Below are 115380 nucleotides of genomic sequence, written 5' to 3'. Positions count from 1 at the left end.
CTCAAGAACCCACACACACATATGTACACACACACACACACACACACACACACACACACACTACCTGCCCTTAAGGTGCTTATATTCCCCTGGGGGTGCAGTACCCAGTCTCCCTGTATAAGTATAAATTAAGAAGCGCTGAAGAGAAGTCCACGGATGGAGGAAAGCTCCCCATTGAGGGGCGATCCAGTGACAGCTAGGAAACAAAATGAACCATCACCCCAAAGGCCAATGGGAACCTATGGTGCATATAAATAGACCTCAGCATATGCCAGTGACCAACAGCACACCAAAGGGCGGCATCATCAAGGAGCATATGAGTGAAAGGGAGGCCACAGGTCATGTAGTGAGAGGATGGGGTATCAGGTTGCTGGCCCATGTGCAGTCCTGGCCTTCATGTGATTCCAAGAGAGTTAGAGGAAGGTCCTCCCGCATGCTGGGAACAGCCCCAGTGGCAGGTTTAAGGGAGGACCTGGATAAGAGGTAAATAGGATTAGGAAGTATGAATGGCTTGTCTTCTGAGATGAAGAGGTAGTGAGTTCACCATCAATGGAGTTCCTTAAGCAGAGGTGGGAGGATGACCACTTATCAGAAATGCCAGAGGAACTTCCTGTTTGGCAGGTCTTCTTATTCTGGGGGGAGGGGCAGGGCAATGAGGGTTAAGTGACTTGCCCAGGGTCACACAGCCAATAAATGTCAAGTGTTTGAGGTTGGATTTGAACTCAGAATCCAGGACCGATGCTTTATTCACTGTGCCACCTAGCTGCCCCCTAGACCAGGGCTTCTTAAACTTTTTCTACTCATGACCCTTTTCTTCTGAGAAATTTTTGCATGACTCGGGGTACAGAGGTATACTGTTGCCAAAATTTTTAGGACCCCCACATTCAGTTATAGGACCCCATATGGGATCTCGACCCACAGTTTAAAAAACTTTGGGCTTGACAACTTCAGGGGTCTCTTCTAACTATGAGATTCCATGATTCCCACTGGAGACCATACCTATGTGGATGCTAGACCACAGCCACTAAAGTAGTGGCTTGTCCCCCTTCTGCCCATTCTCCAGCAGCCATCTCAAGATGGAAGATCCCTCTGACTGGTAAGTTCCTGGAGACCCTCCATTTTAGAAGAAGGCCTAGGGTCCTGGCCAGCCATGTTCATGCCTTCATTCCTCTTCCTCTGCTTTCTGACTTCCTGATTCTCCCTCCTGTGTTCTATGCTATAACCCAACTTGGCCACCTTTCTCTCCACTGACCCTTGTCTTCCCTCATTACAATGGAAGCTCCTTGAATAATTAGAGATTTAAGATTCATTTTGGCTTACTAGCTGTGTGACCCTGGACAAGTCACTTAACCCTCATTGCTCTGAAAAAACAAGCAAAAAAGATTCATTTTGGGTCAAGTTATTTTGTTTGCCAATGCATTGCCAATGTTTAGAAATCTGTTATACTAATGGTATTTATTAATTTTTTTTAAAGTGAGGCAATGGGGGTTAAGTGACTTTCCCAGGGTCACACAGCTAGTAAGTATCAAGTGTCTGAGGCCGGATTTGAACTCAGGTACTCCTGACTCCAGGGCTGGTGCTCTATCCACTGTGCCACCTAACTGCCCCTATTATTTTTAATTCCCATATATAGCCAACAAAAGAGCTTTTCTATACACCCATGTCTGTCAAAAATATTTTAAAATAAAGTTCCTTTTGTTGTTATCAGGAAAAGAGAAAAAGAATGGAAACTCCTTGAGGAGAAGCACTGTTTTTCTTTTTATTTCTATTTTTATTCCCACTGCTTAGCACAGTGCCTGGCACATAGTAGGTGCTATATAAAATTTAGATTTGATTATTATTGTTATTAAATGAGATAATTTTAAAGCATTTAGCATAATGCCTGGCACATAGCAAGCACTTAATAAATTAATGTTTGATGACCATGGTCATGAAGCAGTTTGGTTTGATCTGTGACTCTCCACTGCCTGGCCCAGTACTTGCACATGGTATTCAGTTCATAAACATTTAATTAAAAGAAATAATATAATCGAAATTATATTAGCTTTGGAGGTTTGCAAAATGTTTGGCATGGATGATCTCATAAAGGCATCCCAATAACTGTGAATTAGGTGCGACTTTCCTCTTAACAGATGGGGAGAGGAAAAGAGACTTATGTATGGTCACTGAGCCCATGAGGGGGGAGGTCAAAGGCTGACCCACAGCTTCCTGAACCTTTAGACAGCACGCTGTCAGCTGCTGATTCTGCCCCTCCGGTATGCTGGTGTGATCACAGTAACACCTACAACTTCTTCCATTTGCCCTTCATTCACTAATAAGAATAACAATAGCTGACATTTATATAGTACCTACTATGTGCCAGGCACTGTACTAAGTGCTTTATAATTATTATCTTATTTAATAACAATAATAACAGCTAACATTTATATAGCACCTACTATGTGCCAGGCACTATACTAAGTGCTTTATAATTATTATCTCATTTAATAACAATAATAATAGCTAATATTTATATAGCATTGGGGCAGCTAGGTGGCACAGTGGATAAAGCACTGGCCATTGATTCAGGAGAACCTGAGTTCAAATCTGGCCTCAGACACTTGACACTTAGTAGCTGTGTGACCCTGGGCTTAACCCTCATTGCCCTGCAAATATATATATCATTTACTATGTGCCATACACTGTGCTAAAGGCTTTATAATTACCTCATTGAATAATAATAATAAAAGTTCAAATTTCTATAGCAACAACAATGTGATATATAGGTACTGTGCTAAGAACTTTATAATTATTATTTCATTTAACTATAATAATAGCCAACATTTATACAGCACCTACTATGTGCCAGGCACTATACTAAGTGCTTTATAATTATTATCTCATTTAATAACAGCTAACATTTATATAGCACCTACCATGTGACAGACACTGTGCTAAGAACTTTATGATTATTATCTCATTTAATAACAATAGCAACAATAGCTAACATTTGTATAGCACTTACTATGTGCCCACACTGCTAAGCTACAATTATTATTTCATTCGATCCTCACAACAACCCTGAGAGATAGGTGCTATTATTATTCAGAGAAAACCGAGGCAAACAGAGAAGTGAATTGCCCAGAGTCACTCAGCTAGTAAGTATCTGAGGTCAAATTTGAACCCAGGTCTTTCTAATTCCATGTCCAGTTTCCTATCCACTGTGACACGCAGCTGCCTTTAGGCTCCCACTCTGGGCAGCTAGGTGGCACAGCAGATAGAATGCCTGGCCTAGAGTCAGGAAGACCTCAGTTCAAATTCAACTTTAGACAGTTACTAGCTAAGTGACCCTGGGCAAATCATTTCATTCTGTCTGCCTCGGTTTCCTCAACTGTGGAATGAGCTAGAGGGCATGGCAAACCACTCCAGGACTTCTCCCAAGAAATGCCCCCAGAGGAGTCACAAATGGTGGGACACAACTGAAAAACAACTAAACAACCACATGGCTGTTATTATTGTACCAGCTTTGTCTGCTAGTTCTGGCATTTGGTCTAGGCCCTGCCATGGGGACCAGCCACAGTGCAACCCTTCTGCCTCGCTGACACGCCTTCTGGGCTTCTCTCTCCAACTGCTGCCATGAGTGGGCTCCCAGGCAGAAATTCATCAGCACAAGGACACACATGTGCAGGGAGCAGGTTTCTGTGAGGACAAAGCATCAGCTGTTTGGGGCTGAGTACTTTGCCTATTTCTGGCAGGAGATCAGGGCGATGGGCCCTGCCAAGGAATTTCTCCAGGGAGGAATCTGATGGGCACTGTAGTGACCAGGCAGCCTGGGCCCTCTGGTGTGGAGTCAATGACAGCCACTAGTGCTTTCTCTCTCTCTCTGTGTCTGTCCCACCTCCCCTTCACTCCCTCTGCCCCGTTCTCTCTCTCTCTCTCTCTCTCCCTCCCTCCTTCCTTTCCCTGGGCTTCCTAGAGAAAGGAGAACTGATCTCTGGATTGAGAAGGGGACTAATCTGGGATTAGCTAGAAGGGACGTCAGCATTGTGACATGTTAAAACACAATATCAAAGCTGGGAGGAGCCATAGAGCCTGGAATGTCAGAGTGGAGATGAACCTTAGAACTGACAGTATCAGAGAGGAGTTTGAAGGGTTTTAGAAAAGAAGATGTCAGAGCTGGGAGGGACCTCAGAACAGGGGATGTCAGAACTGGGAGGGACCTCAGAACAGGGGATGTCAGAGCTGGGAGGGACCTCAGAACAGGGGATGTCAGAGCTGGGAGGGACCTCAGAACAGGGGATGTCAGGGCTGGGAGGGACCTTGGAGAGCATGTAGTCTAAACCTTCATTTAAAATTTTAATTAATTAAAGTCTTATGGGTGTCTTCCTGGGGAAGAAGGAGGTGTCTTCTCCTGGTGTGATTTCATTTATCCTCCAAGGGCTCATAGGGAAGCCATCACAGAGTAGGGAAAAGAATATTGGTTCTGATGTCAGATGAGCTGAATTCAAATCTTACCTCTGACAGTTACTACCTGTATATTTAATTTCCCTGAATCTCAGCCTCTTCTTTTGTAAAATTAAGGGTTTGGAATTAATGCTTCTGAGGTTCCTTTCAGCTCCAAATCTAGGATCTGTTACCCATGGGTAATGAAGGTGGCCTGGAGTCAAGAAGACTCATCTTCCTGAGTTCAAATCCTGCCACAGATACTAGCTGTGTGACCTTGGACAAGTCACTTTACCCTGTTTGACTCGGTTTCTCCATCTGTAAAATGAGCAGAAGAAGGAAATGGCAAACTGCTCCAGTATCTTTGCCGAGAAAGCCCCAAATAGGGTCATGAAGAATCAGGACTGAAACAACTGTGTATAATATTACTACTGTGCCGTGGATAGAGTGCTGGGCCTGGTGTCAGGAAGACTCGAGTTCAAATCCTACCTCAGACCTTTACTAGCTGTGTGACCCTGTGTAACCTCTGTTTGTCTCGATTTCCTCACTTCTAAAATGGGAAAAATAATGGCACTTACCTTCCGAGGTTGTTGTGAGGATCCAGTGAGATAATCTTTGTAAAAGATGCTTACTGTGATGCCTGGCAGATAGGGGGCACTACACAAAGGTTTATTCCTCCCCCTTCCCCGCCCCACCTCTCACCCTCCCAGTTCAGGGACCCCTTCTCGGAATAACGTTGTTCAATGAATGAAATAAAATACATGGGAATTACAAAGCAAACCCATTATATTGATGGATAGTTGCAAAAGTCTATTTTTCTAAAAAGTTCAGGGGACCCCAGGTAAAGAGCCAACCCTTGAAGATAGTCTTTGAAGTTGTGTCCAACTCTAGTTTAGGATGCTCTCATCCTCTGGGTTGGATTTCAGCTCAACCCCTGGAGCAAAGATCCTGAGCTTCTCCCGCTAACTTCTGGGGACCCATGAGGCTCAACACTGAAGCACTTGGCATTTTGGGGTGACCCAGCAAGCCCTGGGTGCTCCCTTGGTCCCTTGGCCTGGGATATCCTGTGCAGGGATGGGGAGGGGCAACTCTGTCATAAATGAGCACTGTGCTCAGGTGGCCACTAAGGCAGTTATTTTAGGCTTGAGCTCCTGGCTATCTCTGCTTTGTGCCTCTTTGCCTGAGCCTAGGGAACCAAACAGGTTCCTGAAAGGGAACTTCTAGCCCTGAAAACCATCTTTGTGATTTTGAGAGGTTGGGAGCTCCTGAGTGCTTCAGTTGAGACTGTCTGCACCATGGGAGGCAGCTCCTACATTCATTGTTGTTTGCCCTTCGTTCTTGAAGAGGACCATGACAGATGTCATGACTTGCACTGAATTGGATTTAAGTGAGGGAAGGCTATGCAAAGTCATCAACCTCACTCTCTCCTCCAGAGCCATCTGTGTCCAGTGGCAAGGTATACATCAAGATTACTGGAGATGGCCCTGGGTGTTTGAGGCAACTGGGGTTAAGTGACTTGCTCAAGGTCTCACCACTAGTAAGTGTCAAGTGCCTGAGGCCAGATTTGAACTGGAGTCCTCCTCACTCCAGGGCCAGTGCTCTATCTACCCTGCCACAAAGCTGCCCCACATTTATTATAAGGCTAATGGATGGAAGGAAGATGGGAGGATGAGCTCAGGTCCCAGCAGGCATGGACCTTGAGGGAGATACTGCAGAATCCAAATATAATGTGAAATGCTTATTTGGTAGACTTATGAAATGTTCCTTGTTTTTAATATCAACCTCCCAGGAGAAAATAAGAGTAGTTATAAATTGCTGCTATAAATTGTGTTTATGGTTTATTAATGTACACTTGTGAGTACTTTATGGAGGGAATAAATAGCTGACCTATATCTGATCTATAGTGTATACTCTCACCCTTTTGGGCAGACCCTAGACATGAATCAAAACTAAGTTTAAAGTGATTATCCTGGGGCTCATAGGAGTGGGAAGAGTCTTGGAGTTAAGGAAAAGAAGCTGACCACCATCTTTAATTTCCAGCCTCCCCTAGGACTAAACCTGGGTTTTGAGCATGAATCCAGAAGTAGGGGCCCTATGAGAGGAAGTGGGCAAGTGCCCCATCCCTGTTGGACCCAGCAATGATGTTTGTTTTTACATTATGATCCTAGGAAGCACACTTCCTACCTTTTAGTAGAAAGGTGGAGGACTACAGGTGCATAATATTATATACATTGCCAGATCATCATTGTGTCGGTTGATTTTGCTTAACTATTTTTCTCTGTGACAAGGGAAGATGGCAGAAGTGGTGGTGGATGGATCTATATTCTGAAATGACGGATATCTGAAGAGAAAAAGTATCAATAAACCATATTTTTAAACAAAATAAAATACAATGAAAGGTCTGGAGGGAATGATTTGAGAGCCTTTCCAACTGGCAGATATTGTGACTTCATTTGTTTGTAGGTATGTGGGGGGAAGGGGTGGGGAGAAGTGTATTTTAAAATTAAAATTAAATAGAAATTTAATCTAAATCTAAATTTAAAATAATAAAAATAAAAAAAATAAGATACTCGATGATAATAATCCAGATTTACCTCTAAACTCAGGGCTCCTAGACAGAGTAGCCCATTCCCACCCCCACCCTCCAGTCCTTGAGGCCTCAGGACCCAGGGCTTAGAAACCAGACCTGGGGCAAAGCAAGGTCGGGCCTAAAGCAGGCCAGAGAGCAGACTCAGGGTCAGCTCCATGGCAAGTGTCTCTGGGAGACAGCAGTGGAGGCCCACACATCTTCCTCAGCACAGTCAGGCGCCTTCCTGGGCACACAGGATCCGGGCTCCCCCATTGTCCCACGGTGGCACTGGTCTCCCTGGCGAAAGGTCCCTGTATCCTGTGGCCTGGCTTTCTGGCCTCCTGGGGCCTAGGCCCATGTTGGCCCTGGAAGCTGAGTTCCCCCCTCCCCTCCATGAGGTGGGGCCTGTTCTCTCCCCTCCTCTTTTCTTCCTCTGCCCCCCCCCCCAGCCCCAACCAACCCAGGCAGCCAAGAGGTGGTTCAGTCACAGCCACTTGTCCCCATGAAGCCGGAGGGGTCATGTCACCTCTCAGGGGATAGATGAGAGAGAGGAGGGAGAACCCCCAACGCTGGGCCCAACTCCAGTTTCATTCCCAAGTCAGGCCAAAGGACTCAGCTCCACCTTGTCCAGAACCCCTGCCCTGTTTCTGACTGGTTGCTTGGGCCACTGCTGTCACTGGGAGACTTTGACCTCCGTCTGCAGCCCTGGAAGGGAGTCAGTGAGGCTGCAGAAGGGAGGCTGGGACCTTGCAGCAACTGAAGGCAGGTCCTTGGTGGCCGGATTACTCTGATCCTCTCTGTCCCCAGGAGATCGGGGTGCAGGTGAGTAGTATGGAGCCCTGGGTAGGTGGGGGAAGCACCTTGGATCTCTATGCCTGGAGGCAATAGCTGGCCCAGGAAAGAGTGGTCCAGCCCAAGGCAATAACAATGGCTTGTAGGCAAGACCTTGGATGAAAGGGGCGCGAGGAAGCCACTGGGTCTGACTTTGAAGGATGTGACTTTCAGACTCAGCTCTGCCACTTATGACCTTGGGAAAGGCCATGGGATAGAGTAGAAAAGACGGAGGGAGGGAAGCAGACAGACAGACAATTCGACAGGGCGGCTGTGTCAGGCTTTGTTCCAAGTGGTCTCCTGGGAAGGAGAGGAGGCTCTTGGGACAGTGGTCTCTCTAGAGGGTCCAGGCAGGATCGACCTGGCTCTGGAGGCAGAGAAAGTGGATGATAGGAAGCCAGCTTGGCCACTTTGATGGCCTATGCAGGCTGCCCCAGTTGTCCTGATACCAAAATGAACCCTCTAGACTAAATGACCCCTGAGGCACTTTCCAGGCTCAGGTCTCTCTCCCTCCATCATTTTGGCCAATTAGCAATCACTGAACAAGGAGGCAGGAACCCCAGTTTCAAATCCTCAAATATGACCACTGGGTCATTTCCTCCTTTAATCAGAAGTGCTAATAATGTTGATATTGATGTTGCTCAGTTGTGTCCAGCTCTTCATGACCCCACTTCAGGATTTTCTTGACAGAGATACTGCAGTAGTTTGCCATTTCCTTCTCCAGCTCATTTTACAGAAACTGAGGCAAACAGGCTGAAGTGACTTGCCCAGGGTCACACAGATAGTATATGTCAAGTGTCTGAAGCTGGATTTGAACTCAGGTCCTCCTGAATCCAGTGCTTTATCCACTGTACCCCCTAGCTGCCCCCCTGAGGTGGGATTTGAACTCAGAAAGACTCGTCTTTCTGATTCCCAGCCCAGTGCTCTATCCACTGCGTCACCTAGCTGTGAAAATGCTAATAATAGCTAAGATTTAGCTATGTATTTAAGATTTCAAAGTACTTTACATAAGTTATCTCACTTATGATCCCCATTTTACAGTTGAGGAAGCTGAGGCAGACTGAGATGAAGTGACTTGCCCAGGGGCACTCAGCTCTCAGGGGTCTAGGGTTGAATTTGAACTCAGGTCCTCCTGGCTCCAAATCTGGCCTTCTGTTCACTGTGCCTACTAAAGAAAGCTAAGTACAATAGAAGGAATTATGTGGGGAGTTTATGTTTGTTTTCTTTTTGTTTTGTTAGTATATTGAGGGAAAGAGGGAGATTAAAGGAGGGATAGGACCCCTGAAGGCTGAACTGCTCAGGTCTTTGTTTCTGTCTTTTTCTGTCAAGGACTGAAAAGGACAGAACAACTATGGTTAATAGGGAGTTGATACCTAAGATAAATAAATAAGGGGATTATCAGAAAGCAAATAGCTGTTCTAGATGAATTAACTAAGGTCAGATAAACTACATTTCCCATTGTCAGCCAGTATCAAGGAACTTTGAGAGAGTGTGGAGACCTGGACAGGGACTGTAGAATGGGAGTGGGGCCAGTGCTCTCTCCCAAAGCTCAAAAAAAGAGATTTGAGGAAGAGGATGGAATAAGCAAACTGCAGGACCGCGATGGATGGGTGGGGAAAATAAGGGGGGGCAGCAATCATCAAAAAATAATCAATAAACATTTATTAAGCACCTACAATGTGCTGGTTATCCTGCTAAGCACCGAGGATACAAAAAAGAGGCAAAAGACAGTTCCTGTCGGGGCAGCTAGGTGATGCAGTGGATAGAGCACCCACCCTGGAGTCAGGAGGACCTGAGTTCAAATCCGACCTCAGACACTTACTAGCTGTGTGACTCTAGGCAAGTCACTTAACCCCAGTTGCCTCACACACACACACACACATACACACACACACAAAAGACAGTTCCTGTCCTCAAGGAGCTTACAATCTAATGCCATAGCAACAGGATGCCCTCCTGCCCCCATACACAAATTTTAAAGAGAGTCACTGAAGTATTTTGTTTAAATGCACAGAAGAGAACAGGCCAGAAAGGAAGCAGGACAGTTTTGAGAGTGACGTGCTAAATTTATTATGTACTTAAAAGGAACTGCAAGCTGTTGGAGAAAGGGATTTGGGTTGCACAGATAATCCTCTCTCTCTGTGCCTTACTGTGCACAGGGAAAAATTCATTTTATTTGCCATTTGTTAGGTTCAGAATGAAAAAAAAAAGAAAAAAAAAGAAATAAAAGGAATTGGCCTATCGCTTTCCAGGGTCTCTTCCCGTTCTGATGCCAGCCATTGGCCCTATTCCACTATGGTGCCTTCAGAGAAAAGTGGCTGCTGAACCTTGTTGCCCTCCCCTTCCCCAAGTCCTCCACAGCCCTCTCTTGGGGAGGTGCAGACTCCTATCCCCAGCCTTGACAATATCTGTTGACTTTAGCCAGCAGTTTGAAATGAAGAACATTCCTGCTCTGTCCTAATTCATCTATTTGCTGTGGCTTCTTGGACAACTTTCTTATGTCTTCATTCTCTCATCTACCACTTTCTATTATCTAAAGAAGGAGATCTAGAAGCATATTTTTTCTTTAAGTTTTTTAAAACTTTATTTCATTAAATATTTCCTAATTACATGTAAAATATTTTAAATTTTTATTTATTTTATTAAATATTTTCCAATTATGGTAAAAATCTTTAAAATGTTTATTTCATTAAATATTTCCCAATTACATTGTAAAAATCTTTAAATTTTGTATTTATTTTGTGAAGTGTTTCTCAGTTACATGTAAAACAATTTTAACCTTACTTTTTGTTTGGTTTTTTTGTTTTTGTTTTGGTGAGGCGTTTGGGGTTAAGTGACTTGCCCAGGGTCACACAGCTAGTAAATGTTAAGTGTCTGAGGCTCGATTTGAACTCAGGTCCTCCTGAATCCAAGGCTGGTGCTTTATGCACTGTGCCACCTAGCTGCCCCCTTAACCTTACTTTTTTAAGATTTTTGAGTTCCAAATTCTTCCCCTCCTTTCTGTCCCTCCCCAAACCATTAAGAAGACAAGCAATATACTATTGGTTATATATTTGAAAGAGGCAGCTGGGTGGCTCAGTGGATATAACACTGATCCTGGAGTCAGGAGGACTGAGTTCAAATCTGTCCTCAGACAATTACTAGCTGTATGACTCTGGGCAAGTCACTTAAGCTCTGTTTTCCTCAATCCATTGGAGAGGGAAGTGGCAAACCATTCCAGTACAATTTGCCAAAAAAAACTCATGGACAGTATTGGCATGCTATGGTGCACAGGGTCAAAGAGTCAGACTGAACAATAACAAAATAGTGTGATGTCATGCAAAACACATTTCCATATTAGTCATATTGTGAAAGAAAATACAGAAAAAGACCTTTTAAAAAGTTTTTAAGAAAAAACAACTAAATAAATGAATGAGCAAATAAATAAGAATAAAATAAAAAAGTTTTAAGAATATGCTTCAACCTGTACTCAGAGTTCATCAATTCCTTCTCTGGAGTTGGGGAGCATTTTTCATCCTGGATCCTTTGGAATAGTCTTGGATCATTGTATTGCTGAGAATAGCTAAGTCACAGCTAATCATCATACAATATTGTTGTTACTATGTACTATGTTTTCCTGGTTCTGCTCACTTTACTTTGCATCAGTTCATTTTTTTTTTCAAGGCAATTGGGACTAAGAGACTTGCCCAGGATCACATAGCTAGTAAGTGTCTGAGGTCAAATTTGAACTCAAGTCCTCCTGAATCCAGGGTCATACTCTACCCACTATGCCACTTAGCTGCCTCCTGCATCAGTTCATATAAATCTTCCCAGATTTTTCTGAAACCATCTTGCTCATTGTCTGTTATAGCACAGTAGTATAAAGAGCACACACACACACACACACACACACACACACATATATATATATTTTATTTTTATTTTTATTTTTTTTTTTTTGCGGGGCAATGGGGGTTAAGTGACTTGCCATGGGTCACACAGCTGGTAAGTGTCAAGTGTCTGAGGCCGGATTTGAACTCAGGTCCTCCTGAATCCAGGGCCGGTGCTTTATCCACTGCACCACCTAGCCGCCCCCAAGCACATATGAAAAAAGCCCCAGGAAAAATAAAGTTTAAAAAAAGTCTGGTTCGATCTGTAGTCAGACTCCATAAGTTCTTTCTTTGGAGGTTTATAGCATTTTTCATCATGGGTCCTTTGCAATTGTCTTACAGCATACTGCTCATCATTTTTTTGGGTGGGGGGCAATGAGGGTTAAGTGACTTGCCCAGGGTCACACAGCTAGTAAGTGTCAAGTGTCTGAGGTCATATTTGAACTCAGGTCCTCCTGAATCCAGAGCTGGTGCTTTACCACTATGCCACCTCGCTGCCCTTGCACAATAGCACAATAGTATTCCATCACAATCATATATTACAAATTGTTCAGCCATTCCCCGATTGATGGACATCCCTTCAATGTCCAATTCTTTTCCAGAACGACAACAAAAAAAGATGATATAAATATTTTTGTACATATACATCCTTTTCCCTTAAAAAACTCCCCAAAAAACCTCTTTGGGATACAGACTTAGCATTGGTATTACTGGATCAAAGGGTATGCAGTTTTATAGCCTTTTGGCCATAGTTCCAAATTTCTCTCCAGAATAGTCAGATCAGTTCTCAACTCCACCAGCGAGTGCATGAATATCCTAATTTTCCCACATCCCCTCCAACATTTGTCATTTTCTTTTTCTGTCATATTAGCTAATCTGATGGGTGTGAGGTGGTACCTCAGAGTTGTTTTAATTTGCATTTCTCTAATCAATAGTGATTTAGAGATTTTTTTCATATGACTATTGATAGCTTTGATTTCTTCTTCTGAAAACTGCCTGTTTAAAAAAAAAAAGGGACAGCTAGGTGGCGCAGTGGATAAAGCACCAGCCCTGGAGTAAAGAGGACCTGAGTTCAAATTCGGCCTAAGACACTTGACACTTACTAGCTGTGTGACCCTGGGCAAATCACTTAATCCCAATTGCCTAAAAAAACCCCCAAACAAACAAAACTGCCTGTTCATATCCTTTGATCATTTATCAATTGGGGAATGACTTGTATTCTTCTAAATTTGATTCAGTTCTATATATTTGAGAAATGAGGCCTGTATCAGAGAAGCTTGCTGTAAATTTTTTCTCCCAGTTTTCTGCTTTCCTTCTAATCTTGTAATGTAATCAAAATTATATATTTTATATCCCATAATGTTCTCTATCTCTTGTTTGGTCATAAATGCTTCCCTTATCCATAGATTCTACAGGTAAACTACTCCATAGAAGTACTTTTTAAAATGATACTTGTTTGATTTATTTCTTAAGGTCCTGCACCTCTCTCCTTCATTCTGCCTTCCTCTTCATCACATGTCCCCTACTCAAAAACCTTCAATGGCTCTCTATTACCTCCAGGATAAACTATAAACTACCAAAGGATCAGAAGGCTTGAGCTGGAAGGAATCTCAGAGATCCTTTAGACTCCTCTTTGGAAATGAGGAAGCTCAGGCCTGGGGAGGTTTTAGTGACTTGCCCAAGGCCCTAAGGTGGCAGGTTTGAGATATGAACCAAGTCGTTCCTCCTGTAGAGTCAGAATATTTCTGTTGTACCCTAAAAATCTTTTAGAATCTGCCCCCGGTCTACCTTTGCAACCTTACTGAGCATTTCTCCTCCTCACACACTCCATCAGCTTTTTCTTGTCCTCTGAAGTCACAGTCCCCTGACCTGTCTTCGTGCATTTGCGCAGGTCATCCACCAGGCCTGAAATTCATCTCCTTCCTCCACTTTGACTCCCAGAAGTCCTCTCTTCCTTTAAGATTTAACCCATGTGGGGGCAGCTAGGTGGTGCAGTGGATAGAGCACCAGCCCTGGAGTCAGGAGGACCTGAGTTCAAATCCAGCCTCAGACACTTAACACTTACTAGCTGTGTGACCCTGGGCAAGTTACTTAACCCCAATTGCCTCACTAAAAAAAAAAAAAATATTTAACCCATGTGTCACCTCCTCTGGGATGATATTCCCAGCAAAATAATCTTCTTGTACTGCTTCACTTAATCCTCACAACAACCCTGTGAGGCATGTGCTATTATCCCCATTTTAAAGATGAGAAAATTGAAGATCAGAGAGACTGGGTTGCCCATGAACAGGGAAAACACACACACACACACACACACACACACACACACACACACACACACAGATTCTGGGTAGAGGTGATCTGGGGGGGCAGCTAGGTGGCACAGTGGGTAGGGCACCAGCCCTGGAGTCAGGAGGACCTGAGTTCAAATCCGACCTCAGACACTTAACACTTACTAGCTGTGTGACCTGGGCAAGTCACTTAACCCCAATTGCCTCACTTAAAAAAAAAAAAAAGAAGTGATCCGGGGACAACCAGGGACAATTTGAACTTTGTTCATAATTGTTGACATCTGCCTTCTTAGTGTGACCTGGGGTAAGTCACTTCTCTTCTCTAAGACTCAGTTTCTTCCTCTGTAAAAAGGAGATTAGGCTGGATAATATCTAAGATCCCTTCCTGCTTTGATATTCTATGACTGTAAAATGCATTCATCTATCCACCTATCCATTCGTCCATCTACCCATTCATCTATCCTTCTATCCATCCATTATTTATTGATTCAATACACATTTATTTAGTATCGGCTATGTAGTAGGCACTGAGCTAAGCACTCGGCAATGAAGAAATTGAGGTCCAAAGTAATGACTCAACTTGTTCAAAGTTACCCAGTTAGTTTATGAGTCAGGGAGAACCATGAGTAGATGCCAGGACATCCAGAACTGGAGAGGGAACCTGCTTTTTTATTCCTTCACTTTTCTTGTTGGGGAGGGACTGCCTTTTGTCTTTCTTTACATTCCCAGGGCTTAGCACAGTGCTTGGCACGTAGTATCATTTAACAGATGTTTGTTAATTAACTGACTTTTTTTTTCTTTTTAAAAAGTTTTTATTTCATTAAATATTTCCCAATTACATGTAAAAATTTATAACAATCTTTTTTTTTTTTTTAGAAATTCTGTTTTTATTTTTATTTTTTGGTGGGGCAATGAGGGTTAAGTGACTTGCCCAAGGTCACACAGTTAGTAAGTGTCAAGTGTCTGAGGTCGGATTTGAACTCAGGTCCTCCTGAATCCAGGGCTGGTGCTCTATCCACCACACCACCTAGTGGCCCCAACAATCATTTTTTTAAAAAAATGTGAGTTCCAAATCCTCTCTCTTCTTCCTATTCCTCCTGCCCCTCCTTCCTTCTGGAGAAGGCACTCGATTTGATATCAATTATACATCCGAAGTCGTGCCAAACTTTTATTAGCCACGTTGCAAAAGAAAACACTGACGAAATAAAACAGTAAAAAAAAAAAAGAGTGAAAAATAGTCTGCTTCGATCTGCAGTCAGAGTTCATCATAAACTGACTTCTTTTTTCTTCCTTTTTTCATATCCTCATCCCTCAGTACAGTGCCTGGCATACAGTAAGGGATTAATAAATGTTTGTTAACACTGACTAACTGACTGACTTCCTCTCTGTCTTTGTCGATGTTTCCTGTGGGCTCCTGCCCAGCAGAGGGGTTGGCTGGGGTTGGGGGAGGTGGAAAGGGAGGATTGGTCTGCCCGGAGTTCTGGTGGGCAAGGGAGCGGAACCACCCGTGCCCACAGTTCACCAAAGTCCCATGATGAAGCCTCCTGTGTTTGTTGTTTCTGCTGGAGACTTGGCTGAGGAAGCCTGTCCTAGGTCCAATTTTTGTGGGCTGGAGCTTTTATCAAGCTCCCCCCAGGGGGGAAAAAGACCTTTTTAAAGAATGCACTGTAACAGAAACGCCATTCAGGGCTCTGCTGGCCAAGCTGCCAGGAGTTTGTGGGAGGAGAGTTTGGAGAACAGAGGAGGGAAAGTTGAATTGGGTTGTCCCACGGCATAGTGGGGCTGTTATTTGTAGTCAGTGCCAGCTGTAGGGGGATTTTCCCCCCTAGAGGGGCAAACAGAGCCCCTACGGCAATCTGGGTAGAGCTTGCTCATGATTCTACTCAATAGAGGCCAACAACTGGAGGGATAAGAACAAACCTCAGTAGGAAGTAGGCTTCAGCTGAGTCTTGAAGGAAGCTGGTGATTCTACAGGAGGATGGTGAAGCAGGAGAGCACTGAGGCACAGGAAGACTGGCTGCATGGGCAAAGGATAGAGATGGATTGTTATGCAGTGGGTGGAGTGTGCTGGTAAATGTTTAACAACTGGCTCTTGGTTAGGGGAGGAAGGAAGGAAAGTGCACATGATACACTTTAAAGTTTTGATCTGTACTAGTAACATTGTTGCCATCATTTTCTCAAGTCTACATCATCATCAAAACATAAAATCAAACCTTGAATTGTAGCATTTGCCAATTTCAGAGATATAAATGCTCTCACTGAAAATTTAACAATCAGCTCTCAGGAGTCCGTTAGAGCTCGGTCTAGCACACTGATGTGCCCAGATAACATTAAGGTCATTTTGACTGCAACGGAGAGTACATATGCTTAATTTGGGGGGGGGGAATAGTTTGGAGCCAAATCATAAATGGCTTTAAATGTAGTCTATAATTTATCACAGAGGCAATTAGAACAAGAGGAGTATAGGATGGTGGGGCAGCCAGGTGGTACAGTGGTTAGAGCACTGGGCCTGGAGTTAGGAAGATATGAGTTTGTAGGGGCCAAATTTAATATGTGGAGAATTAATTGGGTGGCTTGCCATAATATTGGGGTTCAGAAAATAATGAGGGACCTCTAGGTCCAAAACTTCCTCCCCTCCAAACTGCCTTTTTAGTTATATCTCCCAGGCCAATAAGAAAGGAGCTTAACAGCCTCTTTTCCACAAATGAATCAGGTTTTATTAATGAGAATAAAATATACAGCAAAGGTGAAATTAATAAAGTCAAGGACAAGGGAATAGAGAAAAAGAAAAATGGGTAATCCCCCTAACTCTAAAAAAAGTCTATATAATCCCCAAACTCACTTCCAGTTTAGCTAATTCAAAGAGCCAGACTCATTTTATTAACTCACCACTTGGGGTCTATAGCTTCTATAGGAAACAGCTGTGCAGCCAAGGCCCACAGGACAAAACTGCCAGGAAAAAACTTCTCTCTCTCTCTCTCTCTCTCTCTCTCTCTCTCTCTCTCTCTCTCTCTCTCTCTCTCTCTCTCTCTCTCTCTCTCTCTCTCTCTCTCTCTCTCTCTCTCTCTCTCTCTCTCTCTCTCTCTCTCTCTCTCTCTCTCCCTCTCCCCCTCTCTCCCTCTCTCCCTCTCCCTCTCTCTCTCTCCCTCCCTCTCTCTCTCTCTCCCTCCCTCTCTCCCTCTCTCCCTCTCTCCCTCTCTCCCTCTCTCTCTCTCTCTCCCTCTCTCCCTCTCTCCCTCTCTCCCTCTCTCCCTCTCTCCCTCTCTCCCCCTCTCCCTCTCTCTCCCTCTCTCTCTCTTTCTCTCTCTCTCTCCCTCTCCCTCTTCCTCTTCCTCTCCCTCCCCCACCCCAGCTCCCAGAAGCTCATCAACCTTAGTTCATCACGTGTAAAATGAGCTGGAGAAGGAAATGGCCAACCATTTCAGTATCTTTGCCCAAAAAACCCCAGCAAATGGGGTAACACAACTGGAAAAATGACTGAATAACAACAAGCATGTTTGGGTACCGATCTGCACCAGTGGGGGAACTGTCCTGACTTATGAGATGCTAGTGTTATATGAACCTATTTGACGGAGTTCTGAGGCTCAAACAAGACCATCTATGTGAAGAATTCTGAAAAGCGATGTAAAAATGCTAGTTATTCGTTTAACCACCAGGTGGTGCTGATAACACCATTCACTGGGGAATTCTATGCTTTCCCTGATGGTTACTGCATGTCCCACTGTCAGCAGCCTTCTGTCCTTCAGCACACTGATTCATCATCAAAAGATCTGTGTATTTGTGTGTAAGGAGGACTTGGCCAACGAGCCCAGTCCTTATGGGCCTGTGCAGTGGGCATCAGCCTTCTTGGCTCATGCATATCTCCAAGGAAGAGGCTGAGGAGCCTGTATTCAGCATGCTTAGCTTATTGGCCAGTTCCCTGCTACATGTGGGTCTGCCCAATCAAAACTGACCCCTCCAAAAAAAAAAAAACTGACCCAACCAGTCACTGGGGAAGCTCAGCCTTCTAGGTAGGCTGTGGGACTGCCTATAGCTAGTCACATGACTGTGGCACAATGGATTTGGCTTCCCATAGAAGCAGACACAAGCTTAAATGATGACTACAGCTTATTTTAATTCTTAGGCTAGAATTGATTTAAAAATAATTATAGTACTAATAGTACTTATAGAAAGAACACGATGAATAGTAAAATGAGCATCTACCAATCCAGTTGGGAGCCTGCCACTCTCCCAAAATCCAAGTCTCCTCAAAATTTAAATGAAGTTCCTGACATACTGAGTTGTTTTCTGAGATATTGGGCTTGTTTGCCATTTCCTTCTCTAGCTCATTTCACAGATGAGGAAACTGAGGCAAATAAGGTGAAGTGACTTGCCCAGGAGGCTAGATTTGGAATTAGGAATTTAAAATTTAAACAGATAGGGGCAGCTAGGTGGTGCAGTGGATAGAGCACTGGCCCTGGAGTCAGGAGTACCTGAGTTCAAATCTGGCCTCAGACACTTGACATTTACTAGCTATGTGACCCTGGGCAAGTCATTTAACCCCAATTGCCTCACTAAAACAAAAAACAAATAAAAAAATTAAACAGAGGAGTTTATATTTTATTTTAGAGCCATTAGGAGACCACTGGAGCATACTGAGTAGAGGAGTGATGCGGTCAGATTTGTAATTAAGGTAATAACTTTGGAAGCTGTTTGGAGAATGAGCTAGAGGCAGTAGGGACATCAGGTAGGGAGCTGAGAGGTGATGAGAGCCTCATTTAAGGTAATGGATCCATGAATAGAGGAAATGGGTCAGATGTTGACCAGCAAGGTACTCTGTGGATCTGCACTCCTAAAAGTATAGCTCTTGTTTTGGTTTGGTTTTTGTGAGGCAATTGGGGTTAAATGACTTGCCCAGGGTCACACAGCCAGTAAGTGTTAAGTGTCTGAGGCTGGGTTTGAACTCAGGTTCTCCTGAATCCAGGGTTGGTGCTCTATCCACTGAGCCACCTAGCTGCCCCTAAAAGTATAGCTCTTGAACCGCATATTTCTTCTGCTTACCAACTGTGTGACCTCAAACAAGTTAAACTCTCTGGGCCTCAGTTTCCTCATCTGTAAAATAATGGGTTTAGCCTCACAAGTCCTTTCCAGCTCTAAACCTATGATTGTATTTCTGGTTGTGACACTTTGCACAAGTCCCTTAAACTCTCTGAGCCTCAGTTTACTCTTCCGTAAAATAATGAGGTCGTTGGGCTCCATGGCCACTGGGACCCCATCCACTTCTAGATTTAGCAACCCATGATCTCAAGGTATGACCACAGTGGCCAGTTTTGTAATTAACCCAGTCACACTTGAATGTTTACCGGTACACCATGAACGACTGATTGGGACCATCTAGGTTAGAGAGTAATACAGTTTCAGTTAATTTTAAACTTAAACAGTTAAAGTTCAGTTCCCTTTTTGTTCCTCTAAAGGTAGCCTTTCCATAGATGAAGATTTTTCAGAAAAGGGCAGATAGCTAGCAGAATAACAGAACAACACAACACCAGAGCTAAGAATAAATGCTTGTGGAGCAGCTAGGTGGCACAGTGGATAGAGCACCGGCCCTGGAGTCAGGAGGACCTGAGTTCAAATCCAGCCTCAGACACTTAACACTTACTAGCTGTGTGACCCTGGGCAAGTCACTTAACCCCCATTGCCTCACCAAAAAAAAAAAAAAGAATAAATGCTTGTTGATTGATTGACTAATTGATGGAAGGCTACCTAGAAACCATCTGGTCCAGCCCATACCTGAACAAGAATTCCTTCTAGAACACACCTACCAAATGGTCATCCAGCCTTTGTCTGAAGACCTGCCCCCTCCCCAATGATGAAGTACCCTCTACCTCCCCAAGCGGCTCTTTCGTCTTTGGGACCCCTCTCATTGTAAGGAAATGTTTCCCTGACATCAAGGCTGCCGCTACCTCTTTGCATCTTCCACTCATTGTCCTTAGCGCTTCTCTTCTTGGGGCCAAGCAAAATAAGGTTAGTTCCTCCTTAGCATCAACACATTTTCCTATGCCATGATCTCAAGACCCTTTACCTTGAAGACTGCCCTCCTCCATACAATTATCCATCAATGACCTTCCTAAATTGTGGCACCCAGAAGGTAACGGCATTTTGGTTGGCCAGACTAGGTCAGTCAGTCAACAAGTGATTATTAAACACCTAGTACGTGCCAGGCATTGTGCCAAGCTCTGGCACGATACAAAGAAAGGAAAAGATCTTAAGGAGCTCACAGTCTAATTGGGGAGACAACACGCAAAGTGCTATATACATAAAAGCTATATGCAGGATAAATCCAGAGAGGTGACCTAGGATGATGGACCTAGAGTTGGGACATAACAGGCCATTTGTCCAATCTCAACACTTTACAAATGAGGAAACTGAGTCTTAGAGAGGGAAGTGATTTGCACAGAGCTAATAAGTGAAAGAGATAAGTCAGGGGGCAGCTAGGTGGCGCAGTGGATAAAGCACCCGCCCTGGAGTCAGGAGGACCTGAGTTCAAATCTGACCTCAGACATTTGACACTTACTAGCCCTCATTGCCCTGCAAAAAAAAAAAGAAAAGAAAAAGAGATAAGTCAGAGCAGTGGTAGGTGTTGGGTGGTGGGTGGGGTTGGGTGGGGGTGCATTTTAAACTCCCTCAGTTTCTGAAGAAGGAAATCAAGTCCCACTCATCTTTTCTGCTGGAAAGTTTCCATTTTGTCAGTCCCATTTGGTCTCACCTCTGAGGATGTTCCTCTTCTCTTTACTCCCGACAGCCTCCACAATGCGTGTGGTCGTGATTGGGGCAGGAGTGATTGGACTGTCTACCGCCCTGTGCATCCATGAACATTACCACCGCACCCTGCGGCCCCTGTCCATCGAGGTGTATGCCGACCGCTTCACACCACTCACAACTAGTGATGGGGCTGCTGGCCTCTGGCAGCCCTACCTCTCAGAGAACCTGCAGGAGAAGTAAGGAAGGAACCCTCGGGTTGCGGGAGGGGGGCAGCAGCTCGAGTGGTTCTAGCTGAGAGAGGCAAGCACATGCTATGTGCTAGCTGCCTGAGAAGTTTTTTTCAAAAAGAATCGGGGGTAGCTAGGTGGCGTAGTGGATAGAGCACTGGCCCTGGAGTCAGGAGGACCTGAGTTCAAAGCCAGTCTCAGACGCTTGATACTTACTAGCTGTGTGACCCTGAGCAAGTCACTTAACCTCTGAGGGCCCTGTCTGTTTTCTAAGTCTAAGGTATGAAATGAAGTCATGAAGGGGAGGGAAGGAGTCAGGGGAAAGAGATTTAGATCCTAGTACAAAGGGGTCTGAGCTGCTGAAGAAGGGTGGATTCACACAGGCCTCTTCTACCAACCCCTCAGTTGGGGTAGGTAACAGTCACCGGGGCCTCAGGTGCTGCAATCATCAGGGATGGGAGTCAGTGAAAGTCGGAGGAGCCAACTTTGGATTGAATACACCCAAATGAGATAGCTGGTGGCCTAGTTAGTGGGCAGTGCTGAGCTACAGGTCAAAACCTGAGTTTGAATCCTGACTCATTCATTTATGAGCTGAGTCACCCTAGGCAAGTCACCTACCTTTCCTAGGGCCTCAGTTTTCTCAGTTGTAAAATGAAGAAGTTGGATTCAGTGGCTTTGAAGGGCTTTCTCGTCTCCAGATCACTGACCCTGTGACTCCCTCAAGTTCTTCCCAGTCAGGATGGGGGATGTCCGGGGTCCTCTGTTTTCCCCTCAGCAGGGCAACTCGGAAAGGGCTAGAGGTCATCATTTTTTTGCAGTTATGACAAGATATATTCTTGCTCAGACCCATTTGAGTGGTTTTTCATTTCTTTTTTTAAAATTAAATTAAATTAATTTATTTTTTCCTGTTACATGTAAAGATAGTTCTCAACTTTTGTTTGGTTTTTCATTTCTTATATCACAGGCCAGGAAATACTAGAGACCCCAAAGGGGGGATGCAAGCACTGGGGGCCATGGAAGGAAAAAAAATACCAGAAAAAGGGCAGAGTATGTCCAAAAGTGAGGCAGCCTGGTACAAGGGAGCCTCAAGGATCTGAGAGATAAGGACAAGCTCAATATAGGCCCGGATCCCGGAATAGAAAATGTGTTTCTCAATTGAAGTGTCTTTGGCAGGAAAGTGATATATCGAGGCATACAGTGAAAAAAGTGCAGCAGAATTACCACAGGAAACATGCATATTTGCGTGATGAGGCTTGTTTTCCATTTATAGGATTGCAGATTTAGGGATGGAAGGGGCCTCCAGCCCAACCCCCTTCCCTTTACAGAGGAGGAAAATGAGGCCTGTACAAGTGAAATGATTTGCCCAAGGTCACACAAAGCTTGTTGTTACCCAGTTGTTCAGTTGTGTCCGACTCTATGTGATCCTCTTGGCAAAGATCACGAGTGGTTTGCCATTTCCTTCTCCAGTGTGTCCCCATTTCACAGATGAGGAACTGAGGCAAATAGGGGTTAAGTGACTTGCTCAGGGTCACACAGCCAGTAAGTTTCTGAAGCTAGATTTGAACTCAGGTCTTTCTGACTCCAAAAACTCCTGTTTTTCCTCCTAGCCCCTTTTTCTTCTTTTTCTTTTCTTTTTTTTTTTTTTTTGTGGGGCAATGAGGGTTAAGTGACTTGCCCAGGTCACACAGCTAATAAGTGTCAAGTGTCTGAGGCTAGATTTGAACTCACGTCCTCTTGAATCCAGGGCTGATGCTTTATCTACTGCGCCATCTAGCTGCCCCACCTAGCCTTTCTTTCAAGTCAAATGAACACAATCTGCTCAGTTTATTCACTAATATTCGTGTCTTCATCTTCAATATTTCCATTGTTGTTATCTCACTAATAATTTGATTATAGTTCTCTCCTCTCTCCCTGATCCCTGCACTCAGATTTTGCATAAGCCAGTAGGTCTGTGGACTTTAGGGGATTCCCAAGACCCATTCAGGGAGTCTCAAGGTCAAAGGGGCCGCTAGGTGACGCCATAGTACACAGAGTGCTAGGCCTGGAGTCAGGAAGACTTCTGAGTTCAAATCCAGCCTCAGACACTTAGTAGCTGTGTGACCCTAGGCAAGTCACTTAACCCTGTTGCCCTCAGTTTCCTCATCTATAAAATGAGTTGGAGAAGAAAATGGCAAAACCACTCCAATATCTTTGTTAAAAAACCCCTTATGGCATCAGGAAGAGTCAGACATGACTGAAACAACTGAGCAATAGCAACAATAAATGAACAAAGTCGAAATTATTTTCATAAGGATATTAAAACATTATTTGCCCATTAAAATATTCCTCCCTTTTTCATCTATGTCAGGAATTTCTTTAGGTACTTTGCCCAAATCGCATATTACAATAGATTAATTGCATAAGCAGACGTGAGAAATCCTACTATTTTCTCTTTCTCTCTCTCTCTTTTCTTTTGTGAGGCAATTGGGGTTAAGTGACTTGTCCAGGGTCACACAGCTAGTAAGTATCAAGTATCTGAGGACGGATTTGAACTCAGGTCCTCCTGACTCCAGGGCCAGTGCTCTATCCACTGTGCCACCTAGTTGCCCCCTACTATTTTCTCTTAAAGCCAGACATTAAAGAGATTTTCAAAACTACATCTAGCAATGCCACTCTTCTCATTAATTTTTTTCTCATTAAACATTGCTATTTTTCATGAAAATGTTATGTTAACATGTAATGAGTTTAACATTATTATTATTATTATTTTTTTTTTTTTTAGTGAGGCAATTGGGGTTACGTGACTTGCCCAGGGTCACACAGCTAGTTAAATGTTAAGTGTCTGAGGCCTGATTTGAACTCAGGTCCTCCTGACTCCAGGGCCGGTGCTCTATCCACTGTGCCACCTAGCTGCCCCTTAACATTATTTTTAATGAATTAATACATTCATATCTTAAAATGTTATTAGCTTTATTTTCTATTGCAATAAGTATTGATTGCTTCATCCAATCTATAGAAAAATTCTTTGGGGTCCTCAATAATTTTTAAGAGGGTAAAGGGGTCCTGCAACCAAAATCACTGCTCTAGGGGCAGCTACGTGGCGCAGTGGATAGAGCACCGGCCCTGGATTCAGGGGAACCTGAGTTTAAATCCGACTTCAGACACTTAACACTTACTAGCTGTGTGACCCTAGGTGCGACCCTGGGCAAGTCACTTAACCCCAACTGCCTCACCAAAAAAAAAAAAAAAAGAATCACTGCTCTAGGCCATATTTTGAGGGAAAGTAGAAGGAAAGCATATATTCAGAACAAAAATAGAACCATCCCCATTTTATTAATGAGGAAAGGGAGTCTCACAGAGGTAGAATGCATTGTTTAAGGTGCAGTTAGTTAAGGGATTGGTCCTTAGTCATACAGGCAAAGAAAAGTGAAAATGAGATTCTAAGTTTCAAATCAGTCATTTACACTTTAGTAAGAATGAGTTCTGATCCTTTGGTGACACATAAGCTGAGAGGAGAGATTGGGGGTGGGTGGGAGGTGGGGAATGGAAGTTTTGATAAAGAAAGAGAGAGACCTAGGGATAGGATCTGGAGTTAGAACCCCTGGCTCTTAGATTCAGAGTTGGAGCAAACCTTAGACGTCGCTGAGTCCAACCTCCTCCTTTGACAGATGAGGAAACTGAGGCCCAGAGGTATGCTGTGACTTGTCTTCAGCACGAAGGGCCATTAGTGAACTTGCTTCCCAGACTTCCTCGTACTTACCTTGTACATATTCATGTATATACATGTACCTGTATGTACACACACGTACACACACATGTATACATACACACACGTACGCACACACATGCATACATACACACATGTATACATACATACATCAGTAGATATACCCAATAGAATATAAACTCCTTGAAGGCATGGACTCTTTCACCTCCAGATCTCATGTCCTCTGATCTTAGTTAAATACCTTTATTTCCACGGGCCTCAGTTTTCTCATCTGTAAAATTAATGGGTTGGACTCAATACCCTCTGAGGTCCCTTCCAGCTCCTGATCTGGGATCCAGACGTGTCTAGCAGATTTCTAAGGTCTCCTCCAGCCTCATCCCTTCTCAGATCAAGCCCCCAGCCAGCTCACAGCCTTATTGGGCTTTTGCCTAGGGCTAGCACAATGGTGATAAGATGGTTGTTGCTCCCTGGGCTTTGGCCATCCCTTTGTCTGATGTATGTGTCTGTCCTCACAGGGCTTGGAACCAAAAGACCTTTGACTACCTACTGGGCTACCTCAGCTCTCCAGAAGCCAAGAAAATGGGCCTATTCCTTATCTCAGGCTATAACCTCTTCTCCAAAGCAGTCCCGGTAAGTCAGTAAGTCCCAGTACATCCTGGGAAAGAGAGAGTCTTTATTGGAAATAGCAGAGAACTGGAAACTAAGAGGGCTGCCTGTCAATTGGGGAATGGTGGAACAAGTCAGAGCATACAAATGTGATGGAATACTGTTGGACCATAAGAAGACAAGAAGGGGATGGTTTTGGAGAAACCTGGGAAGACTTATATTAACTGATGCAAAGGGAAGTAAGTAGAACCAGAAGGATGTACACAATAATAACAATATTGGCGGGGGGGGGCGTAGCTAGGTGGCACAGTGGATAAAGCACTGGTCCTAGATTCAGGAGGACCTGAGTTCAAATCTGGCCTCAGACACTTGACACTAGCTGTGTGACCCTGGGCAAGTCACTTACCCCTCATTGCCCTGCAAAAAACAAAACAAAACAAAACAAAAACCAAAACAATGTTGTGGAAATAAACAACTCTGAAAGACTTAGTGACATGGGGGTTGGGCCAACTAGCTATCAGGACACAGTTAAGTAGGGAAGATTACATTCTATAGCAAGAAAGCCCATTAGGCATGGCTGCTGCCTGATTGGTACCAGGGGACAGAGACAACTCCAGAAATTAGGACCACCACCTCATTCAAGCTTTCCCCACCCAAAGGGGAACTTTCCATTGTCAGGTGGTGGTCACCCCATCTACAGCCTATAAAATGTTTTGCCTTTCAGGGCAGCTAGGTGGTGCAGTGGATAGAACACCGGCCCTGGATTCAGGAGGACCTGAGTTCAAATTTGGCCTCAGACACTTAACACTTACTAGCTGTGTGACCCTGGGAAAGTCATTTAACCCCAATTGCCTCACACACACACAAAATCTTTTGCCTTTCTTCTGTTCAAGGAGAAATGTGGCTCAGAGAATCATGGGATCTCTAACATTTACAGTACTTGCTATGTGTCAGCCACTGGGCTAAGTGCTTTACAATGATTTTCTCTTTTTATCCTCACAATACCCTTGGGAGGGAGGTGTGATTATTATCCCCATTTTACAGATGAGGAAACTAAGGCAGGCAGGGGTTAAGTGATCTGCCTGGGGTCACACAGCTAGCGAGTGTCTGACTCAGGATTTGAACTCAGGTCTTCCTGCCTGTAACTATTGCTTATCTTCTGTATAGCTCTGGATGGTAGAATTAGCACCAGTGGAGAGTAGGTATACTAAGACACATATTCAGGGATAATACAAACATGTGAGTTGGGCTTGAAGTCAGGAAGATATGGGCTCAAAATCTGCTTCTGAAACTTACTGTGGTAGAGAGGAAAAAGAATGTTAAACTGAATCCTAGTTCTTTCACTTTCTACCTGTGTGACCTTAGCCAAGTCACTTAACTTTGGTGGGCTTGAGTTTGCCTATCTGTAAAATGAACTAAATGGGTTCTTGGATCCCTTCCAGTTCTAGAACCAGGATCTTATAATCCTAGCTGTGTGACCTTGCTCCACTTGCTTAACCTCCCTGAGCTGGTCTCAACTTTCTCATCTGTAAAATGGTAACAACAATAGCCCTGGCAGCTTTGCTGTAAAATTGCAATGAAACTCAAGTGAGATAAAGTTATGAAAAAGCACTCTGCAAACCTTAAATCATTATAGAATGTCAGCTCCTGTTATAAGGAAGAAGGTCTTCATGGAGCTGTCTGTATCTCAACAGGTAGTGAGCTTCTCATTGCTCATGGTATTCAAGTAGAATCCTGGTGACTGCTTTTGTCTGTCTAAATAGATCTCCTCATAACATGGCTCTTTTTTACCTCTCCAGTCTTCTTACTCTTTACTCTCCATTCAGAAACTTTGTGATTAAACCATACTGACCTACTCTCTACTCTGTACATGCCATATTCCCTCTTCTGTCTCATTGCCATTCCTGCAATTGTTTTCCCCTTTTTGCCTGTGTGTCTTGAAATCCCTAGTTCCCTCAGGACTCTGTTCAAGTATCACCTTCTTCAAGACACCTTCCCTGACGCCCCTAGCTACTGGAGCCCTCCCTTCCAAAGCAACTTTGTATCTATTTTGGATACATTGTATATATATTTAGATGTGATCACATAGTCTTCCCCATTAGAACATAAGTTTTTTGAGGGCAAGCTCTGTTTTTGCCTTTTCTTCACATCCCACGATTTAGCATAGTACTTGGTGAATACTAAGATCCCATATACAATATGCTTTTTGGCTAATTGATGCAAATTATTGCAGGGGCAGCTAGGTGGTGCAGTGGGTAGATAGACCACTGGCCCTGGAGTCAAGAGGACCTGAATTCAAATCTCACCTCAGACACTTGCTAGCTGTGTGACCCTGGGCAAGTCACTTAACTCCGATTGCTTAAACATTTGGGGCCATCTCCAGTAGTCCTGATATATATCTTTTCATTGGACCCAGATGGCTCTGGAGGAGAGAGTGAGGTTGGTGACCTTGCACAGCCCTGCCTCACTTAATGGTGCAAGTCATGACATCACCCTGATGGCACGGTCCTCTTTGGGAATGAATGATAAACAATGATGACAACAGGGGATTTCTAAATGGGAGGGAGTTTGGATTCAAAGCTTCCTTTGGAGTTCACGGGTCCATGATTTTTTCCTCTGTAGGATCCCTCCTGGAAGCACACAGTTCTGGGGTTTCGGAAACTGACACCCCGAGAGCTTGAGCTGTTTCCTGGTTATAGGTAAGACTGATGGAACAATTGGGCAAGGGAGGGGTTCCTTTCAGGCAGAGCAGAATTCCCCTGAAAGGCTGATGTGTGGCAAGCACTGTTGGCTGACACCTTCCCAAGTAGAGCCATGAGCAGCACTGCCTTGGGCTTCCAAGTCTAACCCTGCCCACCCCCACAGATGGGTAGGTCTCTCTCCAGTCTGCTAGGAGGAGAGCTCAGAGCTTGGGAGGATGGCTCTTCCAGAATCAAAAGGACAGGAATTTAAGAACACCTCCAAGGACCAAGCTTTGTCAATGGACACTGCAGTTCTTCCTAATCCTTAAGGGGGAAAACATAGATAGGAGGATGAAAATGTTTAAAGTAAAATTCTAATATCTGCTTGTGATTATTTGTATTTCAGGTTTATTCATTATTATAGTAAATTCTAGTAAAATGATTTTAAAATCTTACATCAATTGCTCTGCTTGGTCCTTAACCACTCCATTCTTTTACTCCTCACCTGTTCCATTAGCTATGGTTGGTTCAACACTGCATTGATCTTGGAGGGCAAGAGCTACCTGCCCTGGCTTACCCGGAGGTGAGTGCTGCCCCATTCTCACTGGGAACATGGCCAGGGTAGGATTCAGCCTCTCACTCTTAGGATCATCATCCATCATCCCAATAATAATGCAGTGTTGTATTTAGAGCCCCCTGGATGATTTCATCTTCTCAACTTGGCTGCAGAGGGCAGAAACAGAAACAGGGGGTAGATGCTACAAGGAGACAGGTTTAAGATTGACACAATTAGACCCTTTTCTTTATTTTTTTTCTTCTTCTTCTTCTTCTTCTTATTTTAGTGAGGCAATTGGGGTCAAGTGACTTGCCCAGGGTCACACAGCTACCAAGTGTCAAGTGTCTGAAGGTGGATCTGAACTCAGGTCCTCCTGAATCCAGGGCCAGTGCTTTATCCACTGCGCCACCTAGCTGCCCCAACAATTAGACCCTTTTCAAAGAGCGCTGCCTCAGGACGGATCGGCTTCCCCTTCACTAGACTTAGACCGCTTCAGACAAATCTAGGATGGCCACTTGTTGGGCGTGATGCCTCTGAGGTCCTGTCAAGCTCAGAGGTTCTGGGACTCTGCCCATGTGTGTGGGGGGGTTGGGGGGGTGTCTCCTTTCTACCAAGACATCCCATGGAACTGAAGGTCCCGGAGCACAGAGATTGTTTCATGTGTCTTTGTGTCCTTGGATACAAAGGAAAGATGGTGGGCTATGGAGAGGTTAGAGAGCCTGTCTGGAGGCAGAGGGATCTGGGTTGGAGTCTGAGTAAGCCTGATTGGCTTAAGTCCTGGGGTCACAGCTTGGCCTCCAGGGGTTCTTAACCTGGGGGGTGTGGATTTTTTTTCAATATCTGGAGAACTTTATTTCAGTATTCTGCTTTGGGAGTCCTATGCATTTCATTTTATTTTGTTTTGTTTTGTTTTGTTTTTGCGGGGCAATTGGGGTTAAGTGACTTGCCCAGGGTCACACAGCTAGTAAGTGTCTGAGGCCAGATTTGAACTCAGGTACTCCTGAATCCAGGGCCGGTGCTCTATCCACTGTGCCAACTAGCTGCCCCCTATTTCATTTTATGAATTTTAAAATATGCTTCTGAGAAGAAGTCCATAGGTTTTTCAGACTGTCAGGAGTCCATGACCCCCCTCCCCCAAAATGAAAAACCCTTTCTCTGGCCCTGTAAATGACCTAGTACCAGAACAGGAAGCCAGTGACCCCTTATACTGCCAGGGAACTGGGGAGAATCAGTGTGTTATAGTGATCTACGTTCAAACCTGTATTCTCTAAAATTATTGTGGCTACGGTACTTTATAAATGAATGGGGGAAGGGGCAGCTAGATGGCGCAGTGGATAGAGAACTGGCCCTGGATTCAGGAGGACCTGAGTTCAAATCTGGCCTCAGACACTTAACAATTACTAGCTGTGTGACCCTGGGCAAGTCACTTAACCCCAATTGCCTCACCAAAACCCAAACCAAAAAACCAAATAAATGAATGGGGGGCAGCTAGGTGGCACAGTGAATAAAACACCGGCCCTGGATTCAGGAAGACTTGAGTTCAAATCCAGTCTCAGACACTTGACACTAGCTGTGTGACCTTGGGCAAATTACTTAACCCTCATTGCCCAGCAAAAAAATAAAAAATGAATAAATGAATAAATAAATAAATAAATGAATAAATAAATAAATGGTTATTTATATATTGGTGGCTATTGCACCCATTTTGTCAAGAAGCATTTATTAATCATTAATATCCTATATACCAATAAAGAATTAACTGTGTGGCAGTTAGCACAAGCAGGAGAAAAGCCCCAGATCCGTGTTGTCTCTCTGAGAGACACCACATGGTCTCCATTAGAGTTCAGAAGACTTACAAAATCTACACTGTCCTAAGAGGAAGAGTGCACACCAAGCCACAGCATTCCATGTCACCAGGGAGTGGAGAGCCCAAGCCTGGAATAGTCATGGGTTTTATCCTCTTTTGATAGAGGCAGGTCATTATACATCGATGAAAGCTTATTGGTTAGTATCATTCAATTCCATTGGTGGACATGACTTGAGGGTGGTCCAGATTAAAATGAACTCTACCAATGAACCTCCCTGAGGGGCAAAGGCAAGTCCTGTGGTTTAATTTCATCACTTCACTGAGCCAGACAAAAAAAATCAATCTCCATTTCTTTTGTACCAATGAACTGGACCCAGACAAGATTTGAACTTCCTCAAGAATTGGACTTTCTGGAGTGGGTGGGGAGAAAGGATTGAAACTCATCTCTGAGTCCCCCCAAGGAATTCATTATTTTTTTGGGGGGGGGCAATGAAGGTTAAGTGACTTGCCCAGGGTCACACAGCCAGTAAATGTCAAGTGTCTGAGGCTGGATTTGAACTCATGTCCTCCTAACTCTAGGGCTGGTGCTTTATCTACTGGGCCACCTAGCTGCCCCTCAAGAAATTCATCATTAATAATTATTTTCTCACAAACCTCAGCTCTACTACTTCTACTTTCCTTTTCTAAGTCTCAGTTTACCCATCTATAAAATGAGCTTCTTGGACTTGACAGTGTTTAAAAGGTTCACTTCAGTCTCTCCATTTTATAAAATGAGGGCATCAGACTGGATGATCTTGAATCTCTGAATCTTGTGAAGAGGCCTGGGCGGGATTCGGCCTCCTGACCGACCGCCTTCTCCCGCTGATACCTCATTGTCTTACAGGTTAACCCAACGGGGAGTTAAATTCTCCCTGAGAAAAGTCCGGTCCTTTGAGGAGGTAAGTCAAGGGGAAGAATGGCTAAGGTGGGAGCGGGGCTGAGCCATTCTTCTCCATCCTAGCTACCTCCCCTCCCCAGGCATGCAGAACCCTCCATTTTCCTCGCCAACTCATCTGACAGATAAGGAAACTGAGGCAAACAGGGTGAAGTGACTTGCCCAGGGTCACATGGCTAGAAAGTGTCTGAGGTCAGATTTAAACTCAGGAAGAGGAGTCTTCCTGACTCCAGGCCTGGCATATAGTAGGTGCTTAATAAATATTAGCTGACTGACTAATTTCTGCTCTCTATATATCTTGTATTTACCTAGTTATTTGCATGTTGTCTCCCCTATCACACCATGAGGTCCTTGAGGACTGAGACTATTGGTCTGTTTTTGCCTTTCTTTGTATCTCTAGGGTGTAACACAGTGCCTGACATGCAGTAGGTGCTTAATATATGCTTGTAGTAGAAAGTATACTGATTCTAAAATCAGAGGACTTGAGTTTAAATCTGAATTCTGTTCCTTTTTTGTGTAACTGTGGACAATAATAACCATCATTGACACCGTGTTTACATTTTTTTATTCTGAATTTAACACACACACACACACACACACACACACACACGTAAGTCAACCTCACCCTAAGCATTTCCATAACAAATCAGAACACAAAAACACCATTGCATATTATGTTGTATATCTAAAGTGACTTTGGGGCAGCTAAGGTGGCACAGTGGATAGAGCGCCAGGTCTGGAGTCAGGAAGACTTGAGTTAAAGTCTAGCCTTAGACACTTAGTAACTGTATGACCCTAAGCAAGTCACTTTACCCTGATTGCCTCAGTTTCCCTATCTGTAAAATGAGCTGGAGAAGGAAATGGCAGACCCCTTCAGTATTACTGCCTTTAAGAAAACCCCGAATGGGGTCATGGAGAATTGGACTGCACTGAACAACAATCAGGGAGGACCTGAGTTAAAATCTGACCTCAGACACTTGACACTTACCAGCTGTGTGACCCTGGGCCTGCCTTTCCCCACTCCCAACTCAGTGAAAGTAGGGAAACCAGGTCACCCAGAAAATGGGGAAAAGAAGCCATCGTGAGAGCAGGGGGCCCCTCAGGTCTGTCTTAGCCCCAGCTCCAGTGCGGGTGACCCAATACCAGCTCAATTCAACATTTACTAAGTCATCTGCTATGTGAGGCACCAGCGATTCTGGGGTATCCCCCCCCAAGTCTGGGATGTGAGGCAGGCCCCTCACTATCATGTGGCATGCTGCTTCCCATCAGTTAGATACCACAGATAGGGAGTTACAGTGGTACAGTTCCATCTGGGAGTCAGAAACACTAGAGTTCAAATCCTCCCTCAGAGAAGTACTTAGCTGTGTGACTTTGGGCTAGTCATTTAACCTCTCAGCCTCAGTTTCTTCATTTGTTTTTGGTGGGACAATTGGGGTTAAGTGACTTGCCCAGGGTCACACAGCTAGTAAGTGTCAAGTGTCAGAGGTGAGATTTGAACTCAGGTCTTCTTGACTCCAAGGCCACTGCTCTATCCACTGTGCCACCTAGCTGTCCCCTAATAAGCATCTGTTAAGTGCCTACTGTGTGCCAGGCACAGAAGATACAAAGAAAACAGTCCCTGCTTTTGAAGAGCTTACAGTCAACTGGTACTACTAAATCTAGTGATTAACAACAACATTAAGTTGTTCAGAATAATTTTTTTTTTCTTTTTGCAGGGCAATGGGGGTTAAGTGACTTGCCCAGGGTCACACAGCCAGTAAGTGTCAAGTGTCTGATTTGAACTCAGGTCTTCCTGAATCCAGGGTCGGTGCTTTATCCACTGCACCACCTAGCTGCCCCCAAAATAATTTTTTAAAAGGATAATGGAGGGGCAGCTAGATGGCGCAGTGGATAGAGCACTGGCCCTGGAGTCAGGAGTATCTGAGTTCAAATCTGGCCTCAGACATTTGACTCTTATTGGCTGTGTGACCCTGGGCAAGTCACTTAACCCCAATTGCCTCAGCAAAACAACAACAACAACAAAAGGATAATGGAGCATCAGATCTAATCCCTAGGAATTCCCCTCTCCCTGTTCTGGGGCAAACCTTGACGGAGGTGGGGCTGGGGGAGGAAACCACAGGAAAAGGGCATGGGCCGGGTCCCCCTTCTCTGCTCCTGGTCTCCCTGGGGTTTCTCAGCAGATCCCCAGAGAGGGGTGTTTAGGGGCAGGTAGAGGTGCTCAGCCCTCCCTCCCCTCCCCTTCCCCATGTGCCATTTGTCACCAGGTGGCAAGAGAAGGGGCAGACGTCATCATCAACTGCACTGGGGTGTGGGCTGGGGAGCTGCAAGCCGACCCTTTGCTGCAACCTGGACGGGGACAGGTCCTCAAGGTGGGTCTGCTGGTAGTGCTGTTGGGGAGGTCGTGGCCCAGATTTCTTTGACTATGGTCCTAGGATCAGGGGCTTGGGGAGGCTAGATCAGCCTCCGAGGGCTTAAATGGAGTCTTTTAAATATGGCTCTGAAGGTGTTCAGAGAAAGGGTGGGCTTGGGGAACTGGGGGAAGGAGAGGCAGAAGTGGGAGGGGTGGCTCAAGCTGGCATCTAAGGGTTCCATCCCCAAGAAACTGAGCCACAGCTGGGTGCATGTGGGGTTGGGGGAAGGGGGGACAGCTCCCTAGAGTTCGCTCTACTCCATGGGATTACAATAAAAGGCCCTTCCAAAGGTGATTTAAAAAAAATGAATACCCAAAGTTTTAGGGTCAGAAAACCCTGCTTCTTAGAATACGGATACATTTATTTTGTGACAACTTATAACATGAGGAAGGCAGATTGGTGGAGTGGAGAGGACACAGAACCAATCCCAGCTCTGACAATTACAAGCTGTCTGGTCACTTCTCTGAACCTGTCTCCTTTTCTGAAAAATTTACCTATCTGAGTTATCCTAAGGAAAGCCCTTTGTAAATATCACAGCACTAAAGAAATAGGATGCAGGACTACAGTGAAGGCTCTGGTGGGAAGCTACACCCCACTAGGTGAAGTGGGGAAGAGTTTGGGAGTTTTTCACACCTTCAAGGACACTCCAATGCCTCTTTCTGGCTCTGCCAGGGCTCTCCAAACAAAGAGGTCTAGTGTGAGCCTCCACCTGTTGTCAGTGCTGGGGAGAGGATGCTCCCAGGGGAAGCAGGGTCCCTTCAGAGCATGTAGCCAGTGTGAGCTTCTCCATAAGCTGGGACCCCAGGGGGAGCTTAGGGAACTGGATTCTAGGAAATCCAGTCCCACTAGGAGTCTAAGAATGGACAATGTGGTCATGGCATGTGGCCATCCACAGACCATTTTCTTCTGCACCATCCAGGTTTTTGCCCCTTGGGTGAAGCACTTTATCATCACTCATCATCCAGATGCTGGGATCTACAGGAATCCATACATCATCCCAGGGTAAGGCACCAGCTGAGGGGTGGAAGGGAAGGAAGGGAGGCATGTATGACACACTTTTTTTTTTTTTTTTAGTGAGGCAATTGGGGTTAAGTGACTTGCCCAGGGTCACACAGCTAGTAAATGTTAAGTGTCTGAGGTTGGATTTGAACCCAGGTACTCCTGACTCCCGGGCTGGTGCTCTATCCACTGCGCCACCTAGCTGCCCCTCCCCTATATGACACACTTTTAAGCTTAATCTGCATTATGACCATTTTCCTCCTTCACTTTTTCAAGTCTCTATAATCAATGAAACAGTAAACCAAGCCCTTTATTTATAGCATTTGATAACTTCCTGGGTGTGAATGCTCATGCTGAAAATTTAACAATCAGCACTTGTGAGTTGGTTTGAGCTGGTTCCAGCCAAGCCCTGGTGCCAAGCCCATCTCCTCACTGAGGGCAGATCATGCTGTTGTCTTTTCTTTCTTTCTTTCCTTCTTTTTCAATGCTCTGTTTTTCTTCCCATGGATTTTCCTCTTATAGACAGTCTTCAAGGAAAGGACCTTGTTCATATGGTGAGAAGTAGGGGCTTCTTCCTATTTATGTCTGTGTGCCCTGTTCTATCTTCCTATTGTGACCTTTGCAAGGGCAGGGGCTGTGTCTCATCCAACCACCCTGTCTGTTACAGAGTGCAGCAAAGTGCTCTGCACACAGTAAATCCTTAGGAAATATATACTGATTCCAAAGGTACCGATGAGGCCAATGGAGATGATGGCATCTACGTTGGTGGGAGAGATGATGAGTGCTGGTGACTAGGGGCTCTGCCCCCACCATTTCACTTCCATCTTCTTCCCTCCTGACCCAGGAGCCAGACAGTGACCCTGGGCGGCATCTTTCAGTTGGGGAACTGGAATGAGAAGAATGATCCCCAGGACCACAGGACCATCTGGGAAGGCTGCTGCAGCCTGGAGCCCACACTTCAGGTAAGACAGGTCCAATGGTCCTTCCGCCTCCAATCTTGATGTCCTGGCCCTGGGGCCCCTGAAGATGCAGGAAGGCACCAAAACTGGGATAAATTGGGTAAATTTTCATGGGGATAAGAGAGGAGCTTGATTTTCATCAAGCTGGGGACAAACCAGCTAGGTATGTGCAGTGTTGAGGGCTCTCATAATCTGAGATTTAGCTAGGAGTTTTTTCATGACTAGAATGAGGTGAGGATAGTTAGGGGATGGTGGTGGAAGACGCTTGACATTTACTACCTGTATGACCTTGGGAAAGTCATTTTCCCTTCAGGATACTCAGTTTCATCAACTGTAAAAATGAGTGACTGTGGGGAGCTTTCTTGGGGCATGGAGAAGAAGTTCATCTGGGACTCTATGAGGTTTCTGCTCTGCTGAAGGACTGACCTCTGTTGGGGAGGCAGATGTGGGAGTCAGCTGGGTATGGCCATCAGAGGGATGAAGCATCCCCCGATATTGGTATCCTTTCCTTTTTTTTTTTCTTTTGGGCAGGGCAATGAGGGTTAAGTGACTTGCCCAGGGTCACACAGATGGTAAGTGTCAAGTGTCTGAGGTCAGATTTTAACTCAGGTCCTCCTGAATCCAGGGCCTGTGCTTTATCCACTGCAGCGCCACCTAGCTGCCCCCTTACTGGTATCCTTTCCATTTCAGCACCTAGGGAAAAGCCCCATCACCCTGCCCCAGTTATGAATGTGGTCATGACCAAGAGTTGCCATCTAGTGAGGTCCCCAAATCTGGGTGATATCTCAGTCCTCTTCCCCATGACATCACTAGGGATTCCCATCCCTCCACACTGATTCCCCATTCCCCAGGGGCATTTCTAGTCTCAATGCCAACTACTCATTCCCAGTCTTTCCTCACAGAGCTAAAAAAGATCTTAGAGATCATGGAGTTCAAGCTTCTAATTTTACAGAAAGGGAAACTGAGGCATAGGGCTACTAAGTTACTTGCCCAAAGTTACATAGGAATAGATGACAACACATATTTCCTTTTCCCCAATTAACAACAACAATAATAAAATACGAAAAAAAAACCCAAGCTACTGAAGCTTTTCATTTCAGGATGCAGATATCTTGAGTACATGGAGTGGTTTCCGGCCAGTCCGATCCCAAGTCCGGCTGGAGAGAGAGAAGCTATCTCGTGGGTCCTTCAATGTAGAGGTATGGTCTCCTGAGGCCAGAAAACTAATACTGCCACTTGCCACCTCTGGTACTTTTTCTTCTAAAGGACTTTTCACACCCAACCCTAGGAGGTAGGGGTGGGAGAGAATAGGGTGACTCTTTAGTTGGGGAAAATGAGGCCCCAGGAAGGTGACTTGCCCAAAATTATAAAATAGGGATTTGGGGGGTAGTGAACAAAGGGGTCCTTGGGATATTTTTTTAAAGAAAAAATTTAAATAAGTTTTTATTCATGTCTTTCGGTTTTTTATATCACCATCGTTTTCCCCAGTATACTTCTCTCTCTCTCTCTCTCTCTCTCTCTCTCTCTCTCTCTCTCTCTCTCTCTCTCTCTCTCTCTCTCTTTCTTTTTGTGTATTTAAAAGAACACTTTGTGTTCAGAGGACATGGCATGGCCCTCTGGGAGGGGGAGAGAGAAATATAAAGGGAAGGAAAGGACAGGAAGAGAAAAAAAATCAGCATCTGTTCTGACCCATTGAACTCAATCCGTGGACCCAGGTTCACTAGTGGAATTTTCATTCATTATTTTTCCACCCTCATCCTGCTCTCTTCCTATTTTGGTACTGGATGGGATCATAGATTCACACAGAAAGACATTGTGCTATAGTGACCATTACCAGATCTGATGCCTTGACATCCTCCATCCTCAGCGTACTGACTAACCCTGGTGACTGACTTGAAAGCAGAAAGTTCTGGGTTAAAATCTTGTTTCAGACACTTCCTAGCTCTGTGACCCTTCAAAAGTCATTTAACTTTTACCAGCCTCAGTTTCTTCCTCTTGTAAGATGGGGAACTAGACTCAAATTCTAAGGTCCTTTCTACCTCTAAATCTCTGGTCCTACTATCATGAATGTTTTAGGTGGAAGGGACTTTAAAGATCCTGTAGTCTAGCTTCCTCATTTCTCCTATGAGATTACTGAGGCTAAGAGAGAGGAAGGAAGGAGTTGTCCAAGGTCAAGTAAGTGAAAGTGCTGGGTTGGCTCAGAGAGCCATCGTTCATTCCAGATGAAAACTTGGCCAAGCTCAGCCTCTGGTTTCCAGGGTAGATGTTCAGGACAGAGGGTGAGGGGTTGTGGGGCTGCATGGGAAGACCCACCTTACTTCTCATTCATCCCAAATGAGGCTTAACCAAAGCAGTGTCATTTGATTTTTTTTTTAAATAGGAGAAAAATTAGTTGGAAGAAAAGCCTATAAACTTAATGAAAATGGGGCCCCTTGGAGGGTGATTAGATTGAGTTGAAAACCCTTTCCTATTTTAGCTTGGAGTTGACCCTGAGTCATGAAGCTTGGAAAGGCATCAGAATCCCAAAGAAGGCTGAGTGGAGTCAGGATTCATTTAGTGAGAGATCATCCACTCTGGGCTCCTCCCCACGTCTCCCAATCCATCAAATGTGACTGATTACAGGACACTCAGAGCTAAGTTATGAAGTAAGGGAGCGTGCCCAGAAATGGAGATGTTGACAGATGTTCCTGGGGCATGAGGGAGCTGCATATGGGGCTGAGTTAGAGAATGTCAGAGAGGAGGGCGAGATGGGGAGCTGGGTGGGGAGATGGGGGAGACTATGCCCTCTTCCAACACCATTCTGCCTTTCTCTGCGGCCCAGAGTTAGAGTTTAAACAACTTGTTCAAGGTCACAACGTGTCTGAGGTAAGACCTGATTGCACATTTTCTTTTTTTCTTTTTCTTTTTTTTTTTTTTTTTGTGGGACAATAAGGGTTAAGTGACTTGCCCAGGGTCACACAGCTAGTAGGTGTCAAGTGTCTGAGGCCACTGATTGCACTTTTTCTTGGCTTCAAAGACAGGGCTCTATCCACTGGATCATACAGAATGTCAACATTGAAAGGAAAGCTGGAAGCAAGCTCAGAACAGGGAATGTCAGGGCTAGAAGGGGTCTTAGAACAGGAAATGTCAGGATGGGGAGGGGCCTTAGAACAGGGAATGTCAGAGCTGGGAAGGGCCTTAGATTAGAGGATGTCAGGGCTGGTAGGGGACTTAGAACAGGGAATGTCAGAGGTGGCAGGGGACTTAGAACAGGGGAGGTCAGGGCTAGGAGGAAGTTTAGAACATTGACTATCTGAGCTGGATTAAAGCATTTGCACACAACAACACTGTATGGGAGGTCGCACAAGGACAAGTTATTGCCATTCTCTTTTCACAGATGAGGTAACTTGGACTCAATGACTCCACTCTAAGTGGACTCTGGGAACATGCGGACCTCCATGGGTGGGAGAAGAATTCTCTCTCCTCCTCTCCTCCCTTCCAGCCACAGGCTCAGTGACGACCGCATCTCTCCGTTCTTTTTTTCTTTCTCTCCATTCTTTCAGATCATTCACAACTACGGCCACTCTGGTTTTGGGCTCACCATCCACTGGGGCTGTGCCCTGGAGGCTGCCAGACTCTTTGGGCAAATCCTAGAAGAAAGGAAGCTGCCCAATATTCCTCCGTCCCACCTCTGAAAGCGCCTGGACCTCAGCCAGCAAAGTAGATTCTTCTCCATCATTCCCACCCCCTCCCCTTGACTCAATGTATCACCTGTGGCTTCAGACGATCCCCCCCACCCCCTTTTCCCCATCCCCAGCCCTTTGTGCCAAGAAGTCTGGGCCTGAGGAACCAAGAGAGTCCTGCTGGACAGAATATCCCACCCTAGAATTCCACAGCTCACTGAGCCACCACTGACGACAAGACGCAGCCCGGACATTGGCAAGGGCCATTCCCAGCCCGGCAGGACAGAATGAAACGTGCCTGGTCATCTGCCAAAAGATTTCATGTGTGGGCAGGGTGCGGTGGGGTCATAGATTTACAGCCGGATGGGGCCTTCGAGGCAGTCTAGTCCCGCCCCCTAATTTTACAGATGAGGAAACTGAGGCACAGAGAGGGGAAGGTAATTGTTCAAGGTCACGCCAATAGTGGTAGAGATGGGATTGACGCTCAGGGCTGTAAGGTACCTTAGAGACTACCCAGTCGAATGCTCCCATTTCACAGATGAGAAGACTGAGGCCCTCTGAGCCCATAGAGAGAAGATGACTTACCAAAGGTCACAGGGCTAGTTCTAGAACGATAATCTCTTGACTCCTAGATGAGGGCAGTTCTTGCTAGACCACGCTGCATGAGGCAGGCGGGAGGGCCGAGGCGGGAGTGCCAACCCCGTGCCAACCTCTACAGAAGTGGGAGAGCAGAGAAGTGGAGATACTGGAACCAACAAGGGAGAAGGACCATCCCATGCTCTAGATTTCTGTTGTCCTGAGCCGGCTGACTCAGCCTCATGGCCCCATCAGTCCCATCTAATTCTCCCCTGCCCCCACCCCAACCCCTTGGAAGCACATTGAGATCCTTTAGCAAGGAAAAAACCCACCTAACTCACCAAACACCCTCCTTACTTGAGAATCAGGAATTAATGTCTTCTGGCCCAACACCAGTGGGGATGACTAATGGGATCCTGGATGTTTAACCAAAAAATAAACAGAAGCAACGATCCCTTTCCTGGAGCTGAAGGCAGTGCCCCTTAGGAGGCCTCTGCACTGCCTAGCAGAGAGAAGGGAGCATCTGAGGATAAGGGGGGGTCTGGGCCAGCAATTCCCAGACTATCCCCAAGCTCCTGGTGCTAACAACTAGGAGGTAATTGGATCCCTCCAGACAATCATAGAATGCCAGGGCTGGAGGGGCCTTAGAACAGGGAACGTCAGAGCTGGGAGAGGCCTTAGATCAGGGAATGTGAGGGCTGAGAGGGGCCTTAGAACAGGGAATATCAGAGCTGGGAGGGAGCTCAGAATGGAGAATGTCTAAGTAATCCTTTGGGCCTCAGTTTCCTTATATGTAAAATGTAGATGTTGGACTAGATGTTTTCTAAGGTCCTTGAAGCTCTAAGTCCAATGATCTTGACAATCACGCTTAGATGTACTTTAGAACATAGAACACTGAATCTGTCAGGGACCATAGAGATTATCTAGTTCAATCCCCTCATTTTACAAACAGGGCCATGGGGTACCAGGCAGGAGAAGTGAAGTCATAGCGCTAATAATGGTGGTGGAAGTAGGACTCAAATTCCATTCTTCTGACCCCAGATTCTAGGTGCCCATCCCCTGTGCCCTTGGGCTTTCAATTCTTCCTTCCTCCCCTTACATCCCTCCATTCCACTTCATCCACAGGTCACTGGGCAAATGTCCAGTGGTCCTATAGGAGAGATCTGTCCTGTCCTGCCCTTGGGCTGTAGTCTATTCTTTTTTTTTAATTGTAGTTTTCAACATTTGTTTAGATAAAATTTCCAATTTCCAATTTTTCTCCCTCCCTCCCCTCTCCCCTAGACAGCAGGTAATCTGATGTAGGTTATATATATATATATATATATATATATATAACAGTAAACATATTTCTGCATTAGTCATGTTATACAAGAAGAATCAGAGCAAAAAGGAAAAACCTCAAAAAGAAAAACAACAGCACCCAAAACAAAAGAAATAGTATGATCCAATCAGCGTCCATATTCCACAGTTCCTTTTTTTTTCCCCCTGGATTTGGAGAGCCTTTTCCATCTTGAGTCCTTTGGAACTTTCTTGTACCATTGGATTGGTGAGAAGAATCTAGTCTAGCACAGTTGATCAACATACAATGTTGATGATACTGTGCACAATGTTCTCCTGGTTCTGCTCATCCCACTCATCATCAGTCCAGGTTTCTCTGAACTCTTCCTGCTCATCATTTCTTGGCTATAGTCCATTCTATTTTTTTTTTTTTTGCAGGGCAATGAGGGTTAAGTGAGTTGCCTAGGGTGACACAGCTAGTAAGTGTCAAGTGTCTGAAACCAGATTTGAACTCAGGTCCTCCTGGATACAGGGCCGGTGCTTTATCCACTGAGCCACCTAGCTGCCCCAATGTAGTTCATTCTTAATGGCCTCTCACAAGAACAGTTCTTGGATGAGCTGATAATCCATCCATGAAGAACCAAGTCTGCTCACTGTGGGGTAACCACAGGACACAGACCACAGAGGTCATTACAAGAGGCCTGGGGGAACCACACCCTGGTACCCAGAAAAGGGGAGGCTGCTACATCTGATTGTTTTAAAAAACTAATAATTTTTATTTTGTCAGGATCAAGTATGTGGGGGAAAGTGAATCTGAACTAGCTAACTAGCTAGACTTTAATGGGAAACCTTCAAGAATGGGGCACCCAAGGTCAAAAGACAGGAAGGATTCAATCTGGACACATGCCCATTGGAACAAAGGACACTTTCTGGGGGCCTCTGTAAACCCCAAATTCTGGGCTTGGAATTCAGGTTATGGAATCATTTCCCAAAGCCTAGTTTGAAATCTACCTTCCCTTTGACTCTTCATAGAAACAAAATGTGTAAAGGGTTATGTCAACCCGAAAATTAATAAAACAATCAATATAATTGAATTAAGGTCTTTAATCCAGGCAGAGAAGTTATAACTCAGAGTATTGCATAGCAGACGCTAGGAATACCCAAAGAAGGGAACTGGGGACAGGGTATATATGGGGTAACAGAACAGAGAGACCAACGGATTGCCTTTGGAAAGAGTAAGGTTCGTTTGCACCACAAGCTGAAGACCAGGAAGAAACCTTGGGAATCTCTGGAAGAAGAGGGTTTTAGGGGAGATTTACAAAATAATCAGAAGCTGGAACAGACAAAGTCTGGTCAGTCCCAGGCAATTCACTGACCCAGGAGAGAAACTAGATGAAGTCAGTCAGTTCTCAGTCAATTGTGTTTATCTCTTATGAGACTAAGAGCTGGAAGAGACTTTGTTGAATCATCTAGTCTAATTTCCACCCCCCTCCTTATTTTACAGGTGGGGAAACTAAGGCCCAGAGAAGTTAGGTGACTTTCCTAAAGTAAGATAGGAAATAAATGTCAAAGCCAGGATTCAAACCCACGTCCATTGTCTCTCACTTCAATATTCAATTCCATAGATCATTCTGCTTTTTGACTTATTCCCCAAGAGTTAAGTTTCACAATCAACCAGCTTCTCTTTGAAGTCTTTCTGATGCTGCAGTCTTTTATGAATAACATGAACCAAGAGGGAGTCTTCCTTTCCTCAAACAAAGCTCTTGTTCCATTGCAAAACATTGTTTAAAATTTTTTAATCTATATTTACTTCAAAGTCAAAGTCTGAGATGACAGGCAGGCTCCCAAAAGATCTTGTGCTGCTAAAGCACTGGGATGAATCTAAGAAGATGAAGTTCAACAAGGATCAATTTAAAGTCTTAAACTTGGGTTAAAAAAAATCAACCCATCGAAGGAACCTTGGTTAAGGAGCAGTTTGAAAAAGATCTGGGGTTATCAGAGGACCACAAGTTCACCACACGTTAGCACAGTAATATGGCAGCCCCCCAAATTTATAGTGATTCTGGCTGGCATTGAGAGAGGCATTACTAACAGGAACAAGAGGATGGCATGCCAGCTATCCTGGGCTTTCCTTAGACTATAGCTGGGAAATTGCATTTAGTGTTGGGAGCCATGGTTTAAGAAGGGTCTTTATAAACCAGAGAGGGTTCCAAAGGAGGACAATCAGGAAGAAGGGAAGAAAGCAAGGGGAGAGGGAAGGAATGAGAGAGGAGAGGAAGAAAGGAGAGAAGAAAGGGGGACAGAAGGAAGGAAGGAGAAAAAGAAGGAAGAAATGAAGGAGAGAAGGAAGATTGAGAAAAGAAAGGGAAGAAGGAAGGAGGAAAAGAAGAAAGGAGAGAGGGGAAGGGAAGGAAAGGAGGGGAAAAATAAGGAAAGAAGGAAGGGAAGGATGGAGAGAGGGAAGGATTTACTAAGAACCTACCATGTGCCAGCCATTGTGCTAAGTGCTTTGCAAATTTTATCTTATTTGATGGTGAAAGGTCTTGAATCCATAGCATGAACTCAGTTGAGGATATGAGGATGTTTAACCCGAAAAAAAAAAAGAATGGGGTGGGAGGAGAGACAAGATAGTTATTTTCAGCTATCTGAAAAGCTGTTAAATGGAAGGGAGATCAGAACTCGTTCTGCTTGGCCCAGAGGGCGGAACTAGGAACAGTGGCTACTTGATGTCAGGAAAACCTTCCTAGTACTTAGAGCTGTCCAAAGGAGGAGGGGGCTGCCACTAGGGCTGGTGGGTTCCTTCCAGGATTGTGCTAGGAATTATTTAACGACTGGCTGCTGTGGGGTGGGGGCAGTGGTGAGAGATGAATGCCCCACATGTACCATACACATGTTCAAGTTTAATTTGTATTCTTTTTTCTTTCTTTCTTTCTTCCTTTCTTTCTTTCTTTCTTTCTTTCTTTCTTTCTTTCTTTCTTTCTTTCTTTCTTTCTTTCTTTCTTTCTTTCTTTCTTTCTTTCTTTAGTGAGGCAATTGGGGTTAAGTGACTTGCCCAGGGTCACACAGCTAGTAAGTGTTAAGTGTCTGAGGCCAGATTTGAACTCAGGTCCTCCTGACTCCAGGGCCGGTGCTCTATCCACTGCGCCACCTAGCTGCCCTAATTTGTATTCTTAACGCTTTCTCCCACACCTCCTTGAGACAATCGATGAAATAATAAATCAAACCCGATTTATAGCGTTTGACAAAATGATTTCCAAGATGTAAATCCTCGCACTGAAAACTCTCTCAAGTCTGTTCCAGCTGGTTCCCACATGCTCCTGTCTGGTTCTCTCTTAATGGAGATCTTGCACTGGAGGATGGATGGTGCCTTGTCAGGAATATTATAATGGGGATTCCTTTTGGATAGGAGTTTCAGTTGAATAGCCGCTGAGGACTCTTCCAACTCTTAAATTCTGTTATTTTGTGATTTTCTGCTAGTTTGTCTTCCATTTACCTTGCCTTGGACGGTGGCCACATTTTAAGAAGGACATTGATTAAACCAAAGTGCTGAGAGGAACACAGCCAGGAGGTTGAGGAGACCACGCTGTATGTTGAAGAAACTGGGAATGTTCGATCTGGAGATGCAGAAAATGATTAGAGACGGGATGGCTGTCCTCAAGCATCTGAAAGGCTGTCACATTGAAGAAGGATTGTTCTTCTTTTACTTGGCCCCAGAGGACAGAACCAGGAACAATGAATGGAAATTGATGAGAGGAAAATGGAGTCTTGAACAAGGAAACAATTCCTAACAATTGGAGCTGTCCAAACCTGGGCTGGACTGGCTTGGCTGGTTCTCTCTTATTGGAGGTCTTCAGGCACAGCCTGGATAGATTCTGCAGAGGGGATTATCAATTTGTTGTTGTTGTTGTTGGGCAATGAGGGTTAAGTGACTTGCCCAGGGTCACACGGCTAGTAAGTGTCAAGTGTCTGAGGCTGGATTTGAACTCAGGTCCTCCTGAATCCAGGGCCAGTGCTTTATCCACTGTGCCACCTCGTTGCCCCTGGGGAATATCATTTAAGTATGGGTTGGATGGATGGTCCCTGAAGTTATTTCAGATGCCAAACTGAGATTTCACAATTCAGATAGTTACAGCTGGCATTTATCTAGGGCTTTTGTGTTTATGAAGTCACTTAATCCTGCTTGCCTCAGTTTCCTCAACTGTAAAATAAGCTGGAGGAGGAAATGACAAAGCACTTCAGTATCTTTGCCAAGAAAACTCTGTGGACAGTATTGGCATGGGGTTATAAAGAGTCAGAGACTCTGGGCAAGTCACTTAACCCTACTTGCCTCAGTTTCCTCATCTGTAAAATGAGCTGGAGGAGGAAATGGCAAAACACTTCAGTATCTTTGCAAAGAGAACCCCCAATAAGGTCATGAAGAATTGAACATGACTGAAATGACGGAGCAACAACAACAACAATTCCAAATATTACATCATTTGATCCTCACAATAACTCTGGGAGAGGGGCACTATCATTACTCCCCAAGACTTCAATGACACTGGAGGACAGAGTGAAACTGACAAATTTGTATAGCTCCATTTCAGTTAAAACCAATTGATGCACAAGTCAAGACATCCTGCTTGTGATATCATTGGTTCTCTTTGAGAATAGGGGCAGCTAGGTGGCGCAGTGGATAAAGCACCGGCCTTGGATTCAGGAGGACCTGAGTTCAAATCCGACCTCAGACACTTGACACTTACTAGCTGTGTGACCCTGGGCAAGTCACTTAACCCCAACTGCCTCACAGAGAGAGAGAGAGAGAGAGAGAGAGAGAGAGAGAGAGAGAGAGAGAGAGAGAGAGAGAATGAAGGACAAATAACAACAACAGATGAAGAAACGGAGGTAGGCAGTGACTTGCCCGGGATTTCACAGCTAGGAAGTATCCAGGGTTGGAGTAGAATTCAGGCCTTCCTAACTCCAGGTCGAGCACTCTATCTACTGTGTCTAGGTGACAAGGGCCACTATTGGTTGACACCATTTATACTTTTTCAGCTTAAAACCATGGGTAGCTGTGGAATAATGAAAAATATGGCTATGGAGTCAGATGAGCCAGGCTGTGCCACTCACCACCTGTATGATTTGGGGCAAATTCCTTCCCCTCTCCCATCCTCAGTTTCCTTCTCTGTAAAATAAGTAGGTGGGAATAGATGAAGTCCTTTTATGTTTGTGTTTCATCTTCCCCATCAGAATGAGTGCACCTGCATGTTGGTTTTTTTGTTTTGTTTTGTTTTGTTTTGGTGAGGCGATTGGGGTTAAGTGACTTGCCCAGGGTCACACAGCTAGTAAGTGTTAAGTGTCTGAGGCCGGATTTGAACTCAGGTACTTCTGACTCCTGGACTGGTGCTCTATCCACTGTGCCACCTAGCTGCCCCACGCCTGCATGTTTTCACATTTCTCTTATCTCCAACTTTTAGCATTGTAAAGAATTAATTGTTATTTGAGGTTTTTATGCCACAGCAGGCACTGGCCTGGGGCTCCACAAACCGCATGGTGCTCCACCCACTGGTTGTAGCCATTGCCATGGCGCTGGCACCTCACACCATCACCACTAGTCAACGCCTACATGGGCCTGGCAAAATTATAATGATTGGAAGCCTAGTGAGGGCAGTCATGTGACTGTCAGAGCAGCCATCCCATTGGCTGGGGCTGTGTGGGATTTTTCTGGGATGGGTGAAGAGAATTGGGCATTCTAGCTGGATGCTGGAAGGCGACAGGAGTTCTGCTGCTAATTCCTGGGCGGTGGTATTTTTTCAGGTTGTATAATTTCTCTTTCCCCATTTTATTTCCTTTCCCTTGATCCTACTGATCCTGTTTGTGTTTTTTTTTTTTTTAAGTTCGTTCTTGTTAAAATAAATCCTGTTCTGTTTTGAGGGAGGCTGCTGGTCTCCTTCCTTGCCCCAATATTGCGGCGAGCTGCTTAGCTAACACTCCCCAATTAAAAATTGGTCCCTACAGCATTGTGCTGGGCACAGAGTCAGTATTTAATAAATGCCTGTTGATTGATTAATCCCTTCCAGGGCTAAATCCCATGATCAAAATGCCAAGCTAGGAATCAGGATCATAGAGCTCGAGGGGATCTGACAGGCTATTGAGTTCAACCTTCTAGTACAAAGAAGAAAACCAGCTCTTGAATATCTCTCAAATCCCTCCTGTCACAGAGTCCAATAGATGCCGTTTATACTGAGGGGAATCGGGAGTGTTTCATTGCTCGAAGGCCACAAAATGGGAATCTCGTCTGTAACAGGGTCTGTGACTTTCTAAGGCTGAATGTTCATGCGTGACGCTGATCTATCATTTGGTAAATGAGAGGTTATTCCAAAGACACAAACTCCTTTCAAGAAAGATGCTCTGAACTTTGTAAGAAGCATTCCCTTGTCCTCCACCACAATCCCTGCCCTTTGCCCCTACCACAAAAACCCTGTCACCCACCCTGGGCAGCATTGCCATGAAACACTGGTTTCCATGTGGTGAAAGCCTTCGAGTTGACCCAGACATCCGAGTGTTGTTATTGCCAGCTGGTATTCCAGAGGGAAAACCCACATGCTTCACATTACCTAGGAGAGCTCAGTCACCCAATCATAATGAGAAATGCTGTCAAGCCTCAGCCCAAGCTCCTGGGCATCCCTGAGGAGGTGGGGGGAGGGGAAGAGAGGGGAGGGGAGGAGAGATGAACAGAGAGAATGAGAGAGAGAAGAGAAAGAAGAGAGAAAAGAAAGAGGGAATAGGAGAGAGAGAAAAGAAGAAAGGGGAGAGAAGAGAGAACAGAGTGAGAGAAGAGAAAGAAGAGACAAAAGAGAAAGAGAATGGGAGAAAGAGAAGAGAGAACAAAGGGGAGAGAGAACAGAGAGTGAGAGAGAGAAGAGAAAGAGAAAATGGGAGAAAGAGAAGAGGGAAAGAAGGGGAGAGAGAACAGAGAACAGAGAGTGAGAGAGAAGAGAAAAAAGAGAGGCAAAAGAGAAGAGAGAGAATGGGAGAGGGAGAAAAGAGAAAGAAAGTGAGAGAGAAGAGAGAACAGAGAGAAGAGAAAGAAGAGAGAGAGACAAAAGAGAATGAAAATGGGTGAGAGAGAAAAGAAGAGGGAAAGAAGGGGAGAAAAGAGAGAACAGAGAGAAAGAGGAGACAGAAGAATGGGAGAGAAAAAAAGAAGAGAGAACAAATGGGAGAGAGAAAAGAGAGAACAGAAAACAGAGTGAGAGAAGAGAGAAAGGAAAGTGAGAGAAAGGAGAGATGGAGAAAGAACCGAGAATGAGAGAGGAGAGAGAAGAAGGAGGAGGAGGAAGAGGAGGAGGAGGAGAGGGAAGGAAGGAGGGATAGAGAGAAGAGAGACTGTTTGACTAGGTCTGGTCTTTGGCTGCCTGTGCTGCGAGTTGTCTTTGTGGATCCACTATAGAGTTTGGGAATTAGAGCTGGAGGACCTAGGTTCTAATCCCAGCTCTGCTACCTACCACCTACATAAGCTTGAGAAAGTCACATGATCTCTCTAGGCCTCAGTTTCCTCATTTGCAAAATGAAAGAGCTGGGCCAGATGGCTTCTTTTTCATTAATTTTTTTTTCAATGAACAAAAGTCTAGGGGCAGCTAGGTGGCACAGTGGATAAAGCACTGGCCCTGGATTCAGGAAGACCTGAGTTCAAATCTGACATCAGACACTTGACACTTACTAGCTGTGTGACCCTGGGCAAGTCACTTAACCCCCATTGCCCTGAAAAAAAAAAAGAAAGAAAGAAGAAAGTCTCCAAATATTTATGGCAGTACTTTTTGTGATAGCTAAGAATTGGAAAGGGCAGCTAGGTGGTGAAGTGGATAGACTGCCAGGACCAAAGTCGGGAAGACTCATCTTTTTGAGTTCAAATCTAGCCTCAGACACATACTAGCTGTGTGTCCCTGGACAAGTCACTTAATCCTGTTTGCCTCAGTTTCCTCATCTGTAAAATGGGCTGGAGAAAAAAATGGCAAACCACTCCAGTATCTCTGCCAAGAAAACCCAAGTGGGGTCACAAAGAGTCAGACACAACTACAAAATGACCAAACAAGAAGAATTAAAGACAAAGATGCCCATCAATTGGGGAATGGGTGAACAAATGACTGCACATGAATGTCATAAAATATTACCTTGCTGTAAGAAATGATGCATATTATCACTAGAGAGTTTTATGTGAACTGATGCAGAAAGAAGCAGACTCAGGAAAATTATTTACAAAATGACTACAGCAATGTCAATGGGGAAAAAACAAACACCACCACAAAAAAATGGAAACTGAATGTTAGCCTGGTCCCAAAGAGAGATATGAGAAGACAACCTTTCCCTACCTAGCCACACTCCTTTGCACAGGAGGGGGTCCACAAGAGTGCAGTCCCCACCAAGGAAAATCAGACTTTTTGGATATGTTAATTTGCTTTGTTAGTGTTATGATGAATGTATGGACCACCTGGATTTGATGATGCTGCCTTATTATTCAAAAGGATTTTATGAAACCCTGGATTAACAGGAGCAAAATGCCCTTTGACTGAACTCCAAAGTGAACCCAGATAGCTTGCAGATAAATCCCTATCTGCTGACTTCTTTCTCCAGGATAGTAAGTCCTTATCTTATAACAGCATCTGGGCATCCTAGTCCTTGCCAAATCCGTTTTTGGAATCATGTTATCTTATCATAGTGTTTCCGTTAAGTTGACTATCAAACTGATTGGTATTTCCTACATCCTTGTTATACTGAAATTGTTAAACTGATTTGCATTACATCCATTCTTGTTATAGTATTTTATTTTAGGTTGATTTGTATCATGCTAATGAAACTGATAACATCCTGTAACCAGTGAGCAAAGAAACCTTAAGAGGGAGTCTTCAAGCTCCTTCTCTGGAAGGAGTCTCACATGATTCATGCCTACTTGTTCTTGGGACAAATAAACTGGTACTGTGTTTTTCCCTAGAAGTTCTCTTGGGTTTTTTTTGTTTGTTTTTTTTCTGTAGGAGGACAGGTATGGAAACAGAATTTGACACTAGACTCATTTCTATTATTCCTCTTTTTCTTACGTTTAAAAACATTCCTTTTTATAAGCGGTGGCTTTCTAGAAGAGGGAGAAGGTTAGGGATACAGGAGGAAATCTAGACAATATGAAAACAAAGCTTTCCATAAAATCTATTTAATAAAACCAAGGAAAAAAAGAAAATCACCACTGGTACAGACACAGACACAGACACAGACAGACATAGACAGACACAGACTGGAATTAAACACTTTGCAATTATAATATTCAAGCTTGGTCTTGAAGAAAAAAAAAGAGAAAATGCACTTTCCTGTCTTCTTTGTAGAGATAGTAGGGGACTATGGGTGTGGAACATTGCATATGCTGTCAGAATAGGATAAAGTGTTGGCTTTATTTTGTTGGACTGATTTTTCCCTTTTAATTTTTTAAAAAAATGTCTTTCCTTTTTTCTTTTTTAAATTTAAATTTTTTCTTTTTTGAAATCATAAAAGTATTTTATTATTTTCCAGTTACATGTAAAGATAGTTTTCAACATTTGTTTTTATAAGATTTCTAGTTCCAAAATTTTCTCCCTCCCTCCCTTTCATTCTTTCTTTGTTACAAGTGTGACCATCTGGGAAGGGGAGGGAGAAGCAATAGAATAATATACTCTAAAATAAAGGTGATTTTTAAACCAATGAGATCAATACTTTTTGTTAGAAGTCACTGATCCCAGTGGCCTTTTAATTCACTTGAAACTCTTCGTGGAGAATAAGTGTTAAAAAATGAAAGTAGGGGCAGCTAGGTAGTGCGGTGGATAGAACACTGACCCTGGATTCAGGAGGACCTGAGTTCAAATCCGGCTCAGACACTTGACACTTACTAGCTGTGTGACCCTGGGCAAGTCATTTAACCCCAATTGCCTCATCAAAAAAAAAAAAGAAAGAAAAAATTAAAGTAATGAGAGTGTTATATTCCCCATCATAGAATATAAATCTTCAAGGGCAAAGATTGTTTTTTGGGGGAGGAGGTTGGTTTGCCTTTATAAGTCTTTGTTACTGTGCACATAGTAGGCACTTAATAAATGCATTTTGGATTGTTAGATTGGAGAATGGCCAGACATTGAGCCCTCATTCTCAGCCTTGCCAGGGGCAATCCAGAATCCTCATTCTACTCCAGCCTTTAGCCCCATTTCCCCCAGTCTTCCCAGCGATGATAGGTTCCCTCCAAGCTCCCTGCCCTGTGACACAGACACTGTGGTACATTCTAAGTACAATCCAGGCTTTCCTATACACCTTGAAGCTGAATTTACCCATATGTGTGTTATCTCTCCCAGTTAAAATGTGTGCTCCTTGAGGGTAGAGATTCTGCTTCACTTTTTGTGTTTGTTTGTTTGTATCCCAGCTAAAACTTGGCACAGCGCCTGGCGCATAATAAATGCTTATTAAATTTTTTCATTAATTTTCCATCCAAGAGACTCCCAGCTGTAGAGTGCTATATAGTAGGATTAACCCAGACCACTGTGAGGATGATATGGGAGTTAACAAATGCAGAGCTCACCCAGGTCCATCACCAACATGTTTTAATAATAAATGAACTTACAGACTTTGTTCCCTTGCAATGTTTACTGAAAACAGACCTCTCCAAGCAGAAATACGCCAGCAGCTTCTTTGGCCTTTGATGGGAGCCGGGAATGCTCTCCCTCCTGACGCGGTCCCCTTGCTTTCACAATGGGAAACATCACATTTTGAACCAAGTACTGCAGGGAGATGTATAGCGCTGACATGAAACCTAGTTATTCACCTTCTCTTGGGCCCAGATAGAAGCCGGGTTTGGCCTTTGCAAAAAGGTAGGCTCTCCCTGCTGACCTCCCCTCCCCATGTTCTGTCCACCAGAGAGGGCCACCACTCCCCCACCAGGAGGCATGAGTGGCACCCCAGACCACCCTTGGGATGGCGATGTCATGAGCATTGGCAAAGGATGGCAGCGAAGAAACGGGAGCTGAGGGATGAGGACCTGAAAACTCAGCCACCCCAACCCTAACTTTGGAATAATACTGAGATGTGTGGTTGACTGGGCACGTTTTCTGGTTTCTCTGTACATCCCTTCAGGCTCAAAATTGGAATCTCCCATCATGGCTGGTGCTTGATCAAGAGAGGTCACTCCAGTGGGCTGTTTCCATCTCCCACCTTCCATCCCCATAGAAGAGCTAGCAATGAAAGATACTGGGCCCCCAAATTGCCTTCTTAGGGGGTAGGAGGTCACCAGCCCTGTTCCTCCTGGATCTCTCCAGGGACCAGGTGCATTCCCCCCCTCTTTTCTGTCCTGAGGTCCCAGCCCAGCTGGAAGCATCTGTCAGAGGTGACTGTCTGACAGCAAGAATCCCTGCTCCCCATGGAATCGAGCTAGAAAAGGTCAATACTGGGAACAAGCCTGGGTATGATGGAAAAGAACACACCTGCCCCCATGCATTGTGGGTATGGGAGTGGGGGGAAGGGGCAGGGTCCTGACTCGAAGGTCAGCAATGGTGATACCACCTGGTGGTGTGATAGGGCAGTGAGCGGTGCCGGGAGAGCTTTGAACGGAGGGAACGATGACCCCCTCCCCACGTGGGCTTCTTCTACTTCCCCCCAATCTCAGAAGCAATACTTGGACCCGAACAAAGGGTCAGGAGGTCGCTTAGTCCCCAAGTGCTTTGACTGCCCTTCCGCCGGAAGCCCGGATCATCTGTAATGCCCAGGAAAATTGCCACTGAGCTGGGGCCCCCCGGACCCAACCCACTGATCGAAGGCAGAGGCCGACGCACTCAGAGTCCCCTTCCTCGGTGAACGTGGCGTGGAGCCGAGTTATCTACACGGACCGTTTGGCTCTCCTGTTGAACACCTGGATCTGAACGGCATCTGGTCGGCTCATGACGTCACTGGACCTTGGGAGCTTGGCAACGGGCTACTAACACACCTCACCGCACTATCACACAGACAGAGCGACCCCCCACCCAGAACAAATGCCTCTCCTGCCATCCCCGAGGTGGTGCTAGATGAATATGAGTGAACGGGAGTAAAGACACAAATTCCTTTCGGTCCAAATCCACAGGTCTGGAGCTTTGACCCGCGACGTTGGCAGTGACGGCCTGATCGGCATCGCTGGGAATCGCCCCCACCTCCTCCCCCCTCTCTGCCTTCCTCGACGTGCAGCCCCTGCAGAAGCCGTCACTCCTGGGATCCAGAGTTTGACCTGGTCACACCCATGTTGTGGGATCCTTTCCCTACCATCTCCTGACCCCACTCCCGATGACTGGACTCCTGCAGACCTCGGCCTTTGGTCTCAATCGGCAGAAAGCAGGAGGCCAGGGCAGCCAAGAGGCAGCAGCCACTGTATACCACCAGCGTCAAGTAAACTGAGGATTCCAGCATCACCTGCGGAGTGAGAGACAACAAGATGCTGCTGGCAACCCCGCTTTTGGAAGTGGGGCCTTTATGGATGGTGATCCCCTGTTGGGAGATCGTGTTTTTTCTGCTCAAAGCTCTTTCCCAGTTGTGATCTGAGAGGCAGCATAGTACAGAAAGGGTGATGGGTTTGGACCAAGAGGACCTGAGTTCAAATCCTAAGTCTACCACTTACAACTCCTATGATCATAGCCTCATCGTTTCCTCTCTTGGACTTCAGGATTTGCCTTTAAAAGTGGGTTTGAGGGGCAGCTAGGTGGCGCAGTGGATAAGGGCCCTGGAGTCAGGAGTATCTGAGTTCAAATCCAGCCTCAGACACTTAACACTTACTAGCTGTGTGACCCTGGGCAAGTCATTTAACCCCAATTGCCTCACTAAAAAAAAAAGAAAAAAGAAAAAAAAGTGGGTTTGAGGGTGCATTTTGTGAAGCCTGACCTGGGTGTGAAAAAAAATATTACTGAGAGCTCCGCCTACCATTCCCAATAGGACAGTTAGGGCCTCCCATCCCCCACCCTCTGACTTCCTCTTTCCTGCCCATGATGTCACCCACCTGAGCAATAAATGGGGTGATGAGGGCACCCACTCTTGCCATGCCACTACAGGTACCCAATCCCAGGGCACGGGTAGCTGTGGGATAAACCTGAGAAAGAGAGTAGCCAGATGTTAAGTTATCATCCAGGGGTCTCATGGACCCCTTGGAAGTCCTGGTGAAGGCCAGGGACTCCTCGTGATAATGCTTTTAAACCGACATAAGAAAAAATGTGGGCTAACAAAGGAAACCGACTGCTTTGAGATGCAGCTGTTGCCTCTCCATGCCCAGGTTCAGCCAGTCCCTTCTGCCTCAGACCCTCCTACCTCTGGAGTGTAAACGTAGGCAGCCTGAAATCCTCCTGAAATAAAAGCCCTTGAGATGAAGAGAAGTACAGTGAGAACGCTTCTAGAGGGGGAAAGGAGAAAGAAGGTTGGTCAAGACTTTGTTCGGCAGGGAAACATTTTTCACCAATAATCTGGAAGCCAACAGTGACCCCCCCCCCCATATTCCAGGTCCATCTCCCATCCACCAATGCTTGCCTTGGTCTTCCTTACTATTCCACAAAAAACAGGGCTGGTGTGAGCAGAGGAAGATGGAGATGACCGGGTAGATAGATGGTCTCCAGGTCAAGGGGATCAAGTGTTGGAGTCAGGAAGCGCTAGCTTTGAGCCTTGCCCCTGACGTGTATTAGTTTTGTGACCCTGGGCAAGTCACCTAACTTCTCTGATACTCACCTGAAAAATGAGAGGGTTGGACTTGGAGTCTCTGGGGTCTCTATCTATGATCTTGTGAATGCTGGACATGGAGTCAGGAAGAGCAGTGTGTGAGCTAGTTTGAGGGTCTGTGAGCTTTCCTTCTGAAATCATCTCCAGTGTACTCTCTATGTATCTTGTACATACCTAGCATGTCGTCTCTCTCATTAGTCTGTGAGCTCCTGGAGAGCTGGCGATGTCTTTTGCCTTTTTTTTTTTTGTATCCACAGCACTTAGCACAGTGCCTGACACATAGTCGGTGCTGAATAAATACTAATCCATTAACTGAGTAAAGCCTTTAACTTTCTCGGTGACAGGCTTAATCTTGCCATTTCTGTGTGCTTTTAGGTTTTCAAAATTCTTTATACGTGTTATCTTATTTAAACCTCACTATAATTCTGTGAGTATTATTGCTCCCATTTCACAGATGGAGAAATCAAGGCTCAGAGAACCACCTACCCACCTAAGTAAGTGTCAGAGGCAGGATGTGAACATGGGGCTCTCCTGACTCAGAGTTCAACAGTTTATCCATTATTCCAGACTTGCTTTTCCCAACCTGGTGGCCAGGAGATGGGATGGTGGCCCCCCCCACCTCATTATCCATTCTCTATCCTACCTTCCAACGCAGATGAGCAACAGGAGACTACAAAAGGAGAAGACAAAAAAAGACAGGGCCATTGTTTTCTTGCGACCTAGGCGATCGATGATCCACAGAGTCACGAGGATGCCTGTAGAGAGAAGGCTGCCACTAGACTGAGGCTGGATAAAGTGGGGGCCAGGGAGGCATTGGAGGACCAAGCAAAATAATTAGTAGTTCTCTCCAGCTCTTCAATTGGCAGTAGCCGGGCATACCTGAAGCACCATTTCCTGGATCTATATCTATGCCTATAATTCATATCTGGCAGATCTATAGAATCCATCCCAGTCCCCTTAAATAGATAATTCCATAGCTTAATTGGGGAGGTAAAGTCAGGAGCAGCTATGGGAGGTCCCCAGTCAGGACCACACTAGTCTCCCAGCTCAGAACAAGGCATGTAAACAGTCATCATAAAAAGACTGTAGCATGGGGCAGCTAGGTGGCGCAGTGGATGAAGCACGGCCCTGGAGTCGGGAGTACCTGAGTTCAGATCCGGCCTCAGACACTTAACACTAGCTGTGTGACCCTGGGCAAGTCACTTAACCCCAATTGCCTCACTAAAAAAAAAAAAAAAAAGACTGTAGCATTTGGGGAGACAGGTTGAGTCATACAAAAAAGTCTTTTTCTCCCACACTTTCTTCATTTTTCCTCCTGATATAGAACAGACTTCATGGCCAGAAACTGCTCCTACACCTTGTTTTCCCACTTATCAAAGTACCTTGGATTTCAATGATCTGCAGATAGCACGATAATAACCCAGTATTGGTTTGTGCTCATCTTCTGATTTGGGGCCCCTCCTCATCTCCTAGAAAGGAACTGCCTTTATCCCCCTGAATTTTTGCTCAATCACTTGCACGCAATGGATCTCTGTCTGATATGACAGAACACTGAATTTCCATAGAACCCTTGTTTCAAACACCTCTTTCCCAGACACTAGCGATACCACTACTATGTCTTTAAGAGTCAAAAGTAATGTTGAGAAAAGCAGTTTTACTAGATCCTTGCTTGGATAAGGAGTGATATCCCTTGTTTACTCTTTTCTTTTCAATATTTCTCACTCATTTTCTTTCCCCAAATTCTTATGGATGGATCTCCTGCTAAAAGACTATAGCTTAAGGGGCAGCTAGGTGGCTCAGTGGATAAAGCACCGGCCCTGGATTCAGGAGGACCTGAATTCAAATTTGACCTCAGACGCTTGACACTTACTAGCTGTGTGGCCCTGGGCAAGTCACTTAACCCTCATTGCCCCGCAAAAAAAAAAAAAAAAAAAAAAAAAAAAAAAAGACTATAGCTTAGACTTGACAAACAAGTTCTAGAGTTCTCCTTCAGTATTTTTTATATCTATGTTCCTCTCCATCACATTCCGATCCTGAACCAAGATTCTGATTTAGAGTCCTCAATATCCAACCATGTCGCCCGGTTCATAGCAGCATCTGAACCCCTTCTTCTGTATCATGCATTCCCCTCCTTTCTACTGTATACTACTCTTATTTTTTTATTATTTTAATTTTATTTTAATTTTTTATTTTAGTGAGGCAATTGGGGTTAAGTGACTTGCCCAGGGTGTCTGAGGCCAGATTTGAACTCAGGTCCTCCTGAATCCAGGTCCGGGGCTCTAACCACTGCGCCACCTAGCTGCCCCCTGTATACTACTTTTGTTGCTGTTGTTGAGTCGATCGAGTGATATCCAAATCCTCAGGACCCCATGAACCATACTATCCATGGGGTTTTCCTAGTGAAGACCCTGGAGTGGTTTGCCATTTCCTTCTCCAGCGTATTGAGGCAAACAGAGGTTAAGTGACTTGCCCAGGGTCACACAGCTAACAAGTGTTGGAGGTCAAATTTGAACTCAGGTCTCCCAGACTCAAGGACCAGAGTTCTATCCACTGCACCGCCTTGTATTAGCACAGATAAGTGAGAGGTGAATGAACTTGTGTCTGTTCCAGATGTGGGAATAGCATCATCACAGGTCAGCAGGATAGTGGCTGAGTGTCTCTGGCTAGGTCCCCTCTCTTTAAGCAGGTAGGTCACTCACCTGGAAACTCTGATAAAGTAGTCAAGAGCAGGTCCATGTAGTCTTCCTCAGTCAGGTACTCACAAGCCAGGCTACACTTGGCCTTCACAGCTTTCCTTCTGCTGGACACTGGAGCAGGAGGAAGGGGGAGAGGAGGAAGTAACATTGAAATGCTTCAGATAGGACTTTCGCGACTTGCTACTCTCTTGTTTTCAATTCAATAATAATAACAATGTTTTATAAATATTTATACTGACTATATATTATATATATAACTATATAAATATTTATACTGAGTATATATTATATATATAACTATATAAATATTTATACTGAGTATATATTATATATAACTATATAAATATTTATACTGAGTATATATTATATATATAACTATATAAATATTTGTACTGAGTATATATTATATATAACTATATAAATATTTATACTGACTATATATTATATATATAACTATATAAATATTTATACTAACTATATATTATATATAACTATATAAATATTTATACTAACTTTTAGATAATGTTTCAAGGTTGATCATTTTGTTTGATCCTCACAACAACCCTGGGATGTAGGTGCCATCATTATCCTCATTTTGCAGATGAAGAAACTGAGGCAGAGGTTAGGTGCCTTCCTTAGGGTCACAGAGCTAGTAAATTTCTGAGGCCAGATTTGAACTCAGATCTTCCTGGCTCCAAATTTAGCACTCTATCCACTGTGACACCTAGCTGCCTGGTAGATGTCACCATGCCAAATACTCATAATCTCCAGACTACATGGAATAAAAAACTTCCAAAATATAGAAACCTAACAAAGGAGATGGAAACTATATGGGAATCAGACAAAGGGCCAGCGAGGTGACTCAATGAATGGAACGCTGGGCCTGGAGTCAGGAAGACCTGAGTTCAAATACAGTCTCAGACACTTACTAGCTGTGTGACCCTAGGCAAGTCACTTAATACTGCTTGCCTCAGTTTCCTCATCTGGAAAATGATCTGGAAAAGGAAATTGCAAATCACTCCAATATCTTTGCCAAGAAAACTTCAAATAGGGTCATGTATAATCAGACTAGACTGAAATGACCAAACCAAAACAAAACAAAAACCCACCAGAAGATATCAAAACCATGTGGGAACCAGACAAAGGACACAACATCTCCATCATCCTGTCCAGTAAGTAGAGGTGGCTCAAGGATGCTCGCAGAAGAGCTTACATCCTCATAGCCTTATTAAATTACAAAGAGCAGTCATTCACACACTTTTGGTCCACCCAGTGTGGGACTTTGTTTTTCTTAACTCTGAATATTTGGCTATTTTTTCCTAATGGGAGGGGTGATGGAAGGGTGAAGGCAAATAAGGAAGCATATAGATAGATAGATAGATAGATAGATAGATAGATAGATAGATAGATAGATAGATAGATAGATAGATAGATAGATAGATAGAGATAGAGATATATATAGATATAGGTGAGGCAATTGGGGTTAAGTGACTTGCCCAGGGTCACACAGCTAGTAAATATCAAGTGTCTGAGACCAGATTTGAACTCAGGTCCTCCTGAATCCAGGGCTGGTGCTCTATCCACTGTGCCACCTAGCTGCCCCTAGTCAATATATATTTATTAAACACCTACTATGTGCCAGGCATTCTGCCAAGCACTGGGAATACAAAGAAAGGCAAAAAATAATACCTGCCCTCAGGGAGCTTGTGATATAATGAGGGGTTTAACAAGCAAACAACTATGTACAATACAGGACAAATAGGAAAGAACAACACAGGGAAGGCACTGGAATCAAGAGGAATTGGGAAAGTCTACATCTTTTTATTTTTTGTTCTGAATTTTTAGAAATTATCAGGCATGTGTTTTTTCTCCCTGCGATTTTATCACTCACCCCAAATGGGAAAAAGAAAAGAAAAAAGGAAGACACATAGGATTTTGTTGTTCAGTCATTTTCAGTCTTTCCGTGACCCCATTAAGGTTTTTCTGGGCAAAGATACTGGAGTGCTTTGCCATTTCCTCCTTCAGTTCATTTTACAGATATGGAAACTGAGGCAAACAGGGTGAAGTGACTTGCCCCAGGTCACACAGCTAGTAAGTGTCTGAAGCCACATTTGAACTCCAGAAGATGAATCTTTCTGATTCCAGGCCTGGCACTGTGGCGCCACCTAGCTGTTCAACGTATAAGCAAAGTCAAGCAAAACAGATTCCTATCATTGTGCGTATTGGTTCTTCACCTCTCAGTCAGGAGGTGAGCAGCCTCTTCGCTACTGGTCCACTGAAATCATGGCTGGTCAATGAGTTTATAGGAGTTAATTGTTTATTTTTCCAGTATTGATGTTACAATAGAAATTGTTCTTTTTTTTTTTTAATACAGAGAGATGAAGAGAAGGGAAACCAGAAAGAATCAGAGAGTAAAGTTTGCACACTACAGCTTTAATGGATTATTTATGTCAAAAGAAAAAGCAAGCCACCGATCATGGCAGAAACCTGAGGTTTTGTGTACTGTCCTCTTTATTCTGCTACCAATAAAGAATTGCCTGTTTTACTGGGTGTTAAGTCCACAATAAAAATAATATGAAAAATGAAAACAGAGGTAGCCATTCTATCCTTTACAAAAGTCCTTAGAACATTAAACATAAAAGAATAATAGTAGGAGGGCCAGTGGTCCCAGGACCATTTCCTTCTGAACTCTATAAAACAAGATGAGAAGATAGGAATAGTGAAGATAATGGGAACAGCTCGATTTTTATAGGGTTTTAAAGTTGCAAAGGCACTTGATGTATGTTATCTCATGTGATTAATCCAACAAGCATTGGTCCTTATGCCAGGCTAGCTAGGTGGCCCAGTGGATAGAGTGCCTGGCCTGGAGTCAGGAAGACTCATCTCTGTCAATTCAAATCCACCCTCAGACACTTTCTAGCTGTGCGACCCTGAGCAAGTCATTTCACCTTGTTTGCCTCGGTTTCCTCATTTGTAAAATGAGCTGGAGAGAGAAATGGCAAACCACTCCAGTATCTTTGCCAAGAAAATCCCAAATGGGGTCATGGAAAATCAGACATGACTTAAAGGAATCAACAATAAAAAGTCCATATGCCAAGTAAAGTGCTAGGTTTACTGGGACAAGAGTAAGACAGGAGGGTAGTCCCTATCCTCAAGGAGGTTACTTTCCCTTTTTTTGTGAGACGGTGTTAAGTGACTTGGCCAGGGTTACACAGTATCAAGTGTGTGAGGTATGATTTGAACTCAGGTTCTCCTGACTTAGGGCCACCACTCTATCAGCTGTGCCACCTAGCTGACCAGAGGAAGTTACTCTCTCTCTCTCTCTCTCTCTTTTTTTTTTTTTTTGTGAGGCAGTTGGGGTTAAGTGACTTGTCCAGAGTCAAGTGTCTGAGGCTGGATTTGAATTCAGGTCCTCCTGAATCTAGAGCCAGTGCTCTATCCGCTGCACCACCTAGCTGCCCCGTGGAGGTGACTCTCTACTGGGGGGAGATGACATGTATATAGAAAAGTAATAATAGTACCTACTATGTGCCAGGCACTGTACTAAGTGTTTTACAATTATCATCTCATTCGATCCTCACAACCAGCCCAAAAGCTGTTATTATTATCCCCATTTAACAGATGAGGAAGTTGAGACAAAAAGAAGTTAAGTGACTGACTCAGGGTTAGACAGCTAGAAAGAGTCTTAGACTGGATTTGAACTCAGGTCTTCCTGCCTGTAGGCCCCACCCTTTATCTACCGTACCACCTAGCTCCTTCACTATAGTAAATATAAATATTTACTTAATTTCTATGTGACTTTGTCCAGATCCCTTTGTATTTAATACATAATATAGATACTATAGAAATATTTACTGTGTAATATATTCATATATAAATATATATTTTATATATAATGATAACCTCTCAGTGTCAGTTTCTGCATTTATAAAGTGACTAGATTCTGGTCCGTCAGGTCGCTTCTAGTTCCAGATCTATAATCTACGATCCAGAGAGGCCTTTTCTAGAAGGCAGCACCTGAGCTGATCCTTGAAGGGAGGTGGGGTCTCCAAGAGGCAGAGGGGCTTCCCAAGCCCCCTCCTCCCCCACATCCAAGGGTTAGTGACGACCTATGTGAATAAATGCATTATATGCAGTTCTAGGAGGGACATCAATCCTTTGGATAGAGCAGAGCCAGAGGAGGCTACCCAAAGACCTCCTTCCCAGCCCTTCAGACATCACCCAGACCCTTCCATGGGACTCCTCCAGGCTCTGCCCTTCTTCCTCTCCCTGTCCCCAGTTAGCCTTTGCTCTTGCTGCACCGACTGTCTCTGGACAACCCGCCCCCTTGCCAGTGCTAACAAGTGTCTAGGAGCCACTAAATGCATTCACTGCCACCCCTCCATGGACAGAGGGTAGGCAGCTTCGCTCTCGTCCACCATCCTTTCTAGAGTGAGCAAGAGCTTGACCACTGAGTCACTTGCTCCAATGGTAGGCACCTCCGAACCCCCTCCCCTAGCTCATGAATCATTGTTCCAAACAGTGATCCCTCAGGCCAGCGGTCACTCCATGCTCTGTGATGAAGTCTCCGTGGCAAAGGCTTGGAGGGGGTACCTTGAGGCTTAATGAGAAAGCTTTTCCCATTCTGCTTGACCCAAGGCTGGAACTAGACCCTGATACCCTGATGATTCTATGTATTTTTCTTTTCTTTTGTTTTTGTTTTTTGACTTACCCAGGGTCACACAGCTAGTAAGTGTCAAGTGTCTGAGGCCTAATTTCAACTCAGATCCTCCTGAATCCAGAGCCAGTGCTTTATCCACTGCACCACCTAGCTGCCCCCCCACCCCATACCCTGATGAGCAGGGGGCTATGATGAAGGACTCAGAGGGCAAGGGCTGTGGGGCTTAACCTAGTGCCTCAACAACTGAGCACTCTATTTTCCCCTTAGGCCTATGAGCACTGGGGGCCTTCCAGAACAGGACTTTTTGTCCCCACCAGGGCAGGGGTCTGAACCACATGGCTCAGTAACTGTCTCCCTCCTGACAGGGTCAAGGCAAGGCTAATGGCCTCCTTAGACAGTCACTAGCAAAGCAGCAAAGCACAGGGAGAAGGCCACTGGATCTTCAGTGAAAGGGCCTGGGTTCAAATCCTAACTCAGTCATTTAAATAGCCATGTGACCTTGGCCATGTCACTGATCCTCATGGGGACCTCTTTCTTCACTTATAAAATGAGACAGATGGTACATGAACAGCCTCTGACTTCACTGTTCCCACCAGGGACACAACTATTCACCAAGTATGTTATATCCATCTATTTATTTCTGTTTGTAAAGATTGTGTGTCCTGTCCCTTCCCCCTTTCCAATACGCCTCTCCCCCAACAAGAAGCTGCAAAGGATAGAGGATAGAGATTTGTCCTTGGAGCCTAAGTACCACCTCTATACATAGTGACTGTGTGACCTTTGGCAAGTCATTTTCTAGGCAATTCTCTAAAAGCTTAAGTTATGAGGACAATGTTGACTTGCATTAGTGGAGGTATTTTTTCACCTGGGAGTTCCCTATACCAATGAAACCATAGACCCATCCATCCCCTATCCTCTCCCACTATCCCCACCCTACCCCCACCCCCACCTGTCACCAATATAATGTAAATTCCTTGAATTGGGGTCTGAATTAAAGTGAGTTTGTGTGAAAAGAAGGGGATGAATGTGAGAGATCATGTCTTTCTCCTCTCCGAGTCAGCTTTTCCATCTGTAAAATGGTTGGACTAAAAAATATCTATGGTCTTTACTAGCTGTGTTCTAAGGCCCCTCCCAGCCCTGACATTCCCTGTTCTAAGGCTCCTCCCAGCCCTTACATTCTACAAATCTCTGGTTCTAATAGATTTCAACAGGAAATAAAAAGAAGAAAGAGTTGATACTCACTGTTGCAGACATCTCCTTCTTGAAAGAACTCTGTAGTTAGCAAAACTAATCCATAGTATGAAAATGCATTGGAAAACCTGGCAGGGAGGAAATAAGAATGTTTGACTCCAGTGATGAGGATGGGGATGAAGGCTTCTCACCCCTCCCTTTGTCCGCATACTGTCACTATGTCCTTATAAAAACAGGGGTGCCCAACCCACCTCCCAGGGGCCAATGACTTCTCAGGGCATGGGACCCTTAAGAAAGCAGCAAGAAAAGAGGGGCCGATTGTGGTGACTTTAAGTCATGTTATGTCCTGGGAAGGACCTAAATCGATCCAGAGACATAGAGAAGGGAGGCTGCTCTCAATGATAGGAAACATTATTTGGACCTTATCCACACAGAATCAAAAGCTTGCTTTCATTCTAATGAAATCATTAGACTATAAGTTCCCTGAGGGCAGAGATGGTTTCATTTTTCTCCCTACATTCCCAGCATCTTGCAGTTCTTGCAGTTCTTGGTCCATAGGTATACAGCAGGAACATAATATAGAGATTATATAACAACATATGCTTGTTGATTGATACATCGATAGCAACATAATGTCAGCACTAGAAAGAACCTTAAAGATCATTTAGTCCAATCTTCTCCTTTTACAGGTGAAGAAATTGAAGCCTGGAGAGAGCAAGGTGCTTGCCCAGGGTCACACAGTCTATGTCCCTATTAAATATTCCCTTCACCACCGACGATGGGGAATTCTATTTGGCACACATTTAACACTACATTTTCATACATTGAAATTCATCTCTTCCCTCCCACCCCACTGCGTATACATTTTATCTGTCAAAATAGACTCTAAACCTCCCTAGGGCAAAGACTACATCTTCTCATTTATCACTCTGACTCCACACTGTGGGGGTCCCTACTACCAGAGCATAACTAGGGCAGGGCAAATGGATCATTCCTCCAGGGTGCTGAATTTAGAGGGTATGCCCAGCATATATAGGTGTATTCAAGCATGTCACAAGCTCTCATGTAGACTTATTCTGAGTAACGGGTGGAGGTTGCCGACAGCCGAATTTCCTCTTAATGTCAGGAAAAACTTAACAATTAAAACTATATAGGGGCAGCTAGGTGGTGCAGTGGATAGAGCATCAGCCCTGGAGTCAGGAGTACCTGAGATCAAATCTGGCTTCAGACACTTAACAATTACTAGCTGTGTGACCCTGGGCAAGTCACTTAACCCCAATTGCCTCACTAAAAAAAAAAACCAAAAAAACTATATAAAAGCAGACTGGGGTTTTTCTTTTTTGGAGGCAATCAGGGTTAAGTGATTTGCCCAGGGTCACACAACTAGTAAGTATCTGAGGCAGGATTTCAACTCGGGCCCTCCGACTCGAGGTCCAGTGCTCTATTTACTGTGCTACCTACCTGTTTTCCAAATGGGTTTTCTAGGGAGGGAGCAAGCTTCCCTCCCCTGGAGGTCTTCAAGTAGAGGCTGGATGACTATGTGTTGAAGAGGATTCTTGGTCAGGTACAAGTCAGGTTAGATGGGCTCTGAGGCCCCTTTCTATTTAGGGAGTCGGATTTTTTGAATCTTAGATCTAGAGCTGTAAGCCACATAGTCTAACATTTTATTGATGAAGAAACTGAGGCCCAACGGGTAAAATGACTTGCCCAATGTCACGCAGGCAGAGTAAGCATTAGAGATGAGATTTCAGTGTTCTTTCCATGAATGCTCCCATTATGTAGAAATAACAGAGCTTAGTGCCTAGTTTGTGAGAATTCTTAGTTAAAATAAGATGCTGTCAGATGGTAGACTGGGCTGACCTCCCACCTACTGCCCTCCAGTGGCTCCCCCAAAAGAGGTCTCATACCTTATGTCCAGGTCTCTATGTCTCCCTGCCTCAGGTAATGTTCAAATTCATTCTCAGACATTTACAAACTGTGTGACCTTATGCAAGTCACTTAACCTCTGTCTGCCTCAGGATAATACGAGGATAATAATAATAGCACTTATCCCCCAGGGTTGTCATATGGATCAAATGAGATATTTGTAAAGCACTTTGCCCAATGCTTGGGGCATAATAGGTCCCCTATAGATGCTGGCAATGATGATGAAGAAGAAGAAGAATGAATGAATGAATGAATGAATGAATGAATGAATGAATGAAAGAAAGAAGCTTTCCATTACTCAGAGGCAGACCATTGAGTGGCTTCTTTAAGGTGTCAACCTCTTCTCCCTCTTGTTGCTCATTTCACAAGTGATTAGCACCTTTCCCAGAAGGTGAACAAGGAAGAGGAAAGGTGGCTAATGAGTGGTGAGGAGAAGTGACAGTATTTTCTGTTAAGTGTGAATAGCCCTGTTTTAAGGTTTGGTGAGAGGGGAAGCTGGAAGGAAACATTGGGATTAAGAAAGGAGGATGGATTTATATATGGAAGGCTCCTTGGAGGTGATCTAACCCAATCCCTTCCTTTTACAGAGGAAGAAACCGAGGCACAGAGTATTTAAAGGGCAGGGTTACAAAGTCACACAAGTACCACAGCATCTCAAAGGTAGAAGGAACCGAGATATCATTCAGTCCAATCCATACTTGATCAAAAATTCCTTTTCCCATACTCAAGACACGTGGTTCTATGCCCCTCAAATGGAATCCAAAACCAGCCTCTAAATTCAGTGCTTTCTACTATAAATGGAGGATTTGTTTTCTCCCCCCAAATTTCCCTATTGATTCAAATATTTGAGACTGAAAGATTAGAGATTAGAGCTGGAAGGGACCTCAGAAGCCTCTGAGTCCAATCTCCATATTTTACAAATGAGGAAACTGAGGCACAGACTTGACCAAAGCCACACAGGTAGCTGGCAGCAGGGCTGGGGTTTTTCTTTATTGTTCTTTCCTCTATACCAACCTATCTCCCCAGTGCATTGGCTATTTACTGGTGTCTAAGGAAATAAGAACACCACAGCAGCCTGGGAATTGCTAATAAGACTGTCTTCAAGAAACACGGAAGTCCTTTGTGTCACGTGGTCAATGAAATACATTCACATAAACATGGAACGTGTTGGGGGGAAAACATTGGTACAAAAAAAAAACCTCTTACCATATAAACCACAGCAATAAAGTTGTCCATCTAAATTGGGGTGTGAAAAGGTCCCTAATTTTGCCCCGGTCTTCCTGTTTCAAAACAAAGACAAATTCTGTTTACATTTCTCAACTGAAAATAAGGTTTCTATCTGAACAAAGAACAGGTTTTTGGTTTAAAATCAGGTTCATGGAAGAAATAGCCCTTGCTTAGCTTTTGTTACTTTCAATTGTTTTTAGTTGTGTTAGACTCTCTGTGATTCCATTTGTTTTTTGTTTTTGTTTTTTTTTTAATTTAAAAATTTTTTTGAGGTAATTGGGGTTAAGTGACTTGCCCAGGGTCACACAGCTGGTAGGTGTTAGGTGTCTGAGGCCGGATTTGAACTCAAGTCCTCCTGACTCCAGGGCCAGTGCTCTATCCACTGCTCCACCTAGCTGCCCCTAATTTGGGGTTTTCTTTCTTTCTTTCTTTTTTTAATAATGAGGCAATTGGGGTTAAGTGACTTGCCCAGGGTCACACAGCTGGTAAGTGTTAAGTGTCTGAGGCCGGATTTGAACTCAGGTACTCCTGACTCCAGGGCCGGTGCTCTATCCACTGCGCCACCTAGCTGCCCCATAATTTCTTGACAAAAATACTGGAGTGGTTTGCCATTTCCTTCTCTAGCTCATTTTACAGATGAGGACACTGAGGCAAAGAGAGTTAAGTGACTTGCCCAGGCTCACGCAGCTGGTAAATGTCTGAGGCTAGATTTGAACTCAGGAACAGGCCCGGTGCTCTATCCACTATACCACTTATGTGGTAAATAGATATTTGGTCCCCAGGGTCCCTTTTGTCCTACAAAGTTCAAATTCAATACTGTGCAGCAGGGGTAGCAAGGATTGACTCTCCCTTTGTCCTCTAATCTTGAGACACATGGGGTAGAACAAGTTCTTCCCTCCAGTCTAGAAAAATCGAACCATGAAAATGATTCTGAGATAATAGGATCCTATATTTAGAGTTAGAATGTACCTTTGCTAATCATTTTACAGACAAGGAAACTGAGGCCTGGAGAGGTGCTACAACTTTCCCCTGAGTCACATGAATAGATTTGAACCCAGATCCTCAGACATCCAATCTAGCCCTCTTTCCACTCCCACATGCCCAATCCTGGTAGGCCACATCACACTCAGGGTACTGACCTGTCTAGAAATGATCAATTTTCCTAGGGGCATCGGTGCTCCATTCTCTGTGGCGATCCTCTTCAAGGTAGCTATGGCCTTTTCCTGGTTCCCAGATAGTACGTCATACCTCGCACTCTCAGGAAGCCACTGAGAAAGCAGAAAAGAGAAAAATCAAAGCAGTCAGGACAAGACTGGGCACTGACTCCCTGCTGAGCCTTAATATCTGGGGTTGGCATCTGAGATCCAGGTCACTCCCTGGCAACCACCAAAGTGCCCCCGAAAGTCATTCCAGACACTCTTTTGTCTGATTCCTTTTTAAGTTTGTATTTCTAGAGCATTACATGGTACCTGGCACCTAGTGAGCCCTTGTTCGGATTGATTTTGGATATCTGACTACCAAGGAAAAATGGGAAATAGAGTGCATCCTGAGCTGAAACTTTGGCCACACTAAATAAAGTATGACTATGTGAATCAAGAAACTTGTGATGGTTGGGTGAATGGCATGTGTCGCTAAGATCTGAAACATAAAAGTTAGTACATTCATTTACACTTCTGTCGTCAAGGTGGATCATTTGGGTTTTGCCAAGGATGTTCTGTTTATTAATACTATCAGTAAATGATAATATGTTTGGATTTTCAATCAATCAATAAACATTTATTAAGTACCTATTAAGTGTCAGGCACTGTGCTAAGTACGAGGGATACAAAAAGAAGCAAAAGACAGTCCCTGCCCTCAAGGACTTTACAGTCTAATGGATTTTCCCAAAATTTAAATGTCCCTCACAACTTGGATGTTCTAGGATGTCTTCCTAGCCTACATGAGAATCAGAGCACCACCACCCTGTTGAGAAAGACATTGTAAGAACCAGGGCAGCGCCACCCTAAGGAAAAAGCATGTGATCAGTATCTGAGGAGTTACATTTCCTCATAGAAATGCCTCTTAGTCATGTCAGTCACTGCTACCAGCCAATTAGCTTGGAGCCGTGTGTGTGTGTGTGTGTGTGTGTGTGTGTGTGTGTGTGTGTGTGTGTGTGTACCTCTCCTGGGCTGGCTGCAGAGAGCTTCCTACTCTAGGGAACAATAATCTGGGCTTTCAGTTGGAGGTCACGAGATGCAGATGCAGGTGCAGGGAGTTAGGGTCTTTTCTTTCTTTCTCCATGTGTTCTCTTTACTAACCCCTAATATACTTTAATAAATATTTAATGCCCAAAGATTGGTGCTATACGTTTCTAATTTAAGGCGACCACTCATTGGATTTTTAGACATCACAGTTAGAATTTTAAAGCTTTACACACACAAAGCTGGAAAAAACCCTAGAGATGATCTAATCAACTTCCCCATTGTGTAGCCAAGTCCCCAAGTGTTCAGGTAACTTATTCAAGGTTCTACAAGTAGGAAGCCCCAGCACCGAGATATAAAATCAGGTCTGCTGATTTCAAATCCCTTGACTTTCTACTTGACCAATATCATGACAAGGACCCAGGATCAACTAAAACACTTGTCATCATTTCAAACTTGCTGTTTGTATAGCCCTTTGAGGTATACAAAGGGGTTTATGCCTATTGTCTCATTTGAGCCTCATAGCTGTCCAGTGAGCTAGGTTTTTATAGGTATATCATTCCCATTTTATAGAATCAAGGGCTATGGTCTTTCCTTAAGCCAATCGTTGATTAGCTTATTCCTAGTGACATGCTAATTCCTAGTGCAGACAATTCCTGAAAAATAACAACCACAGATAGCTGGAAACAGCTGAAAAGCAGAGCAAATATAGCACCCAGATAATGGTTACTGTCACATCTAGTCCAGAAGGAAGGCGTGGGCTCTCAAATAACGGCTTTGGGAGTTTCTAAGCCACGCACCAAATGGGATTGTCATGGGAGATCCAGCTCAGGATGCCAGGAGCAAGCCTCACTCATTCTAAGAAGGACAATCTGTGTTTGCCCCAAGATATACAACCCACGACATTCATCAGCAGGTCAAGAGTCCTGGCTCCAGATGTCTATGCTTCTCAAAGCTCACAGAGGTCCCACTATGGACTGATGATGAGCCACATCGGGAGCTGTAACTAAGGCAAGGAGATCAGACTGTTAGCCCTGAGTGATGAACTTGGCGGGGGCGGGGAAGAGAGGTGGAACAGAATTTAAAGGACTCTAACAGCACTGACAATCCTGTAGGATAGAGACAATAGCATTTAGCTCAGCAAGACTAATTCCTTAAAATAGGAAGCCACCAGATGGCAGAGTGAGCTCTTCCCCCCCCCCCCCCCCCCCCGCCACCACCCCCCCTGGTCTTTTCCCCTCCCCCTCCCCAGAGGGTTAGCTTAGCCTGTGTGGTTTGTGGTAATTGCCCCAGGTGCAAAGATTCCCAGTTGTGCCTCTGGTCTCTCATTAGGAAGGTGTCTTTTGACCACAATTTCAATGATGTTGTAAGAATCATCATGTAATTCAAGAACCAGGTTCAGAATCTGAGTGAGGAACTGCCTTTCTTGGTGTCCCCAGCCCCTAGCACAGGGGTTGGTATATAGTAGGTGCTTAATAAATGTTTGTTTGCTGCCTGCCTGCCTAGAGGCAGAACAGATACTCTGTTATTGGGGAGGCAGGTACCGAATGGGGATTTGTCTCTGTTGAATTTTCTTTCTAAGTCTACCAAGAAATTAATGCCTCTCCAGGAGTTTTTCATTTGTAAAAGGTTTGGCAGATGAAAGTGAATGCTTGTAGATAGACTTAGTGGCATTTCAACAGAAAATACTGCAGCCTTTCAGCCAAACACCAAAGCAATTTAGAAATCAAGGGGCTAAGATGTCTGTCAGATCTTCAGCCCCATTAAGCTGAGCTGGCGCAGAGGGATGAGGAGGAAGCAGGAGGAAACATTACATCAATCTGGACCCCCTGACTTCCAGTCTCTATTACTCAGGGCTCAGGACATGGAATGTCTGAACTGGGAGGGGGTTTAGAACAGGGGATATCAGAGATGAGAGGGGGCTCAGAACAGGGGATGTCAGAGCTGGGAGGGGCCTTAGAATAGGGGATGTCAGAGCTGGGGGGCAACTAGGTGGCGCAGTGGATAAAGCAACAGCCCTGGATTCAGAAGAACCTGAGTTCAAATCCGACCTCAGACACACAAAAAGTAGAAACTGTGTGGTTCAATCTGCATTCAGAATCCACAGTTCTTTTTTGTGGATGTGGAAAACATTTTCCATCATGAGTCCTTTGGAATTATCTTGGATCATTGTATTGCTGAGAAGAGCTAAGTCTATCACAGTTGATCATGACACAATGTTGCTGTCACTGTGTACAATGTTTTCCTGGTTCTGCTCATTTCACTCAGCATCAGTCCACTTAAGTCTTTCCAGGTTTTTCTGAAATTTGCCTGCTCATCATTTCTTACAGCACAATAATATTCCATTATATTCATAGACCACAACTAGTTCAGCCATTCCCCAATTAATGGGCATTCTCTCTACTTCCGATTCTTTGCCACCACAAAAAGAGCTGCTATAAATATTTTTGTTCACATGGGTGCTTTTTCCGTTTCTATGATCTCTTTGGGATACAGACCTGGTAGTGGCATTACTGGGTCAAAGGGTATGCACAGTTTTATAGCCCTTTGGGCATAGTTACAAACTGTTTTCCAGAATGGTTGGATCAGTTCACAACTCTACCAACAATGCATTAGTGTTCCAATTTGTCCACAGCTTCTCCAACATTTATTATTTTCCTTTTTTGTCATATTAGCCAATTGTATAGGTGTGAGGTGGTACCTCAGAGTAGTTTTAATTTGTATTTCTCTAATCAGTAGTGATTGAGAACATTTTTTCATATGGCAACAGATAGCTTTGATTTCTTCATTTGAAAACTTCCTGTTCATATCCTTTGTCCATTTTTCAATTGGGGAACGACTAGCAAAAATTAAGTTTAAATAAAATTAAAAGGTACCTACAAAGCACAAGATAGCAAACAGGAGCAGCGGCACTGCAGAAAGGATGAGCAGCCAACGCCATCCCAGGCTGGGCATCACAAACACCGCCAGGACGACTTCAAACACTGTCCCAATGGCCCAGAACACCTGCCGCAGGAGAATCACAATCAGAGGAGAGCAGGAGGCTGAATGGTTAGAGCAGTCAGGATGAGCAGGAGAGTGGGAATGAGTCATCCAGGTGACAGCAGCTGCTATCTCTACCTCTTCAATCTCTCTCTCTCTCTCTCTCTCTCTCTCTCTCTCTCTCTCTCTCTCTCTCTCTCTCTCTCTCTCTCTCTCTCTTTGCCTCATAACCTGTAGAGGACTTTATGCCCATAGTTGTCCTTATCCCCAGTTTAAAGATGAGAGTCCCAGAGATGTGGTAGGATCCTAAAACTAGAGCTGGAAGGGACCTTAGAGGTCATGTAGTTCAGCTCCCTTCATTTTACAAATGAGAAAACTGAGACCCACTGAGGTTAAGAGACTTGTATAAGTTGACACAGGTAGTAAGCAGCTGAGCCAGGATTTGAACCCAGGTCCTATGACTCCAAATTCAGCACCCTTTTCATTATTCCATGGTGATGTGACTCGCTCATAATCACACAGCTAGTAAATGTTGGAGGTAAATGTTTGAACCCAGGCCTTTCTGATGACAAATCCAGCTCTCCACCCACTGTACCATGCTAATTAATGGGGTTGGTGTTGCCAGAGTGGTAAGTCTGGACAGGGTGAACAGGATGCTCAGCATGCTCAGTGCAGACAGCATGGACATTGTCAGCAGGGTGGGAGGACGGTCATTAGGGACAGGCTGACTCTTAGTGTTGGACAGGGTGGCCAGTGTGCTCAGGAGAGCCGAGGCAGATGAGGCAGTCAATGGAAACGGGAAAATGCACTAGTTGGGATGGCCACTGTGGTCAGAATGTCCGTGTGTGACAGGAGGGACAATATGGACAGCACAGTGCAAGCAGTGTTGCCTAATTAGGTACCAGGCAGAAACTGTCTCTGGGTTTTCTTCCTGAAGCTGCTACCGGGGCACATGAATGAGGGCGGGGCATAGGGAAAGGAAGAGGATGTCAGTAGCTCATTGGGCCTGGAGTCGAGAAGACCTCAGTTCAAATTCAGTCACAGACACTTCCTAGTTGTGTGACCCTAGGAGGCACAGTGAACAGAGCACCAGCCCTGGAGTCAGGAGGACCCGAGTTGAAATCCAGCCTCAGACACTCGACACTTACTAGCTGTGTGACCCTGGGCAAGTCACCTAACCTCTGACTGCCTCAGTTCCTCATCTGTTTAAAAAAATGAGCTGGAGAAGGAAATGGTAAACCATTCCAGTATCTTTTCCCAAACAACCCCAAATGGGCTCACGAAGAATTGGACACAACTGAAAAAATGACTGAATATAGGGAAAGGGAACCTGCCCCTCCATTTCTCAGCAACATTGGGCCTGAGATCATCCCAGTGGGGGGTAGAAGGAGTGTTCCAAGGTGACAGCTGACCGTCTCTTGCTAGTGATAGGCCTGTAGCAAAGACGACCAAGCATGAAGCATTGGCTCTGAATATGAAATTGGAAGGGGAGAAAAGGAGAGGAAAGAAGCACAGGCCTGGGAGCTCAACCAGTCCTACACCCTCTTTTTATAGATGAGTAAACTAAGGCACAGAGAAATTAAATAATTTGCTCAAGGACCCAAAGCCTTGGAATTGGAAGGGATTTGAGAAAGCTGTTCAACAAACTCCTCATGTTTGAGATGAGTAAACTAAGTACAGAGAGGGGAATGAACTCAATCAAGGTCACATTGTTTATAAGTGGAAGAGTCAGCATTTGAACTCAGATCTTCTGACTCCAAACCCAGTGCTTTCCACCCCAAGCCACCATGTATCCCAGGTGCCATTGTTTCTCCTGGATCACTCGTCACTGTCCCTCTCAGACCTGCAGACCTGGAAGAAGCCTCTGAGGCCATCTAAGCCAATCCCAAAAATTTACAGAGGAGGAAACTGAGGACCAAGGGGTGAAGTGATTTTCCTCACTCACATTAGTAATAAGAATCCTTTTCCATCTCAAATAATTTTTTTGTTTGCTTTTTTTTTTTTTTTAGTGAGGCAATTGGGGTTAAGTGACTTGCCCAGGGTCACACAGCTAGTAAGTGTTAAGTGTCTGAGGCCGGATTTGAACTCAGGCCCTCCTGAATCCAGGGCCAGTGCTCTATCCACTGCGCCACCTAGCTGCCCCCATCTCAAATAATTGATAATTTGTAAATTTGGGATAGATTCACTGAGTTTTCTAAAAGCACATTGGTCCCCAGTCCACATTTCTTTCCTTCCTCTCATACTACATGGAAGGACACTGCTGTTGGGGCTGGAGGGATGGAGTGAAGTGGGTGAGGAGAGAAGGTTCAGGGAGTCTGAGGGTGGTGACCAAATGTTCAGCAGTCTCCTTTGCTAGGGTCCTGGGCTGCAGCTCCATACCTCTATCAGTAAGATGCACTTGGCTCTGGCTTTCATCGGGAGGAACTCAGCATACAATGTTACCCTATGGAAAACAAATTCAAGAAAAGATGAATTAATGATTGACAGTAGGAAATGCCAATCAAATTGATTGGCTCAGGATCCCTTTGACTCCCCAGACCTAAGTATCCTTCACTGACCACCTCTGCTTCTATATGAATGTAAATTTGAGGCCAGAGATAATCTTCATTTATTTATTTATTTGTTGAGTGAGGAAATTAGGATTAAGTGATTTGCCCGAGGTCACACAGATAGTAAGTGTCAAGTCTCTAAGGTCAGATTTGAACTCAGGACCTCCTGACTCCAGGACCAGTGCTTTTATCCACTGAGCCACCTAGCTGCCCCCAGTCTTGTATTTATATTGGTATCCATAGATTAGCATAGTGCTTGGCCCATAGAAAGTACTTAATGAAATTTTTTCTTCATTCAAGTGAGGGTTAAGATCATGGAGGACTCATTGTCTAGAAGGGACAATAAAAGTCAAAGATATGGACTATTTTGTGGAGGGCTCTTGACAAGTTTATTTATCTATTTTTGCAAAGCATTTGGGGTTAAGTGACTCTCCCAAAGTCTTTTTTTTTTTAATTTTTTTTTTTTTTTTAGTGAGGCAATTGGGGTTAAGTGACTTGCCCAGGGTCACACAGCTGGTAAGTGTTAAGTGTCTGAGCCCGGATTTGAACTCAGGTACTCCTGACTCCAGGGCCGGTGCTCTATCCACTGCGCCATCTAGCTGCCCCCACTCTCCCAAAGTCTTAAGCTAGTAAGTATCAAGTGTCTGACGCTGGATTTGAACTCAAGTCCTCCCGATTCCAGGACTAGTGCTCTATCCACTGCTCCACTTAGCTCCCCCTCTTAAAAAGTTTAAAACAACATTGGCACAATGGAAGGAACACTGGCTCTACGGTCAGAGAGGATCTGGGTTTCAGTCCTGACTCAGACATTTACTATTTGTATGCCCTTGAGTGAGTCATCTGCAAAGTGAGGAGGTTAGATAAAATGGCGGCTGAGATCCCTTTGAGGTCTAGGACCCTCTGGATGTGCTATGTCAAGTACAAGGAGGGATGTCATTACAATTAAAATGGGGAGGACGGTCAACTTGGCCTGCTAGCTATTTGTACCTTAGCTTGTGTGGGGTCCCCCTTTTCTGGATCCCAGGCCCCCCGACCTTTGCCTGGGAAAATCCCTAGCTCCTCCTCCACACACATCCCAGGTGCCACCTCCTCCAAGAGGCCCTTCCTGACTCCCACCTTTTCCCCTTCTCTAGTTCTTAGCACTCACTTCCTTCTGTGATCTCTCTGTTACTTTGTATGTTCTTGCCTTGAAGGTATTGCCTCCCCACTAAGCTCCTTGAGGGGATCAACTTTCCCATTCTTGTCTTTGTATCCCCATGGATACAAGGTACCATCTGGCATATAAGTGGTGCTCAATCAACACAGAGGGAGGGACAGCAGGGGGCACCAGAGTGCACAGAGCACCCGACCTGGAATCAGGAAGACTCATCTTCATGAGTTCGAATCTGGCCTCAGACACTTAAAAGTTGTGTGACCCTGGACAAGTCACTTCATTCTATTTGCCTTAGTTTCCTCATCTGTCAAATGAACTGGAGAAGGAAATGGTGAACCACTCCAGTCTCTCTGCTAAGAAAACCCCAAATGGGGTCACGAAGAGTCAGACACAACTGAAACAGCTCAACAACAACAACACACACGGAGGCAGAAGCATTTGTATTAGTCTTTAAAGCAAGGGTAGGTGGGAAAACACGGTAAATATTGGATGGCCACGTATATGTGGGGGAATGTTGTGGGGTCAGTCTGAAAATGAAGGGGGTGCCATTTTGCACATGGCCTTGAATGCCAGGATAAAGAGTCTGAACTTTATTCTGGAGGCATCTGGGAATCTATGAAGACTTCTGAATAGAGGGGAACACACTACCTTGGATGCTGGGGACACTGGAGGTAAAAACATAGAGAGGATCAACTGTCCTTGCCTTGAATAAGAAGTCTGGTTCTGGGATTGACTACCTGTGTTACACTGGGCAAACCCCTTAACTTCTCTGGTCCTCAGTTTCTATAAAATGAAGAATTTGAACTAGAAGACTTTTAAGGTCTCTCCCAGCTTGAAAATCTGTGAGCCTATCGCCAGAATGTTGGACTTGGAGTCAGGAAGCCCTGGATTCAAATCACTCCTCCTACATACCCTGGCTGTGAGACCCTGGGCAAGTCACTTAACCTGTTAGTGTTCTAGGCAACTTCCTAAATTGCAGAGGAAGTGCTGACCTTCATTGGTAGAGGGACTTTTCTCACATGGGAGTTCCCTGTGCCAGTGAAATCACTGATCCAGATTCTATCCCTCTGTCTCCATTTACATAACAGGAGACTGGCTAACAAGCCTAGTCCTTTTGAGTGGGTGTAGCTCACCCTTCCTGAAGTCTCCACACAGACTTGAGCATGCACAGGAATTATTTTCAGTCTGCTTACCATGGCCTTCTGATTGTCTGCAGACCACAAATGCAGGCTGCATTCAGAAAGCCCTTCCCAGCCTTTGGAGTTAGAGAGACACATTGTATGCCTCTGCGTGAGGAGAGGCCTGGGACCCTCTGTGGCCCATCAATATCTTTGCCTCTTACTGATAGTTTTTACTGCTCATAGGGGAAGGCGTACGAGAGACAGGCACGACCCTGTGAGCTTTGCAAGGTCAGAGTGGCGAGCCCCCAGAGGTCTGGGAGCCAGAATCCATGACAGGGCTTGGTCTAACAATCCAGCAGTGATCAGGCCCAGGAGCCAAGATGCTTGGCCTCATAAAAGATGGAGCAAACCATGTTCAGAAATGAACTTGGAAGAGCCAACACTTTGTTGAAATGGCTTCCAATAAGCCCTCTCCCCCTAGGCACTGAAATAGTATAGGGAAGAACTGGTCTCAGAACCTGGGAGAAAATGTCTCTACTTGGATTCTTGATTAATTGAGCAATCACCTCAATAAATATCTTTTTGTTAAAGCTACTTGGTGTTAATTGGTTAAATGATGTTGGGTCCTAATCAGTGTCATTGCTATTGGGGAGAGACACCAGAATGGACCTCGAGCTGATAGTATTAGAGAAAAACAATGCCTTGGGACCTTGAGGGGACATGGCAGGCCCATTGCCAGAGAGTGGGAGTGGAGATAAGGGGCTCAGAGAATGTGCTACCCTTCACTGCCTTTCCCAAGAGACTGTAAGCCTCCTGAAGGCAGAGGCTCTTTGGTATCTTCAATACTGTGCCTGGCACACGGTAGGTGATTTTATATCTGTGAAAATCTAGACAGAAGATATAATATTCCCAGGGACAAAACCTGCCAAAGTCTGAGATTCCCAGGAAAAACCCTGGTGGGGTCATGAGCCAACGAGAAGGACATATAAATACATATACACACACCCACATATATACAACATCTTGATACACACACATATATACATACACATGAATACATACATACATATGTCTGTGTGCATTTTAAAATGTATGTATAAAATAAAAATTTTTTTGAGAAGTCTTCAAGATTAGCCTGGCTCGAGCAAACTCAGAGCTTGGCATGCTGGGATAGAGTCACAGCAACCTTGGGAGGTAGGGAAATGCAAATATCACTGGCCTCCTTTTACATTTGGAAAACTCTGAGAGGTCTCCAAGGTTTCTTGGGGTAGCAAGCATCAGAGCTTGTCGCCCCCCAGGCTTTGGGTCCTCCCACCCTAGCTGGTCCTGTTGTTCCCCATCTCTCCCTGCTCCGATCCATCTTCCCCTCAGCTTCCAAAGTGATTTTTCCCAAGCTGATTCTGACCATGTCACTCCCCTTTTCAGTCAAAGACAGGGGGTCCCTATTATCTCAGAAGTGAAATATAAGCAATTATTTGAGGGGGGAGGAGATTGCTCCTGAAAGCTATCTTCCCCAGGGCTTCAGGTGAGAAAATCCAGCTTTTTGTGGGGTGGGAGATCCCGTTTGATGCTTGAGAGAGATGAGCCAGGTTCACTTGGAGATGAGCACTGTCATGATTATAGTCACGCTGAGAGACAGATGAAGGAGCAATGAACTTAGCAGACACCAAGCAGCCGTCTGGGGCTAATTCTGACATAACTTCCTGATGTTTGCTGTTGTGTCTACAGTGAGCTCTTAGCGGAGAGTTTCTGTAGGCCACTCTGCTTGGGAAGACGAGCTCAGGAGCTCAGCTCAAGGCCATCCCATAAACATATAGTAAGTGCCTACTGTGTGCAAGGTACTATGCTTGTGCCTGGGGATACAGAGACACAGGGGACAGGCAGCAGGCTTGTGTGACTGGGATGAAACATCTGTGAAGAGGATTAATGGAAAATAAGGCTGGGAGGGTAGATAGGAGCCTGTTGTGAAAGGCTTTAAATACCAGACTAAGAATTTTTTATCTTATCCTAGAGGCAAAGGGCACATGGATGGCTCAGTGGATAGTGTGCCGGAGTCAGGAAGACCTGAATTCAAATTTGGCCTCAGACACTTACTAGCTATGTGACCCTGAGCAAGTCACTTCACCCTGTTTGCCTCAGTTTCCTCATTTGTAAAATGAGCTGGAGAAGAAAATGGCAAAGCACTCTAGTATCTTTACAAGGAAAACCCCATGGACAGTATTGATGTGCTATGGTCTATGGGGTCAGATGCTTATTAGCTGTGTGACCCTGGGTAAGTCACTTAACCCTGTTTGCTTCAGTTTCCTCATCTTGAAAATGAGCAGGAGAAGAAAATGGCAAACCACTCCAGCCAGCATCTTTGCCAAGAAAAATCCCCAATGGGATCATGAAGAGTAGGATATGAATGAAAGAACTGAACAACCCCATCCTAGCATCTAACAAACAGCAATAGCAACAATTTTTTATCTTATCCTAGAGGTAATAGGGAGCTACGCTGAGCTTCAGAGGAAAAGCCAGACTTGAGGGTTGTCTCCTGTTTTAGCTAGAGGCAAGAAGCACTGACACGTCCCAGCTTTGTTCCTTATGCTATGTGACCTTAGACAAATCACTTCCCTTCTAGTAACCTTACTTAGCACATTTGTAAACTCAAGAGTTGTGGGGAGCAGCTAGGTGGCTCAGTGGATAAGGCACCAGCCTTGGTGCTTCAGAAGGACCTGAGTTCAACTGTGACCTTAGACACTTAACACTTACTAGCTGTGTGACCCTGGGCAAGTCATTTAGCCCTCATTGCCCAGAAAAAAAAAATTGAAAAAGAGTTGTGATTGGACAAGCTCTAAGCTTCTTTCCAAGCTTTAAATCTATGAATTCTTCAGTTTCACTTGAGGGATAGTAATATGGACTGCATCAGTATAGGGAGCTCCCAGGTGAGCAAATTCCTCTACTAATAAAGGTTAGCACCTTTTCCCCCCAGTGTATACTAGAGGCTACGCCCAGGATCACATAGCCAGCATGGATGGACAGCAGTGGGATTCGAACCCAGGTCTTCCTGGCTTGAAAGCCAGTGAGTTCTTCATGTGCTACGCCATGCAGCTTCTTTATCACTTGAAGACAAGAGGAAAATTGAAGCATCCTCATGCTCTGGTCACCCCTCAGCGGACGGCTGCACCGTAGTCAATGAACAAAGTCCCGGGAAGGGAACATCTGTCATTCTGTCAGGGTGACGGCCCCATTCTGGGAAGGAAGCCAGGCTAGAATGACAGCAGAGGGAGTTAGTCCCAAGATTTGTGACCTGGGTTCTAGACACAGCCCCAGCTTCCAGCAGCTTTTAAGGCAAGTCTAACCCTGGCCAGATCTGCCATCCAATGCTTAATCAGCCAGAGCCTTGGAAAAAGGATCAATAATGAATGAGGATGGGGGCAGCTAGGTGGCGCAGTGGATAGAGCACTGGCCCTGGATTCAGGAGTACCTGAGTTCAAATCCGGCCTCAGACACTTGACACTTACTAGCTGTGTGACCCTGGGCAAGTCACTCAACCCCCATTGCCCTGAGCAAAAAAAAAAACCCAAAACAAACAAACAAAAAAACAAAAACAAATAATGAATGAGGATGGACCAGGGGAAGGAAACATGGGCCGCTACCTGCTCTGGTAGTAAAATTCCCAGTGCCTTCATTTCCCAGGGACCGTGGAACCCTGGAATGACGGGAATGGGGACGTGTCTGCCCTCTGCTGACATCCTCGCTAATCCTCCCAGATCCAATTCCTCCATGAAGCCTTCCCTGCTTTAACTCTAGCCAGAAGAAATCTCATGAGATCATAGGATTTATTTGTTTTGGGTTCTGCAGGGCAATGAAGGTTAAGTGACTTGTCCAGGGTCACACAGCTAGTAAGTGTCAAGTGTCTGAGGCTGGATTTGAACTCAGGTCCTCCTGAATCAAGGGCCAGTGCTTTATGCACTGTGCTACCTAGCTGCCCCCGAGATCATAGGATTTAGAGCTAAGAGATCACCTACATTAAGCCCCTCATTTTGCAGAGACTGTGTCTTCAAGGAAGAGAATTTGGAACACAAAGATTTTTAAATAGATGTTAAAATTGTTTTTACATGTAATTAGGGGAAAATAACATTCTAACTAAATAAATTTTTTTAAAAAGCAAACTGCATCTTCTACCTCTCAGGCTCCCCCACAGAGCCCTGCTCTTAGCTGGTACTCACTTTGTATTTGTTAAATGAATGAACTTGCCAGTGCTCTATTTTACAATTTGAACCTCTGTGATTTTGTTTGTTTGGGCACCTTCTCCACCAGTGCAGATAGCGGCTCTTTGATAACTGAGGAGACAGTCTTTGAGAACTGCTATTACTCCAACACCCCTCCATTCATCCCTCTGCAGCCAACTGAGCCTGGAGCCTCCCTTAACTGGAAGCTAAACACAGTCTTGGACAACAGCTAAAGCAACTTCATTGGGACCATAATAAAAACCTTTCCAGTTTGGGAGGACCTGGTGGTAGTAGTAATAAGAATGGTAATAATGGTAGGAGTACTAATAGTAGTTTTTTTTTTTTTAGTGAGGCAATTGGGGTTAAGTGACTTGCCTAGGGTCACACAGCTAGTAAGTGTTAAGTGTCTGAAGTCGGATTTGAACTCAGGTCCTGCTGAATCCAAAGCTGGTGCTCTATCCACTGTACCACCTAGCTGCCCCCTAATAGTAGTTTTCACTGGGGCAGCTAGGTGACACAGTGGATAGAGTGTTCAGTCATAGACTCAGGAAGAGTTCAAGCCTGGTCTCAGACACTTACTAGTTGTGTGAACCTGTTTGCTTCAGTTTTCTCATCTGTCAAATAAGCTTAAAATGAGCTAAAGAAGGAAATGGCAAACCACTCCTGTATCTTTTCCAAGAAAACCCCAAATGGGGTCATGACAGGACTGAAAACCAACTGAACAACAAATAGTAGTAGTAATATTAGTAAGAATAGCAGTAATAATTATAGCAGAAGTAAGAATAATAGTAATGGTAGGAAGACTATTAGAAGTAATGACAATGATGGTGGTAGTAATATTAATGGTAGTGATTGTAGTACTAAAGATAGTAAGACTAGTAATAATAATGGTAGTTTAATAATAGCAATAGTTTGGATTCCCCTTGCCTATTATACTCTCCCTTCTCCATATTGACTACTTATCTCCCTGGCTTCCTTTAATTCCCAACTAAAATCCCACCTTCTATGGGAAACCTTCCCAGCTAGTGCCTTAATTCCAGTGCCTTCCTTCTATTAATTATTTCCTATTTGTCCTGTGTATTGCTTGCTTTATTTATATTTATTTGCATGTTGTCTCCTCCATTAGATTGTCCTTGAGGGCAGGCACTGTCTTTTGCCCCTTTTTGTGTCCCCAGAGCTTAGCATGGTGCCTGGCATGTAGTTAATGCTTGATAAATGTTTATTGATGATTAGTAGTAAGATTAGAAATAGTAATAATGGTAATAGTGGTATTGCTAGTAGTACCTATAGTAATAATTGTAGTAACAGTAGAAGTAATAATGGTAGTAGTGGTAATATTTAAAAGTAGTGATTGTAGTAATAATAGTAGTGGTAGTAAAAGTAGTAGTGGGGCAGCTAGATGGCATAGTGGATAAAGAACCAGTCTTGGATTCAGGAGGACCTGAGTTCAAATCTGACCTCAGACACTTGACACTTACTAGCTATGTGACCCTGGGCAAGTCACTTAACCCTCATTGCCTTGCAAAACAAAACAAAACAAAAAAGAGTAGTACTAATAGTAATAATAGTAGTAAGAGGATTAGTCAAAGTAGTAGTAATGGTAGTAAGCACTTAAGTGGCAATAGTAGTAATGGTAGTAAGTGCTTTAGTAGCAATAGTAGTAATGATAGTAAGAGCAGCAGTAGTAATGGCAGTAAGAGTAATAGTAATAATGGTAGTAAGAGGTATAGTAACAATAGTAGTAATGGTAGTAAGAGCAGCAGTAGTAATGGCAGTAAGAGTAATAGTAATAATGGCAGTAAGAGGTATAGTAACAGCAGTAGTAATGGCAGTAAGAGTAATAGTAATAATGGCAGTAAGACGTATAGTAACAGCAGTAGTAATGGTAGTAAGAGTAATAGTAATAATGGCAGTAAGAGGTATAGTAACAGCAGTAGTAATGGTAGTAAGAGCAGTAGTAGTAATGGCAGTAAGAGTAATAGTAATAACGGTAGTAAGAGGTATAGTAACAGCAGTAGTAATGGTAGTAAGAGTAATAGTAATAATGGCAGTAAGAGGTATAGTAACAGCAGTAGTAATGGTAGTAAGAGCAGCAGTAGTAATGGCAGTAAGAGTAATAGTAATAACGGTAGTAAGAGGTATAGTAACAGCAGTAGTAATGGTAGTAAGAGTAATAGTAATAATGGCAGTAAGAGGTATAGTAACAGCAGTAGTAATGGTAGTAAGAGCAGCAGTAGTAATGGCAGTAAGAGTAATAGTAATAACGGTAGTAAGAGGTATAGTAACAGTAGTAGTGATGGCAGTAAGAGTAATAGTAATAATGGCAGTAAGAGGTATAGTAACAGCAGTAGTAATGGTAGTAAGAAGTGTAGTAGCAGAAGACTCTCTCCTCTACCTAGAATGTGCTCCCTCCTCACCTCTGCCTCCTGGAGTCCTGAGCTTCCTTTGAGGCGTAGTGCAAGCACTGCTCTCTACATGAAGCCTCCCCTCAGCTTCTCCAAACTATCTTTTATTTACATACAAACACTTACATGTATATTGTGCGTATATATAAACACAAATTTGCTTTCTCTGCTTCTATGGGTACATGTAGTCTCCCCCAGCAGACTATATGCTCCTTAAGGGTAGGGTCTACTTTGTTTCCATCTTTGTATCCTCTTAACATAGTGCCTGGTACACAATAGGTGCTTAATAAATGCTTTTTTTATTAATTTGTTACAGATGAGGAAACTGAGGCACAGACATTAAGTGACATGCACAGAATCACAAAGCTTTCACTTTGATGACATACCCTTTAGGAGCCCCTGGGTCACCTCCACACTGTGAAGAGCCATTGGAGTCTTTAGTGAATGAATGAATGAATGAATATTTACTTACGACTGAGGAACTCCTCCAATCCCAAAGCCCACAAGACCCCTGAGGACCAGGATCCAGCTATACACGGGGGCAAAAGCACTGAGGATTCCGTAGTAGAGCGTCCATAGCACACTAATCTTCAACCCCTGCAGTGGAGGAGGTACAACAAAGGCAGAGAACAGGCAGGTCAGACTCTAAGAAAGAACACCACCTACACACCGCCTACCAGACGGTCTGCTCTGGCTTTGGAGTCACATGGGGAGCTTAGGGGAACAGTCAGGTCCCAATGAGTCAGCCAAAGACTCACCCCCCCTCCCCTTAGAGAGATCACATGGTCTAATGCCCTGATTTGACAGATGGGGAAAATGAGGCTTAGAGAGGGGAAGTCAGGACTCAAACTAGGGCTCGTAAGTGCCACTCCAGCCCTCTTGTGTCTGTACTGTGCTATTCTCCCAGGCCATCTTCTCCTATGGTAATAATATTAATACTATTGATGTTATATTAATAAGTGACACAAACTATTTAGACCTCACTGAAAAGAATGTTGACGTCTTTTCTCCTTCACAGTGATCTTTGTGCAAGTATTTTTCAAAATCGGGAATATGTATTGACAAAATGTCTCACGAAATAATATTTCTTGTAGCTGTTGGGAGTATGAAAAAACCCACTGGGCCAGTTTATTTCTTGGCCTTTCCAAGGAGGACGTAGGAGCCCTCCTTCCATTGAGCTAAAATCTCCCTCTTTCTTCTGTTTCATTTGTAGCCAAACTGTCAAGACTGCTATGATTCATCTCCTTATACAATATGGCCACTTGTTGGTCATTGGACAGAGCTCTCACTTCTAGAGTAGGATAAGGATGAGATCTGTGATTTCACTGATACAGGGAATCTCCCAGGTGAAGAAAACCCTCTACCAATGCTGATAACCCCCTCCTTCCCGACCCCTCTTCCCCAATTTATCTGCCAAGAGCACAGAGAGGTTCAGTGATGTGCCCAGAGTCACACAGCCAGCACATGTCAGAGGTGGTATTGGAACCCAGGTCTCCCCACCCACTATGCCACACTGTCATCCACATTTAGAATAGCAACAGTCAAAGTCTGTTGACAGTTTAGCAACTGTGTGAGTCTTAGCACCCTCTGAATAACTCTTGTTTTTACATCACCTTCATTCCCCACTGTTTCCCCAACTCATTCAGAGAGTCATCCTTTATTTGAAAAAAGGACATTTAGGGTCCCTCGATCTTCTCACCAAAAGCTGGCCCATTTGGTCATTTCTCCTTGAGCATCACTGTAGAGAGCTTATCAAATGGATCCTCAGCCCCTCCCATGAGTATTTGGGGTGGGGAGAAGGGTTGCAGATTGGGGCAGGGGCAGGCATTTTCAAAGTTTTTCTTGGGGAATCCATGCGCTCTCCCAATCTAATCCCTCAAGGATGAATTTTAGGATGAACTTGAATTCCCTGATCCTGGAGAAGAGTGTGGATGAAAGGGGTCTGAGATTTGGGGGAAGGGGAGGAAGAGGAGGGCTCTGTGATAAGAGGCCTCGTTGGCTTTGAGACACCGAGGCCCAGACTGAAACCACAAAATCAATCTCTTCCCTCCAGGCCAGCCAAGGATAAAAACAGAGACAAATCATGTAGCCTGTTGATTTGGGAAGGATGGAATCTGTTAAGCTTGCTTCCTGCCCAGGATCCCCTGAGCCAGCTTCTGACGACAAGGAACTCGCTGGTAGCATCACCAAGAAATTTTCCCTACAGTTTGACAGAAACTCAGTGGGTTTGGAGGAGAAAGCCAAGCCAGCTCACTTTCCATCAAAGGTGAGAAAGGAGGGGTCTGGGGCACGGTGTGTGCTGTTGATGGGTGTCCTGGTGACTTCCCCCCAGAAACATAAAGGTCCTTTCCCTATCATTTATCCAAGCAATGTAGCAGCACATATTGCAAAATCAGGGCAGTGCAGTGGAGGGCGCCCTGGTCCTGAAGTCAAAGGGTCAAGGTTCTAGTTCCTGGCCCTGCCACTTAGCTATCAGAAAGCAGGGGAGGACCTGGCTTTGAAACCGGATTCTGTTACTACCTGAGGGAGCTTAGGTAAATCTTTTGAGCAGTTACTTCATCTTGAAGGGTCTACATCTTTTTTTTTTTTTAAGTGAGGAAATTGGGGTTAAGTGACTTGCCCAGGGTCACACAGCTAGTAAGTGTTAAGTGTCTGAGGCCAGATTTGAACTCAGGTCCTCCTGACTCCAGGGCCGGTGCTCTATCCACTACGCCACCTAGCTGCCCCAAAGGGCCTACATCTTAAAAGAAATAGGGGTGGAGGTGAAAGCTTCTTGACTTCTGACATTGATGTTCTAAGGCCCCTCCCTGCCCTGACATTCCCCACTCTAAGGCCCCCCCAGCCTTGACATTCTCTGTTCTAAGGCCCCTCCCAGCCCTGTCATTCCCTGTTCTAAGGCCACCCTAGCCCTGACATGCCCAGTTCTATGGCCCTCCCCCCAGCCCTGACATTCCCTGTTCGAGGGCTCCCCTTCATGTCATACAAACATGATAATTAGCCAAGGAAGTAGCTTGGAGTCACCAGCAGCAGCACCCATGTTCCTTGAGGGTAAGGCGCATTTCATTTCTCTCTCTCTGTACCCCCAGGGCCTGGCATTGTTAGCCTAGCAAGGTTTGCCTTAGTTTACCTGTCTGTAAATTGGGGGAAATAATGGCACCTCCTTCCTAGTGTGGTTGTGAGGATCAAATGAGATAATAATTATAAAGCACTTAACACAGTGGCACATATTAAGTGCTATATAAATGGTAGCTATTATTATAAGATGTTGTTTAATCAGTTATTCCCAGGATTCAGATTGCAGTATTACTGAAAACTTTGTTGTTATGCCCATTTCCAGTTATATCCAGCTCTTTGTGATCCCATTTGGGGATTTCTTGGCAGATACTGCGGTGGTTTGCCATCTCCTTCTCCACCTTATTTTACAGATGAGGAAACCGAGGCAAACAGGGTCAAGTGACTTGCCCAGGGTCACACAGTTAGGAAGTGTCTGAGGCCAGATTTGAACTCAGGCTGGATGCTCTGTCTGCTGTACCACCCAGTTCCCTCTGGGAACTTCCAGGAAACACTATAGAACACAATGAATTCCTTCTCTAAGGGTACCACGGGGGCTACTGTCTCGGGAATCCCGGAGCCAGTTGCTAAGTTTTCAGAACAAGCATTTACACTTCAGAAATTGGCAGCTTCATTTATTACTTATATAAATCAGAGCTTCATTTACTGTTTTGTGGATTGTCCAGACTTAAGAAAGGATGGAGAAAATGTTACTAATTCACCTTAAACTTAAAAGTGTATTCTGGGGAGCAGCTAGGTGGCACAGTGGATGGAGCACCGGCCCTGGAGTCAGGAGGACCTGAGCTCGGGTCTGGCCTCGGACACTTAACACTTACTGGCTGTGTGACCCTGGGCAAGTCACTTGACCCCAATTGCCTCACTAAAAAAAAAAAAAGTATATTCTGCTTATATTTTTTTCTTGAGAGCTGCTTATTAAACAACCTCCTTCCCCCCGCCTCTCCCACCCCAGGCTGCAGCTCCACTTATAGAATAATAATAAATGACCAAAGGGAATCTGGGCACAGTCTTTTTTAGAACCAGTTGTCAGTTAATGTGCAGTCAACAAGCATATATTAAGCACCTACTGTATACCACCCAATGTGCTCATTGCTGTGGATACCTAGAAAGGCCAACTAGTCGACTAACAAGATCAGTCCCATACAATGGAAAGATGGGGGACAGTGGGGGAGAGGAGAAAATGGGGGTAGAACAGATGAAGGAAAGAGAGAAGAGCCAGCCCCACCAGGGTGCCCCGCTCCCCAAGCTGCATACAGCAGCAGCTTGAGAATCTCAAAGCCAACTCAGTTCAGATTTGTGATAATTGGACCAGAAGCTAGACAGAAGTTTGCACTGCCCATGGGAAATAAATGATGGATGGAGGATCTCAGGACTCATGGCAAAGAAAACAAATGAGTCTCTGATCCTCAAATACTTAAACGTACCTCTTTACACAAAACAACTGATGGGCTAATTACAAACCATTCTCGTGTCTTGGGTACATTGGCCAATGTCCAGAGGACAGTGGCTAGGATGGTAGGGGAGCTAAAAATCATACAAAATGAGCATCATTTGAAAAAACTGGAATGTTTTTTGTAGATAAAATTTGGGGGCTTGGGTGGGGGGAATGACAATGGTCTTCAAGGGTTTGAGGCAGAGAATTGGAGCCAGGAAGAACCAGGTTCAAATTTCACATTAGACACATACTAGCTGTGTGACCTGCTGCAAATCACTTAACTTTGTGCCTCAGTTTCCCTGTCTATAAAATGAGAGGATTAGGACCGAGGTCCCTTCCAGCTATAAATGTATGATTGTCATTTGGAAGAGATATTGGACTCCATTAGTACTTAGTAGAGTGCCTGGCACATAGTAGGTGCTTAATAAATGTTTATGGCCTGCCTGACTTGTTCTTGGCCCCCAAGTTGCAGAGAAGAAGGTTTTGATTTGATGTGGGAAGTATTTCCTAAAACTTGGACCTGCTCCAAAGGGGAATGGGTAACACTGGGCATGTAGCAGGTTCCCCTTCACTAACGGTATTCAGGAAAACTTAGATGGGCCCTTTGCCAGAGATTCTGGAGGAGGGAGGCATTCTTATTCAGAAGTGAGTTGGACCACATTGCCTTTGAGAGCCCTTCCACCTGGAAGATTAAAGCAGGATCCTTCATTAAAGCAGGGTCCTGAGGGCTTTTACATGGCCTCACTTTGTCAGGTCAATCAGGGTTACTAGGTCAAAATTAATTAAGTGCATTAAAAAAAAATCATTGACGCAGACTTTCCACTTACCCAGTCTGATTTTCCCTACCTTCAGTCCCAGTAACAATAATTCATATGTCTATAGCTATTTAAAGTTTGTAAAGTACTTTGCCCACAAGGACGATGAGAAATGGAATTGTGGGCATAGCACAAATTAGTGATTGTTATTTCTTTCCTGCCCAGTCACAAGGCGGGGGCTATATATAAATACTCAGCAAGGCTATGTCTCCTCCCTTACTCATTCTTTAAAAAAAAACAAAAGGAAGCTTCACAAAAGGATGAATGACATCGGAAAGGAAGGGAATCATCCCTGTTGGATAGAGAAAGTGACACTCCAGGGAACGACAATCAGAATTTGGGAGACACCATGCCCCTTCCTCTTGGATTTCTGCACTATGGCACAGACTTTCAAACAGGCAAATGTCACCAGCTGAACCAAAAGGGGGACAGGAGGTAGGAGGGAGGTGTCAGGCAGTGGTACTTTACCAGCCTGGGGAAGAGGAAGGGGAGGAGGAAAGAGACTCCTCTCAGGAGGAGATGAGGAAGCTTTTCAGCTTCCCCCTTCGAAGTGCATATGATTCATCAAGAAGAGAGTCTTTGGGGCGCCTCCGGCTAGCAGCACCTTGGCAGGGCTGTGGTACGGGGGAGAGAGCCTGGGGTTAAGGGTCAGAGGGCAATATTCACATCCTGGTTTCACCAGCTTTGGGCACTGGCTGTGTGACTGAGGCAGTTGGGTAAGGGGGAAAGAAGGCTGGATTTGGAGCTAGAGAAGTGGGGTTCTTTAATGACACCCCACTCTTACGTCCCCCAGTAGAAGGGGATCCCCAAATCATCCTCTTCCTCCACCTCACCTAGTCGCTTGTTTGCCAAATCTTGACACCTCTATATTCCTAGTTATCTTTCCTTTTCTTTTCCTTTTCCTTTTTCTTTTCTTTTCTTTCTTTCTTTTTTTTTTGAGGGGCAATTGGGGTTAAGTGACTTGTCCAAGGTCACACAGCTAGTAAGTGTCCAGTGTCTAAGGCAGGATTTGAACTCAGGTCCTCCTGAATCCAGGGCCGGTGCTTTATCCACTGTGCCACCTAGCGGCCCCTATCTCTCCTTATCTGATCCCTTTTCTCCTCTTACACTGTTACCAAAGGGATTCAGTCCTGCTCACCTGGAGTCTTGGAGCAGCTTCCTAATTGGTCTCCCTGCCTCAAGCTTCTTCCCCACTCCAGCCAAGGTAATTTTCTTTAAGCACAAATCTGATAATACCACTATCCTACTTCATCAATTCCTAACTTCCTGTGGCTTCTAGGATAAGATGAAGCCCTGCACAACTCAGCTCCAACCCATCTTTTCAGTCTCAGTGGACCGTCCTTCTTGTCTAAGAGTCAGCCAAACTGGCCTTGTCTCTGTCCCTCACATGACACTATCTCCCATCTCCAGAGCTTTGTCCTGGTTATCCTCCATGCCTGGAATTCGCTTTTTCTTCACCTCGTTCTCATGAAATCCCTCCCTTCTTAGTTATCATCTTCTTCATGAAACCCTTCCCTGATTCCCTCTACCTTGCCTTCCCTCCCCACTAAACTGTATTTATGATATTTTTACAATTTATAATTATAAATGTAATTTACAATATAATTAATTATAAATGTAACATAATATAATTATAAATGTAATTTAGAATTATATTTAACTACTGGGCAAGTCACTTTACCCTGTGTGCCTCAGTTTCCTCATCTGTCAAATGAGTTGGAGAAGGAAATGGCAAACCACACCAGTACCTTTGCCAAGAAAACCCCAAATGGGGTCACGAAGAGTGGGATGCAACTGAACAACAAAAATCAGCCTCCCCGATTCCCAAACTCAGTCACCCTCATATCCTATATACAATCAATTGCCAAATTGCCTGCTTTATTTTTCCACGATGTCTCTCACTTAGCCTTTTCTCCACCTACACAAGTCACTATCATAATTCAGCCCCTAATCCACTCTCACCTAGATCCTTGCATCAGCCTCCTAATTGGTCTCAGTTATCTGACATCAATGAGATATGTCTATGTCAATTCATCCTCCACACAGTCGCCATGGAGATTTCCCTAATGCATCAGTCTGACCACGTCACTCCCCTGCTCAATGAATGACAGTGGTGCCCTATTTCCCGCTTAGATCACGTTTAAAGTTCTTTCCAATATATGCACTCCAATTTTCCCAGGGTCCTTGTATACACTCTGCAATTCATTCTTTTTTTTTGGGGGGGGGGTGGCAATGAGGGTTAAGTGACTTGCCCAGGGTCACACAACTAGTAAGTGTCAAATGTCTGAGGCTGGATTTGAACTCAGGTCCTCCTGAATCCAGGGCCAGTGCTCTATCCACTGTGCCACCTAGCCGCCCCACCCCAGTCCATTCTTGCCAGCCAATGTGCTCTTCCTCTGCCTTCATTCCCTATCTTTGCAGTGGAGGTCCTGATGCTAGAAATGCACTTCCCTCCTCAGCTGTGCCTCTTGGGATCCTCATCTTTCTTCCAGACTCATCTCAGGCATTGCCTCCTGAGAGACTTTCCTAGTTCTCCCCAGCTGCAGGTGCCCTCCCTGCCAAGGTCACCACACATCTAGTCTCTGTATATTTCATGGGGTACAAGTTGTTTCCCCCATGAATGGAATCTCCCTGAGGGCTGGAGCTGCTTTTGCCTTTCTGTATATTCTCAGCACTTTACACAGTGGTTAGGACTCAGTAGGCCCTTAATAAATGCTTGCTGATTAATTGAATACAACGGAGAATACACACACACAAGATTGTAGTTAACTTACTGTTTTTCGTCCATACTGGTCAGAAATGTTTCCCCAAAGAGTAGAGCTAGACATCATTCCCACAAACACCACCTGCAGGACATGAGAAACAACTTCCGTTGGAGGTGAGTGCAGGATCCCCCCAAAAAAAGACCCTCCCCAAAACCATCAAGCTATTAAAATTAGAACCTCCAAAGACATAAGTCCAGCCCCATTTGGTAGGGAAGTCACGGAATGTCAGAGCTGGGAGGGGCCTTAGAACAGGGGATGTCAGAGCTGGGAGGGGCCTTAGAACACGGGATGTCAGAGCTGGGAGGGGCCTTAGAACAGGGGATGTCAGAGCTGGGAGGGCTTTAGAACAGGGGATGTCAGAGCTGGGAGGGCCTTAGAACAGGGGATGTCAGAGCTGGGAGGGGCCTTAGAACAGGGGATGTCAGAGCTGGGAGGGGCCTTAGAATAGGGGATGTCAGAGCTGGGAGGGCCTTAGAACAGGGGATGTCAGAGCTGGGAGGGGCCTTAGGACAGAGAATTTCTGGGCTGGGAGGGGCCTCAGAAAAGCAGTTGCTAGAGTTGGGAGTGAACTTAGGGCATAGAATGTCAGAGTGGGGATGGGGGACAACTTGGAAGAGAGAATGTCAGGGCTGAAACCTTCAGAATGGTCCAGGCCTCTTTCCTCCCTTTAGAAAGAAAGACGCGGGGGACAGCTAGGTGGCGCAGTGGATAAAGCACCGGCCCTGGAGTCAGGAGGACCTGAGTTCAAATCCAGCCTCAGACACAACACTTACTAGCTGTGTGGCCCTGGGCAAGTCACTTAACCCCCATTGCCTCACTTTAAAAAAAAAAAAAAAAGAAGCTGAGGTCCAGAGAGAAGTGTTTAGGCCTAGTCCACACAGCAGAGTCAGAGTCATCCAAGACTGAACCCACTTGCTGGTTATCGTCCTATTTTCCAGATTAGGACACTGAGTCAAACAGAGTGAAGTGACCTGCCCAGGGTCCCACAGCTCTACGAAGTGTCTGAGGTAGGACTTGGACCCAGATTTTCCTGACTCCAAGGCCCACATTCTCCCCATTGCTCCAGGGCTCTTTTCTGGAAGTCTAAAACAAATGTCCTGAGAATGGCAAACCACTTGGGCCACTGGAAAACAAAAAGACCATGGCCTCAGAGCTGTCCCCAGAGGCAACGAAGACTGATTCCAGGTTCCGGCATGAGCACGGTTATGGGACTAGGTAGGGCAGCCCAGTGGAGCAGTGGACCTGAGTTCAAATTTGACCTCAGATATTTACTAGCCCTTTGATCCTGGGCAAGTCCTGTAACAGCTGCCTGCCTCAGTTTCCCCATCTGCAAAGTGGGGATGGTGATGATAGCATCTGCCCGCCAGGGTTATTGTGAGGACAAAATGAGATAATGTTTGCAAAGGGTTTTGTCAACCTTAAAGTACTACATAAACTCTAGCTATTTTTTTATTACAATTATTATCACTTGCTGAATGACAAGGGTCATCAATAGTAATCACTTGGGCAGCTAGGTGGTGCAGTGGATAGAGCACTGGCCCTGGAGTCAGGAGGACCTGAGTTCAAATCCGGCCTTGGACACTTGACACTTACTAGCTGTGTGACCCTGGGCAAGTCACTTAACCCCAATTGCCTCACCAAAAAAAAAAAAAAAGAATAATAGTAATCACTTGATGAATGAGAGCTGAAGGCAAACAATCTAATTCTAGAGGAGGCAGGAGACATGTCCAACTTAATTTGTCCAAAACACAGCTCATTATCTACCCGAACATCAAAGTCAGAACTGGACTTGGAATCAGGAAAATCCAGGTTCAGATCCTGCCTTAGACACTGAGTGTCACCTCTATGTAACTCAGTTTCCTCATCTGCAAAATGAAAGGATTGGACTTGATGCCCTCTCTGCTCTCTCTCTATGGTCTATGACTCCATAAATCCAAGAACTCTACTTTCCAAAGCCCAGTGAGGAAGGTAATGCAAATATCCATTTTATAGATGGGAAAACTGAGACTCTGAGATGAAGGAACCTGCCCTAGGTCACACAGTTGGGATGTATCCAGAGCATGGATTACACCAAACTCTCAGCTGCTGCTCTAGGGGAAAAGGAAGCTCATGGATTATAAACTAGAAGAGACCTCAGAAGTCATCTAATCCCACCCCCTCATCGAAAAGGAGGAAATTAGGAGCAGCTAGGTGGCACAATGGATAGAGCACCGGCCCTGGATTCAGGAGTATCTGAGTTCAAATCTGGCCTCAGACACTTAACACTTACTAGCTGTGTGACCCTGGGCAAGTCACTTAACCCCAATTGCCTCACCAAAAAAAAAAAAAAAAAAAAAAAAGAAAAGAAGAGAAAAGAAAAGAAAAGAAAAGAAAAGGAGGAAATTGAGACACAAATAGGGTAAATGACTTGCTTGAGGTAACAAGGGTAAATGGTACAGGTGGGATGTGAAGGCAGATCCTGGCCCCTCCAACTCCCACACTTCTTTTTAACCATGATAACCCACAGATCTAGGGCTCAAGGATGAGCAAAAAAAAAAGTATCAACCTATTAAGTGGGTTCCACTATCAAAGATGTGGGTGGTCGGGAGAAAGGAAGGTTGTATTGGGGCAGGCAGGAAGAGACTATATAGCCTAGATTTCCCAACCAAGGGTTAGGTTTCCTCTGCTGAAGCTTGAACAATGAAGACAACTACACATGGACCATAGGGGTGGTAGGCAAATTAAACCATATGTAGACAGTAGACATGCACCATGCTCCTACCGAGGTGAGCAGGGCCACCTGCCAGCTGGGGAGTCTCCATTCACAGTGCAGTTGGGGCGCCAAAATGCTGAGAATCATCATTTCCATTGCATCTGCCATCTACAAGAAGGAGAAAGTGTTAGAAGTGCCCAGAAAGGGAAAAGCAGATAGACTCACTGGTGTTGACTGACTGCCTCCTCAACTCCAGCTTCCAAGACTCTCTCCTCTTGCTGCAGGGAATTCAACAGGCTGAGATAAGGAGCTGGCTCCCAAATTGACTCATGAAGCCAGCCCATTACAGAAGGGTAGAAATGCTTCATCTATTGCTTGCTTTATTTAGTGAAAATCCTCAGTTCTTCTTCATGGAAAGAGACACATGGTAGCCACAATAAATGCTTCTTAATTCATTCCTTATTGGTCAAAACACCCAATAACACCTCAATGGTATGTAGGGATTACTTAAAACTTGGCTTTGAAACCCTGGTCTGCCCCCCATTCCAAATACTTGCCCATGCCAATCCAGTGAGGACAGACAGCTTCCATTGAAACTTCCCAAAACCAATGGCTTCCACCGCATCTTCCACCATGAAAGTATCTGGGAATGAGATAAAGGAGTCAGCTTCCCTATAGTTTTCCTAGGACGGGAATATTTCAAGGTCACTGTGAGGTGAAATTGAAGCATCATATTATATGATTTGGAAGATGGTGGAGGTTTAAGTATGTAATAAACTTCACTCCATGTTCCTCCCCTTTCAGGATTGGTCATCTTCATAACTTCCACCTCCTGCCCGGCTCAGTGTCAGGAACAAAGCAGGCACTTTATAAATGATTAATGATTGCTGAGAATATTATTGCTCCATCATTTAGAGAATAGCTAAACCAACTGTGGTATATGAGTAGAGAGGAATTATTATTGGGTCATAGAAAACAAAGGTTAAAAATTAGAGAAACATTGGAAGACTTGTATGAACTGAGGTAGAGAGAATACAGTAAAACCTGGAGAAAAATTTATACAATGACCACAGTGAGGCAAATAAAAACAACACAAAAATGCAATTGAACTCGGGTTATTAACAATGACCTAGGGGGCAGCTAGGTGGTGCAGTGGATAGAGCACTGGCCCTGGATTCAGGAGGACCTGAGTTCAAATCTGGCCTCAGACACTTAACACTTACTAGCTTGTGTGACCCTGGGCAAGTCACTTAACCCCAATTGCCTCACCTAAAAAAAAAACCAAACAAATACAAACAATGGCCTAGAGAACCTAGGATGAAACATACTCCCCTCCTCTTGAGAAGTGGGGGATTACTGAGGTGGAATTACTGAGAAGGGGGATTACATATCAGAGATTTCTCTGAAGATTGATTTGGCTTAACAGTTTTTCTTTGTCATAAGTGGTGAATGGACCAGTATACTGAGAGATAACTATGATAAAAAAACAAACAAACAAACACAAAAACAAACCTAAAAGGCATCAATAAAACATTTGGAAAATAAAAGTAAAATAAAATGCCATTGACTCTTTAGAATTGTTAATATAAATGTATGATATCTTTTTCCCCACCAGTGCTGCTTTTAGCTAATAGAAATAGATTGAGGGGGCAGCTAGGTGGCACAGTGGATAAAGCACTGGCCCTGGATTCAGGAAGACCTGAGTTCAAGTCTGACCTCAGACACTTGACACTAGCTGTGTGACCCTAGGCAAGTCACTTAAACCCCATTACCCCAGAAAAAAAATACGAAATAGATGGAGAGGAAGAATTTTCCCCCCTTAGAGTATGGTTGGCTTTATAAAGCACCATGCAAATTCCTTTTCTTCAATAGTCCAGACATTATTCCACTATGGTCCAAGATTATTCAAAATAAGATGGTTGGGGCAATGTTGTAAGAAACAATAAATGTGAAGAGTTCAGAGAAGCACAGGAAGAGGTTTGTGAACTGAAGAAGACTTACGTAAGCTAAGCTTGGAAAACAACATACATGACTACAACAACAGAAATTGAAAGAACAAGAAAAAAAATGAAACTGAGCAGTGTATAATTATAATGACCAAACCTGGCCTTGAAGAAGAAATGAGGAAATATCCCTTCTTCCCCTCTTTGTAGAGGTGGGGGTCTATGGCTATGGAACAGTGCATATTCTATCAGAAATAGTTGGCATGTTCTTTAATTTTGCTGAATTGATTTTTTTCTCTATATTTGTTATTTTTTATTATAAAAGAGGGATTGCTGGATGGGGTGGCAATAGTGATAAAGATCTTTGGAAATGAAGGCAACGTCAAAAAATGTGTCAGTAATCATTTAAAAGGAAAAAAACCCAACAAGATTGGGATTGGGACATAATCCCTATTTCCTGAAATTGAACACAATAAATCATTGTTAATGACACTTCTAATCCCCATTGCCTTCTCATATAGATGTACGAAGCTCTGAAGCAAGTATGTCTGTACTGGGCAGATTTTGATAAGGTTAAGCCACAAGTGAGCCTCAGCCTCCAAAAATACCTTACTTCAGCTATTGAGAACAGCAACTAGATGGCCAATATGGGAATTGTTTTTGCTTGCCTGTGCATATCTGTCACAAAGGTTTTGTTTTTCTTTCTTTTGTTCCAATATGGGAGAAAGTTGGGGGAGAGAAAATCGATTTTTGTTAATTGAAAACAAAGTTGTTTTATTTTTTAAAAATAGCAGATAGATTCCAAAAGCCCAGTGGCCCAGTGGATAGAGCACTGAATTTGGAGTCAGGCAAGCCTAAATTCAAATCCTGCCTTAGTCACTTACTAGCTCTGTGTCACTGGGAAATTGCTGAACCTTTCTCAGCCTGTTTTCTCACCTATAACATAGGGATAATAGTAGTACCTACTTCATAGGGTTGATGTGAGGATCAAATGAGACAACATAAGTCAAGTACTTTGGAAGCCTTAAATCACTGAAGTATGAAGATGGTGGTAGTGGTTTTTGTTTTTGTTCTTCTCATTATTCTACTCACCATCAGTGGGATTGGCAAACTCTTTGGGCACTGCAGCTCCATCTTCCAATTGCACAGCCTCTAAGTCTGAACGAACCCCTTCAATCTGGATTTCATGCTCTCCCGAGATGGCATCGTCATCAGACCTGGAGCTCTCTCCTGTTCTTCGGAACTTGACCACTCTAGAGGAACGCAGGGAGAGTTTATGTGGGGAGGTGTTTCCCTGACTCTCAGATCTTTTGTGGAAATCGTGAATCTCGTTAAATGTTCTCTTGTTGACCATTAGACAGTGAGTTCCTGGAGGACAGAGACTTTTTCTTCTTTCTTTGTATCCCTAGTGCCTAGCAAGTGCCTGACATACAGTAGGCACTTACTAAATGCTTGTTGACTTGACCAGAGAATTGAACTGGGGAAGTGCGAGTGGCTAGCAAATTAGAATATAAGGGTGTTATTTTGTCAGGTTCCTGAGACAGTGTGTACAAGAGAAAGAACATTAGTTCCAGGGCCAGAGTTCAAATCCCATTTCTGATGCTTACTACCAGTGTAACCTTAGGCATGTCATGGTGTTGCATAGTGTATGGGGGCACTGGACTTGGAGTCAGGAAGACATGGGTTCAAATCCTTCCTCAAATACACACTAGCTATGTGACTCTGGGCAAGTCACTTAACCACTGTGCCTCGGTTTCCTCATCTGAAAAATGAGGGGGTTGAACCTGATGGTCTCTGAAGGTCTATTCCAGCTCTTGATAAATTATCCCATGATATTTTTTTCTTGGCCATAATATTCTTGTCGAGAACAGTGAGATAAAATTAGATGTTGGCATTTCTTTCCATAAATCCATGCCAAAGAAATGGCTATTATCATGTTCCAGTTAGTAAAATATTTGATTCAGGGCATATTACCTGTTTAATGCGACCTTGGGGAAGTCACTTAACTTTGCCAAACTTTAATTTCTTCATCTATATGATGGGAATGAGATACTATTGCAGAATCATGAATGCTCAGCTCCTTGAGAAAAAGAGATTGCATCCTTTGATTTTTGTATTCTCAGTGCTACTTGGTGCTACTAGTATAGTATACTAGTATATACTTAGTTCTACTAGAACATAGTAGGTGCTTAATAAATGCATGCTGAATTGAATTGAAGTTGAACCAAAAGTACCTCAGAGGCATATTCCAGATGACTTATTTAGAGACAGAAGAGGCCTTAAAGGCCATCAAATCCAGCTTCCTCATTTTACAGATGAAGAAACTGAGGCTGAGAAAGGTCCAGTGACAAGCCCAGGGGTCTTACAACTTTTTGTTGTTGAGTCATTTTACTTGTGTCCAACCATCTGTGACAAAGATACTGGAGTGCTTTGGCATGTCCTTCTCCAGCTCATTTTACAGATGAGGAACTGAACCAAAAAGGGTTAAGTGACCTGCCCAAGATTACAGGATTACTCAACTAGTAAGTGCCTGAGGTGAAATTTGAACTCAGGTTCTCCTGACTCCAAGAGTAGTACTTTATCCACTGCAACACCTAGCTGTTCAACAAGAAAGTGTCTTTGCTATTTTTTCTTTGAAGGAAGTGTCTTTGAATTCAGAAAGTCCAGAACTCTCTCCAAGGTGACATCTAGCTTCCTTAAATACAAGTTATATCGGAATAAGAATACCCTCTACAAAGTGGTTAAGCCTTTGCTTGAGGACCTACAATGAGGAGGAACTCATCACCTTTCAAAAAAGCCCACTCCACTTTGGGATGGCTCCCTTTGTTAGGAAGACTTTCTTTGCACCAACCATAAATTCTCTTCTTTGTAACTTTTACCCATTGCTCCTCATTCTGTCCTAGGCAGACAAGTAAAATGAATAAAATCTCTCTTCTACATGAGAGCCCTTCAGATACATGAGGACAGCACTCTAAATCTTCTCTTCTCCAAGCTAAACATTCCTGATTCCTTCAAATAATCCTCATATGACAGGTTAGATCTGATCCTTCCAAATTCACAGTATTATTGAAAGGACAAACTATGAAAATAGTTGTACAAACGCTTTGAAAAGTAAATCCTCTACAAATACAAAAGTATTATTTTGGTGTTTAGTCATTAGATTTTCCCCTCCTCCTCATAGAGTATTTTTCAAAATGGTGTAGACAATGAGTCAGACCAGAGCCATAACTAGGAATTTTTGTACTTAAATATATTGACTTGAAATTCACTCAGTTTTGGACAATCTATTGTGGGACACTATACTACTGGGGTCACAGAGACCCAGGAACTCTGTCATGAGGCTGCTGCTGGGGAGCCCAGAAGTGAGGGAGGAATTTCCCAAAGGACTACAAATGGTGTTAGCATCTGTAAACTTGGTGCCCTGGGGCAGATTCCCTATCACCCCATCCTAATTTGGCTGTGGTGATGACCATTCCTCAACTTAAAAAGCACAATGAACAGGCCATAACTTTGAAATTGGTATATGAGAAGATGGATATCAACACACCTGGTTAATAAGGACATTAATATGCATATTACTATACATATACATACATACAAGTTTTTTTTTCATATAAGTTTTTAAGACCCTTTTCCTTCCAAAGCTTGTGCTTAGAAATATTTGGGTTTGATGCATTTCTCAGCATGTACTTGTGAGAAACCAGTTTGTCATGGTACAAAACAAGCTTCATGACAGCAAGGACTGGTTTCTGTTTTATTTTTGTGTGTCCAGAACCTAGCAAAGTACCTTGTATACAGGAGGAGCCAAATAAATGCTTCTCAGATAGGACTGTATGTTAGATGGACCACTGGAGGGCTAATCATGATGATAACGATAACAATAGTAAAAATGGCATTGTATTTTCCAAATATAACTGAAAGCGGTTTGCCTCTGGATGGCAGCCAATGATGCAACTAATATCCAAGAGTAGAGTCAAAAAACCCACTGTGGGTGATTCAACCAACAATATATTGATAAAGAAGCATTGAACAAATAGCTGAATCATGTGGATTCTTTTGTGGAAATGGAAGGATTTCTGGTGGTCATTTAGGGCCAGGTCATTGCCATGAGAAAGTAGGGGATAATTCTCTAGGAACCAGTTTTAGTGATCAATTTATGTTATGCAAGGAAATGATGGAGGTTATGCAATACATTACTACAACCTATAAGAGTTTAACACCTACTGAAGACCCATCAAGACAAGACCTGGTGGTTAGAATATATATCAGAATTATGAGTCTATCTTTTACTGACTGACAGATTACAAATCCCCATACTACAAATACAGCTTCCAAAATATCCTGGAGAACTTAACCCATCAAGTATACTGGGATCAGATGGTTATCCCAGATCAAACTGTTTCCCACAATCAACTTTACATAACATTGATTCATAAAAACTCAAGATCAATGTTTTTAATAGATTCAGAGACATGCTGGTAAATGTTTAGCAACTGGCTCTCTGACCAATAAAACATGTGCATAACATGCTTTTGTGTTGAATTTGCATTAACATTTTCTTCACCACTTTCCTACATTTGGACAATCAACAAACAATCAATCAATTTCTGCCTGATTTATAGTGTTTGTCCATTTCTGAGGTGTAAATGCTCACACTGAAAATTTAATAGTTGACTTTCATGCACTGGCTCCAATATATCCTTAGATAGCATCATCCCCCAAACACACAATCTCAAACCTCCATGGGGAAAAGCAACAGCAGCAGCAAGAAAAACAACAAAACTCTCAAAGTCTAGAAATTTGGCTGAGGAGATCAAAATCTTATGGGAACAGAATGAGATGCATGTCATCCCCATCCTCCTGTATGCTAGTGCTATTGTTCAGAGGATGCTTTCAGCGGGTCGGCAAACAGTGAAATGACATCTTCTCACTTTTAGCAAACACCAAGAAGTAGTTTACCTGTGTTATTGGTATTACATCACTTAAATTTTTTTTTAAGTGAGGCAATTGGGGTTAAGTGACTTGCCCAGGGTCACACAGCTAGTAAGTGTTAAGTGTCTGAGGCCGGATTTGAACTCAGGTACTCCTGACTCCAGGGCCAGTGCTCTATCCACTGCAGCACCACCTAGCTGCCCCACATCACTTAAATATTAAAGAATAAGATATCAACTTTCTCCAAGACCATTTGTATCTGAACCTTATTGAAAAAGATGCTAGTAAGATAACAGTAACAACAATAGCAATCTTTTTATTTACTTTGCAAAGATCTGTATTAACATTAAACATAAGAGAATGATCAGGGATAGCAACTTTTCCAAGGACTATTTATATCTGAAACTCCATCAAATGAGATGATTATGTTAATAGTAATGATGGTGATAGGGATAATGATAATGATGGTGGTGAAGGTAACAAAAGGTAGCATTACTTAGTTGTTAGAGTGCTAGAATTGGACTTGGGAAGACCTTGGTTCAAATCCCATTTATTACCTGTGTGACCCCGGGCAAGTCACTTCACCTCTGCCTTAGTTTCCTTATTTGTAAAATGAAGAGTTTGAACTCAATGGCCTCTAAGATCTCAAGTCCTGTATGTAGGATCCTAACATCATCATCATCATCATCATCATAATCATAATCATAATCATATCCAGTTACAAAAAGCAAATATTTCATCCACCCATACATTAGCCCACAGAGCATTAATTCTAAAATAATAGCAGGAGAGAAATTTGAACCAGGACTCTTCTAGCCAAACATCGTTGAATAAGATAAAAAGAATATGATGAATCATCATAATTATAACTGACATTTATAGAGAATGTTAACTTCAAAATTTTAATAGTATTTTATTATTTCTAATTACATGTAAAAACAAATTTAAACATTCATTTTTTTGTTTTTGCTTTTTTGCAGGGCAATGAGGGTTAAGTGACTTGCCCAGGGTCACACAGCTAGTAAGTGTCAAGTGTCTGAGGCCGGATTTGAACTCAGATCCTCCTGAATCCAGGGCCAGTGCTTTATCCACTGTGCCACCTAGCTGCCCCTAAACATTCATTTTTGTTTTGTTTTGTTTTGTTTGTTTTGCGGGGCAATGGGGGTTAAGTGATTTGCCCAGGGTCACACAGCTAGTATGTGTCAAGTGTCTGAGGCCGGATTTGAACTCAGGTACTCCTGAATCCAGGGTCGGTGCTTTATCCACTGCGCCACCTAGCTGCCTCCCAACATTCATTTTTAATACAGTTTTGAGCTCCAATTTTTCTCAAGACCATTAACTTTTTCAAACAATTTCACATATATGATCTCATTTGATTTTCACAACTCTCTTGGGAGGGAGAGACCTCAGGTATGAATATGCTCATTTTCCAGATGAAGAAACTGAGGTTTTAAGAAAGTTGCATAGTTGAAGATCAAGTAAGATCAGTACTTGACATGAGAAGATGTGGGTTCTGGTTCCTCTACTACTTGCTGTCTATGTGATTCTGGACAACTCCCCCTCGCTGGGGCTCAGTTTCTTGATCTGAACTAATCTTGCACAAAAAGCTATTTTCGAACCATTAAGTACTGGCAAAAGGTGAGTGAAGGGTGGATGAATGCGGAAAGTTACATAAAAACTCAGGCTGGCGACAGTGACCTTCAGACAGTCTCACAGTGGACTTCTTTCAGGCTGGGCAGTGTGCTTTTGAAAGGTTCATCAAGTACATCAGAGCCAGGGAGGCCATTTGGACGCCCTTGAGCAGCAGTCCAGTCAAAGCCTCTAGGCTAGAGATATTTGTATGGCTGGCCACAAGCAGGGATGCAGCTGTGGAGCTTCTGTGGTCGAGACAGAAGGACCATGGCAGACCCTTGACCTTCATCAGCAGGGCAGCCTTGCTTAGAATGGAAGTCAGCACGCCTGGCTCCAGAGCTAAGGGCTGCTCTTGAAGCTGGAAAGAGGCGATTCTATGACTGAGAGAGACAAAGTTCCCTTTACCTGGTGGACAAGAGTACAGTGACCCCTTCCCCATTGTGGGGATTACAGGCAAGGCACCCCCTGAAATCCGGAAAATCCATCTAAAATGTTTTGGCTCTCCCTTTGTAGCAGAGAAGAAGTCTGAACTATTATGGTATTAAAAGGTAAAAGATGTTGATATTATATAGTACCATACATATATTTTATGCACTTCTGAGCTTCTAAATTTTTTCTGTGTGGTCTGCAGCTTCCACAAAACTCCCCCCAAGTTCCCATTTAATTTCTTACACCAACCTGCCCTATGTTGAAACTGCAGATGTGGAAGGGCTAACTGGATATAAAAGGCATCGCAAAAGCCTTAGGGAAATTTGACCTCCTGCTCCACCCAGCTGGCCTTGCCCTGGTAGAACTAGTGCAATCATCACCACACATACCTATATCCTCACAGGTTAGCCATGAGAGGAAGGCTAAGAATAATAATTATGATAATAACAATAATAATATATTCAGAGGCCTTTCATCTCTGCCCAGAGAATAAAATAGAGTCACTTTAGCTGGGCAGTTAAGGGGCTCCTACCTTTCAAGCCTCATTTCATGTTACTGCCCTTCATGAGCTGTTCCCTGAGGCCAGCCCTCCATTGCCCACCATCACATTTGTGTGAGCTGTCCCTGTATCTGGAAAGCCTCCCTCTTCATCTCTGCCTCTCAGAACCCTCCTCTTCCACGGGTGACTCAAGTTCCACCTCTACCAGGAAGCCTTCTCTGATCACCCCTCCACCTTCTCTTGCTCCTCAAATGACCTTCTGGCTATTTATCTGTGTATAGTTCATCCCCACCTCACCCCGCACCTCAGAAGAAGGTAAGTTCCTGGAAGGCAGGAATTACAGATCCTAGGTCTAGAGTTGAAAGGGTCCTTAGAGGCTGTTTGGTCCAACCCCTTCATTTTTTTTTTTTTGCAGGACAATAGGGGTTAAGTAACTTGCCCAGGGTCACATAGCTAGTAAGTGTCAAGTGTCTGAGGCTGGATTTGAACTCAGGTCCTCCTGAATCCAGGGCCAGTGGTCTATCCACTGCTCCACCTAGCTGTCCCTGTTTGTTAACTTTTAATGTTATGGGGAAACTGAGACACAGAAAGGCCAAGGGGCAAAGCCAAAATTCAAACACAGGTCTTAGGATTCTTTCCCTTATACTACATGATTATCCCTGTATCCTCAGCTCCCTGAAAAGGTCTTTTTTCTTTTTAAATACACCCCTGTGATTTCACTTAGGTAGGGAGTTTACTCCTGGTAAGAAACTTCCTCTCACAATTACCTTCTGATAAACAAACAAACGAATGAATGAATGAATAAAAAAAAAGTATAAGCTGATAAATCTTATAGAGAGCGGGGGGGGGGGGGGGCTCATAGATCTGGAACTGGCAAAAACCTCAGAGGACTTTCAGTCCAGCTGCCTCATTTTACGGGAGAGGAAACTGAGGTCTGGGGAAACTGAGTTATCTGCTACATAGTGAAGCAGAGTGCTTGACCCAGAGAAAAGAAGACCTGAATTCAAATCCACCCTCAGACTTATCTTGACTGTGTCACCCTAGGCAAGTCACTTTGCCTCTGTCTGCCTCAGTTTTCTCAGCTATAGATTGGGGATCAGAACAGCATAATAGTTTGCTGTGAACATCAAATGAGAAAATATTTGTAGAGGCCTTAGCAAAGTGCCTGGCACATAGTAGTGTGCTTGTTCTCTTCTCTTCATTAACATGCTTCCTCAGTTCTATTCAGGACCCCCTTATTGGACCACCACCATAACATGCTCAGTCCCGCCTCCCTACTTTAGGTCATATTCTCCTCACTGGGAATACTTATTCTGTGCTTCTCAGGCCCACCTGCCCCTGGAAGTCCTCCTGAATTTCCCTTTCTAACTCCACTCAGAATCATGAAGTCTCACTGTTGGAAATGCCCTCAGAGGCCTTCAAGTCCAATCCACACCTGAACAAAATTCCCCAATAAAAGATCAACTAAACTCACTCAATGATTGCCAGTGAGTGGGAAACTACTGCTTCCCAAGTCTATTGCACTTTTGAATAGCTCTCAAAATTAGGAAGTTTTGGGGCAGTTAGGTGGTGCATTGGACAGAGCACCAGCCCTGGATTCAGGAGGACCTGAGTTCAAATTTGGCCTCAGACACTTAACAATTACTAGCTGTATGACCCTGGGCAAGTCACTTAACCCCAATTGCCTCACCAAAAAAAAAAATTAGGAAGTTTTTCTGACATCCAGTCTAAATTTATTTCTATCACTTCAATGTTCATTTTTCCTATGTTGGCCTCTGAGGTTAAACACAATCCTACTCTGTCTTCTATGGAGAAAGTCCTTCAAAAAGTTAAAGACAGTTCTCATGTACCTCCTAAATGTTCTCTCCAGGTTCACCACCTTTCATTTCCTTCACTTGTTCCTCACACAGAGTGACCTGGATGCCTTTTGGCATCCTTGTTACCTTCTTCTAAACATTCTCCACCTTATCAATGTCCTTCCTAAAAATGTGATGTCCAGGCCTTGATGTAGCACCCTTTCTGAGGCCGCTCCCCAAAGAAGGCATTCCCACCACTTGGTTGGGGTCTCTAGACGGAAGCTGACTACTGCTCCACTCAGGATTCTAGGGGGTAACAGTGACAGGCTGAGGGGTTCTATTACTGTCACTCAAGAGCCCCTACCAGTGTGTTCTCCATTATCAGTCAACCAGCTGTACTTCGACAGCTTTTAGAAAAGGGATTTACTGATAGCAAAAACCATTGGTATAAAACATTTCCCTCCAAGTTGAGGGCACACTCTCTCCTGACCAGGTCAATCCCATATTTAAGCTCCTGTGGCCTCGTATTACCTATAGATGCAAATATAAACTCTTTTTTGGTACCTAAAGTTATTTACAACCTGGCCTTTTTCTACCCTTCCAGCCTTACTTCTCCCTTTTTCTGCTTGAAGGGAGGCAAAATAGATATCCCTCTAGCCTCTTCTTCCCCCTCTTCTTCTCCAAGGAAAGCTTTAATTCCTTCCAGAAGGCAGGAGGTTGGGACCATAATTTTGACCCACTCTGTGAAAGGGAGAGAGGGGGAGGGAGAGAGGGAGAGGGAGAGAGGGAGAGGGGGAGAGAAAGAGAAAGAGAGAGGGGGGGAGAGAGAGAGAGAGAGAGAGAGAGAGAGAGAGAGAGAGAGAGAGAGAGAGAGAGAGAGAGCCTGGCTAGAATTATATTTATTCACTTCCTTAAATATTATTAGTATAGGGGATTTGGTTTTCTGGTTCAAGCTAAATTTCTGATAGTTATTTCTCAATGGGGAAAGGAAGACTCGGGCTTTATATCTAAGGCTTGATCCCTTCCCCACAAATACCAGTTTCACAATGAACACACTTAGCAATTAGGAAAAGGCCTGTTTATCCAAGTCAGTAACAAAACAGAAATCAGAGAAGGTCTACATAGGAGAATATATACAAGACAAAACAGGGCACAAGAACTCTCCTATTGGGAATTAGGTAACTCAGCAAGAGAGAGAGAGAGAGAGAGAGAGAGAGAGAGAGAGAGCTGAATCTCACCCAAGGGGAAGTTCTCCAGAGTCTTTAGCACAGCAAGCTGGGGAAAGGGACATGATGGATACTGTCAGATCCTCTCATGTCAGCTTCTTTCCAGAGTCTTATTTTCCCTTAAGCAACCTGAAGCAGGATTGGTCTTCTTTCATCTTCTCTCTCAAAGTTGGAAGCCAGAAGCCCCCAGAACTACTGCAGGGGCCAAAGAGACTGCAGAAATTTGACTAGGTGCTCTCCTCTCTCCCACACCTCCTCCAACACGCCCCTCACATGGGCTAAGGCATTGATTTCCACCAATATAAGGAAAGAGCCCATTTGAACGGGCTTTGGGAGTCAGGTTGAACTTATACTATATGTATATATCATCCCCTCTGACAGAATGTAAGCTCCCTAAAGGCAGGATCTGTTTCTACTTTTTAAAAATTTTACTTATGTCTTTGTAACTGCTTTGTCTACTACCATTCCAGGCACATAGAGAATGCTTGTTGGTTGAATGCTGTGTTCAAGGCAGGTGGGTGGTGCAGTGGATAGAGTCCTAGGTCTGGAGTCAGAAAGACCTTTGTTAAAATCCTGCTTCAGATATTTACTAGCAGTGTGATCTTGGGAAAGTCACTTTACCTCTGTTGGCCTGTTTCCTCAACTGTAAAATGTTGATAATAAGAGTATCTACCTCCCAGGATTGTTTAGAGAATATTTTGTAAAGGAGAATATAAATAGTATAAGGATAATATTTGTAAAGCCCTTCACACAATGACTGGAGCACAGTAGGCACTTAATAAATGCTTACTTCCGTTCTTCAAGGTCACACAACTACTAAGAAGAGGGGTTTGAATTCAGGTCTTTTGATTCCACATCTAGCAGTGTTTCCATTATGCCACATTTCAAGGAAATCTGCAATCTGTCTATACCATGCATGGGAGATGGCGTAAATGGTACGTAAGCCAGGATTCATTGTGGCACATGGACTATCATGGCTCTTTGAGCTGAGTTTTATGGATAAATTACTGTCAAATATTCCCCAAATCATGCTGATTTCACTCAAATGTAATTTTGTATATTCCATTTACTCTTTGGGGACCTATATAATTAACACAGGCAGCTAGGTGGTGCCATGGATAGAATGCTGAGTCTGGAGCCAAGAAAACCTGAGTTCAAAGCCAGCCTTAGACATTTACTAGCTGTGTGACTCTGGGCAAGTCACTTCACCCTGTTTACCTCAGTTTCATCATCTGTAAAATGAGTTGGAGGAGGAAATGGCAAACCAGTCCAGTATCTTTGCTGAGAAACCTCCCAAATGGGGTCAGGAAGAGTCAGATATGACTGAAACAATTGAATGACTAATTAACATAGTTAATTTTTGCTTTTCTAAATTCTCTTCTATTTTTCTGGTTAGTTCTTTTTGATTCAGTACAGAGATATCCAGGTAACTTCATGCAACTTCTTTGGTTAAGGGAAGCATCCTCTGAGTCATTTGCAAATTTCACAAGTGTGGCAAATTTGCTGAAATCTAATAACTCTTCAAAAAAACCATTAAAAGGCTGTTTTGTGGATATTGTATTTGTGGTTTTTTATACAGCATTAATGTTTGTAGGGAACCTTAGGACACAGAACATTGAATTCAGAGCTGGAAGGGGCCTGAGAGGCAGCATTATACAAGGGAAGAATTTGGAGCCAGGGGACCTGAGTTCAAATCTCAACTCTGCTACTTACTAGCTATAGGATGCTGAGCAACTCATTTCTTCTCCCTGGGACTCTTTTGCCTTATCTGCAAAATAAAGGAATTGATCTAATGGCTTCTATGTTCCCTTCCAGCCCTAAGTGTGTGTGTGTGTGTGTGTGTGTGTGTGTGTGTGTGTGTGTGTGTGAATATCAGAGATAAAAGGTTCTTTAGATTATAGAATGATAGAACCAAAAAGCACCTTAGTACACAGTATAATAGGACTGAAAGGGACCTTAGACAAACAGAACATAGAATGTCAGTGGTGGGAGCACCTTTAGAGACCATGTACTACAACTCCTTCATTTTGTTGTTGTTCGGTTGTTTGAGTTCTGTCTGATTTTTCTTGACCCCATTAGGGGTTTTCTTGGCAAAGAATGGTTTGCCAGTTTCTTCTCCAGCTCATTTGACAGATGAGGAAACTGAGGCAAACAGGGTGAAGTGACTCACCCAGGGTCACCAGCTAATATCTGAGGCCAGATGGGAACACGAGTCTTCCTAATTCTAAGTCCAGTGCTCTATCCACTTTGCCACCTAGTTACTCTTTTGTAATTGATTCCTAACTTCCAGTTATATTTAATTCAATACAACCAACATCTAAAATATACCTACTATGTGCAAGGCAATGGGGGATACAAAGACAAAATGCAATAATCCTTGCCTTCGAAGAACTTTCATTCTACTGGGGGTGGGGCCCTACAGGATGTACCCACAGAAGTAAATTCAAAGTGTATATAAAATAAAACAGTATTAAAAAACTCACAGATTTTGGGAGGCAGAGAATGCTAACAACTTGGGAGATCAGGACAGATTTCATGTGGAAGGTAGCCCCAGAGCTGTGCTTTGAAGGAAGCTAGGAATTCCAAGGGGCAAAGGTGAGGAGAGAAGACATTCTGGGCATGCTTGATGAATTATACAAAGGCAAAGAGGTGAAAGATAGTATGTCCTTTACAAGGCAACTTGACTGTAATGGACAGCATGTGAAGGAGAGTAATACAAAATAAGACTAACAAGGCAAGTGGAAGCCAGAATGTAGAAGGCTTTAATTTTAATTTTAAATTTAAAAAAATATAACCTAGGAATAATAAAGAGCCAATGAAAATTTTAATTTAGCCTAGAGACAATAGGGAGCTATTGAAGATTTTTGAATGAGGGAGAAATATGGTCAGATCTGTTATAGAACACAAAGTTTTAAAATGACAATTTGATGTAGAGTTTATATATTACAGTCAGACATGTTCCCTTATGTCACCAGCAGCCTATGTCTATTAAATATAATTTAATTCAGGGATATGGTTTTTCTTTTGGTCCTTAGAACTGGCTTTCAGTTAGAGAGTAATTGTTTTTATAGGCAACATAGAGTGGAAAAAGCACCGGGTTCAAAGTCAGAAGAAATCAGTTCAAGTTGTGGTTCTTACCACAGTAAGTATTCGGCCTTAAATAACTTACTTCCCCTCTCTGGAGGCCTTAATTTCCTTCCCTCTAAACTGGTCTCCAAGGTCCCTTGCAAGCTCTATAGTTCTGTAACTCAGCCATATAAATTCCACTCAGGTACTTGTATTTCAGTATTCTCATATCTCATCTGACAACCAGCCTTTGGCAGCTATAACTGGCCATCTTTGGTATAATGTCCGATGTGATTATTATTTATGAAATCATTTGGTGTTCAACAATAAAATATATGTCTATTAGTATCATTCTATTAATAAAAGCCTTCAAGTCACATCCAGCACAGTCACCCTCTCCTTCCCTCCTCCGCCCCATCTAATGTAATCATTTTACACTGGGGAGGAAACAGAAATTACAAGGTACCCTCTTTAGTGAAATCTTCATGGAATCACTCACTCCTCAGCACCTTAGAGAGATGTATTTGTGTGGAATATCTGACTATCCAAGCAATTACACCCACACCCAAAGTGACTTTAGAGGATACTTAAGTGCTACAGAGAAATGGAGTTTTTTTGTGTGTGTTTTTTTTTTTTTTTAAAGCTGAATGGATAAAAAAGACACACACAGAAGGCGTAATAAGCAATGGTTTTGGACAGGTCGAAATGGAATCTCATTCAGCAAGCTGAGATTTGGATGAATGGCCACAGAACTGCTTTCTCCTTGGAGTTCTATTCCTCTCTTAGAAAATCTGGATGGAGGGAACAACCCCTCTCCCCAACACCTTGGCCCCCCACTCCTGCTCCCTGCCAAAGGCAGCAATTTTGAGCAGTTGCTTTGGAGTGTTCCCCAGGGTTCCACGCCAATTTTATTTTACCCTGAAGCAATCACTTTTTTTAGGCAGTGGATTTCTACTGCTTTTTTAAGGCAGTGGATTAAGGTGGGCTTCATTGGAGCTGGATTTTTCGAAAATTCCTCTCTACATTCATTCAAAAGAAAGCAGGAGATTTCTAGGGATAATACCTGGTATAATCAGCTCTGGGTCCAGACCTACCCTTCACACACTTCATAAACACCAGCCCTTTGCCCCATCTTTTCCTCCCCAGTGGGAATTGTGGTAGGAAGGGGTAGTGATGGGGAGGGAGGGGAGAGGGATAGTATTTGCAAACATCCCTATCATTCCCTGCTGACAGACCTTGCAGAAAGATTTCAGAGCTTGGGAGTCATTCATTGTGGAGGTGAAAAGCTGTTGAGGGCAAATGTCCAGGCTTTTAAGAGGCTATCAGCATTTGAAATAAGCTGCTCCACCTTCCTTAAATCCTAGCCCTGACAGATGCCTCTTAATCCATCCCTCCAGAACTGGGAAGAACCCTAGATAATATCCCCGGCATAGGTTCCCCATATTATATCCTGATAGCCAGCCGGGGGAGAAATTGAACTGAGTCAGAGATGCCCAACTTGGGCTCTCCATCCGAGAAAATGGCCTGCTTCCTTGGGGCCTAACTCATTTTCTCGGGGCTCCTTTCGCTTCGGTACAATTAACAACCCAGATGCCGCCTGCCTGGAGCGGTCTGGCTTTTTCCAAACGCACGCACATCTGTCTGTCTCCCCACATCCCCCCCCCCCCCCCCCCGTGGTACTCACGGCAGCTGTCTCAGCTGGAACACATCATCCTCCATGGCAAGGCTGCGGTGGGGAGCGCTGTTCTCATGGCTCTTGCATGGTGAGGGGATGGAGGGCTGGGAAGGTTTTCAGGAGCGGGGCTGCTGGACAGCTCCCTGCCACTACACGGATGGAGCTAGGGCACCCTAGAGACAAAGCGGCCGAGGGGAGAGCAGCGGAGGAGGAGGAGGAAGAGGAGGAGGAAGAGGAGGAGGAAGAGGAAGAGGGGGAGGAGGAGGAGGGTAGCGGCAGCAATAGCAGCAGCTGGAGAGGAGAGGCAAGGGGAGAGAAGAGGAGGCTGCTAGATGGAGAGGGGGCGGAGATAGCTCTGCTGCTAACAGAAACTTGCCCATTCCCTCCCACTCAGCTACCCCGCCCCCTCCCCCTCCACTCCTCCCGCCCCCTCTTCTCTCCTCCCTTCCGCCGCCCCCCCATACCTCCCCCGCGTTGTTTTTACACTAGAGCTATTGGGATGTTGATTTTCCTCTGTAGCTTCGTATCCTATAACATGGTTGTCTTGATATAGATTCATCGAGGCTCTGTATAAATCTTGTATATTCCTATTTTGTCCCTGTTATTCATCCCATTAGAATGTAAGCTCCTTGAGGGCAAGGACGGTTTAGCCTTTCTTTGTAACCCCAAGGGCTTAGTACAGTCCCTAGCCTAGGCAGGAAGGAAGGAAGGAAGGAAGGAAGGAAGGAAGGAAGGAAGGAAGGAAGGAAGGAAGGAAGGAAGGAAGGAAGTGTGAAGTCCCTGGGAAGTAGATGATATTATTACCCATTTTACAGTTAAGGAAACTGAGGTGGACAAAGGTGAAGTGACTTAACCATGGTCACACAGTATCTAGGCTGAATTTGAACTCAGGTCTTCCTAAAGGCTTAAAAAATTTCGCTTGCAAAAAAATTTTTTTTCACTTGCTATTTGCTTGATGAAGGCTTTCCATATTTTCGGAAAGAATGGGAGCTTGAGAATTAGGAGACCTGATTTCAAATTCTAACCCTGAGGTAGACTAAACTGTGTGACTGGGGATAGATCCTAGAAGGCTCTGGACCTGTTTCCTCATCTGTGGCATGGGGCTAATAATCCTTGCCTTACTTCTCTCTTGGAGTTGAGGTTAAATGAGAATTTTGGGGGGCAGTTAGGTGGCACAGTGGATAAAGCACAGGCCCTGGATTCAGGAGAACCTGAGTTCAAATATGGCCTCAGGCACTTGATACTTACTAGCTGTGTGACCCTGGGCAAGTCACTTAACACTCATTGCCCAGCCCTGCCCCCAAAAAACGTATTTTGTAAATCTTAGTGTTCTGTAGAAATGGGAGTCAGTATTACCATTGAGTCAGCTGCTGGATTGGAGGTAACTAAGACTTTGGTTGAGACCTCATTCCTGACATTTGCTGGGGTAGCGTTCTTTCTGGGATATATCTCCCATTGATTATAGCAAGTAAATTGGAAGGGTGGGGGAACCAAATGCCTGCCCTTCCCCATAAGTGCTACACTAGATTTGGCTTTTGAGATGATAGTATCAAAATTTGGAAACAAAAGGGACCTTATAAACCATATAATTTACCCATGTCATTTTATAGAGGTTGAAACCATGACATGGAAAGTGATGGTTTATTGCCTTCCATTTTACACATGAGAAAACTGAGGTTCAGAGAGAAAAAAATTAGAAGACTGTAGGATCATAAATCTAGAATGATAGGATTTTCACCATAATTCTTTTAGTAAAGGCCATCAAAAATAACTCATTCCCATAAGGCTTACACAGCACTTTCCTAACAATGACCCTGCAGAATATATTGGTCATGCAAATATTAGTATCCCAATTTATAGATTTGGAAACCAAGGCTGGGAAGAATTGTCACCATATGCCTAAGAATCAATAGCTAGAAAATGCTAGTCAGGATTGAAATCCTGACCTTTCCTGTGTGGTACAAATTATTTGGGGTAAAGATTAATATTCTCATTTTTAGCTAACTCATTTAGGAGGGGCCACACCTGGCCCACCTGGAGATTATGAAGGCAGCTTTTTGAAGGACCTCCCCTTTTGGGGGAGGGGACATTGAACGCTCCTGGAAGGGAGGTGGGCTACTTCCAGTACATGAGTGGGTTTCAGTCTTTCGGCTGGGGCCCTTGAGTTGGTGGCACATGAGCGACTTTAGACTGACTGGTCAGGCGTGGGTGAGTTACTTACGGAAAACCCTAAATTCCTTTGAACTAGCTTAATTGGGAATGGTCTGGGATTGCATAGGCTAAGTTTAGAGTTAAGAATATCCATCTGTATTTCCATTTTCCTATTTCCTTATCTTTGATTTTTTATTAGTTTCACCTTTGTTGTTTAATTAATTCCCAAGTAATAAATCTGATCCTTTTGTGAACTAAAGCTTAGAGGCTCCTTTCTTATTGGCCTGGGAGAAATATCTAAAAAGAGCTGTTCAGAGGGGAGGGTTAAACCTTAAAGGTCCCTCATATTTCTGGGACCCCAATATTAAGGCAAGTCATCCAAATAATGCTCAGTATATCAAATTTTGACCCTCACACCTGACACCAAGTCCAAAGTCAGAATTCTTTTTATCAAATCATGTTAACTTTCTAGAGGTAATAATGGGTATGGAATATTGAAATATAAAAGTCCAATTTTTTTTTTGGTGGGACAATGAGGGTTAAGTGACTTGTCCAGGGCCACACAACTAATAAGTGTCAAGTGTCTGAGGCTGGATTTGAACTTAGGTCCTCCTGAATCCAGGGGTGGTGCTTTATCCACTGTGCCACCTAGCTGCCCCTGAAAGTCCAATTTTACCCTAATTCTACTATCCCTATCATCAGGAAAATTGGGATATTGGAAAGAGTGCTGGACTTATACTCAGGAGAGGTCTGCATTCCATACCTTCACACTAGTTCTGGGACCATGGACAAGCATCAGTCAACCAATCAACATGCATTTACTGAGAACTTACCAATGTGCCAAGCACTGTGTTAAACACTAGGGAGACAGAGGAAGGCAAAAGAAAATCCCTACCCTTGAGGAACTCACATTGTAATGAAGAAGACAACATTAAACAACTAAGTCACTATAAGATATAAACAAAATAGTTGGGAGGTAATCTCAGAGGAGAAAGCACTAACAGCTAAGGGGACATTAAAAAGCATCTTGGAGAAAGGAGGATTTGAGCTGAGTTTTGAAGGAAACTAGTGAAGCTAACAGATAAAGTTGAAAGGGGGCATCCCAAACCTTGAGGACAGTCCAGAAAATGTAGTGGAGTTTGAAATGGGGTGTCCTGCAAGTAGGCAAAGTAACTGGATGATGGAAAACCCAAAGAAGGTTGGCATGCCTGCATAAAGCCCTCTAGGAAAGGTTAGAATGGAAGAAAGGAAAGAATTGTAAGGATGAAAAGAAGGTCAAAGAAGGGTAGGAATAGGAATGTTGGTGGAGAGCAAACCCACCTTGGAGCTACATAAGAAAGATTCGGTGCTTCCACATGCACACATGTATTATGATGTATGTGTGTATATGTAGACACACACAGATGTATGTATATATGTATGTATAGTGTATATTGTGTATATATGATAGTTGACATTGACATCATACCTAAAGTTGATATCATGTCTGAAGTTAGCAAAATACTTTCTTGAGCCTTATGTCAACTGAACTTCACAACAGCTCCATCAGTTAGGTAATCTCAAGGTCTCAAATACTCCAAAGGATCTGTGATCTCAATGCTGAATTCCCTGCAATAATGCAGTCTATAATCCTTCCATGCTATGTTTGGATAAGTACAGTGGGGAAAAGTTTTTTAAGACTTACAAAGCTGGGGTGCAGCTAGGTGGCGCAGTAGATAAAGCACCGGCCCTGGATTCAGGAGGACTTGAGTTCAAATCCGACCTCAGACACTTGACACTTACTAGCTGTGTGACCCTGGCCAAGTCACTTAACCCTCATTGCCCCGCAAAAAAGAAAAAAAAAAGACTTACAAAGCCTTTCCCTCACAACAATCCTGTATTATTATATCCAGTTTATAGATAAGGAATACAAGACTTCCAAGAGGCAAAGTGATTAATAGTAATGATTTGTTGTTGTTGTTGTTCAGTCATTTCAGTGATGTCTGACTCCTGGAAATGCCATTTGGGGTTTTCTTGGCAAAGATACTGGAGTGGTTTGCCATTTCCTACTTCAGCTTATTTGACAGATGAGGAAACTGAGGTATACAAAGTGAAGTGACTTGCCCAGAGTCACACA

The 115380-nt window shown here is 44.1% G+C and overlaps 2 protein-coding genes across 2 annotated transcripts; one reads left to right on the top strand and one right to left on the bottom strand.

Annotated features, from left to right (window-relative positions):
• The first annotated feature begins 7691 nt into the window (after positions 1 to 7691).
• On the top strand, positions 7692 to 39377 carry DAO (D-amino acid oxidase). The gene is made up of 11 exons (XM_043976968.1): positions 7692 to 7813; positions 20764 to 20959; positions 25172 to 25286; positions 27885 to 27961; positions 28461 to 28526; positions 31190 to 31244; positions 33505 to 33609; positions 34571 to 34653; positions 35495 to 35612; positions 36710 to 36808; positions 39152 to 39377. Exons 2-11 carry the CDS (start codon positions 20772 to 20774, stop codon positions 39281 to 39283), a joined length of 1038 nt encoding a protein of 345 aa, XP_043832903.1. The 5' UTR covers positions 7692 to 7813; positions 20764 to 20771; the 3' UTR covers positions 39284 to 39377.
• An 11390-nt stretch (positions 39378 to 50767) lies between these two features.
• LOC122735727 (SV2 related protein) lies at positions 50768 to 111519 on the bottom strand. Its single transcript, XM_043977462.1, has 16 exons — positions 111123 to 111519; positions 96951 to 97111; positions 94473 to 94558; positions 93985 to 94083; positions 91233 to 91304; positions 83612 to 83736; positions 74077 to 74140; positions 71596 to 71721; positions 67675 to 67803; positions 66515 to 66588; positions 63434 to 63510; positions 57535 to 57642; positions 55479 to 55590; positions 54434 to 54515; positions 54129 to 54218; positions 50768 to 53548 (listed from the first exon to the last, which is right to left on the bottom strand). Exons 1-16 carry the CDS (start codon positions 111155 to 111157, stop codon positions 53342 to 53344), a joined length of 1647 nt encoding a protein of 548 aa, XP_043833397.1. The 5' UTR covers positions 111158 to 111519; the 3' UTR covers positions 50768 to 53341.
• Positions 111520 to 115380: the final 3861 nt, after the last annotated feature.

The sequence above is a fragment of the Dromiciops gliroides genome, chromosome 1 (assembly GCF_019393635.1).
Source record: "Dromiciops gliroides isolate mDroGli1 chromosome 1, mDroGli1.pri, whole genome shotgun sequence".
NCBI classification, from domain to species: Eukaryota; Metazoa; Chordata; class Mammalia; order Microbiotheria; family Microbiotheriidae; genus Dromiciops; species Dromiciops gliroides.
The sequence above is the reverse complement of the archived record's forward strand: the minus strand, read 5'-3'. Positions and strand labels throughout refer to the sequence as shown.

What these genes read in the sequence shown, in the direction of transcription:
- DAO (XM_043976968.1), top strand. Translation starts at nt 20,772, where the DNA reads ATGCGTGTGGTCGTGATTGGGGCAGGAGTGATTGGACTGTCTACCGCC. An exon ending in GACGGGGACAGGTCCTCAAG is followed by an intron (nt 33,610 to 34,570) that starts GTGGGTCTGCTG and finishes TGCACCATCCAG; the next exon opens with GTTTTTGCCCCTTGGGTGAA. An exon ending in GTGGGTCCTTCAATGTAGAG is followed by an intron (nt 36,809 to 39,151) that starts GTATGGTCTCCT and finishes CCATTCTTTCAG; the next exon opens with ATCATTCACAACTACGGCCA.
- LOC122735727 (XM_043977462.1), bottom strand. Translation starts at nt 111,157, where the DNA reads ATGGAGGATGATGTGTTCCAGCTGAGACAGCTGCC. An exon ending in AATTGATCATTTCTAGACAG is followed by an intron (nt 66,589 to 67,674) that starts GTCAGTACCCTG and finishes GTTTTGAAACAG; the next exon opens with GAAGACCGGGGCAAAATTAG. An exon ending in TACTTTATCAGAGTTTCCAG is followed by an intron (nt 55,591 to 57,534) that starts GTGAGTGACCTA and finishes TTCTCTCTACAG; the next exon opens with GCATCCTCGTGACTCTGTGG.